We start from the raw sequence: 128,237 nt of genomic DNA on the forward strand, positions 1-128,237 counted from the left end.
CCCTTTGCCCACCTTGGCAGCAAAAAAGTGTGACACATCTGGTATCGCCGTACTCAGGAGAAGTTGGGAAATGTGTTTTGGGGTGTCATTTTACATATACCCATGCTGGGTGAGAAAAATATCTTGGTCAAATGCCAACTTTGTATAAAAAAAATGGGAAAAGTTGTCTTTTGCCAAGATATTTCTCTCATCCAGCATGGTTATATGTAAAATGACACCCCAAATCACATTCCCCAACTTCTCCTGAGTACGGCAATACCAGATGTGTGACACTTTTTTGCTGCCAAGGTGGGCAAAGGGGCCCATATTCCAAAGTGCACCTTTCGGATTTTGCAGGCCATTTTTTACAGATTTTGATTGCAAAGTACTTCTCACACATTTGGGCCCCTAAATTGCCAGGGCAGTATAACTACCCCACAAGTGACCCCATTTTGGAAAGAAGACACCCCAAGGTATTCGCTGATGGGCATAGTGAGTTCATAGAATTTTTTATTTTTTGTCACAAGTTAGCGGAAAATGATGATTTTTCTTTTTTTTTCTTTTTTCCTTACAAAGTCTCATATTTCCACTAACTTGCGACAAAAAATAAAAAATTCTAGGAACTCGCCATGCTCCTCACGGAATACCTTGGGGTGTCTTCTTTCCAAAATGGGGTCACTTGTGGCGTAGTTATACTGCCCTGGCAATTTAGGGGCCCATATGTGTGAGAAGTACTTTGCAATCAAAATCTGTAAAAAATGACCGGCGAAATCCGAAAGGTGCACTTTGGAATATGTGCCCCTTTGCCCACCTTGGCATCAAAAAAGTGTCACACATCTGGTTTCGCCGTACTCAGGAGAAGTTGGGGAATGTGATTTGGGGTGTCATTTTACATATACCCATGCTGGGTGAGAGAAATATCTTGGCAAAAGACAACTTTTCCCATTTTTTTATACAAAGTTGGCATTTGACCAAGATATTTTTCTCACCCAGCATGGGTATATGTAAAATGACACCCCAAAACACATTGCCCAACTTCTCCTGAGTACGGCGATACCAGATGTGTCACACTTTTTTGCTGCCAAGGTGGGCAAAGGGGCACATATTCCAAAGTGCACCTTTCGGATTTTGCAGGCCATTTTTTACACATTTTGATTGCAAAGTTCTTCTCACACATTTGGGCCCCTAAATTGCCAGGGCAGTATAACTACCCCACAAGTGACCCCATTTTGGAAAGAAGACACCCCAAGGTATTCCGTGAGGGGCATGGCGAGTTCCTAGAATTTTTTATTTTTTGTCGCAAGTTAGTGGAATATGAGACTTTGTAAGGAAAAAAGAAAAAAAAAAAGAAAAATCATCATTTTCCGCTAACTTGTGACAAAAAATAAAAAATTCTAGGAACTCGCCATGCCCCTCACGGAATACCTTGGGGTGTCTTCTTTCCAAAATGGGGTCACTTGTGGCGTAGTTATACTGCCCTGGCAATTTAGGGGCCCAAATGTGTAAGAAGTACCTTGCAATCAAAATGTGTAAAAAATGGCCTGCGAAATCCGAAAGGTGCACTTTGGAAAATGTGCCCCTTTGCCCACCTTGGCTGCAAAAAAGTGTCACACATGTGGTATCGCCGTACTCAGGAGAAGTTGGGCAATGTGTTTTGGGGGGTCATTTAACATATACCCATGCTGGGTGAGAGAAATATCTTGGCAAAAGACAACTTTTCCCATTTTTTTATACAAAGTTGGCATTTGACCAAGATATTTCTCTCACCCAGCATGGGTATATGTAAAATGACACCCCAAAACACATTGCCCAACTTCTCCTGAGTACGGCGATACCAGATGTGTGACACTTTTTTGCAGCCTAGATGCGCAAAGGGGCCCAAATTCCTTTTAGGAGGGCATTTTTAGACATTTGGATCCCAGACTTCTTCTCACACTTTCGGGCCCCTAAAAAGCCAGGGCAGTATAAATACCCCACATGTGACCCCACTTTGGAAAGAAGACCCAAGGTATTCAATGAGGGGCCTGGCGAGTTCCTAGAATTTTTTTTTTTTTGCATAAGTTAGCGGATATTGATTTTTTTTTTTGTTTTTTTCTCACAAAGTCTCACTTTCCGCTAACTTAGGACAAAAATTTCAATCTTTCATGGACTCAATATGCCCCTCACGGAATACCTTGGGGTGTCTTCTTTCCGAAATGGGGTCACATGTGGGGTATTTATACTGCCCTGGCTTTTTAGGGGCCCTAAAGCGTGAGAAGAAGTCTGGAATATAAATGTCTAAAAATGTTTACGCATTTGGATTCCGTGAGGGGTATGGTGAGTTCATGGGAGATTTTATTTTTTGACACAAGTTAGTGGAATATGAGACTTAGTAAGAAAAAACAAAAACAAACAAAAAATTTCCGCTAACTTGTGCCAAAAAAAATGTCTGAATGGAGCCTTACCAGGGGGGGGGGGGTGATCAATGACAGGGGGGGTGATCAATGACAGGGGGGTGATCACCCATATAGACTCCCTGATCACCCCCCTGTCACTGATCACCCCCCCTGTAAGGCTCCATTCAGACATCCGCATGATTTTTTACGGATCCATGGATCGGATCCACAGAACGCATGCGGACGTCTGAATGGAGCCTTACAGGGGGGTTATCAATGACAGGGGGTGATCAGGGTAATCAGGGTGATCACCCCCCTGTCACTGATCACCCCCCCTGTAAGGCTCCATTCAGAAATCCGCATGATTTTTTACGGATCCATGGATACATGGATCGGATCCACAGAACGCATGCGGACGTCTGAATGGAGCCTTACAGGGGGGTTATCAATGACAGGGGGTGATCAGGGTGATCACCCCCCTGTCACTGATCACCCCCCCTGTAAGGCTCCATTCAGAAATCCGCATGATTTTTTACGGATCCATGGATACATGGATTGGATCCACAGAACGCATGCGGACGTCTGAATGGAGCCTTACAGGGGGGTTATCAATGACAGGGGGTGATCAGGGTAATCAGGGTGATCACCCCCCTGTCACTGATCACCCCCCCCCCTGTAAGGCCCCATTCAGACATCCGCATGATTTTTTACGGATCCATGGATACATGGATCGGATCCACAGAACGCATGCGGACGTCTGAATGGAGCCTTACAGGGGGGTTATCAATGACAGGGGGTGATCAGGGTGATCACCCCCCTGTCACTGATCACCCCCCCTGTAAGGCTCCATTCAGACATCCGCATGATTTTTTACGGATCCATGGATACATGGATCGGATCCACAGAACGCATGCGGACGTCTGAATGGAGCCTTACAGGGGGGTTATCAATGACAGGGGGTGATCAGGGTAATCAGGGTGATCACCCCCCTGTCACTGATCACCCCCCCTGTAAGGCTCCATTCAGAAATCCGCATGATTTTTTACGGATCCATGGATACATGGATCGGATCCACAGAACGCATGCGGACGTCTGAATGGAGCCTTACAGGGGGGTTATCAATGACAGGGGGTGATCAGGGTAATCAGGGTGATCACCCCCCTGTCACTGATCACCCCCCCTGTAAGGCTCCATTCAGACATCCGCATGATTTTTTACGGATCCATGGATACATGGATCGGATCCACAGAACGCATGCGGACGTCTGAATGGAGCCTTACAGGGGGGTTATCAATGACAGGGGGTGATCAGGGTAATCAGGGTGATCACCCCCCTGTCACTGATCACCCCCCCTGTAAGGCTCCATTCAGAAATCCGCATGATTTTTTACGGATCCATGGATACATGGATCGGATCCACAGAACGCATGCGGACGTCTGAATGGAGCCTTACAGGGGGGTTATCAATGACAGGGGGTGATCAGGGTAATCAGCGTGATCACCCCCCTGTCACTGATCACCCCCCCTGTAAGGCTCCATTCAGACATCCGCATGATTTTTTACGGATCCATGGATACATGTATCGGATCCACAGAACGCATGCGGACGTCTGAATGGAGCCTTACAGGGGGGTTATCAATGACAGGGGTGATCAGGGTGATCACCCCCCTGTCACTGATCACCCCCCCCCTGTAAGGCTCCATTCAGACGTCCGCATGATTTTTTACGGATCCATGGATACATGGATCGGATCCACAAAACGCATGCGGACGTCTGAATGGAGCCTTACAGGGGGCTTATCAATGACAGGGGATGATCAGGGTGATCACCCCCCTGTCACTGATCACCCCCCCCTGTAAGGCTCCATTCAGACGTCCGCATGATTTTTACGGATCCATGGATACATGGATCGGATCCGTAAAAATCATGCGGACGTCTGAATGGAGCCTTACAGGGGGGTGATCAATGACATGGGGGTGATCAATGACAGGGGGTGATCAGGGAGTGTATATGGGTGATCACCCGCCTGTCATTGATCACCCCCCTGTAAGGCTCCATTCAGACGTCCGTATGCTTTTTGCGAATCCGATCCATGTATCCGTAAAAATCATACGGACGTCTGAACGGAGCCTGACAGGGGGGTGATCAATGACAGGGCGGTGATCAATGACAGGGGGGTGATCAGGGAGTTTATATGGGGTGATCATGGGTGATCAGGGGTTTATAAGGGGTTAATAAGTGACGGGGGGGGGGTGTGGTGTGGTGTGGTGTGGTGTGGTGTGGTGTGGTGTGGTGTGGTGTGGTGTGGTGTGGTGTGGTGTGGTGTGGTGTGGTGTGGTGTGGTGTGGTGTGGTGTGGTGTGGTGTGGTGTGGTGTGGTGTGGTGTGGTGTGGTGTGGTGTGGTGTGGTGTGGTGTGGTGTGGTGTGGTGTGGTGTGGTGTGGTGTGGTGTGGTGTGGTGTGGTGTGGTGTGGTGTGGTGTGGTGTGGTGTGGTGTGGTGTGGTGTGGTGTGGTGTGGTGTGGTGTGGTGTGGTGTGGTGTGGTGTGGTGTGGTGTGGTGTGGTGTGGTGTGGTGTGGTGTGGTGTGGTGTGGTGTGGTGTGGTGTGGTGTGGTGTGGTGTGGTGTGGTGTGGTGTGGTGTGGTGTGGTGTGGTGTGGTGTGGTGCGGTACGGTGTGGTACGGTACGGTACGGTGTGGTACGGTGTGGTACGGTGTGGTACGGTGTGGTACGGTGTGGTACGGTGTGGTACGGTGTGGTACGGTGTGGTGTGGTACTGTACTGACCTACCTGAGTCCTCTGGTGGTCGATCCTAACAAAAGGGACCACCAGGTAGGAGGTATATTAGACGCTGTTATGAAAACAGCGTCTAATATACCTGTTAGGGGTTAAAAAATTCGGATCTCCAGCCTGCCAGCGAACGATCGCCGCTGGCAGGCTGGAGATCCACTCGCTTACCTTCCGTTCCTGTGAGCGCGCGTTCACAGGAAATCTCGCGTCTCGCGAGATGACGCGCCGATGCGTGACTGTGCGCCAGCCTGCCACCTCCGGAACGCACATGTGCGTTAGGCGGTCCGGAGGTGGTTAAAAATGCATTGCAAGAACAGATCCTTCTCTCCGGATGTCATCCGGAGAAACTGATCCGTTATATATTGTTTTCACATTTTTACCGGTATTGCGTTATTTTTAATCCAGCACTAATACATTTCAATATAAATGAATGCAGATTCAGGCCACTGATCCGGAATTTTGGACGGCGATAATACCGCAGCATGCGTTCAGTGACTGAACTGATGCATCCTGAACAGATTGCTCTCCATTCAGAATGCATGGGGATAAAATTAATCAGTTATTTTCCGGTATTGTCCCTCGGACGGAACTCTATGCCGGAAAAGAATAACGCTAGTGTGAAAGTACTCTAAGGTATCGAGATATACTCCTTGGATGTTTCCAGGACTTCAAATTGATGTCCTGACCTTGTGAACTGCAGTATCGCACCCAGCCACACTTAAATGGATGTCGCTGTTCTTGCATAGCCGTACCGTTGCATCTTCATTTTACTCACTGGTAAAAAAAAAACGTCCCCCAAATATGCACTATCTAGGAATTTATTTATTAAATACACTATATATATATATATATATATATATATATATATATATATAACATATAGCACTACTATGTTCCGCAGCGCTTTACAGATATTAGCATCACGCTGTCACCAATGGGGCTCACAATCTAAGTTCCCTATCAGTATGTCTTTGGAGGAAACCCACGGGGAGAACCTACAAACTCCATGCAGATGTCCTTGGTTGGATTCGAACCTAGGACCACAGTGCTGCCCTGTTCTGCAAAGCTTGTATGAACCTACACCTATACGTGCCAGTCCCCTCCCAAACTGGTACTGGTACCACACTCTTCACTAATTTGTAGCCATAACATAAATGTTAATAAATTTGCCGGGGCTAGAGCCCTGGCATGCCCCCCCCTTCCCCCCACACTCCACCTCCGTCCCACCCAACTGGTGGACATGTCGTTAAACCATCTGTGCAGCTCAATATTGTCGCACGGCCGGGTAATAAAGGGGACTTGCGCAATTTTTTTCTGCCTAAAAAAAGTTGCAAGTCCCTTAGTAAATGTTGCTTTAAGGCTAAATGCACACAAACGTTTGTTTCCGCGTCCGTTCCATTTTTTTTGCGGCTATAATGCGTAACCCATTTATTTCCACGGGACCGCAGAAAATGCGGACAGCACACTGTGTACTGTCCGCATCAGTATGTCCGTTCTGTAACCCCCTATTCTTGTCCATTTTAGGCATTGTTACAATGCATCTGCAAAAAAAAAAAAAAGGATGGCATATGTTTGTTTTTTTGCGGACCGCAAAACACATACGGTGGTGTGCATGTAGCCTGAAGGGGGTATTTCACGAAAAGTATCACTATGCATGAATAAGGCATTGTAAATAGAGTATTGTTAGTATATGCATGCAATAAATATTGTCCGTTTTTTATGTACGTTACATTTTCTTCTCTGGTAGCGCCCCCTGCTGTTTATCCTTCTGGTCCACCTTCTGCATTCAGTGGTGGACAGACATGCTCAGTAGCTTCCCTGCTCCAATCCCCATAGTGCATCTCTATCGCTCTATTTAGGAAAGTGTGGGGGCATCACATACCATATGTATCTCTGGGGGCTATATTTTGAGGGACTATGTTCTATGCAGCGAAAGAAGGTATTAACAATAGCTAATTATAATGCATCCTGGGAGATGCAGGCGCTTGATGAGCTGCTGCCCACCCACAGAAAAGGAAGAACATCCTCCAAATGCGTGAGTAAAAAAAAAAAAAAGGTTAAAACTGCGTGATAAAATGAATATTCTGATCCCAAAAAGTGGACCTTTCTAAGACTTCCCGTATTGCACTTGGGAAGACTCATCAAATCAAAAGAATATACCTGCCCCCTTTCATGGTCCACTTGAGTCTGTTGGCAAAAATGTATATATCGACAGGAATGACATGTATGACCGGTTCTTTCAAATGGCAATTTTATTACATCCTCATTAGATTTAACAAAACACATTTCTGTAAAAACAGTAGCTAATATGGAGACAACTCAGACGTCACTTCACTCACAATCACTTCCCGAGTCTGGAGATCATCTGCTTCTTGTCAGGTTTCACCTCCCTCCAGATGGTGTGAGGTTGGTGGTGCCTGGTACCAAACACGTGGAGATGCCTTGGAAGGGTTTCTGATGACTTTTTAACATTCCTGGAAGTTTTTGTCTTCCAGATTTATGGTGTTCTGTTCTTCATGCCTGTCGTGGGCTCTACACACCATGATGAAGGTGGTCTCCACCTCTGTACATTCCAATATGGAACATAGATTACCTGATGTCCTACTCTCTATAGAAGTCCCATTCGCGTGGACCTCACAGATCAGACTAATGGCAAGCACTTAGAACACACTAGAATGCATCGCACAGTAGTCTCCAGCGTCTGGAAAACTACAACCCCCAGCATGTCTTGACTGCAGAATGCTGGCAGTTGTAGTAGAGAACCACAGGTTGTTTTTCTCTTTCCATTATGAATAACTTTCAATCCATTTTCCGTCACCTTACTAGGGAATTCAGAGTTTAAAGGGGTTCTCTGGGATTTTCATATTGGTCATTGGGAGTATGGGAGTTCCCGGGTTCTGGCCACCGCCAAGCATTCTTCCCATACAAGTGAATGGGAGCGCGCTGCGCTTGCGCGGCCACTTCTCCCATTCATTTCTATGGGGCCGACGGAAATATGGGGACACCTTTCCCTGCTCCATTCTCGATGTAGGTGCGGGTCCCACCTATCAGACAATGGAGGCATATCCTAGCGATATGCCCCCATTGTCTGTGATGGGACAACCCCTTTAATTACAGTGGTAACTGTGTAATTCCTCATTTCCCCTGTGGTGGTGCTGCAGAGAACACTGTTGACTAGGATGCCTCCACAGATCACAGCTGATTGCAGGCAAGCGGTTTATTCCGTTCTGGTTAGGTCTGCTCTACCTACCTGTCTAGGATTTCACATTAGATATAGGTAATTACAATAGGGGTAAGTCCTTGTTGTGTAGTGGCCCATAGCACTCACCATTCACGTAGTCCAAACCGACATGCTCGCTGACGGGACCGCTTTCCTTGACTATCCCTCCGTGGGATCTCTCCGATGGGGCTTATTTATCCTTGTATAATAGCATTCGGGGTTGAGCTCCATATTTATGAAGTCCCATGCAATTTTTTATAATAATTTTTTTTTTTTAACTAAAGCTCAATGAAGTGCTGGAAACCGTATTCACAAAATCGGTCATAGCTCACGAGCTGCACCGTTCGCTCTGCATTCAGAATGCACACCGCATGGCGGTACACCGCTGCTAGTAAATATGCCCCAATGTGTCTCATCTGAATACGTTCACTTCTTGCTCTTCTCACTCCATGTTCGGTGTTGATCCCATGACACTAACAGCAGTCTCCCCATTGTCTTTAGTGGTTCACCGATAGCATTATTAGGACTGTCTATTTAAAAGAGTCTTCTTCACATTTACTTCAAGCGTTACTCCAGCACTTTCGGGACTGGCACCTGTATGAAAAAACAGACTAATCAATAATCGGTCCTTACTCTGAGATTAGAAAATAGGGTCTGTATTTTTTTCCCCGAAACAGCGCCACTATTTTCCATTGGTTGTGTCTGGTATTGCAGCTCAGCCCCATTCATCTGAATACTGTAATACCAGACACAACCAATAAACAATGGCGGCACAGTTTCTTTCCTTTCTTTCTTGCACCCCCTTTAAAGCAACATACCGGGGATATACACAGGGCAATAACATTCTCAAACGGAAACCTTCAATGCTGCTACCTAGTGGTCATGTTTAAAATTGCAACTATTCAGCATTTTTGTATTTTTTTTTTTCTTTTTTAATTGCACCTGGCTAACTACTTTCTGCCATCAGAAGCTGCAGCCCAAGAAGCTACACTTATCAAACACTTTAAAACATTCCAATACAATGTGAATTCAGCAGTAACATCTGCAACTTGGGGAAGAGTCAGGAGGTCCCATACATATTAGATCAGGGATCCGTCACCATCGGCACTGAAGCTGCTGTGAAACTACAAATCCCAGCATGCACACTTACTTGGTTGTTCTTGTAACTCCCACAGAAGTGAAAGGAGGATTCTGGGAGTTGTAGTTTCAGAACAGCTGGAGTGCCAGAGGTTGCTGATCCCTGTATTAGATGGTCCACCAGTCCTCCCAAAATGATCAGGTTCAGTCAACATACATCAAATGTGAATGGCCATCTTAACACATGCTAATGGAGAATACACCAGATCAGGCTGTTGTATCTCAGCATGCCCAATCCTTTTGTTGGGGAGATAACAGGTGTCTTGCAATGGCTTACTCTCCTGTCTCTATTAGGAACACATGCATGCTCAGCCGAGTCGTGCATGCATATGTATAGGTTAGTCAGGTGAGACAGCTGCTGGCCAACCATGCATTTGACAGGCAGATATTTAATGCGTTTGGCTCATTCACACGTCCGTGTCAGTGCTCAAATCCGTGAGAAGGTGGTCAGTAATGCGTCCGTGAAGCTGTCCGTGTTGGGTATGTGTGTCTGTTTTTTGTTGTCCGTATGCCATCCGTGTTTCACTGAGGCCTCATGCACACGGACGTTTTTTTTTTGCGGTCTACAAAAACGGTTTCCGTTGTTCCGTGATCTGTGTCCGTTTTCCTTGATTTTTTGAGGATCCACGGACATGAAAAATGAAAAAAAAATCTAAGTCAAGTTTGCCTTTGAAATGATAGGAAAAAACGGACACAGATCACGGACGCGGATGGCAATCTTGTGTGCATCCGTGATTTTTCACGGACCCATTGACTTGAAAAAAATAGGACAGGTCATATTTTTTTCATGGACTGGAAACACGGACGCGGATGCCAAACGGTGCATTTTCTGATTTTTCCACGGACCCATTGAAAGTCAATGGGTTCGCGGAAAAAAACTGAAAACGGAACAACGGCCGCGGATGCACACAACGGTCGTGTGCATGAGGCCTGACACTGAACAGCTGAAAAATAATTTTCAAAGCATCTCTTCCTAATGATCCGTGAAACACGGATGCAACACAGATGGCATCCGTTGGTTTTTACGGACCCATAGACTATAATGGGAGTGATGGATCAGTGAACACGGAAAAAATAGAGCATGCATCCGTGCTAAAAAAACGGACCGTGCTAAAACGCTGATGTGTGAATACACACAATAAAATGAATGGGGACGAGTGCCGTCCGTGGAGAACACTGACGTGTGAATGAGGCTTTACATGACTTTGCTGGAGCAGATGGAGCAATTAAAATATTGGCTACAAAGGTGGACGCTGGAGCTTGGGTTTGTTATGGGATGGATTAGGAGCAGAGCAGTCTTCTCACTGTCCCACAACCCAGTGATCTATATATAGCGTTACCCTCATCTGAGAATAGGTGGCCAAAAATGTATAAAACTTGATGGTTTACAGCTCAGGGCTATACAAGTGAATGGGACAAAGCTGCAATACCAAGCACAAAGACTACTAAACGTAGGGCAGCACTGATACATTTCTCTCAATATACTAAAAGTCTGACCAAGGCCGGTACAAAGAATACATTTCCTTTACTGTTTTATGAACTTCCATTTATCAAAAACACCTACTGTATCTCTATAGTAACCTACCTATCTGTGCAACTATATAATTTATGTCCATATAAATAATTCCTTACCGCTTTTAGATAGGCCACATTACTCTGGCGAATATCTTTTAGAAGCTCATCTCTTGGCGTCAAGTTAACAAGAGGAGGTGGACGATTCCTTGGCACGGGCTTCAGGGTTTTCATTACATCCTTAAGATTGACTTTCTCTGCCAGCTCTGAATTTTGAGAAGAGCTTGACTTGGGTTTTGCCCTTTTGAGCTGTATCATGTCTCGCAAACTAGTCTTATCTGCTTCTTCTCTTAACTTTTGGGCCGTGGATCTTGTTTGAAACTTTTTGAGTTTCACGTCTTTGAAAGGCGGGGGTTCGGATTTGAACTTGTTTTCAGAGTTCAACTCTGGCTTGTTCTGTTTACTTTTTCTGAGTGGTGGCACCGGGATTTTCGGTTCCTCTGCAATAGTTGGCATTCTTGAGTTGGAAGTCGGTGGCGGCATCTTGGAATTTGTTGTTGGTGGAGGTTGGTTCAGCATTGCCCAAAGTTCTGGTGGAATTCCCATGCCTAGACCGTTCTCCAACATATTAATGATCTCTTCTTGTTCTTTCATCTGTTGCTGTTGTTGCTCCTCTTTTCTTTTTTGCCTATGTTTGTCTAGATTCCTACTTAGCAGATTAGTCACGACCATTCTTGGGCCTGGCAGCTCGAAGTGGTAACCCATTTTTAACAACGTGTTATTGGCCTTCAAAAGTCTTGCAATTTCCATCTCTGCGTGGTGACCCAACATATGTCTTTGATTGTGGAACCTCAGCTCGGTCAAGAACTCGTTGAACTGAAGACATCGTATAATGGCCACAATTCCTTTGCCAGTGATGAAGTTGGACTCAATGTTTAAGGTGACAATGCTCCTATTTTCTCTTAACATATTGGCCAATGTGTAGGCCACGTTCTCGTCGGCTCCAACATTTGCCATACTGAAAGTCTTTACGTGTTTGTTTTTCTTCAAAGCATTGACAAAGTCTACCAGCATCTCCTTTGGAATATTCTCAATGTTGTTTAAATTGACTTCTTTCACATCTGGATTGTTCTCCCGGATGCTCTGCAATGTTCTGTCCAAGTTGGTCTGATTGCCAGAAGGCCTCGCGGTCATCTTAATGAAGCTAGAGTCCAGTGCCAATTTCTTTGGTATATTTAATTTTGAAATCTTCTCAGGTGGCTTTTTATCCTCAATTTTTTCAGCAGGTTCTGGAGCTTCATCAGTGGTGGGTCTGGTTTCATCGCTCTTCTCTTCTTCTGGCTCTTCCTCTGTAATCTCTTCATTCGGTGGAGAGGCCGAATGACTTTCCTCAGCAACTTCACCGTTCATTTTGTCTTCTTTTTCTGATTCCGTTTCTGATCCGACACTTTGGTTTGTTTCTGTCTTCTCTTCTTCTTCATCTGTTGTCTCATTGTCTTTTTCGCAAAACTCTTCTACAGTTTCAGCATTACTTTCTTCTTCTGGTTCTTGTGGCTCTTCTTCAGTTTCTTGTTCATCTTCTTCACGAGACTTCTTCATTTCCTCCTGCTCCTCCTCTCTGGCAATTATTCTCTAATATAAAAAAAAAGAGAATATTTATGGTGAATTTTTAAAGAAAATTCGAGACTTTCATATGAAGCTGGGGGCCAGACTATAGCCTGCACTCAACGAAAGACCTCTGTAGATATCAGTCTGCATTAAGGTGTGCACCCACTAACCCCATAGAGACTAATCCCCCCCCCCCTCCCCAATAAACACACAATGGATTTTTTTGGGCAAAACTACTAGTAGCCAGTACCACCATTTATTGTTCACTTAAACATAAGAACATAGCGTTAGAGGAGCCTGACCCCAATCACCACATTCCCTAAGCTGGAGACCCACCTGCCTCCAGCTGACCACCTTGCACTGGGCCAGCTATACCCACCTACCACGACTGTGCCCGCAGGCAGACGGGTTTCCATTACATACTGGTATTTTTTCCAATGCGGTTGCTGGATAAAGTAGAAATGAAATTTTAATTAAGTAAAAAAAAATTATGGAATAAAATAACGTCCTCATTTTCTCTCCGGTGGTGAATGATGGTATTGCAAATAACAGACAGCTGGACGTGTCATGTGACCTGCTGCTATTCTGATAGCTCTGACCATACTCTCTCCTCGCATGCCATCTAACACATGTCATGTGTTCTTATAACGGAGGCATCATGTGACTACAAGTCCCAGCAGGAAGCATTCATTAGCAAATACATAAAATCTGCTGCGGAAGCATTCATTAGCAAATACATAAATACATTGCATAAAATCTGCTGCGGAAGCAGCCATATTGGTTGCCACCTAGGCTTTTCCCAGATGCAGATTTTCAGCAATTTTTGTAAGAGACTTGATTTTTCTCTGCTTCGTGCTATTTTAACCTTTTACATGCCATAGACGTTACGCTACATGTTTACACCGATAACAACATGATCACACTGGTACTGGAGTTAATACCAGTGGATTGTGGGAAAGTCATCACATCCATAAGAACTTGACTATGCGGAGAGGTGACCTATTACATCGGGGCCCCTTGTCTGCTTAAGGGCTCGTTCACATGAACGTATTTTGCGTTCAGTATACGGAACCATTCATTTCAATGGGTCCGCAAAAGATGCGGACAGCACTCTGTGTGCTGTCCACATCCGTTGCTCTGTCCCGTAGGTCCCGCAAAAATTATGAGTCCTGTCCTATTCTTGTCCGTTTTGCGGACAAGAATAGGCATTTCTATAATAGGCCTCCTGTTCCGTTCCGCAAATTGCGGAAGGAACACGGGCGGCATCCGTTTTTTGCAGATCCGCAATTTGCGGACTGTAAAAAAACGTCACGGTCGTGTGAACAAGCCCTAAATGAGAATTTTTTAGAGCATACTTCTGCTAGTTAGCGCCCCCTACTGAAATTGTTTTTTGTTTTTATTTATGTACGGTATTTGGTTTTTAAATCTAGATCAGGCTTTACCCTGTAAGTTAATACTATCGATTATTTTTGAAGCCATTGATTTCCATCCATTAAGGGCTCATGCACACGACCGTATGGCTTTTTCAGTGTTTTACGGTCAGTTTTTTTTATGGATCCGTTGTTCAGTTTTTTTGTTTCCTTTGCGTTTTTCCGTATGCCATATACATTATACAGTAATTACATAGAAAAAATTGGGCTGGGCATAACATTTTCAATAGATGGTTCCGCAAAAACGGAACAGATACGGAAGACATACGGATGCATTTCCGTATGTGTTCTGTTTTTTTTGCGGACCCATTGACTTGAATGGAGCCAAGCACCGTGATTTGCGGAGAAGAATAGGACATGTTCTATCTTTTCACGGTACAGAAATACGGAAATACTGAAACGGAATGCACACGGAGACACTTCATTTTTTTTTTTTTGCTGAACCATTGAAATGAATGGTTCAGTATATGTACCGCATACTGAACTAAAAAAACGGCCGTTATACTGAACACAAAATACTGTCATGTGCATGAGCCCTAAGGCTGCATGCACACGAACGTTGTTTGTTTCCGTGTCCGTTCCTTTTTTTGCGGATAGGATGTGGACCCATTTATTTCAATGGGTCTGCAAAAAACGCGGACAGCACACCGTGTACAGTCCACATCAGTATGTCCGTTCCATAGCCCCGCAAAAAAAAAAATATAGAACATGTCCTATTCTTGTCCGTTTTAGGCATTGTTACAATGGATCCGCAAAAAAAAACGGATGGCATAAAGATGTCATCCTTTTTTTGCAGATCCGCAATTTGCGGACCACAAAACACATACGGTCGTGTGCATGTAGTAGCCTTATGCAAACTTTTTAATCTATTGTGCATACTGAGGAATGGTTTGCCCACCTGATGGCGTCGTTTTTGTTTAAAGGGGTCGTCTCACTCCAGCAAATGGCATTTATCATGCAGAGAAAGTTAATACAAGGCAATTACTAATGTATCGTGATTGTCCATTTTGCCTCCTTTTTCGGACTTGATACATTTTTCCATCACGTTATACACTGCTCCTATCCAGAGAGGACTCCCCTGCATAACGGAAACGAGACGGATCCGTTTTGAAGCCCATAGACTTCTATTATGACGGAATAAATAACGGAATGTCTCTAAAGGCATAGAATTGCGTTATGGTCCGTGGTAACAGAATCCATAACGCAATTCTGCTTTTACCACCAAACGAAGCGTGAACGAATTTCAAAATATGAAATTCGCTCATCTCTAGTGAGTTTATTGCCACCCTCTGAACATTTACCTCTGATGGTAGAAGAGTAACAGGAAGCCTTTCTTCTTCCAGCATCCGATTAGATTCCTTTTCCCAATGCAGATAACCGATGAGCGACCTGTGGTCGAATTGGCCGGTCGGTGCTTTTTCCGTCTGGTCCCTTTGAATCATGCCCACTGGTACTCTCGGATCCGGCGCCAGTACCTCCATCTCGCTCTGGAGCTCTTTTAGCTCTTCAGGAGATAAATTGGCCAAAATCTCATCTTCATCAATATCTCCAAACAGTTCGTCCAAGTCCGAATCTTGGCTGTGCTGAGACATGGTTAACGTACGGTCCACAGATACAGGCGGTTATGGCGCAGCGTGTTGTATCCTCCGAGAAGAAGCCACCATGAGTGACTGAGGCGACAGTGACTTCAGCTGAGGCCGGAGCTATATTAAGCTATGGAAGACTTCATGGAGAATTTATGACCCTGCTGCCATGTTCTGTTTTCAGCAACTGGTGTCAGCTGTGCGAATGCATTTGACATTTGAGTACAGCTGGTCCCCCCTCCTCATTGTGTAATACGCGGTGGTCATTTTCCAGAGGGTTCCAGGGACAAAGCTGTTCACGCAACTATCTGGAGGGTCACTGTATGCAGGAGACGCAGATGTGAGCGCATACACATGCACCCATATCAGTGCCAGTCACATACTACCCAAAACGTCCTCATGACTGCACTACGTGCCCTTAAAACAGTGCCCGAAATCACATGCCACCATAATAATCCAGGTATGCCCCCATTATATTCACCCATGCGTACAAAGTATGTATTTCGCAGTCTGCAAAGTGCGGATCCGCAAAATACGGATACTATCCTTGTTGCATCTGCATTTTTTGCGGATCCATTGACTTTAATGGTCAACGCTTTGTGGACAAATATGGGAAATGTTCTATTGGTACGTGTATTAAAAGGTATTCCTCCAATATGGCTGCCAGTAACGCGAGACTTCTGTAGTCGCACACATGCCCTGTTACTGTGAGTAGCGGCGCATGCATTAATGTATTATATAACGAATCCGAACCCGGATTCGTTAATGTAATACATTAATGAATGTGCCGCTACTCGCAGTTACGACGCATGCGAGCGACGAATAAAGTCTCCTGTTAACAGCGGCCATATTGAAAGAGCCTCATCGCAGGCAATACATTTTAATACACGTACGGCGATATGGATCGCAATGAGAACGAGTTGTGTAGATGAATGAATCGGGTTCATCCAAAGCAAGACGAACCGGTTCGCTCATCACTATGTTCTATTTTTTTGTAGAACGGACATATGGGTGCGGAAAGCTCACAGATCATCCGTGTGTTTTCAGCGTCCGTTCTACAAAAAGAATACCAACATTTAGGTTGGTAAAATCAGAGCATCCAAAACGCCGCTTATGGGCAGGGTTATCATTAGCCCAGCCCATTTTTGGCTCGGGACATGCCGAATTTGCAAACCAGAGACAGTCCCTGCAAATTTGGGACAGTTGGCAACTATGGAATATGTCTGAAAAATGTGGACCACTGACCCATGAAAGTCAATAGGTCTGCAAATAAAATGCAGACGGCACATGGGCTGTATCCACACTTTGCGGATCTGCGGACCTTAAAAAGGATACGGTGGTGTGCATGGGGTCTAACTGCAGTGTCCCACTACGTGGCTGTGGGCACCGCAAACTTGTTTTATTATCATATATTATGCCTGTATGCTGTATTTCATCTCATGTCATATTCTCCCATGTCACAATGTGATGTTTACATGTAAGATCCTTTACACAGGCCTAGTTAGGGTGCAGTACACTAGTTTCTCCACAAGATGGGGCAGCGTCACAGTGTATATAATGCTAAGCTATATATACACTGTGACACTGCCCCATCTTGTGGAGAAACTAGTGAAGTGCACCCTAACTAGGCCTGTGTAAAGGATCTTACATGTAAAAAAACGCAAACTTGTTTTATTATGTTTTATTATCATATATTATGCCTGTATGCTGTATTTTATCTCATGTCATATTCTCCCATGTCACAATGTGATTTTTACACGTAAGATCCTTTACACAGGCCTAGTTAGGGTGCACTACACTAGTTTCTCCACAAGATAGGGCAGTGTCACAGTGTATATATAGCTTAGCTCAGGCCTAGTTTAGGCAGGTTCAGACAAGTTTAGTCAGAGAGCAGCCATGATGTAGCTGCTTGCTGGAGGGAGGCCTCCTGCCTCTCTGCTCGCTCCCTGTTGGCTCCACAGCCCAGGGTTAAAACCACAAGATTCAGCCCAGAGGTGAGACGTCCACTTCTACAGCTCGCTCCTCCGGGGTGACCAGTGTCCAGCTACTAAAGCAAGTATTCAAGGGGACTTATATATTGTCTTAAAGTCAAAGGATAGCACATGGTCATACTTAAAGGCTTCCCAGGCACCTTTGCAAGCAGGTGTAGGACACAGCTTCTGGCATCCATACCTTCCAGTTTAAACCCTGAGGACAGATAGGCCATCTGTCAGAAAACACTGGAAAATAGAAGTTCAAGGATTCAGAAAACCACCTTCAAGTCAGGTTAGGATCAGGTGAGAGTTTTTACCAGCCAAAGACTTTTATTACTTCAAAGCCTAGTCTGAAGCAGTAGCTTTCTTGCATATACAGTTGTAAGAAAAAGTATGTGAACCCTTTGGAATGATATGGATTTCTGCACAAATTGGTCATAAAATGTGATCTGATCTTCATCTAAGTCACAACAATAGACAATCACAGTCTGCTTAAACTAATAACACACAAAGAATTAAATGTTACCATGTTTTTATTGAACACACCATGTAAACATTCACAGTGCAGGTGAAAAAAGTATGTGAACCCCTAGACTAATGACATCTCCAAGAGCTAATTGGAGTGAGGTGTCAGCCAACTGGAGTCCAATCAATGAGATGAGATTGGAGGTGTTGGTTACAGCTGCCCTGCCCTATAAAAAACACACACCAATTCTGGGTTTGCTTTTCACAAGAAGCATTGCCTGATGTGAATGATGCCTCGCACAAAAGAGCTCTCAGAAGACCTACGATTAAGAATTGTTGACTTGCATAAAGCTGGAAAGGGTTATAAAAGTATCTCCAAAAGCCTTGCTGTTCATCAGTCCACTGTAAGACAAATTGTCTATAAATGGAGAAAGTTCAGCACTGCTGCTACTCTCCCTAGGAGTGGCCGTCCTGTAAAGATGACTGCAAGAGCACAGCGCAGACTGCTCAATCAGGTGAAGAAGAATCCTAGAGTGTCAGCTAAAGACTTACAAAAGTCATTGGCATATGCTAACATCCCTGTTAGCGAATCTACAATACGTAAAACACTAAACAAGAATGGATTTCATGGGAGGATACCACAGAGGAAGCCACTGCTGTCCAAAAAAAACATTGCTGCACGTTTACAGTTTGCACAAGAGCCCCTGGATGTTCCACAGCAGTACTGGCAAAATATTCTGTGGACAGATGAAACTAAAGTTGAGTTGTTTGGAAGAAACACACAACACTATGTGTGGAGAAAAAGAGGCACAGCACACCAACATCAAAACCTCATGCCAACTGTGAAGTATGGTGGTGGGGGCATCATGGTTTGGGGCTGCTTTGCTGCGTCGGGGCCTGGACGGATTGCTATCATTGAAGGAAAAATGAATTCCCAAGTTTATCAAGACATTTTGCAGGAGAACTTAAGGCCATCTGTCCACCAGCTGAAGCTCAACAGAAGATGGGTGTTGCAACAGGACAACGACCCAAAGCATAGAAGTAAATCAACAACAGAATGGCTTAAACAGAAGAAAATACACCTTCTGGAGTGGCCCAGTCAGAGTCCTGACCTCAACCCGATTGAGATGCTGTGGCCTGACCTCAGGAAAGCGATTCACACCAGACATCCCAAGAATATTGCTGAACTGAAACAGTTCTGTAAAGAGGAATCGTCAAGAATTACTCCTGACCGTTGTGCACGTCTGATCTGCAACTACAGGAAACGTTTGGTTGAAGTTATTGCTGCCAAAGGAGGTTCAACCAGTTATTAAATCCAAGGGTTCACATACTTTTTCCACCTGCACCGTGAATGTTTACATGGTGTGTTCAATAAAAACATGGTAACATTTAATTATTTTTGTGTTATTAGTTTAACTTCTTCAGGACACAGGGCGTACAGGTACGCCCTGATGTCCTGGTACTTAAGGACGCAGGCGGGCGGTGATCGGAAACCAGTGCCTGCTCAAATCATTAAGCAGACACCTCGGCTAAATGAACACCGTAAAAAACAAAAAATTAAAACTGTGCTAAATAAACCATTTTTTTTCACCTTACATCACAAAAAGTACAACAGCAAGCAATTAAAAAGGCGTACGCTCACCAAAATAGTACCAGTCTAACCGTCACCTCATCCCGCATAAATGAGCCCTGAGCTGAGACAAATGCCCAAAAAAATAAATAAAATATGGCTCAGAATATGGAGACACTAAAACATTGTTTTTGTTTTAAAAAATCTGTTATTGTGTAAAACTTACATGAATAAATACAAAAGTATACATATTAGGTATCGCCGTGTCCGTATCGACTAGCTCAATAAAAATATCACATGACCTAACCCCTCAGATGAACACCGTAAAAAATAAAAAATAAAGACTGTGCTAAATAAACCATTTTTTGTCACCTTATATCACAAAAAGTGTAATAGCAAGCGATCAAAAAGTCATATGCACCCAAAAATAGTGCCAATCAAACCGTCATCTCATCCCGCAAAAATGAGACCCTACTTAAGATAATCGCCCAAAAACTTAAATAACTATGGCTCTCAGACTATGGAGACACTAAAACTAGATTTTTTTTGTTTCAAAAATGAAATCATTGTGTAAAACTTACATAAATAAAAAAATTGTATACATATTAGGTATCGCCGCATCCGTGACAACCTGCTCTATAAAAATACTACATGATCTAACCTGTCAGATGAATGTTGTAAATAACAAAGAAAAAAACTGTGCCAAAACAGCTATTTCTTGTTACATTGCCTCACAAATAGTGTACTATAGAGCAACCAAAAATCATATGTACCCTAAACTAGTACCAACAAAACTTCCACCCTATCCCATAGTTTCTAAAATGGGGTCACTTTTTTGGAGTTTCTACTCTAGGGTTGCATCAGGGGGGCTTCAAATGGGACATGGTGTCAAAAAAACAGTCCAGCAAAATCTGCCTTCCAAAAACCGTATGGCATTCCTTTCCTTCTGCGCCCTGCCGTGTGCCCGTACAGCAGTTTACGACCACATATGGGGTGTTTCTGTAAACTACAGAATCAGGGCCATAAATATTGAGTTTTGTTTGGCTGTTAACCCTTGCTTTGTAACTGGAAAAAAAAAAAAAATGGAAAATCTGCCAAAAAAGTGAAATTTGGAAATTGTATCTCTATTTTCCATTAATTCTTGTGGAACACCTACATGGTTAACAACGTTTGTAAAATCAGTTTTAAATACCTTGAATGGGGTCATTTTTGGGTGGTTTCTATTATGTAAGCCTCACAAATAGAGATGAGCGAACTTCTGTTTTAAGTTCGGCGTCTAAAGTTCGGCTTCCGGTTAGCGGAGAATCCCGATCTGGAACCGGATATGGATTCCGACTTCCGTTGTGGTCCGTGGTAGCGGAATCAATAATGGCCGATTATTGATTCCGCTACCACGGACCACAACGGAAGTCGGAATCCATATCCGGTTCCAGATCGGGATTCTCCGCTAACCGGAAGCCGAACTTTAGACGCCGAACTTAAAACAGAAGTTCGCTCATCTCTACTCACAAAGTGACTTCAGACCTGAACTGGTCCTTAAAAAGTTGGTTTTTGAAAATTTCTGAGAAATTTCAAGATTTACTTCTAAACTTCTAAGCCTTGTAACGTCCCCCAAAAATAAAATGTCATTCCCAAAATGATCCTAACATGAAGTAGACATATGGGGAATGCAAAGTAATAACTATTTTTGTAGGTATTACTATGTATTATAGAAGAAGAAAAATTGAAACTTGAAATTTGCAAATTTTTCAAAATTTTGGGCAAATTTGATATTTTTTTGTCAATAAAAATGTTTTTTTTTTACTCCATTTTACCAGTGTCATGAAGTACAATATGTGACGAAAAAAAACATCTCAGAATGGCCTGGATAAGTCAAATCGTTTTAAATGTATGACCACTTAAAGTGACACTGGTCAGATTTGCAAAAAAAATGGCTTGGTCCTTAAAGAGGACCTTTCATTACAATAAAAAATCGAAACTAAGCATACAGACATGGAGAGCGGCGCCCAGGGTTCTCCCTGAACTTACTGTTATCCCTGGGCGCTGCTCCGTTCTCCCGGTATAGGCTCCGGTATCTTCTGATTTTTGGCTCAACTGGGAGGAGCCTGCCGGCGTCTCCTTCTCCCAGGCTGTAGCGCTGGCCAATCGCAGGGCTCAGCTCATAGCCTGAGAGGCCGACAGGCTCCTCCCAGTTGAGCCGAAAATCTGAAGATACCGGAGCCTATACCGGGAGAACGGAGCGGCGCCCAGGGATAATAGTAAGTGCAGGGAGATCCCTGAGCGCCGCTCTCCATGTCTGTATACTTAGTTTAGATTTTTAATTGTAATGAAAGGTCCTCTTTAAGGTGAAATAAGGCTGTGTCCTTCAGGAGTTAAGCAGACTGTGATTGTCTATTGTTGTGACTTAGATGAAGATAAGATCACATTTTATGACCAATTTGTGCAGAAATCCATATCATTCCAAAGGGTTCACATACTTTTTCCAGTAAATGGTTGTACCACCACAAAAGGTACTGGCGTCACGACTACAAGGGACCTTGCCATGGGCACATTAATACGAACCTTCAAGGGCACCTCGGACCACCATCTGGCCTATGTCCCTTACACCAGAGTGTGCCCCAGAGAATCCTTGTGCCGTTCTCCTCTTTACTTATGCGAGCCTGCCCAGGGACGAGACAACCGTGAGTAACCAGAACTGTATTTACCTCGACCCACCTATTGCTCACATCGTGACCTCACGTGTAATTCCCCTGTCGGTCTGGCATACTGCATAAAATAAATTGGCGTCACCTCGAACGGGATGCGATTCAATTCCTTTGTGCCTAATTGATAACTGGATTTGTGCATCGCTGCATTTGTGTACCGCCATAAGAAATTGGCGCTGTGAACAGGACTTGCAAAACCCTGCATCATTATAGACTGCCTATTGTGAATGAGCCCCAACTGTTTATTGATTTTTGGGCCGAAAAACAGTTTAGGCTGCTTATAGACTGTCTGCATGTACTGCGCTACACATCTTTAAAACTGCAAAATTGTGGACTTTTCTAGAGTCAATACCGCTGCTTGCTTTATTTGAATGGACTGTTTTGCATTTAAAATGGCCACCTAAAGGACTTGTATTTGTTTGCTGCGCCATAACTGAGCAGCTTGGCGGGAAAAACTAAGTCACACCCCCCTCACAGCAGGAAAATATTGGCGCCACTGTGCTGCGAAGCAGGAACAGTATTTCTGCTGCACCATAACCTCATTTGCATGGACAAAATATGCACCGCCTACCCTATACTGGAGTACCCCCTACTGGAGGTTATGCATGTACCCCGGTAGGTAACTCTGCTTGATGGACCTTCGATTAACATATAGGTCCCGGCCTGTAGTGTGGTCTTTGATGAATCCAAAACCCTGGTCCTTGTCAAAGGTGATGACCGTGCCCGACCTCCGTTCCTGGCGGGGCTGACAGTCTTTAGGGTCCTCATGGATGGACTTAGCGATTTCCTCAAAGTAAATTTTTGTTTGGGTTGTCTTGCACACCGCACTCGGCCTGAGAAAACTTTCACATGACTGCCAGTGCCAGCAGGGGTAGGGCGGCGTCTCTGATCCCGGAGAGTAGGCAGGTGGCTCACCCATCTCTGGTCCTGTACCGGGCAGCGGCTTTCAAAGTGCAGGAGTCTCTCTCGTTGCTTGGTAAAGTTGCCCTGGAAAATAACTTAAAAGTGGCACCAATGTTGTAGGTAGGTCCAGGGGCGTAGCTAAAGGCTCATGGGCCCTAGTGTAAGAGTTCAGCTTGGGCCCCCCTTCCCTTGTTGGCAAGGGGCAGGGAAGCACATAGCCTTCCTGCTGCCAGAACCAAACATTGAAAGGGCACCCACTCAATCTAAATTCTTGACATAACCCCCTTCCCTCCAGCCAGAGGTGTAAATTGACCAGAATGCTCTTTCTATAATGCCAGTGTCTTATGTGGCACAAGGGTTTTTGGGCCCCCTCAGGCTCCTGGGCCCGGTAGCGACTGCTACCTCTGCACCCCCTATAGCTACGCCCCTGTCCCTAATGACAGAAGGTGGGGCAACACAAGTAGGCAGAGACAAAAGAAATAGGCAGGGCCTGCAAACCACAGTGCAGTACAAAATATGTAACATCCCAGAGTATGTCACTAAACTCTGTCTCCCTGCTACAACATGTTAGGTGTATATTTATTGTCATCTTGTGTAATATAACATTGCATTTTCCATTATGTGCATTTCCTATACCTGTTTCATAAATTTGCTGTGATTTTTATGTTCACCATGAGGTGGCAGCAATGTGTTTAGCATAGACTTAGACCAGGCATGTCAAACTCGCGGCCCTCCAGCTGTTGCAAAACTACAACTCCCAGCATGCCCGGACAGCCTACAGGTATCAGCCTACAGCAGGGCATTGTGGGAGTTGTAGTTTTACAACAGCTGGAGGGCCGCAGTTTGACATGCCTGACTTAGACAGTTTAGCATATCTGGACTGGAATAGTACATTCCAATCTAGCCCCCCCCCCTCCCCCTCTTTGAGGAGGTGTGGAATGTTCCCACTTCCTGCCTCATGGGAAGGAAAGAAAGTTCTAGTTAGTGTACCATCCCAACCTAGGATCCAGCCTCGGCTGAGGCAAAGATCACCCTTCCCAGCCTGAGCCATTAGCCTCAGCTGGTTGACAAGAAAAGCAGCCATCTCCAGCGTCCAGGAAGAAGCATTCCCTGTGAGCCAAGCTGTGAGTACATATCCAGAGACCAGGAGAAGTCAAATTCCTCCTCAGCTAGTCAGGCCCATTACAAGCAGAAGACAGACAGAGCAGAAGATAAATACCTGCCAGATTCTCCAGGCACATAGTATAGAAGCAGAAGAGATACTGATCCCTGCCATACATTGCCTATACCTGCTGGGACCCAAGACTATTGCTGTAACTTGTATGGATTTAAAGCTGCCATTCAGTAAAGACAAGTTGGATCATATTACCTGTTTGGATCTCATTTACTGCTATCAAAGTTCCTCAATTACTCCTATTAACCACACTCAATTTATTGCAAGTGAGCCAGGATCCAGGAGTCCAGCCGTACCAAGGTAGGAGACACCGTTGACACTACACAGAGACATTATCCCCCTCTGGCATTCCTCACCTGGTACGTGAGCTATAACACCTTAAAGGGCCCTGAGACTATAACCTGCGCACATTGCAATTGGCGTCACAAACTAAAAACTATTAATTTTGCGCCAGTGTGCATTAGTCCCAATCCGGCTTACTACAATACCACTCCAGCAGAACCAATACCGTAGTGCAGCACAAAATACCACTCCAGCAGAACCAATACCGTAGTGCAGCACAAAATACCACTCCAGCAGAACCAAATACCGTAGCGCAGCACAAAATACCGCTCCAGCAGAACCAAATACCATAGTGCAGTACAAAATACAGCCCCAGTAGAACTAAATACCACAGTGCAGCAGAAAATACCGTTCCAGCAGAACCAAATACCGTAGTGTAGCACAAAATACATCCCCAGCAGAAGCAAATACAACAGTGCAGCACAAAATACTGCCCCAGCAGAAGCAAATGCAACAGTGCAGCACAAAATACTGCCCCAGCAGAAGCAAATGCAACAGTGCAGCACAAAATACTGCCACCCTCGCTACAGTATTCAACCGTATCACTATCCTGAGGACGATGATACAGTTGAGTTCAGGAGAGCATCTGCTGCCTCTGGCCAGGTGCATAAGTACCTGATGCTTCTAGCATAAATAAATGCTTAGAGCAGGAGTGCTCAACCTGCGGCCTGCCAGCTGTTGTAAAACTACAACTCCCACCATGCCCTGCTGTAGGCTAATAGCTGTAGTCTGTCCAGACATGCTGGGAGTTGTAGTTTTGCAACAGCTGGTGGGCCGCAGGTTGGGCATCCCTGGCTTAGAGCATCAGATCATTATGTTCCTGGCTGGCGGCCATGAAGAGGGCTCAGGCGGCCCTCTGGGCATATTCCCTGTAGGGTCTATGGCCAGTCCGCCCCTGCTCACAGTCTATGGACAAAAAAGGATGTGTGACTAAGGCCTCTTTCACACGGCCGTCCTGGATTTTCTCCGGATGCGTCCCGGGTGCATTGCGGGAAACCCGCACGAGTAGGCACGCAATTGACTGCGATTGCATTCCGATGTTCAGTTTTTTCTGCGCAAGTGCAATGTGTTTTGCATGTGCGTGAGAAAAAACTGAATGTGGTACCCAGACCCGAACCCGGACTTCTTGACTGAAGTTCGGGTTTGCGTTAGGTGTTCTATTCATTTTATTATTTTCCCTTATAACATGGTTATAAAGGAAAATATTAGCATTCTTAATACAGAATGCTTAATAAAATGTTGCTTGAGGGGTTAAAAATCTAAAATAAATTAACTCTCCTCATCCTCATGTTCGTGCAGCCGGCATCGTCTTCTTTCTTCTTCTTTCAAGACCTGCAAAAGGACCTTTAAGGATCCTTCTATCTTCATTCAGCAGGACCTGCGCTGACGTCACCACGCTCACCACGTGGATTACATCATCAAAGGTCCTTTTGCAGGTCCTAAAAGAAGAAGAAAAAAGACATGCCGGGTGCGCGAACAAGAGGATGGGGTGAGTTAATTTAATTTAATTTTTTTTAACCCCTCAAGCCACATTTTAGTAAGCATTCTGTATAACCATGTTATAAGGGAAAATAATACAGTGATTAGACTTTAATGGGTTCCGGGGTTGCTCATCCCTATCATCTCCTAGCAACCATGCGTGAAAATCACACCACGTCCACGCTTGCGGATGCTTGCGATTTTCACGCAGACCCATTTATCTCTATGGGGCCTGCGTTGCGTGAAAAACGCAGAATATAGAACATGCTGCGATTTTCACGCAACGCACAAGTGACGCGTGAAAATCACCGCTCATCTGAACAGCCCTATTGAAGTGAATGGGTCCGGATTCAGTGCGGGTGCAATGCGTTCACCTCAAGCATTGCACCCACGCGGAAAACTCGCCCGTGTGAAAGGGGCCTAAACATTTAAATCGATGTATGCTTGTGCGTGTTCTCCATGCTGACATGTGAATAAGCCCTTGCAGGTGGCACATGGTGACGTGTACAGATTTTTTTTTAGGCCGCGCTGAATCCACGTTGTGAAACAACACAGGATTAGCAGAGAACAGCTGAGCGGCGGATAATGATGCAGATTTCTAATATAGTCCGGGCGCAGCGTTGAAGTGTTAAATCCAGCAGCATAAAGGCGAGGGGACCCGGGGTCAACACATGTGCTAATGTGGCACATCGGACATCATGAGGCTCTGACACTCGGCCTCTCACCCGGGGTCACTGACAATACACATTTTTTGGGGGTTCAGCTATTCTTTATTAAATCCATAAATTCCAATTAGGGTTTATGCGCACCGCTGTATTTGCGGCACAGGGCCCATTTCCTCTTTGTGCCATGAACAGGGCACCATTCCTGACATTTTTGCATACTTACCAACGTTTATGTTGGTAAAATAGTGGCATCCAAAACCCTGCCCCTGGGAACGCCCAGACTCTGCCTGGAAACGTCCACTTATGGGCGATATTATTGTTAGCCCTGCCCATTTTCAGCCCGTAGTGTTTTGCGGTCCGCAATTGCAATTTGCGATCCGCACACGACTCCCACTATGATAGAAAATGCCTATTCTTGTTCGCAATTCTTTTTTGTGGGGCCGCGGAACGGAGCTCCTGCGGAGCGGAACACCCATTGAAATGAATGGGTCCGCACCATACGGCTGTGTGAATGAGCCCCTTATAGGGACACCAGAGCTGCCATTTGTAATATGTAGACCCATATGTAAGCCCCTCACTCTTCTCCCATCACCCGTCTTGTAGCCCACCGTGTACATTTAATAGGCACATGGAGTAGGAGATTTTAGTCATATGTAGAACCCTATAAAGGGGGACATAAGGGTAATAATAGGATCTTTCTATACAACTGACCATTTTTATCACAACTGTCTAATAGTTGACTCTATTGGCAGCCCATAGCAGCCAAACCAACCAGAGCTCAGCTTTCATTACTTAAAACTGCTCTGGCAAAATGTAAGCTGAGCTCTAATGTTGTTATGGGCAACAAAGGGGTCTTAGGGGCAGATTTATGAAACTGAAAGAGAAACTGTCTGTTTCCCATAGCAACCAATCACAGGGCAGCTTTCATTTTCCAGCAGCATAATATGAATTGAAAGCTGCACTGTGATTGGTTGCTATGGGAAACACAGTTTTATAAATCTGGCTGTCTTTTTGCAACCAATCAGAACTCAGCTTTCATTTTGTCAGAGCAGTCTAAGTAATGAAAGCTGAGCTCTGATTGGTTTTTCTTTTAGACAGTTTCATAATTCTCCCGCTTTGTGTTAGTTTTGATGAACGAGGCCCAATGGGGGAGATTTATCAAAACTGGTGTAAAAAAACTGGCTTAGTTGCGCGTATCAACCAATTAGATACCACCTTTAATTTTCCAAAGGAGCTCTGAGAAATAAAATGTGGAATCTGATTGGTTGCTATGGGCAACTAAGCCATTTCTGCTTTACACCAGTTTTGATAAATCTCCCTCGATTTCTTTCGTGCAGCTGGTGGCAGAATGAAGTAGTTCACTTTTTAAGGCCTCGTGCACACGACCGTTGTTGTGTTCCGTTCCGCAAAATGGGGTTCCGTTGTTCCGTGATCCATTTCCGTTTTTGTTTCCGTGTGACTTCCTTTATTTTTGGAGGACCACCAGACCTAAAGGAATGTAAAAAAAAGTCTAAGACAGGTTTTCCATGCAAATGATAGGAATAGAACGGACGCGGATGAGAATCTTGTGTGCCTCCGCGTTTTTTAGTGGTCCCATTGACTTGAATGGGTCCGCAAACCGTTTTCCGTGGAAATAATAGGACAGGTTATTTTTTTGGACGGACTGGAACCACGGATCACGGACGCGGATGGCAAACGGTGCACTATCCGCATTTTCAATGGCTCCATAGAAATGAATGGGTCCGCACCTGAAACGCTAAAATCGGCGGAATGGACACGGAAGCAAACAACGGTCATGTGCATGAGGCCTGGCAGTACCATCTTTAATGCCCTAATTGCAAAGCTGGGGGGGGCAGCGGATGGCATGTGTGGCTGGTATATAATGGGAACTATACTAGAAAGTTTGCATTTATAGCATTTTTTGGTTTAGCTTTGATTTGTGACTATTCGAGGGTATATCAATAGGTTTACTCACAGTTCCTCCTCATTTTCACCAATTTTTTTTATTATTTCAAATGTTTCCAATGATGCTGGTTGCCATTGGAAACAGTCGACGTAAACTTGTCAGACACACCCCTAACAGCTCATCTGAGCCACTTGATCAATGCTCGCTTAAAGGGCTCTTTACACTGCCCAATGCAAATGACATGGTCTCCATATTGACAGCAGCACATCCCCCGTTTACATGGGTCGATGTACCGCCAACAATCACGATTTTCGGGCCCCTACAAAGATACTATCACCGGATATACAAGCTTTTGCAACTTTTTTTTCTAATCCTAAGCAGCCCCTTTAAATGTTCCTGTCTGATATTGATCATATGTCGAATAGTAAGGTCACTATACACCTTATTATTACAGGCTCCTCAGGCCACTTTTGACAGGGCGCCATGATAAGAAATAGGAGCGGGCACCTGTTATGAAAACACACGATGCCCTCTCCCACGGGATTTACCCTGATATTGGACACTGGCACAGTTAAAGGCACAGACCTTCTGTGGGATTTGAGTAGGATTAGAATTATGATGCAGTGAATGGTAAGATGGGGCCAGGAACTCTAAGACCTTGGCCGACCTAAGGAATCACAGCTTGTCTAGAGTTCTGGGAACTAGATTTGGCTCTGGATCATAAAATATCTTTTGCTGTGAATACTTTGGTTGCTGAAAATTTTTATTAACATTATTAAATATTTATTATTTATCTTTTTAACCCCTTCATGACGCAGCCATTTTTAATTTTAGCGTTTTTGTATTTTTTTTTATTTTTATTTTTATTTTTTTACTCCCAGCCTTCCTGGAGCCATAACTTTTTTTAATTTTTCCATTCACATAGCCATACGAGGGCTTGTTTTTAACGGGACAAGTTGCACTTTTTAAAGGCACCATTCAATATTGCCTACAATGTAGTGCGAAGCTGAAAAAAAAAAATCCAAGTGGGGTGGAATTAGAAAAAAACTTGCAACTCCGCCATAGTTTTATGAGTTTTGTTTTTACTATTAGGGTTCCTGCACACAAACGTATTTTCTTTCCACGTCCGTTCCGTTTTTTTTTTTTGCGGACCATATGCAGAACAATGCATCTCAATGGGTGCGCCAAAAAAAATACGGAAATTACTCTGTGTGCATTCCGTTTCCATAGGTCCGTATTTCCATTCCGCCAAAAAATATAAGAACATGTCCTATTATTGTCCACATTATAGACAAGGATAGTGCTGTCCTATCAGGGGCCAGCTGTTCCATTCCGCAAAATGCGGAATGCGCACGGATGTCATCCGTATTTTTTGCGGGTCCGTTTTTGCGGACCGCCAAATACATACGGTCGTGTGCATGAGCCCTTGCTTTCATTTTCCAGGTTAGTATAATTACAGCAATGACACTTTTGTATATTTTTTTCTTGTGTTTTAAACGCCCCCCCCCCCCCCAAAAAAAAACACTTTAAAAAACATTTACCGGTATTTTAGCTTTTTATCACCATATTCTGACCCCCATAACTCTTTTTTTATTTTTACAATTTCGGGGCTATGTGAGGGCAAATTTTTTGTTGGTGGATCCAATTTTATGAAAATGAAGCATAATCGTTGTAACTTTCTAACATGCCCTGCCTGTTTTCTGGCCAGGACAAGCCAAATTCGGGACTGTTGGCGACTATGCTATGCAACGGTTGTCCACTTTATCTCGTGAGAGGTGTCTCCAATAGCAGACACTTCACCCCCATGACATCCTTATACTCTGAGAAGGCACCTGGCATCTAATGGTATTTTCCATTTTGCAAGGAGCTCAAGATCCAAGGAGTCCACGCTGTATTATCGGAACGAAGTGTGTGAACGTCAGGGATGAGGATCATGTACGGAAATATGTCAGGATTACAAGGTGGCGGACAGCTCTTCTCAGTGACAGTCACGGATCCGGGATATAGTGATACGCTGAGCTTTATAACAACATCTGTGGAGTCATGGAGATGAAGACAGGGAACAACATTTTATGGGGATCTGGAAACAGCTAATTTAGGGAAATATAGGGTTAAAATTAAATATTTTTATGCTTTTTTTCCCTCTCCATACAGGACTCTCATTTATAGTCCAGGGTGAATGGCAGCTACAAACAATTTGGTAGATTTATCAAATCTGCTACGCTAGTTTTGTAGTGTAAAAATGTCTCATGTGATGTCGCGCGCAACATTTTGTGCATTTTTTCCCCCGCAACGTTTGATGAGCATCGACCACTTTCATAGGTGAAGCGAAAATTTGGATCAGGGTTAGGCCCCTTTCACACAGGCGAGTATTCCGCGCGGGTGCAATGCGTGAGGTGAATGCATTGCACCCGCACTGAATCCTGACCTATTCATTTCTATGGGGCTGTGCACACGAGCGGTGATTTTCACGCATCACTTGTGCGTTGCGTGAAAATTGCAGCATGCTCTATATTGTGCGTTTTCCACGCAACACAGGCCCCATAGAAATGAATGGGGCTGCGTGAAAATCGCAAGCATCCGCAAGCAAGTGCGGATGCGGTGCAATTTTCACGCATGGTTGCTAGGAGACGATCGGGATAGAGACCCGATCATTATTATTTTCCCTTATAACATGGTTATAAGGGAAAATAATAGCATTCTTAATACAGAATGCATAGTACAATAGGGCTGGAGGGGTTAAAAAATAAATAATAATAATTTAACTCACCTTAATCCACTTGATCGCGCAGCCGGCATCTCTTCTGTCTTCATCTTTGCTGTGTGCAGGAAAAAGACCTGTGGTGACGTCACTCCAGTCATCACATGATCCATCACCATGGTAAAATATCATGTGACGGACCTTGTGATGGCCGGAGTGACGTCACCACAGGTCCTTTTCCTGCACAAAGATGAAGACAGAAGAGATGCCGGGCTGCGCGATCAAGTGGATTAAGGTGAGTTAAATTATTATTATTTTTTTTATCCCCTCCAGCGCTATTGTACTATGCATTCTGTATTCAGAATGCTATTATTTTCCCCTATAACCATGTTATAAAGGAAAATAATACAATCTACAGAACACCGATCCCAAGCCTGAACTTCTGTGAAGAAGTTCGGGTTTGGGTACCAAACATGCCGATTTTTCTCACGCGCGTGCAAAACGCATTACAATGTTTTGCAATCGCGCTGAAAAATCGTGCATGTTCCCGCAACGCCCCCGCACCTTTTCCCGCAACGCCCGTGTGAAAGAGGCCTTACAGATTAGAACAATTGTATGTCTCATTGATGATGTGTGAGTTTTTAAAAAGTCACAAAAAAGTTTCTCAACACCAGGGAACTCACTCTAACTGGCATCATACTTGCACCAAATTTAATTAAACCGATCGCCATTCCCATCATAAATTTGGCGCAAATGAACAAAGCAACTCCAGTCTAAAAAGTAGCCTCAGACACACCTACAATGATAAATTCCCCTCCAATGTCTCTCCCTCTGGAGGACCCGGGATATCTCTGTATTACACATGCAGTCCATTGATTTCAGTTGGAACTGTGTAATGTTTCATTTCTCCTGCGGAGGCACTACAGGGGAATGGAACACTTGCTGTTCAGATCTTCCGCAGATTATAGCCCATCCTGAGGGGTCGTTCACACGACCGCGGTTTTGCTCCGCATCCGAGGCGCATTTTTTTTGCAGCTCGAGTGCGGACCCATTCACTTAAATGGGTGCCGCAAAAGATGCGGATAGCACTCTGTGTGCTGTCCGCATCCGTTGCTCCGTTTCGTGGCGCCGCAAAAAATGATAGATCATGTCGTATTCTTGTTCGTTTTGTGGACAAGAATAGGCATTTCTATAATGGGCCGTCCATTCTGTTCTGCAAACTGCAGAAGGCACACGGGCAGCATCCGTTTTTTTGCGGATCCGCAATTTACGGACCGCAAAACACGGCATGTTCGTGTGAACGAGCCCTTACCCCTATACCCCTGAGGTCAGCTGGGGACCCTTTAAGGAAATGCAATTGTGTGAAGCAGATGACTCCTCTGCTCATGAGTTATTGTACCTACCTATTAGGTTCTTTTATGGCAAAGCCGGATGAAAACCCACATGATTGCCATTACTGTTCCCACAAAGGTTGTCAGTTGTCACACAGAATTTCCAAACTCCTGGATCCCAACTTATGCAGCTATTAAAGGAGAAGATAAATTATTCCATAACAAAATGTATTAGTATTTGACTATCTGGGGTATATAGGTGGCCCCTTGTGTGAGCTCTCTGCTTAATATATTAGTTACCCCCCAGCTTTCCTAAAAACAGATAAACTAAGAAGCAGCTGAATAAAATTTTCTAACAGGAGCGGCTGACTGTTTTTTTTTTATTTTTTTTATTTGAATACAATTTATTTCCCCACACTGGACGTGCATACAGGATGCCTTGTACATATGTAGTCTAACACTAGGTGGCAGTATAGCCTCGCACACACACACACAATAGCAGGTTTTACAAATTGCGGCCCACAATGCACGGGCCCCGTCCGTGTGGCTGGCGCAGACAGATGCAGACCCATTCAACTTGAATGGGTCCGTGATCCATCTGTACCGCAAAAAAATAGAACAAGTTTGAATTGGTTCACATCCGTGATGCAGTGCACAAACGGCCGCTGCCCGTACATTGCGGACCTGCTGTTTGCGGGCTGCAATATGGGCACTGGCCAACAACGGTTGTGTGCATGAGCTCCTAGGCTCCTTTCGCACGAGCAAGTTTTCCACTTGGGTGCAATTCGTGAAATGAATTTCATTTCTATGGGTCCGTGCACATGAGCGTTATTTTTCACGCATCATTTCTGCATTCATGAAAAATCGCTGCATGTTCTATAGGCTACATTCATACAACCGTATGTATTTTGCGATATGCATAATGCGGATCCGCAAAAAATACGGATGACGTCTGTGTGGCATCCGTTTATTTTGCGGATCCATTGTAACAATGCCTATCCTAGGACATGCTCTATATTTTTTGCGGGGCTACGGAACCGACATACAGATGTGGACAGCACACGGTGTGCTCTCCGCATTTTTTGCCGACCCATTGAAATGAATGTGTCCTCATCCAATCAGCCAAAAAAATATAAAATATAGTATAGACACAGAAACAAAATACTTTTGTGTGAATGTAGCCATATTCTGCGTTTTTCACCCAGCCCATGCCCCATAGAAGTGAATCGGGCTTCATCGAAAAGCGCATTGCATCTGGATACAATCCAGATGTAGTCTGGGTGCGATGCGTTTTTCACTGATGGTTGCAAGGAGATGTTGTTTGTAAACCCACGAGTGAAAAACGCATCAAAACTGATTGCACCCGCTTGGAAAAAAACGGAAACACTGAAATGCGAATTTCACTGAAGGCATCCTGACACAATCCGTATTGTTCGCGTGAATGCCCTGTGGTTTGACTCCTTTTGCTTCTGGTCACAGAACGAATCGGACCTGCTCAGCAGAGTACTAGAGGATCACCCCGTAGACCCAGGCTGTGCTACAATAATTGGGGCCGGTGGCGTAACTACCGGGGAAGCAGGGGAAGCGGCTGCTTCGGGGCCTGGGCTGACAAGGGGCCCGGCGCCCGCGTGTCAGTCAAGTTTAATCTTTTTTATTTATATGCAAATTGCCTTCCTAACAAGCCCAAGAGGTTGTCCCTCCGGCCATTTGTGCCCAGCCACGCCCATTATCGCCAAGCCCACCACCGCCCCGCTGTTAATTATTCACTGCTGTCCTCGTCTTTTTTTTTTTATATCGCTGTAGTCTCGCGCATGCACTGATGTTGCCCATGCGGTGTCCTGGCAACAGCCTCAAGTAGTGTAATCACGCATGCGCCAGCTTTCTCCGCTTTCTGGCGCATGCACGATTACATTACTTGAGGCTGCTGCCAGGACACCGCACGGGCCCGCACGTGAGTAACATCGGCGCATGCGCGAGATTACGGCACACAAAAAAAAAGACGAGGACAGCAGTGAATAATTAATAGCGGGGCGGCGCTGGGCTTGGCGATAATGGACGCAGCTGAGCACAAACGGCCGGAGGGACAGCCCTTTGGGCATGTTAGGTAGGTAATTTGCATATAAATAAAACAATTTTTATCAAAAATAAAAAGAACAGGTGGGGGTAAAAATAGTATATAAAAAATTGGGCGGGGGCTTGGGGGGCCCATACAAAAATTTGCTGTGGGGCCCAGGCACTTCTAGTTACGCCCCTGATTGGGGCAGTTCCTTTACTTTCTACATTTGCAAGTTGTACCCTCCTGGTGTTATCCCTTGGGACAGCCGTGTCTGACTATACATTTCCCCTGCAGTAAAATGAATGGCTGACCATGTAATGCAAAGCTCAGGTGGGAACCCATCTTACCAGACATGCCAATATTTAGTGAGATCCAAGCTTGAAATATTCCGCCACGTCTGACCATACCCTATAAAGAAATAGTAGAAATTGCGGCTAATCAACTGGTATCTGCTGTAGGTTCGGCATTTTAGGCCATCATTACCATTGTGAAGGCTGCCTTTAATGGCTACAGTGGGTCAACGGCTTCTGTATTAAGGAGCCCCAACAGTGGCCAAAGATCACCCATCTTTTCCTCTCTCCTTGGCCTTACAATGCTCTGCATTCTACTTTAGGCCTCATGCACATGACTATGTTTTGCGGTCCAAAAACAGCAGATCCACCAAATATGGATAAAATCTGTATGCCGTCCGAGTTCTTTTTGTGGACCCATTGACTTATTTTTGTGGAATGGACATACGGATGCGGAAAGCACACGGGTGATCTGTGCTTTCCACATCTGTATGTCGTTCCGCAGAAAGATAGAACACGTCCTATACTTGCCTGCAAAATGCGGACCACGAACCCACTGGAGTCAAGGGGTCCTCAAAAAATGTGGATGCAACATGGACGGTATCTGTATTTTTCAGATCCTCAATTTGCGGACTGCAAAAGACATACGGTCGTGTGCATGAGGCCTTATACAGCAACCCCGTTATCCCCTGAACCTCAGCTTTGGGGTTCCTTTAACAATGATGTTAATATTTGCAAGTCACGTAAAGTTTTTAAGGAGTGTATTGTTTATAGACCTTACATCATCACAGATATATGGAATATGTAGCCCACAAAATACCTGCCCGTTGGAGACCTGACTACCAGCCCAGTGCTGTTTCAGTAGCTTCCATTGCCATGCATAGGAGCTGCAGAAACTGCATAGCACAGCAACCCCTTTAATGATCGTCAGGCGCATGCAGTGCTGATGATGGGTCCTTGTAAATTGATTTGCTGTATCATCAATCATAACCCAAATTGGGCAAAAAAATCTACCCCTTTAAAAGGACCACCTATATAGCGACCACTATTATGATGGGGGTTTTCAGGACTCCCAGACATAGTGTCTGCCACCACAGCTACAGTGGCGTAACTAGAGTTGTATGGGCCCCAGGGCAAACTTTGGATCGCCCCCTTCTCACCGTGCCCAGTCGCACCCTCTGTGACCGTGATCATTAAATCCCTGGTCTCTGGTAATAATATCTTACCATTGCCCCCAGTAATGTCCTTCCACTGCCCCCAGTAATGTTTATTCCCCCACTTCCCCCAGTAATGTCCCTATAGTGCCCACGGATGTAACGGGGCCCGGCACTGCCCTACTAGCAGTATTCACGTATGATGTTAGGCTACTTTTACACTAGCGTTAATGTTTTCCGGTATTGAGATCCGTCATAGGGTCTCAATACTGGGGAAAAAAAACGCTTCCGTTTTGTCCCCATTCAGTCAATGGGGACTAAATTCCGTTCCGTTTTCATACCGTGCTGCGGTTTGCTTTCCGTTCTGGGATGAACCACAATGCAAGTCAATGGGGGCTGATCCGTTTTCTCTGACACAATAGAAAACTGATTCTTCCCCTATTGAATTTCAATGGAGTACATGACGGATCCGTCTTGGCTATGTTAAAGATAATACAACCGGATCCGTTCATAACGGAAGCAGACGGTTGTATTATCAGTAACGGAAGCGTTTTTGCTGAACCCTGCCGGATCCAGCAAAAACGCCAGTGTGAAAGTAGCCTTAGTCAGGCTTCGTCCACCCGCTGGTGAATACTACCTGTAGGACAGCGTTGGGGCCTGATAGATGCCGGACCGACCGCATGTGATGCTGCTGTCATGAGTGCTGTGACGGGGCCTGGCACTGTAATTGTACTTCATGCCGTAAGTGCAGCGGGCCCGGTCGCGGTTGCACCCTCTGCGACCCAGATCATTACGCCCCAGCACAGCTATGTCCCTGTGGCCCTTAATCCTCAGTCTTGTATAGATTCTATATTACCTTAGGAAATGCACACAGACAAGCAATCCATCACATTTGTTTTATTATTGGACCCATACAAAAATCGGCTCCAGAAGTTTAAATGCAAAAAAAGGGAACATTTCCAAGGAAGGTGCTGTACAAAACAAATAAATACGGATTTCTCCTTTCATTTCTATACCCAGATATTCCAAATGACTAAGGACCAGCTTGATTCTCAAATCTAAAGACGAACAAACACAACCTTCCTCACACACGTGAGGTCGAGGGAGGGATCTGCAAGCCTGTCTAGCAGAAAACTGGTTAATCCCCTGGAATATGGCCCGAAGGGACGGCGTTGCACGGGGTGAGCGCAGGCACCTGTTTAAGCATGCCTTGCCCTGCGCTTGTGATGACTTTTGCATAGTACTAAAACATTTGTTCTAGACTTAGTAACCTTAAGTTTTTTTTTTAACATTTCTGGAAAAACCTGCAGCCCTTGTACACAAGTGAAGCCCCAGAGACCGCGTTGAAATGTCAGTGTGGCATCCACATAGGCACCATATGGACAGGGGCTCTCCTGGAAATACGCAGCTGCGCTCCTCCTGCGCTTGGTTTACTTGCTGGAATGATAATGAATGGATTTCTATAGAAGAGCTGCCGACTGGAAGTGGACCGAAATGCGTTGGTTTACGGAAAAAGCATCTATTTCAAGTTGCAGGGCTGGTTAAAAAATCCTGCTTTGTGGTTCTGCTACATAACATGAGTCAAGTGATCAAGTGACTAACAAGCCTCAGGTCAGATAGTGTTGATTGTACAGAAAAAAATTCCGGAGACCCGGATCTATGGACCACGGTGGGTGAAGCAGGAACTCCTGTGACATGGGGGCACTCAACACTACGTTAATCCTGTCCCTAGTTATACTTAACAGCGCCAATATAGCCCATGGGTTAGTTCTGGCATTACAGACCAGTTCCAATGAAGTCAATGGGACTGAATTGTAATACCGGACACAACCATGGACAGCGATGGCGCTGTTTCCGAAATATGAGCAGACAATTTTTTTTTAATCCTTGAAACTCCTTCGAGGAGCATTGATGCCGCTGCTATGGGGCTCCTGGGAAGACGGGGTCTGGCTCATCCAACTGTGTCCAGGGATAGAAAAGCAAAAACAGAGCTATTGCAGCTCAGGCCAAATTCACTTCAATGGAGTCGAGCTGCAATACCAGACACAATCTGTGGACATTGCACTATTTCAGGAAAATGGGAAAAAAAAAAAAAGCAGCGACGTTTTAGGCCTCATGCACACGACCGTTGTTTTATTCCGTGTCCGTTGTTCCGTTTTTCATAATTTTCTGCAGACCCATTGACTTTCAATAGGTCCGTTGAAAACTCGGCTAATGCACCGTTTGTCATCCGTGTCCGTGATCCGTGGTTCCAGTCCGTCCAAAAAATATAACCTGTCCTATTATTTTCGTGGAACACGGTTTGCGGCCCCATTCAAGTCAATGGGACCGCAAAAAAACGCGGAGGCACACAAGATTGTCATCCGCGTCCATTTTTTTCCTATCATTTGCATGGCAAACCTGTCTTTGATTTTTTTTTACTTTCCTTTATGTCTGGTGATCCTCCAAAAATAAAGGAAGATACACGGAAACGGATCACGGAACAACGGAACCCCATTTTGCAGAACGGAACACAACAACGGTCGTGTGCATGAGGCCTTAAAGTGTAAAACTCCACGAATGTTGGATTGACCCAAAATTTATCTATTAAAATTATGCCACAAACCACTTAAAAGTTAGGTTTTAGCTTAATCCACGGAAATGTAATAATAATGATTACTATTGTTATTCCTACTCCATTTTGCTCAAGACCCGACAGATTTCTGGCCCCTGACATGCTTGCAGATCTCCACTAGAGATGATCGAATTTCATGTTATCAAATTCGTTTGCACTTTGTCTGGTGTTGAAAGCACAATTGCGTTATGGATTCCTTTACTACGGACCATAACGCAATTCTTTAGAGGCATTCCGTTATTCAATCCGTCATAATAGAAGTCTATGGCCTGCATAACGGATCCGTCCCATTTCCGTTATGCAGGAGAGGACTCCCCTGCATAACGCAAACGGGACGGATCCGTTTTGCAGCTCTAAAGGCATTCCGTTATGCATTCCGTCATAGAATTGCGTTACGGTCCGTGGTAACGGAATCCATAACGCAATTCTGCTTTTACCACCAAACGAAATTGGCTCATCTCTAATCTCCACCCGTACCATCCACGCACACAAAAATCCTCCTCTTCCACAACTGTTCCATTAAAAAAAAATAAAAAGATATAAGTGACACCTGACCAGCAGATTACAACCATTATGCATATATAGATATAAAAAAACAAGATCCAATTGGTGATCATTTCTAAAAACCAAGCTGTACCATAAGAAATTATCATTCATTCATCGAGCTCTGTAAGCAAAGTATTAGGAGAATATATATATAAAAAAACATACAATGCCGATAAAAAGTAGTCAAGAAAACCTATATACACATCTTCATATATACAGATTTTTAGGGTCGGTTTTTAACTTTTTGGAAGCATTGGATTTTATTTGAGACATGGCGTTGCCTTCTTGTTATAATCCTTCATATCAATGGTCCAATACTGACTGTAAAGTGTTATCCGTTCCGTTTTTGAGCTTTTCTCCTGCTGCAGTACACCATTTCAGCCACTAGTTGTCTTCACAGTTATTTAAAAAAAAAAAAGTTTACAAAAAAAAAGTGCTATTGATAAGTTCCTTTATAAAACCAAGTGCCTGTTTTATAAGCCGGTAGACTGTGCCTTGTCAGTCGTAGAAAGTTAACTGGTTTTCCCGGCGGCATCCCAGTGCCGATACTCCAGCCGATCAGGCTATGGCGGATTTTGCAATATCGATGCTCTCACTGCAAGGCACATGAGGTGATAAGTGGAGGGTGGGGTAAAGTATGGTGAGTCAGTCGCTTCATACTAAGGTGCCGGGTTTGGAGTCTTCATGCCATAAGATGTCTTCGGTGTCCGGGAGAGGGCCGTCACTTAGTGGGACGACGTGTGGGTTGTCCATCTGGGGAGTATACGTGTGGAAAGTTCTATGGATAAGAATAAAAATAAATGTTAACAAAACATAGTTATGGATGAGGCGCTATACCATGTACTACAGAAGTACCCAGGGTCAGAGTGGGGTTCCTTTGGCCCACCAGAGGAAATTATTCTTGGGGTCCAACCCCCATATCGTCAATAAAGTCTAACAGGTTTTGATTCAAAGATATGGACTCTAATGGCAAGTTATTGCATCCAAAGGCAGTTCCAAATTTATTTTTTTATTTTGTTTATCCTGGACCGGTGGAGCCCACTACAGTATCAGAGCCTGGGCCCACCAGAGGATCTTCTGAAGCTGGAAGGACCTGTAGCATCTTCAGGCATTGTGAAAATGGGGTCACATCTCTAGTTGGACCCAAAACTCATTAGCATACAAAGAGTGGCAGGAAAAATGGTGGACAGGGTTTGAGTAAAGGGTTAGAAAAAAAAATGTCTGCTATCTTCAAGAAACAGCTCCACAATGGTCCATTGGCTCGGTCTGGCATTGAAGCTCCAATGAAGTGAATGGGGCTGAGCTACAATACAAAAAATAACCTGTGGACATGTGTGGTGCCGTTTTTTTTTTTAGAAAGAAAGCAGCCATGTTTTTCTAATCCTGGTCAACCCCTTTAAGAGCCAGGATGTGGAACCTGCATAACAGTTTAGGTGGAGAGGGGCACATGATGCCCAGATATGCTCCATCTCCTTTTCTGTTGACAGGTGTTAACGTGGGCAGGTCTTCCGAATGCTTAGACAGCTCAACATTTGCACACAAAGGAAGGGGTCCATCTTTCTTACAAGGGATGGGAAGAGGGAGGGGGTGTTAATGGAGCATTAGAGCTTCCTGTGCCTGAATAGGGGGTATGTGTAGAGGGAGGGGGGTCTCCATGCTACGAATTTGTAAGACAGGGTTGAACATAAGTAAACTGGCAGATAGTGGTGGAAGCATTCAACTACGGTATATGTATGTAGACACTGAGAAGATCACCATGACCCCATCCTTCTGGTAGACTTACTGTTTCACCACAGGTTAATAGGGTTAACATCTTGGAATGACAGGCATCCTGCACCTCTAATGGGCTTTCTCCCATGTCTTCTAGACAAATTATTGACCTTACACCCAAAATGCGAAAGAAAAACACAGAACGATTGATGGAGAGAGGACCCTTTCAACACGTTCCGGGTCTGTAGAAGTTGAGAATGTTAAACCGGTCAGCCCGCAATCCAGGACTCACCTGCTAGGCAGAGGCGTGCTGCTATAAGCAGTGGAGTAGCCAGCATATGAGGCGTGAGGTACGGTGTTTGGGTAAACCAGTGTGCTGCTGTGTGCCCACCGACTCCCTGCTGTGCTCGTGGAAGACACTAGAATATGGAGAAAACAAAAACCATGAAAAAAAGTTTTCTTAAAAATTTGTAGTTTTTTTTTTCATCTCTTGAACAGTAGAGGAACCACCCCCCTTTCTTTTTCGAGAGGTGTCTGTCTATGAGATGTCCCAATAAACCAAAGTCCGATGGTGCTCTTGCTTTCAACTTCTGGAAACAATCCCGCTCTGGTACCGCAATACTAATGCTAACAGCTACAGCGCCCCTACAGGAAAACCAAGGTATAACCTCATAGCCTACCAAAACAAGACCAAGCCCTGAAGTCAGGCACCCCATTAGGTCAATCTACTATGTTGTGATAAAAGAAAGGACTCCCTATAGCCAAGCACAGCAAGACTGCCCCAACTTACCGGATGAACAAGATGGAGGCCTGATGCTAGGAGATGAGGGAACTTGCATAGAAGCATAACAGAGGCTCCTCTGTGACCCCCGCTCGGATTCAACCATTCCGTGAGTGCCATCTTTATTGAACGCTGCCCTTTGGTACCATCCCCGTAAATGCTCGGCCACAATGGCCTTGTTAATGTTCTTGGTGATCTGCTGTGTAGTCTTTACAGGTTTCTTTTTCGGAAGCCTTAACGTTGCATATGCACTGAGAGGCACATACTGGTCGGCATCATACCTCATGTACTGGTCGTAGCCATAGTGCATGGACGATCGATATGAGGGGTTAACACTATACTGGCCTTCTGTATCGTTTTCATAAATGTAGCCGCCGTTGTAGTAGGGGTCGCTATCGTGATAGGCTGAATAGCCGGTGATGTAATAGCTGGAGGATGGTTGGTTCTGGGGGGTTTGATAAACGCCGTTTCGTGCGTCTTTGTGTGCCAGGTTTGGCATACTTCCAGAGTTTGCTGCAGAGAAGTTTTGCTTCTTGTGACGCCTTCTATCTCGGGGGCGATTGTCCAGGGTCTGGGTGGTATAAGAGTAGTTCTGTTTTGGCGGCGTGCTATGATACTCTGAGCTAGACTGGCTGGTGTAAGAAGAGCCATCATCCAGAACCTCTGTGCTGTTGCTTCTTTGACTCTTGGAGATGGAGAATGTTGTACTTCCATCTACAGAATCCACAATGAGAGGGGTGTGGGATTCTAAGCTTCCCCGCCGCTGACGGCCGTTATGGCTTACTCCTTCATTCCTGGCAAATCAGAGACAGAACACAATTTAGTTTCAAAAACATTTGACATATATTCAGTAAGGGAAAAATTCACACGTAGAAGAAATGCTAATTTTCTGTGCGGAGGTAAAATCCATGTCATATTACAGTAGCAGGCTAGTGGAGGAAACGCTAACAAATCTCATCCACACAGTCTTCCCTACTGACTGTAATAGAAAAGCCAAAAATACGCAATAAAATTCCCTAGCAACCCCATTGCTGCAGATTTTTACTGCAGATTACCAGGGGATTTGCAGCAAAATCCATAAATGCAAAATTCTGCAAGAAAATCCACAGCCTCAGATCTAGACTCAAATCTCCAAAATCTGGTGCGGATTTGTTTTCAGGATTTCCCTGCAGATGGTTTGTGGATTAGTTGCGGAAATTTCCATGGCAAATCCGACCCTTTTGAACGTATTATATTTTAATTCTTATTCTTTATACGTTTGAACTTATTCTTTTTATTTTAAAAAAATTGGTTTTACAGACTTTTCCATTGAAGGCCTAGGCTTAGGATAAGCTATGAAGTTAAGGCCACATGTCCGCAGCAAAATCCACCAGGCGTGAACTCAGCCTCAACCTCCCATGATGGGAAGTGGCATTCCCTGGTCTGGTGATCAGTGGTGGTTTTGGAGGTGAGACACCCCCCCCCACTGTATAGACATTGGTGGCCTACGTTAAATACCCCAAAAGAAAAAAACAATGCACGGTTTCACATGGATAGGTAATTTAGGTTGGGTTGCTTAGAAAGTTCTAGATAAGACATTCTATATTCCCACCAATATACGGATGCGAACACGTGCGCAAAATGGGTTCGCATCCGTTCCGCAATTTTGCAAAACGGGTGCGGACCCAAGAATTTTCAATAGGGCTGCAAAATATGCGGATAGCACACAGTGTGCTGTCCGCATCTGCACTTCTGTTCTGCAGCCCCGCAAAAGGAAGGACAAGGAAAGGCATTAGTGCCGGCCATGTGCGGTCCGCAAAATGCGGAACGCACATGACCGGTGTGACCGCAAAACCGTTGCGGACGTGTGGATGGACCCTCAACCCTCTGATCGCTCACGCCCCATGTTCCTGATCCATCGTTATGCTGCTCTAAGTTATTTCCTACTTACTGGAGATGGCTGCTGCTGTAGGCGTTTCGTGTTAGCACAGGAGTGGAAGGCATGCTCCTGCCCCCGTGAGGCTTCCGCTCGGCAGTCTTGTACGGGCTGCTGTGTGTTGAAGTAGGTTCTCTGTGACTATACATGGGAAGAAGAAGAAAAAAAACCCATAAAACTCATTGCTCGAAGTTGTACAAAATGATAGAATGCACAAAAAGGATGCATATGTGTAAACCAAATCACCAACAATCATAGAAAAAAGCTAATTCAATAAACACAGATGTACTAAAAAGTAGCCTTTTCATTAAAAACTGATTTTTTTTTTGTCCACTAGGTGGCGCTGTCTTATGGCTTATTGCACTGATTTAATATTCTCAAGGTAAATTGTGAATTCTCAGTTCCATTACATGCAAACATTTCCATGTATTAGGTTTCCATATGTTTAGGGGTTTCAATATTTTGGGATATTATTTTAATTCTGGCTTTCATAGATTGTCCGGATCTGGATTACAAGCAAATCCTGTAACCCCAGGGATCATGTATTTGCTTGTAATTAGGACTATACTGTGAAATCTCATTGTCTGGCTCGCACTACACCTAAAACAAAGGCTGAATTATACAGCATACCTCCTTCCAGCAAACACAGCTGGGCGCATAACCACAAATACCAAGCGGTTACAGATGACTGCAGCGGATGGCGCTGTACACACTGCACCTGCATGGTTCCTGACTTCTGACTCACCCTCGGCTCTGAGTCCCTATGTATCCAATAGTAAGAGGGTAATAAACTGATGGCAGATACTGTATCTCTGCAGGCGGCTTATCACCCCTGAGAACAAAAGGATCGGGCATGTTGAAATCCACTGGCTCGGTCCTTATATTCCGCAACATATTTAAAAAGTCGGGACACCGCCCATACACATTGGGTTGGTTCTGCCAAAATTAGTTTAGCCTATATTAGTCTAATGTTTATGGCCTATGGGAAAACCGACATGTACGTTACTAGAAGATCCGCGGGAGAAATCTGAGGTTGACACTTGGACCTCTGCCGGGGAAGGCGTCGTGCACCAGCATGGGGATTGGCTCCTTGTCTTTGGATAGGGGCTAGTCCACAGGTTTTCCACGTGGAATCTGCAAGAATAACAAACTATTCTCGCAGAAGACGGCGTGGATTGGGGAATCCGAGAATTGGGTTGAGCTCAGGGCAGATTCCACGTAAAATCCACGACGTGCGAATTTGGCCTCATCCGATCTATATATGTCATTGGTTGTCATGTGTTACAGCAGATACCGGTGCCCCTGATACCCCCACAAGTGACTGATCTGAAAGATGCTTTACCCTGAGAGGCGCATGTCTGAAAACTGTTCATTGAGGGAGGATTTTCTGTTAAGGCTTCTGTCTTTCGGAAGTCGGGTCTTGGGGGAATTCTGCAAGGAACTGGATCTTTGCCCTTGTAGGTAGAGTGAGTCATCTGAAAAGAAGGAAAATGTTCATTCTGGTAGAGAGACACCAAAGTATATGTTCCAACAAGACCATTTATTCACACAAAACCAGACACTAGGGGGCGCTGTTAACTACTAATTTACTTTCTGTAGATACTTACCATCATCAAATGTGGTTGTATCGGACAAGGAGCTGCTTTCTGATGGGATGATATCATCTATAAAGTATTAAAAAAAAGCATTTAGTGAAGAGAACAGGAAGAGGCGACACTAATGGATGACTAATGCTTTCTTTTAAATAATTAAACCAAAAAAAGCCAATTAGTCCAGATTAAACCCGGCAATATTGTTTAGGAGGATGCCAAAATTTCATTTAATGACTTGGACTAACAATAGTGGCGACGTGAAGGAGCCGGCGTGGTACCATAATGCTATCATCTGTCATTATAAGATGAACTTAGTCACAGCTTCCACCTCGCTGATGCCTCCTAGAGGCAAGAGGGGGGCAAATGTCAGAACAAGAACAAATGCTGTGAATTGTGGTAAAAAGCAGAGGATTCCGTTCATGGGGGAAACGCAGCAGCTAATGATCATTCAATATATGGTAACGTTATGGTGGGGGTCTGGTAATGACTGCATTAAAGGGGTTTTACAACTCAATCCCATTCACTTGAATGGGACTTAAAGGGGTTCTCCTGTATTTACATATTGATGACCTATCCTCAGGATAGGTTATCATTAAGAGACTGGGAGGGGGGTCCCAGGAGTCGGACCCCCACCATTCAGCAATGTCAATATACAATGTACGGCGCTGTGCTTGGTAAGCTGCAAGGAGGTTGTGGCGCTCATGGGAGCTCTGCGGTCTCCTCAAACAGCTCATCAGCGAGGATCCTGAGGATAGGTCAACAATATTTAAATCCAGGAAAACCTCTTTAAGATGCACAAGGGCAATGTTACCGATGGACGTCATGTTACAGGCCAAAGAAGAGGCTGCAGCGCTCAGCCGAGTGCCGCAGCCCTTTTCCGACTGTCAGGGGTGCTGTGAGTGAGACCGCCACCAATCAGATATTGATGGCCTGAGGACAGGTCAACAATTTGTAAGTCTCAGAATACCCCTTTAACCCTGAGGTCTTTTGAGGTTTGATGGAATTACATAAGGAGAGAATTGGACACCCTGGGGTTGCTCCTTCTTTAATGCCCATAAGTATTACAAATTTCAGATGGGGTCGGTTGCTCTTACCTTGTAGGAGAAGAGAGGCCCTCTTGGTTGGGTCTTTCCCTCTCTTGATCCTGTATTCATTGATCGCACTCTCTATGTCCTGTAGTCTCTTTATGGCATCACTATAATCCTGCTTCCTCTTCCTCTTAACATTCTTCGCGAGGTCAGGCTCCAACAAAAGTTTTTTTGTTGCTTCAACCATTTGTTGTTGTATGAGGAACTTGTGCTCCAAATTCTGTAAGTCGGATTCCTGGGTGCAAAAAACCCCCCATAAAAACAGAAAAACACATTACAAAAAATCCTAAGTATTCATCTCCTATACCATCAGGACACACAGGAAGTGATCGGACCACTTCCTGTATGCAGATAACATGTCACATCATTAGCTGCCTCAAACTATTTTTTTTACCTCTTCACAATGGAGAATATTATTATCCAGTTTAAAGGTGGTGCCCATTCGTCTTCGGACATTAGGGGGCTTCTCACCGGGGTTCAGCGGGTACTCAGTTGGCAGCTTCCCAGTTAGTTCCTAGAAAAACAATTTTTTGAATGAAGATATTGTATGTTTATAGGCAAAAACTTACAAGACCATCTCCTCATTAAAGGGGTTGTTCAGTTAAAAAAAAACAAAAAAAAACCCCTACTAGGACATTTTTATTCACAATCTCTTGACCACAGAGAAAATAGGATAGAAAGAGCGTCTCTCGGTCTGGAGGACCTGTCCTGTCCTGCATTACAAGCCATCGATGTGAATGGGCACTGTGTAATGCTCAATTTCCGCTGTGTTGGCACTAAAAGAAAATTGAACACTTACTGCCAGGTTTCCCCACAGATTAGACTTGAGCCATGGGGGTTTCATCAGGGGAAGACTTTGTGATCAGTTTATAATAAAGGGTCAAGGAATTGTCCCAAAAAAAATCAAAAAATCTGACTCCTTGGTCCCACCATCTCTTTAAAAAGGAAGAGATCCAATGGTGCCCCCATCTGTCAGGACCTATCATGGTGTCCTTGACCATTCAGCCCTCTCATGGTCACTTACCGCCTCTCTCATACATATCTTCTTAAGTTCTTCGATCTTTTTCAGGAGAACGTCTTGTAAATCCTTTTCCTTTTTCTTCAGTTCTTGAATTTTCTCCGTTTTCTGCTCTTCGCTGACTTCAGAGTCTATGGAACCTGTCACCAGATACATGTTGGTCATTTCTCTAACTTTTTTGGTTTTCACTAAATATTTTTGAATTACATAAATGCGATAGGGAAAAAAAAAATGCATACCTGAAGAGATTAGGCTGCCGCTGCTGGCCATGATCACTGGATTTTTTCCGTCTATCATTTTGGAAATTCTGCTAGTGCTGCTGTCCGTCAGATCCATAGCAATTTCGTCCAGGCTACGGGCGGTCGCAATTTTGGCCTGTGGAAGATCAGTAGGTCAGTTGAAACTAGATGTCCATGACAAACATATGGCCATTTTTTTTCAGACATTTACAATTTGTCTATAAGGTCCAGACCCCAAGCTATAACCCTGTTGTCAGCCACTTCAGGCTTCATAGGGACTGACTGTAGTGTTCCTCATCTGGATAAATGGCAAAAAATCCAGACCCTTCCCCTCCATGATAATTAGTTTATCACACGGGTCATCCAGAAACCTTTACCTAATTATAAGGTGTCAAAACTAGGTCTTGAAGTGACAAAATAAGGGGCAGGTCAAGATATAAAGAGGTGCTAATATAATTTTAAAGACAGCCAGCCTGTCTCCAGCGGTGTCGGTGGGAGTCCTTTGATTTCATCATTGTCCTAGACAAGCCCAGAGGCCTTTAAAATGTAAAAGACCCCCATTAAGCACATTTTCCGCCTGATATCGGAGGGACAGACCTCTCACCGCTACAGTAATCACTCTTTTTGCACACAGCTGATATTCTCGACCTTCACGCTGGGTTCACACCTGAGCGTTTTACAGCGCGTTCCTACGCGCTGTAAAACGCACAACAGGCAAGAACCAATGATTCCCTATGGGAATGGTTCTCACCTGGGCGTTTTACAGCGCGTACGATCGCGCTGTAAAACGCCCGACGCTCAAACAAGTGCTTGAGCTTTTTTTTGGGCGTTTGTCGCGCGTTCCCGCACATAGATATTCGGGAACGCGCGACAATGTGTGCACCCCTATCTCTGTATGCGCGATTGTAAACGCCCGTACAATCGCGCATACAGAGCGCTCGTTTCAGAACGCTCAGGTCTGAACCCAGCGTCAGTGGTTGTAGGCTGCGTTAAGGCCCCATTAACATGCAAAATGCGGATCTGCCAAAAATACAGATGGTGTCCATGTTGCATTTGTTTTTGTTTTTTTTGAGGATTCATTGTAACAATGCCTATTCTTTTCCGCAAAACGGACAGGAATAGGACATGTTCTATCTTTTTTTGCGGGGCTACGGAATGGACATGTGCTGTCTACACTTTTTGCGTACCCATTGAAATGAATGGGTCCGCATTCCTACCTGTAAAAAATGCGAATCGGATGCGGACCCAAAAATGCGGTGGTGTGAATGGGGCCTAAAGGAGGATATGAATTGGAATACAGGGGAATAGTGAATGATTTTGTGGACGTGGGACCCGCACCTATCTAACATTGATGGCATACCCTAGCAATAAACCATGAATGTCCAATGTCCCTTTAAGCTAGGTGTTGACTATTTTAGTGACATATATCTTCAGTAGTTTATTTATTTATTTAGTATCTTCTTTCATTATTGTTTGTATATGCAGCATTATGTACATTTTAGGATTTGCTTTGCTGCTGTCACAACCCTGCATTCCTTAATTAATAAAGTTATATCTTCGCTTATATATAGTGGGCTGGGTCATTTAACACTTAATTGCCTGTATCCATTTAAGAAAAAAAAAAAAAACAGGCAGATATTTACAGAGGATATCTACACAGTGATAGCGCGACTCAGGACTGATTACGTTAACTTACTTTGCTTTGTTTTCTGTCCAAGTAGAATTGATGTTGGCTAATTGCCATCACCCATATGGACTTGATCAGGAAATTGTTTGCATACCAGGTCTGAACCACAAAACCGCTCTGTCCAAAGGTTCTTTTTGATGCAGATATTCTGAAAATTCAAGAGAAAGAGAAAAAAAATATTAACTTGCTATGATGAACAGCACAGATAACAGTAAACGGTTAATGTATGACCAGCTAGAAAATGTGTGTGAAATATCTGTGACCTACCGTCAAAAGAGAAATCTTCTATGTGTCAATTATCTATCCATCTAATATCTATCTCATATCTATCTATCTATCTATCTATCTATCTCATATCTATCTATCTTTCAATTATCTATCCATCTATCCTTTTAATATCTAGCTATTATCTATCTATCTCATATCTATCTCATATCTATCTATCTCATATCTATCTATCTATCTATCTATCTTTCAATTATCTATCCATCTATCCTTTTAATATCTATCTAATATCTATCTCATATCTATCTATCTCATATCTATCTATCTCATATCTATCTATCTATCTATTAATCTATGTTTCAATTATCTATCTATGTATCTATCTATGTATCTTATAGGAGAAATAGGTGTCTCCCATTCACATAAGATTCTAGTCCCATTCCACCAAAATCAGTTGGTTTGGATGATATTTATCCAACGTGTTTGACCAATTTAAGACAATTTGACCAAACCTGGAAATAAATTCCAGAACCTGAATTATTTAAATTTTCTATTAAATTTTTCAGTTTCAATCTCTGTGCAGATAATAGGCGCTTGCATTCTTTTATGGTGGCCATCATAGACCTCACGTATGCAAAGAGGTATCTCCCAAGAAAAAGAACCATCTCGCCACCTATATATACCATGAAGTACTTCCAGTAAGTTTCCATACAGGAGATTCAGCATCCTGCCTAAGTCATAGGTATTGCAATAGACTCAACACCCCCTCCCCCATCCCATGCCTCCTCTGTGCCATTGCTCTGCCTGTGTAAGTGTGAGTCATTTTGGCACTCCATTCATGAAGCAAGATGTTCGGTAGAAACAGATTTGTACATCCCTCCCAGATAAGAGAGTGCTCCTCGTATTTTGGGAGAATGAATTTGTATCAGCAGTAATATAGCAGTATTCTAGGAGGCATTGTACGAGGCGCTCCTACTGGCCACTGTATAAACCCCCCAGAAGCCATATCATAAGCCCGTGTCTGTCTTACCTGCGGGGATCATGAACTTCCACTGCAAATTTCTTTTCTCGAAAGTACAAATTCTCAAGCTGCTTCCACTGAAATAGCTACGAGAGAAGAAGAAAATTTCAATGTTTTATACATGACCCGATTATTATCCATTTAATGTGTGACACGCTCCAAAATCGAACATATTACAAGCTCAGAGAGTCGCAGCAAAGGCAATGGGATGCTAAATCATACTGGAGAGTATGTGGCGGCATTATCTATAGCAAAAATTAAAGATCTGAATATTCAGACAGTGGAATTTGGAAGCAGAGATGAATCTGCACTGAAACCGCCTCCCACTGTTTTCAATGGGAAGCTGCGCCGCAGTTCAGGAGGTTGAGGGTTTTTGCCACCCAGTTTTACCGCGCAGGGCGCCGCATGAGCATGCTAGCAGTTTAGGTCCACAGCAGAACCCGCAGCTCAGTCTCCACATACTGCACCCTCAGAAGGCTGCGTGTTAAAATTAGACTAAAATAACACAGACATTGCCCTGGGTGACATCGCCTGATGATACTTTGGTGAATACATTCTAAAAATATTTAATTGGATTTCAATATAGAGGAAAAAAACAGTTTTATTATGTGCTGCGTATCATGTATCACACTGTGATAGCTCCTCAATCAGCGGAGGATTCATATGGGGATTTACTGTACGACGAATGACATTATGGGTCATACAGACCAGACACTGTAGATATATCTATACATCTATATATCTGACTATCCACCAGCAAACAACTCCTGCAGGTGGCCATAGATTCATGTGGTCAAAGCTGCCAATATTGGCCAACCATGTAATGTGTTTCATGGCCTCCCAGATTTCAGAAGGAAGGATCGAGCAGCTGATCCTTCTGTTCTTGGGGAGATAGGCTCATGCCAGAAAATACATGCATGCTCGGCTGAAGGTCCAGTGTATGGCCAGTTAAAGGCACGGAGATTATCTATCTAATCTTATCTACTATCTGTCCATCTATCTCATATCTATCTATCTATCTGTCTATCTATCTATTGATTATCTATCTATCTACTATCTGTCCCTCTATCTCATATCTATCTATCTATCGATTATCTATCTATCTATCTATCTAATACAGGTAGAAAGATGTGGGCAGCACAGCTGTCTGGACGGTACGGTCGGAGTGCCAGCGGCTGAGGAGGCGATCCACCTCCAGCGATATCTATCTATCTATCTATCGATTATCTATATCGATTATCTATCTACTATCTGTCCATCTATCTCATATCTATCTATTGATTATCTATCTATCTACTATCTGTCCCTCTATCTCATATCTATCTATCTATCTATCTATCTATCGATTATCTATCTATCTATCGATTATCTATCTACTATCTGTCCATCTATCTCCTATCTATCTATTGATTATCTATCTACTATCTGTCCATCTATCTCATATCTATCTATTGATTATCTATCTATCTCAGGCACAGGCTTATCATATGTAACATGTGGATAAGAGGGCTGACTGCACCCTTAATGAGCAGTCTATTAGATTACATTCAAGGGGCTGAAGTAATGACTTTCAAAGCTCATAATTACTGGTGGATTGCTATAGGGGTTGTCACAGAATGACAACTTACATATAACCTGATGTGATAAGTATTTGATTGGTGGGGGACGCCCATCAATCATGAGAATGGTGGTCCTGTGTCCTCTGTTTGAATGGTGTGGCGGTCAGGCATGCTCGCTGCTTCTCCAATGAAAGTCTATGGGACTGCCAAAGATAGCTAAGTACAGTGTTCAGTCCCCACGGATCAGGCACTTATTTATTCCTGTGGATAGTTAACATTCTGGGGCTACCCCTTTAAACAAACTTAATGGGGGCCTGATCTGTGATGAAATAATAGAGAACAAGGGGGGCCCCCTGCTTTATGTGTCTGCCCCAATCTACTTATCTATCTGCACACTATACAATATACATAACACCCTTGACCATACGATACAAAGAAACACATCAAACGCGCTGCTCCTCTGTTATATAATACCCATTAAATACACTTTGGCCAAAAGCAAAATCCTCTCCAAACACTCGGCTTTGCATGGCCTTGAAATGGGAGCCCAGAATGAAGTGTTCACTGCAGGGTGGCTCTAGATCAATACAAGCGTCCTACACTGGAGTCGTGTTGGCAGCCCATGATTAGGGTTGTAGTTCTTTAACAGAGGGTTTATTAGTCTATCCTAGACAGTAGAAGAATTTGGCTAAAGAGCTGATACTCTAATGACTGCGTTCTTAAATTAGTAGTTGTATATTTACAGTCAACAGGAGTCAAAACGGACTTGACAAACATAAATGGTAGTGACTGCTATAATATCATATACAATTTGTAATACTAATGAAGCACTAATACCTGCGACGCAGACTATAAAATCCACGGAAAAATGAAAAATAAATAAATACAACATAAAAGAAAAATAGAATATAGCAATCAATACCTCTACAAAAAAAAAAGATCAGGAACTTAGAATAATGTTCAAAAAAATCCACTATATTTCAAAAATTCCACAAAATCTGTAGCAATATAGTAAAAAAAAAAAAATCCACAAGAAAATGAACAGTTTAATGACGAGAATCCACAAAAATGAAAAATTCAAAAAGTCCACCAACTCAGATCAATACAATAAAATGAAAACGTCAACACGCCATATTTCGCATTTCCGCAAAAGAACGTATAACAGAAGATTCACCATCCTTTAGGAAGACTTGACAGACCGGGTTCATTCTTGTAAGTAAAAAAAGAAAAAAGTTGCAGTCCCAGCACCTCTCCGCCAACAGCTGCATCTGAGCAGATGTCTAGGTCAGCCCTGTGGTTGCCCCAGCAGATCATCCATGACTTACCTACTGTACTTTCTCCCCCTGTGCTAGGTTCCCCATGATGAGTGGTGATCCGCAGCTGTTCAGAGGGGCTGCGGCGCTCGCCCTGTAACTCTTGACTCTCCCTCTGTGATACTGAAAAGGTGAAACTCCAGTTTCCCAGCCCTGACCATCCCACTAGTGACACAACACAGCAACGTCACGGCTTGTATCAGGAACAACCACTCCTGTCTGACACATTTACATACACATGTCAGTGTCTCAGGAAGCACTGGGAGAGCCTCTTCTCTTCTACTCCTAATCAGGCAGCCTGCAGCTTCTGCCTGGGTTTTTTAACCAAAAAATATAATTGTTATAACATTATTAGAATTTTTTAAAATAATTTTATCCCCTACTAGATTCATATGGCGCTGGAGAGAATAAAAATGTTCTCTGCATGTCATATTATTGAAGTCATTTTCCTTTTGGACACTATACGGAAACCGCCAAATATCTATGCATGTCGCCATATAGGTGCTGTAATGTGGGACATTACTGTAGCCAGATCTTCAATGACGTACAGGGCCATGCTGAGTTGTTTTGTGACAGATTCGTGTTTGCTCCTAATGCCGCCTTCACCTGGACATTACATTATTATAAGATCCTACGGTAATCGAACCCCCCCACCCTCCAACTTCTGCTTTTGGGGGAGAGTGAAAAGGCCCATTAGAACAGGTCAGCGATCCTGCTGTAATTGGGTTTGGCTGCATTAGTGTTCTTGACCAGCATGAGGCCTCTTGCAAACGAACGTTGTGTATCCGTTCCGTGCATTGGGGACCGCAATTTGCGGTCCCCAATGCACGGGCAATGTCCGTTCAGCTGCCGGGACGGATCGAGACCCATTCTGCTTGAATGGGTCCGTGATACGTCCCTTTTTTTGCGGTGCGGAGGCACGGACAGATACACCACGGAAGCACTCTGTAGGGCTTCCGTGGGGTTCTAATCCGTGCTATCGTTCCGCATCTCCGTGACTGCGGACCCATTCAAGTGAATGAGTCCGCATCCATTAAACAGAGTGCACACGGGCCGGTGCCCGTGTATTGCGGATCCGCCGTGTGCAAGAGGCCTCAGGGAGAGTTCACATCACCGTTATTTTTCTGAAGAATAACAATCTACATCTCCTATCAATCATCAGTAAAAACTAAAAAAAAACTAAAAACTTACTGCATCTGGATTAAAAAAACATCAGGGAATACATGAAAAGATTATTATACAGAGCAATGTGGCTCAGACCCTAACGCACGTTTCGCAAGTCGCTTCCTCTGTATATACAGAATGACTAATCGCACACACATTCCAGACGCAGAGAATCTTCCCAGGCTATAAAGTGTTATACAGGAGTCATGACTACACGATTGTCACTGCATGATATTCCCTGGTAATGATTAATAAAAAATTAAAAAAAGCCGGGAACCCTGCGGAATGGATACGACAAACGCGTCAGGACAGTTCAGATCCCTCAAAATAAGAACATATGATTCAATTTCCCTTTGACATCGACTATGAGGTCATTCCCTAACGCTCCGTGACCACCAGAGAGGCTCGCCGGGTCACGTGACTCATAGCGAAACCGAGAGTCACAGGACTTGGTAAGGAAGGGGTTAAAATAATAATAATAATAATAATAATACAAATTTAAAAAGGAAGGGGTTAATGGAACAGCCTTATATCGTTTGTCGCTGCTTATGAGCACTGACCCCCAGATAAAACCATCACAGATCATTATAAGGGCTCATGCACGCGATACGGATGACCTCCGTGTGCATTCCGTATTTTGCGGAACGGAACAGCCTAATAGAACAGTATTATCCTTGTCCGTAATTCGGATAATAATAGGACAGGTTCTATTTTTTTTTGCTGAATGAAAATACGGACACACGGAAACAGACTGCAGGTGGAGTAACTTTCTTTTTTTTTTTTGCGGACCCATTGAAATGAATGGTGCCGCATACGGTCCACAAAAAATACCGGAACTGACACGGAAAGAAAATACGTTCGTGTGCATGAGCCCCAAGTCAATGAATTGCTTTCAGTATTAAAACTCAAATTCTATTCAGCTGTATATCTGTTCCTGGGAAAGCTGGGTGACAAGGCTGCAATTACAGATCCAGCCAGTCACCCAGCTTTGAAGCAGCAGCGGAGAAGTAATTTGTCATTCAGGGGTCTGGGTAAACTGGGCGACAAGCCCCTGCAGAAGCCGATCCAGTCCTAAAGGACCACAGGGGATGACGCCATTAGATGCCACGGATACCCATTAAATTGAATAGGTGCCCTTTGCCTCATACACAGATTACAAGTCTCAGGGGTGCTCACAGTACATTTATATATATTATATAGAATCCATATTTACACCCGGGAGGGGCCAATATATAGAATAGATACAATACCAGTGCACCCGAGCGCTTCACCACATGTACCAGCTAAGTGCACTACAGATACCATGCCTGTCTAATTCGGGTCCCAGGGCTTACATCAGCACTGGGCGTATTCCCAGATGGGCACCATCATTACTTCTCCCATTAAACAATACACTGACACATGATTCCCTCATCTGCATTTGTAACTGGATCCCAGTGGACAAACGTTTCACATTCCCAGTATGTCCAAGACTAGCAAACCCAGATGTGCGCAGGGACCAAAAGGTTTGCACAACTGTTGTATCCCTTAGGTCAGGGAGGTTTGTCCTCCAATACGACCGATGTTTTATGTGTTAGATCCTCCTTTCCCTGGCTTTTCCTCCACTCGTAGGGTTAACCATGTTCACCTTCACCAACAGGTGCATGTGTACTGCGATGTCCCAGCTCTCCCCTTATCGTAGATGCTGGGGCAATAAGGATCGGGCATGCTGGATTTCATCATGCCCAATCCCCTGTTCCCATGTGAGATAAACTCTTGATGGACAGGGCCAGGTTCCTGCATAGTCATCTCCTGACCCTGTCAATCAAGAAGGAGAAGGAGGAACTGGCAGAGGAAGCAGGAGAAGCAAAAGGTGCACAGAGTGGCTTGGGCCCGCCCTAGGTGCACTTAACTGCTCATTTGCATATGGATTAAAAGTACATTTTCTCCAGATTGAAGCAACAGATCATTACATTCAGCTGAGCTAACCCTACAAGACATTGTGCTTGGTTTACCCGAGAATTTCCTGGTTACAAATTGGCCCGCAAATAGCCAGTCCGCAATATGCGGGCACCGGCTGTGTGCTCACCTCATCATGGATGCTGAGCCATTCACTTAAATGGGTCCGCATTCCGAAGGTGCGGTGCGGTGCGGAACGGAGGCACGGAACCCTCTTTGCCTCCGCACCACAAAAAAATAGATCTTGTTCTATATTTTTGTGGTGCAGACGGATCACGGACCCATTCAAGTTGAATGGGTCTGGATCCATTGCGGCAGCTGCATGGATAGTGCACGTGCATTGGGGACCGCAAACTGCGGTCCCCAATGCACAGAACGGCTGAGAAACGTCCATGTGCATGAGGTCTTAAAGGATGGGTTTACATAATTCAGCCTTCATCTCCCATATGTAAAAAAGGCCTCATGCACACAACAGTATTTTTTCACAGTCCGCAAAACGGGGTTCCGTTGTTCCGTGATCCGTGTCCGCTTTTTCTTCCTTGATTTTTGGAGGATCACCAGACCAGAAAAATCAAGTCAAGTTTGCCTTGAAAATGATAGTAAAAAAATGGACACGGATCACAGACGCGGATGACAATCTTGTGTGCCTCCGTGTTTTTTCACGGACCCATTGACTTGAATGGGTCCGCGAACCGTTGTCCATAAAAAGAATAGGACCGGTCATATTTTTTTGACGGACAGGAAACACGGATCACGGACGCGGATAATAAACGGTGCATTTTCCGAGTTTTCAACGGACCCATTGAAAGTCAATGGGACCGCAGAAAATCACGGAAAACGGAACAACGGACACGGATGCACACAACGGTCGTGTGCATGAGGCCAAAGGGGAAAAGCTTCGATTAGGGAGCAGGTTTTCATCAATGGTAAGTTAAAGGGGTCAGAAATCAATGGCATTTCTTAGCAATGTGCCATCAATGTCAGATAGGTGTGCGAGTGGGACCCTCACCTATCTCCAGAATAGGCCCCCAGAGTGCAAGCTCAGCCACCCTCAATTCACCCCTATGGGACTTCAGAGAATAAGTGATCCCCTTCACTTCAGGGGTCCCCGTTCTGGAGATAGGAGTGGGTCCCAGAAGTAAAATCCACACCTATCCTAGCGATATGCCATCAAAGTCTGAGATGAGCCAACCCCTTTAAGCCCAATGTCTCCCTACAGGACCTGATGCGTTCGTCTATTGGATTTACCATTTGGCCATGTATGGCCAGCCATAGAAGTCAGGGGAGGGGTTGAGGCTTTATGTCAATAGCGGCACTAACGTTGACCAGCACATGACTTCTGCACAGTCATTTTTCCCCTTTTAGTGTGGCCTTTAGAACGCAGGAAGGTTCACGTGGATCACGCCTGGTCCACGCAATCATGACAAAAATAGCAAAGAAGTTACGGCAGCAAGAAAGAAAAGAAGAAATCCCCACACTTCCCCTATTTCGTCTGCAGTTTTCTTTTTGACAGGAGAAGAAACATTTTGCTTTTCTTGCAGCTACCATGCTAATCCTCGCACTGCTATAGTGTGTGTATTTTAGAGTTTTTTTTGCAAAATATATCTGCACAAAACCTCAATATCTGATGGAGAACTCAGATGTCAATCAAGACTAACAGAAAATGTGTTCAGAGACCGATATCTCACTGCCCGCTCCTCCGATGTCCAGCACCACCGAACCTCACCCCGTCAGAACCAGCTAGATGGCACCTTGTCACTAGTGTCTACTTAGTGTGCCCAAAGCTTCATGGCTCCCAAGGTGCCAGAGGGTCAAAAGAAGTAAACCCCACCTCCTTAACTCCTTAGAACATCTGTCTGAGGCCTCTTGCACACGACCGTATGGCTTTCTCTGTATTTTGCGGTCCGCAAAAAAACGGATCCGCAAAAAAATACGGATGACGTCCGTGTGAATTCAGTTTTCTGCGGAACGGAACAGCTGGCCCCTGATAGAACAGTACTATCCTTGTCTGTTATGCGGACAATAATAGGACATGTTCTATCTTTCAATGGAACAGAAAAACGGAAATACGGAAACGGAAGGCATACGGAGTACCTTCCGTTTTTTTTTGCGGATCCATTGAAATGAATGGTTCTGTATACAGTCCGTATACGGAACGCAAAAAACGGAACATAAACGGAAAAAAAAACCATTCGTGTGCAAGAGACCTAAGGTTCCATTCACACGTCCGCAAATGGGTCCGCATTTGTTCTGCAATATCGGGAACGGGTGCGGACCCATTCATTCTCAATGGGGCCGGAAGAGATGCAGAGAGCAGACTATGTGCTCTCTGCATTTCCGGAGCGCGGCCCCGAACTTCTGGGTCGCGGCTCCGCAAAGAAATAGAACATGTCCTATTCTTGTCCGCAATTGCGGACAAGAATAGGCAGTTCTATGGGGGGTGCTGGCCGGGTGTATTGCGGATCTGCAATACACTGTGGACGTGTGAATGGACCCATAAAGGGGGTTATCCCATTATTAAAGTAAAAACATGAAAATCAGACACCACAAATTGTAGATGACAATCTCTGACAATGCTAGAACCAGCCCTGTACCTCATAGCTGGCAGCTGGCCTTTCTGCTGCAGCTCTCTTCCTATAACAGTTCAGGTGGCGTGTCCTTTCTGCTACAGCTCTCTCTCTATTACAGCTCAGGGATGTGTGTCCTTTCTTTCCCTGTAACTTTCACAACTTTTAACAGTAGATATGGCTGGTGGCAGCTGAAGGATGGAACTGAGCATGTGTGACCACCTCACCATTTAACCAAGGTGGACAGATAAATAAGGAAAAACAATAGATGGCGCACCGCATACAGATTTTATTGAATAACAGTGCCTATACCAAATTTGAATTATGTGCAATTATAAAATTATTCCGATCCAGGTGCTGGTTTCAAAAGTGTAGAATATTATCTATGAGACGACCCATTTAAAAGGGTTGTCCACGATAAGACAAGCGTGGCTGCTTTATTCCAAAAACAGAGCCCCCTAAAGGGGATCTGCAGGATTAGAGAACCATTTACCCAAAACAGCACCACATCTACCCACAGGTTGTATGTGGTATTGCAGTTCAGCCCCATTTACTTCAATAGGGTTGAGCTGCAATACCAAAAATGACCCATGGACAGATGTGGCGCTGTTTTGGGGTGACTTATTCTCTATTCCGTAGAACTCTTTTAGGAGGGTGGACAGAAAGTTGGAACTAATGTGAAAACGGGGCAACAGAAAGATATTTTCCTGCTCTTATGATGCGCACTTTAGCTTAGTTAAAGGGGTTAGGGTGACAGGGGCGCAGTGGTAAACGTAAGAAAATCTCACATCATTTCTTATTCAATAAGATGTCAGAACAGAAAAACGGGTCACTGGTTACCAATCCTGAGGATATGATGCAGCGACATAGACCGCTACACATACGATTCTGGGCACGTTGCTGCAATTAGTCACCCGCTCCCCAGGACTGATAATCTGGAGTGTGCGTACAATGTGGATATGGTTACATATCACACCACAGCAGATCACTCGCTCCAGGACGACAAGTGCACTATGGCAAAATACAGCTGTTATCTGTCCGGAAAGCCAAGCTGTGTGTGTCTGAATGTGAAGGGGGACAGACAATGTGGTCAGTGTGCTCACTGTGTGCCGGCCTGATATGAGAAAACCCGGTATGAATCCCCCCCCCCCCCCCACCAGATGCTATTATTGGAAATGAGGTTTAAAGGGATATTACACAGTAACACTGTTTTCACACACATTGAGTCCCTAGTGAATATCATTTGGCAAATGCACATAAAAAGTTAGTGAGTAAAAAGAGCTAAAAGTGAGATTAGGACTGGATTATAGCTCAAAAAAAGTTGCAACCTACGCCATGCAACCCCCTGGTATAATTTTACAAATAAGGGTCCATTCACACGTCCGCAAATGGGTCCGCATCCGTTCCGCAATATCGGGAACGGGTGTGGACCAATTCATTCTCAATGGGGCAGGAATCGATGCGGTTAGCACACTATGTGCTCTCCGCATCCGCATTTCCAGAGCGCGGCCCCGAACTTCCGAGACGCGGCTCCGCTAAAAAATAGAACATGTCCTATTCTTGTCCGCAATTGCAGACAAGAATAGGAAGGTTCTATGGGGGGTGCCGGCCGGGTGTATTGCGGATCCGCAATACACTCGGACGTGTGAATGGACCCTAAAGGTGTAAACTACATTACACTCGCGCCACATTTATTATTAAGGTGCACAACTCATAAATTTGGTGCCAGCACAAACACCTTGCAGGCGGGGACAGGGACGAGTCTCCCTAGCATCGCGGGTGATGCTAGTGAGGCTCGTCCCCGTCCCAGCCTGCCGTTGGCTTTGTTTTCTTCCGGGCATGGGGAGAAGCAGTAGCGGCGGTGCGGGGACCAGGAGCGGCGCAGGGGGCGGAGACCCAGGTCAGTATATTCAGAGTTGGGGGGCTTTATATAGGATTAGATAACCCCTTTAAATGATAAATGACTCCCACCCCACTCCGTGCGTGAATTGCATAGAAGAGGTCCATAAAGGGTTATTCTAGTGAGTGAGTCCACTACAGCAGGGATGCTCAACCTGCGGCCCTCCAACTGCTGTAAAACTACAACTCCCACCATGCCCTGCTGTAGGCTGATAGCTGTAGACTGGTCAGGCATGCTGGGAGTTGTAGTTTTGCAACAGCTGGAGGGCCGCAGGTTGAGCATGCCTGCCCTACAGCAATCTGAACTATGAAAGTGAGTGGCGGGTTACGTAGGGATTCCACCTACTCGCTGTGTCAGTCACGTAGGTGTAGCGGTGTAAAGGTATTGCTGCCTATCTCAATGACCTTGGCAGATCGGTGTCAGCCGTAGCTCAGCTTTCCTTCAGTCGGAGCAAAGGTTCAGTTTGCTGCCCTAGCCCTGAATCTAAATACACTGCCCAATGCAAATCAACTTGTTGCTGCCCTCCTGGCGCTCAGCTCCTGGAGCATATGCCTTGGTTGTCCACCCCCCGTCCCCCCACTTATTCCCCCTAATCACAGCCCTAACTGGTCAGCAGCAGGACGACAGGCAGTAATGCCCTCACACAGTGCCATCTACTGGACCGAAGCAGCGTGCAGCATGTCCACTCTCTACTTGCCCCTGTTGGTTTTTGAGGGGTGGTAAAATCCACGCACTTTAAGGGGCATTCTGGTCATATCAGGTTATCCATAGGATAGGGCATAATCTATGGGACCCTCTGTGACCCCCACCGATCAGGGGAACAGGAGTCCCAGGATAAAGTGATTTCTTCCACATAAGAAGAAATCGAATTATCAATTGCACATGGTGGGTGGGAGAGGGTCGCTGTCCCAGATTTTGCATTGTAGCCAAGGAGCTTACACCTCTATAGGCAGAAATTCCATAAAACATTCTCATTATCGGACTGCTCCTTCAGCTCGTGGAGGATTCCTTATAAAATGGTTCTCATTATGGAATTGCTGTTCATGCAGTTGTCTATACAAGTCTATAGTCACCAAAGATCTGGGACTGGCCATAGAAGACTATGGTGACGATGCACAGACAACTGGGACGAAATGTCCGATAGTGAGCTGTGCTCGTAGCAGCCACCACATCAGGTCACCTGTTCTCTACAGACCCCAGCACAGAAGTGGCTGGGGATCATAAATCTGTCAGTTGCTCTACAGCACAAGTGTGATTCCCACATTCAGGAGAACTGGCTGACGAATCAAGCACAGCTTAATAACCATGTACATAAATAATATTTCCCACCAGTGCAATATACTGACATAGTGTGGCCGAGAGACCCACGCTACTGGAAGACCGCCAAACCTACAAAACACAAGGGCCTCATCTGTTAAAGCTGTCTGTGTTGCCCATAGCAACCAATCACAGCACAGCTTTTATTTCCTAAACTACGCTGGAAAAATGAAAGCTGATCTCTGATTGGTTGTTATGGGCAACAATGGCAGTTTTGAGGCCTAAGAAATAAAAAAGCCTTTGTTGCCTATAGCAACCATTCACAGCACAACTTTCATTTCTGATAGAGCTCTTGACACATGAAAGCTGCGCTGTGATTGGTTGGTATGGGCAATCACCGTTTTCTTAAATCTCTCCCACATTCTTACCACCAGATTTTAATAAGAGGATATCTTTGCGATTTAATGATAGTGTCTTCTCACAAAATACCTATGACAACAATGTCTACCTTGTACTCTGGTGGCTCGGTGTTATCGTAGGGATTTTATGCAAATGATATCAACCCACATCAACGCCAACATAACTGGATGGGCAAAGAAAATAAATGAAAATCAGACATCATATAGTACAGGATGATCTCTTTCTAACAAAGGAGCAACCAACCCTGTACCTCACATGCATCGCTCCAATTGCTCTGCTAGATTTACTTCAAGCTGGCAGCTCAAGGGGAGTGTCCTTTCTGCTTCAGCTAAGGGGACATGTCCATTCTACTGCACCTTTCTCCCTATCACAGCTCAGAAGGCAGCTGAAAGATGAAACTGAGCGTGTGCGGCCATCTCAGCAAGCCAGACAAAGAAATAAGAAAAGAAAAAAAAAACAGCAGGTTGGCGCTATGCAGATTTTATAGATTAGAATATAGATATTATTGAATAACTTCGTGGCTATGCTAAATTTTTAATTACATGCAATTACAAAAGTATTCAGATCCAGGTGCTGGTTTGAAAACTGTAGAATATTTTTTGTGGGACAACCCCTTTAACATAGGCCATCAATATCAGATCGGCAGGGGTTGGACAATCTGTGCCCCTTTAACAGGGGCACCGCTCCTTCCACTACAGAGTGCGGATATGTCATCTATATAAAAATACTGGGAAACCTCTTTTTATTCATTTGCCAAATCTCCTGGGACATTTGGTAGAGTCCTGGAAAAAGAGGCGACCTCCTGGAGTCGTTGCAAATCTCCTGGAAACCCCAAAAGCAGCCGTATAATCTTTTTTGTAGGGTTGGGTTGCTGCCCTATCAGACTCAAATGCCTTATTTGCCAACAGTCCCAAATCCCTGTCCCTGATTTTTATAGACCAATATAATTTTTATAATTCAGGTCGAAAGTCCAGGCCGTGCCACGTTTATTTGTCACTAGGACCATTCAGGGTTGCGGAGCCCTAATGGGCTAGCCCCTAAGTTCTGGGGTGGCCATCTGTCTGCAAACCCCCTGTTTTCTCCCTTTGTGGAGAAGCCAGACCTCGATTTTGGCTCTTGGCCAACACCTGGGGTGGCAGCCAGAGCAAGATGGACCTTCCTTGCCCTCGGCTGAGCATGGCCACTAGTCCCTGGCCCTTTGCAGGAGCCTTCTGGCCTGGAGGGTTGGGAATAGTTTTATGGGAGGGCCCTTCTCTAAGGCCTCATGCACACGGACGTTTTTTTTCACGGTCCGCAAAACGGGGTTCCGTTGGTCCGTGATCCGTGACCGTTTTTCCGTCCGTGGGTCTTCCTTGATTTTTGGAGGATCCACGGACATGAAAAAAAAGTCATTTTGGTGTCCGCCTGGCCGTGCGGAGCCAAACGGATCCGTCCTGAATTACAATGCAAGTCAATGGGGACGGATCCGTTTGATGTTGACACAATATGGTGCCATTTCAAACGGATCCGTCCCCATTGACTTTCAATGTAAAGTCTGGAGTTCTGTTATACCATCGGATTGGAGTTTTCTCCAATCCGATGGTATATTTTAACTTGTAGCGTCCCCATCACCATGGGAACGCTTCTGTGTTAGAATATACTGTCGGAAATGAGTTTTCACGAAGTGAAAACTTAGATCAGAAAAAGCTTATGCAGACGGATCTTCGGATCCGTCTGTATGAAACTAAAACCTACGGCCACGGATCACGGACACGGATGCCAATCTTGTGTGCATCCGTGTTCTTTCACGGACCCATTGACTTGAATGGGCCCGTGAACCGTTGGCCGTGAAAAAAATAGGACAGGTCATATTTTTTTCACGGCCAGGAAACACGGCTCACGGATGCGGCTGCCAAACGGTGCATTTTCCGATTTTTCCACGGACCCATTGAAAGTCAATGGGTCCGTGAAAAAAAACGGAAAACGGCACAACGGCCACGGATGCACACAACGGTCGTGTGCATGAGGCCTTATGGAGAGAGCCTGCAATAGACCACATCCTTGTGCACTTTTTTTTCTGTGGCACGCTGCACTTTTTTAGTTGCATGGGGTGAAGCAAGTCACGTTCTCTGCCTTTAAACAAAAATAAATAGAAGCAGTCTATAAATGTTGGCCGGTATGTTTTTACACAACATTTATGGGAGTTCTGCTTTAAGTGAAAACACCTGTAACTACAGCCTATGGGGGGGGGGGGTGGCGTGCCATGATAGCTTTTTCAGTTATTTTAATTGCAAAGCCTAGGCGCTGCATATATTGCACAGAGCCGGACATGGTGATTGACATCCAAGGCTGCAGGCCCACAGACACACATACCTGGCATAGCAGAAATAACTTTACCTATAGGAGTATTATTGACTTTCCATCTTGACAATTTGCAATATCATGCGCTTGAACATATATGCTGAATAGAATAACTTGCGGGATATAAAAAGTTGGGGGGGGGGGACACAACCATAAAGTACCCCCCTGAATGGCAATTCTTCTGAGGTCTGCAGCCATACCCCTCCTGCTCCAGTATAACTGCATAAAATTGGATAATTTACCTTTCAGGACTTTGGGAAATCTGGGATCTCTTAGGCTGGGTTCACACCTGAGCGTTTTACAGCGCGTTCCTACGCGCTGTAAAACGCACAACAGGCAAGAACCATTGATTCCCTATGGGAATGGTTCTCACCTGGGCGTTTTACAGCGCGTACGATCGCGCTGTAAAACGCCCGACGCTCAAACAAGTGCTTGAGCTTTTTTTTGGGCGTTTGTCGCGCGTTCCCGCACATAGATATTCGGGAACGCGCGACAATGTGTGCACGCCTGTCTCTGTATGCGCGATTGTAAACGCCCGTACAATCGCGCATACAGAGCGCTCGTTTCAGAACGCTCAGGTCTGAACCCAGCCTTAGGGTGGCCATATTGGCGGTCACACAGCTTTCTCAGCTAAAGTTAAATTTTTTTAATCATTCATTTAATTTAAAGGGGTTGTATCATGAAGAAAACTCCCGTTCGTATGTTCTATTAGGACACTGGACATCAGACATAGAAGATGACACAGTACAATTGCCTCCCATTCTGACCAACTCCAACCATGAACATTTATCTGGAGGACCCCATGCCACACTATATTCCCCCTGCAGTGGGAAATGTGGTTGGCCACAGATTCTCCTGGCAAAATCAGCTGTTTGTCTGGGGTTCTAGGATCAAGATCTGGGACTGATTGCTTGGGGGCTACGTTCAGAAAAAGTTTTTTAAGGAATTTGGGGTCTACAATAAATATCCAGAGTGTGTCACCACCATAGCTGGATTTGGAACCCTTCCCCCAGTCATGTGCTCTTTACCGAGGGCCCATAGCCATGACTTGGGGATCCGGCACCATCTACTGATTGGCCATGGTGGTGATGTGTTCTGGACCGGAAGGCAGAAGAGAAGACAGGGGGCGTAACGTCGGCAGAATGACCATCTTGTTTGGAACGTGATCGGCTTTCTGATCTCAAAATACAGACCACACCGGTACGTAAAGTCTACTACAAAATTACAGTTCATTTTTTGCATTAAAGTGAATTACCTATAGTATATATATTCCACCCCTTTAAGGTGAAAATGCTTTCTAATGTAAGCAAGATCAGATCTAACGTCGTTGCAAGTAAAAAACAACATTCATCTCTCCTAGATTTGCATCTGACAGCCCGCGTATCTCGTTTCCCTGCCTATCTGGGTTCTGACCATTTGCTGAGTGTTGTGGCACAGACCTGATCAATGCCGCACTATCTGTGAGAAAAGCACACAGGAAATGAAGAAGCCTATTTATCATCAGGTCACCCTGCTGGGAAGGACAAATCGTCCTCTGGGAACAGGCCTGAACTTATAGGTCTCCACAGTAGGCCTCACCCTGTTATTCTTGTGACCCGAGGTAGAAGAATTGGGTGTCCTTTGTTTCAGATCCATAATCATAAAGCCATTCAATTCCTATTCAATAATAATAATAATAATTAAACAATTCAATTATTGTATAACATTATTATTATAATTCATAAATCTGTTCCCATTGTACTAAATCCTCCTCCTTCCCCCTCCAATGTAATGTCCTATAATTTCGGTCACCTACACAGATAACAGAAGCGGGAGAAAGCTACAAATCACAGCTATAACATTGCCCATAAAGATCACATTGTTATATAGAGTTAAATTTCCCCGCTCCCTTAGCTAGTCAGTCTTTACTGTAGCTCTGGGTATTTTATTCCTAAACCAGGATGAACAGTTCTTCCTAGATACGCGTGTTGCCTTGTGGGTGCACAAAAAAAGGTCTGGCTATGGGAATCAGAGAGGGGCCTCCGCTGTGCATGCAGGTGGAAATGGGATTGAGCCACTGCCAGACTCCATTGGTAGCGGCTTATTAAAATGGTTTTCTTACTGTTTAATACTGATGACCTATCCTCAGGATAGATCATCAGTATCTGATCGGTGGGGGTCCGACACCCGGAACAGCCACCAATCAGCTGTTTGACGAGGCGGCAGAGCTTACTGACTTTCTTGCAGCTTACAAAGCACAGCGCAGTCCATTGGATAGCCACTGTACTTGGTATTGAGCTGAATGGGACTGAGCTGCGTCTAGGCCACGTGATCAATGAATGTGACGTCACTGGCCTAGGAGGTGGCTGTGGTGTTTACTGGAGAGCCACAGTTTTTCAAACAGTTGACTACGTGGATACGGGGAAGCCTACCCCCACCGATCAGATACTGATAACCTATCCTGAGAATAAGTCATCAGTGGTAAACACTTGGGCATCCCCTTTAACAACAGTGATAGGACATGTTGAAATCCAATGTGTTCAATATTTCACTCCCCTAACGTCTGCTCGTGGGGTCAGGGTGCCCCCCAAATCTTGACAGGTTCAGACGATTTACATCTAATGTGAATAGGCACCTTTAGATGAGTTCAGTGACCTCTCTCCCCCTAAGCCTTTGGCTGTTTAGTATATACACAGTATAAGGATATATATTTAGATTATATACTATATATATATAACAGTTCAGTGTTTATTCACACATTAAGGCCTAGTTCACACGATCGTTTTTTTTGCGAATGTACGGGCCGTATATTTTGTGTTCCATATACGGAACCATTCATTTCAATGGTCCCGCATTAAAAACGGAATGTGTTCCGTAAGCATTCCGTTTCCGTATTTCCGTTCTGTTGAAAGATAGAACATGTCCTATATTTGGCCGCAAATCACGTTCCGTGGCTCCATTCAAGTCAATGGGTCCGCAACAATAACTGAACACATACGGAAATGCATCCATATGTCTTCCGTATCCGTTCCGTTTTTGCTGAACCATCTATTATAAATGTTATGCCCAGCCCAATTTTTTCTATGTAATTACTGTATACTGTACATGGCATACGGAAAAACGGACCGCAAAAAACTATAAAAGCCATACGTTCATGTGAACTAGGCCTAAGTAAGTGACATAGAAAATCAGTTTCCAGAAAAACAATTACGCAGAAGTCCTTTTATAAAGCAGAGTCCACGTGTTTTCACACAAACATGGTAGCAGGCCTTAATCCCGGCCCAAACTCCCAGGCCCCAACACAGAGACCGGCAGCACGTCACTGTCAGAGAGGAGTCATCCATACCACCTGACAGTGCTGCCTGTGTTTTATATCCAAAAACAAGACCCGTCCTGGCACATGGGGAGTAGCCACCCACCCATCACTTTGACTACTCCCAGTATGAGCCGTCCCGGGTTAGCTTTGCAGCCAACACTAAAACAGCTGAAGTGTCAGACTGCAATCTGCAAAACTGATACTTTGAGAAAAACCGTCTCTTACCTCACCGAGGCCAGGAACCTCGGTGACACGTACCGACCATCAATCACGACCCCTTGTTCCTTCCCACAATATATACATATATATTGGCTGCTTCCTTTCAGGTTTTCAGCTTTAGTTTGCACAGTAAACAATGTCCTCACTTTTTATTGTTTTGTTCATTGGAAATAAACCTGACCTGTAAATAGATGATTTTGTGCCTTTACGTGTTTGCACCTATAAAGGGCATGACATGTCACATTTATGGTGTTTTGTCTCATACCTTCTATATTTCAGCAGATAGAGTCAGTACATATAACAGAAACTAGGAATGACAAGTTGTTAGTGAGTGACTCGTAGGGGGTCAATCTGTCTGAAAAGGGGGGATCACGGCCGCTTGAGCTGAAATAAGTTTTACTCCCTGCTTAGTCATAAGCTGGGTGACAACCAACATGGCCACCATTGCAGTTCAGTCCTACCTTTCTCTGACTCCTGAAAGACAATGGCCATTGAGCGCAGTGAAAACCTGTCCTGAGATGACTCTGTTGGCCGTTCAGGTTATAAGACCATGCAGTCCAGCTCATTTCATGACTATTCAACTCTAAAGGACTTTACATTTTCTTTGCTGTCACCCAACAGGGCGTCAAGACGAGACATTTCCTTCCTGGCTCGGTCTCACCTACAACCTGTTCTCACTTCAAGCCGCCCACACGACACGGTGTGTGAGGAGTGTCACACACAGCTGACTAAAGACGGCATTGAAGTGTGGGGAGGACACAGGTATTGCTCATACGTCTAGGTGCAAAGAGCATGAAGATCATCTTGCAAATCTGTTAGGGCAGTGATTTGAAGCTCAAGCCTTCCTCACCACCAAGTTTTAGTAAGGGTCCACCTAAAGGCTGTATTACACAGCCCGATTCTGCAGGCGATTGTCACGAAGGAAGCGTTCCCTGCCGGCAATCACCTGCTGGCTACCGGAGAAGACCACTGCTATTACATGCAGCGATCCCCTCCACAGCCTACGGAGGAGCAATCATTAAGGCATCGCTCGTCCCAATACTGTCTAGTTATTTGCCGGCAGCAGATCGTAATTACACAGCATGATCTGCCGCTGGAAATTTCAGCATGCTCGTTCACATGATCCGGCGCAAATACTGGCCGAAACCTGGCATTTATGCCAGAAATCGGCAAGATCACCGCTGGACCTCATTGGAGTCAATGGGGATCCGGTAGTAACATAGAGGATCTGGCAACGCTGGATCCTGTGAAATCAAGCAGGCTGCTCTGTGCCGGGACAGCCTGCCGGATCTCCTAACAGAGATGTGAACTAAGCCTAAGGCTCTGTTCACTCTTCCACTAGAAGCTTGGTCATATATGATGAGAAAAACTCCAGAGCATGCAGCACTATTCTTCCAGTCAAAATGACCGCCACCATGGAGAAACTTGGGGGAACCCATCGTCGGTTAGTAGGATCTGTTGGGCGTCGTTGGTGTCTGTCATATTACTCATCCTGCACTCCGTTACTTTGTTTTTCAACTTCTATGATGGAAGAGCATAATAAAAACTTGGTGTGAACAGATCTTAACAACATCAATTTAGAAATTAAAATTACACTGTGGTGTATGTTCTCTACATTGCTGTGCAGCTGAATACAGTGTATTGTTTCCCACTATCACACAAATAAAGCCTGTATTACACCTGCCAACTTTTCGGCATATGATCGCTAACTAGTGTTCGTATGAATGCTTGTTAGCGATCATCTTGCATTGTAATGCTGCTGCCGATTGCCCAATGAAAGAGCAAATGCTCGATCATCGGACAATCCATATCTTTTGACATGTTAAAAAATAATTGTTTGCAGGCAAACCGCCAGCAAACCACTATACAGCATGGGGACGAGCGATGGCATAGCGATCACTCCTCCCCATGCTGCGGAGGAGATCGATGCATGTAATAGCAGCGGTCTCCTCCGCTAGAGAGCAGGCGATTGCTGGGATGGAACACTTCCCTCCCGACAATCGTCTGCCACATCGGGCTGTATGATAAGCAGAAACGCTCTTCTATGGGATCCAGAACAATGGCTGATCGTTACTTTATCTGTAGTTCTGAGAACCACCAGATACATCTATGGATCCGCAGCCTCATGTACTACTCCCTGCATTATAAACTGCTGACTTTAGGTTTGGTGCATCTTGAAGAACCTCCATCTGAAAAATATTTATTTAGTCTTCCCACTGTATGCCAATGAGTCACGCCGTGTGGTCTCGTTAATAGAATTGTGCAGGTCTCTGAAGCCTTGAAGATACAGATAATTCTCTCAAGGTCCTGTCATCTAGCGCACAGCACATAGGCCATGACTTCCAGCAGAGAAGATTGGTGGCCTCTCCAAATAGCCTCTGGGCGCATGGGGTGATGGGGATGATTATGCAAAATCTATTTACACATTAAAGAGATTTTTCATCAGAAAGAAACAGGATTTGCTTAAAGTGGCATCTAATGAGTGATTGAGTTTCTACAAGAAGTAACTTCTCCCAGATTTGGTTTATTATGTTGACTGCAGTCTCACCTTGAGAGGTTGGTCATTCCTAAGTCAATCAAACAGGTTGTGAAAATATGAAAAGTAGAGGATGGGTAGGACCTTTGCAATACCTCAGAAGTGCCCCAAATGCCCTGCCCAGAGAGTTGGTCCCACTTCCTTAGCCACTTTCTATAGCATTGAATGGGAGTGTTGGGCACAGCAGAACTTTCACTTCCTGTTTCCGACAACCCAATTCATCTCTATGGGGAGTGGTGTGGCCAACTCTCCAATCATGAATGATGACTTTTGGCCCTTCGTTATGATGGTCTCACGGGACCCCTAGTTATACTTTTATGATTAGGGTCAGTTGCCAGCAATTGCTTTGGCAAACACCATGCAGCAATGGGTGCTATATGGGGTTAGAATTAAAGCGGTATTCCTAGATGGGACATTGATGGCATATCTCTAGGACAGGGATCAGCAACCTCCAGCTGTTCTGAAACTACAACTCCCAAAATGCTCCATTCATTTCTATGCGAGTTAGAAGAACAGCCAAGTTTGTTTGCATGCTGGGAGTTGTAGTTTCATAGCAGCTGGAGTGCCGAAAGTTGCTGATCCCTGCTATAAGATATGCCATCAATGCCAGAACGGTTTGGGTCCCACTTCTGGGACCTGTTACAATCTCCAGAACAGGTCCCCAAAGAGTAGGTAGAGCAGTCGCACATGTGCAACTACCTTACCTTCCGTTCTGTAATATGGGGGTTCTGAAAATAGCAGATCGCTGACTTGGCTATTTCTGGCAGTTACATAGCGGTGAATGGAGAGGTGGCGGTGCATGCTCGGTGTGCTTTCCATTTACGGCTATAGAACTTTCGAAAATAGCCGATCATTAACCCTTTTATTAATATAGGGTTAATGAAAGGGTAAAAATCGAGATTTTCTGAGAGTTTGCTGTACTACAACAAAAGTGTATATTTTGTATTTTATACTTTTCTATTGTCAAAAAAAACTATAAAAACTATTGAATCAGAAAATAGCCGAGCATGCTTGCTATTTCCGGCAGTCCCATAGCAGAATGAAAAGAAACTCCATTTTTGGAATTCCCATAGCAATGAATTCAGAGCATGCTGCTTCGTTTCAGGGGCCCTGTTCTAAAGACGGTGGGACCTGCACCTATCTGACATTTACTAGCAATATGGCATTGATGTCCCAAATGGGAATACCCCTTTAATAGGGTGACATGTAAAAATGCAGCATGTCACTGCTCCCTGGATGTTACCTGGCTTGACAAGCCGCCCATGCTCAGTTGCTTGCTACTGGATAGAGCTGACAGCTATAGGGACCCTTTATCACAGACTATTCCAGGATCGTGGTCATGAGTTGTCTCCCCCATAGACTCTAATGTTTCAGTAATATCTTTTCATCCAGTTCACAGATTTTAGGATTTAAATACAGTAATAAGTACGAGATAGGAACCTTTACAGCCCAATGAAAACCCGAACTGCATCATTCCATAAAACTATTAAACGGTAATTAGGAACCTAGTCGTTTAAGGACTGGACGGGACCGTGAGAAAGTCATGGATTAAATTAGGTGTCCGCTTTCCCCATTGAGATTTTTTTTGTCTCTCCTGTTACCTCCGCCCAAGTAAATCCAGCAGAAGAGCCGGGGAGTGGAGCAGAGAAATATTTATAGAAGAGGTGGAGGAAATCAGAAGCAACGAGTTTCAGGGCTGAATGGAGGATCTGCCGCACCGCCCCACATTCTTCACTCATCACCTATAGAAACTCCCTTTAAAAGGTGCAAGTTACAGTATATACAATGGAGATGACGGCCACAAGTCAGGCACCCCATCTCACCACCATTAATGGTTATGGCTTGACCCATGGGCAAGTTATTGCTTATCTTGTGGGAAGCAAAGAAAAAAATTCCAAAAATTTTTTTTCTTTCCCCAAACAATAAATGGGCAATGAGTTTGCTGATACCCACACAAGTTAAAGTTTTTTTGGGGAAATGTGATATTGATGGCCTATCCTTAGGATAGGCTACTAATGGGATTGTCTGGGCTAAAGATCTTGATGTACTATCCTCAGGATAGGTCATCAATATTGGATCAGAGAGGGTCCTACACTTGGCACCCCAAACTGATCAGCTGTTTTGGGAATATATACCGTGTATGGAACTGGAAGCAGAAGGCTCCATGCCGGGGTACCGCAGCTTACCTCCCATTTAGGCCTCATGCACACGACAGTTTTTTTACACGGTCCGCAAAAACGGGGTCCGTAGATCCGTGACCGTTTTTTCATCCGTGGGTCTTCCTTGATTTTTGGAGGATCCACGGACATGAAAAAAAAGTCGTTTTGGTGTCCGCCTGGCCGTGCGGAGCCAAACGGATCCGTCCTGAATTACAATGCAAGTCAATGAGGACGTATCCGTTTGACGTTGACACAATATGGTGCCATTTCAAACGGATCCGTCACTGGTAAGTGAAAGGTCTGTGCGGCGCATTGCCTATAGCACAGACCTGTCACTTACCAGTAGGAGGAGCTCCCGGCCGGTCACAGACATCGCTGCTCGCAGGTAAGTATGAAGCTTCTACAAATTGCTAAGTAACCATGGCAACCGGGACTGCAGTAGCGTCCCGGTTGCCATGGTTACCGATCGGAGCCCCAGCGATTACACTGGGACTCCGATCGGTACTCTCCACTGCCACCAATGATAGGGGGGGGCGATTTTAATTAGGAGGGGGAGGGAGGGGAGAGGGCCCACTGGCCACCAACGAGTTATCTACAGCGGAGGGAGGGGGGGCCCACTGGACACCAATGAGTTAACTACAGGGGAGGGGGAGGGGGCCCACTGGACACCAATGAGTTAACTACAGGGGAGGGAGGGGGGGCCCACTGGACACCAATGAGTTAACTACAGGGGAGGGAGGGGGGGGGGCGGCCGCACTGGCCACCAATGAGTTAAAAACAGGGGGGGTCTGCCCCCTGCTGCCTGGCAGCACCTGCCAGGCAGCAGGGGGCAGTCATGTACACAGTTTTTCAGTATATTCTAACCTGAAGCGTCCCCATCACCATGGGAACGCCTCTGTGTTAGAATATACTGTCGGATCTGAGTTTTCACGAAGTGAAAACTCACCTCTGAAAAAGCTTTTATGCAGACGGATCTTCGGATCCGTCTGTATGAAAGTAACCTACGGCCACGGATCACGGACACGGATGCCAATCTTGTGTGCATCCGTGTTCTTTCACGGACCCATTGACTTGAATGGGTCCGTGAACCGTTGTCCGTCAAAAAAATAGGACAGGTCATATTTTTTTGACGGACAGGAAACACGGATCACGGTCTCGGCTGCAAAACGGTGCATTTTCCGATTTTTCCACGGACCCATTGAAAGTCAATGGGTCCGCGAAAAAAAACGGAAAACGGCACAACGGCCACGGATGCACACAACGGTCGTGTGCATGAGGCCTTACTTTAATGTATGCCGGCGCTGGAAACTGCACAATCTAAGGAGCCTTCTGCTTCCGGTCTGTAGACTCTATAGTTTCCCGTGCCAAAAAAACAACTGGTTGGTGAGGGTGCCAGATGTCAGACCCCCACCGTTCTGATATTGATGACCTAGCCTGGACAAAGGCTTTAATAACAGATCAATAGGGGTCCTCTTGATCAGCTGACTGGAAAGACTGGCAAACATTACACCCCCTTCATTATATACTAAGAACAGCGCCATGCATTTGGTAGTGGCTGTGGCTGGTATTGCAGCTGTTTAAGCACAGCCCCATTTACCTGGAGCCCATGAGCAGGAGTTCCGCTGGTTCCCCTAAACATACAAGTCCTGACAAGTCATGTTTGATCAGATTACTGTAATATATACATTTATGCACCTCCATCCCATACCTGTTTTTCCTGCAAATAGCATTGCCCAACATTTAAATATTACCCTTCCTAAAATCCCAGCCTGCGCAAAAATGTCATAAATACTAGAGAAGTGACTCATTTCAGGTAATTGCATGTGCGCTGTGAGTCAATCCACCATAACCTTTAATAAGTGATGCCATTTTATTCTACAATGTGCGCAATTTAATGACTACGGACGGCTTGGACTAAATTTACTGCAGTGAACGTGAGTACGGTGTACAGACAGGCGATGCCAATATATAAAAAACAAACGAGTTAAGCGAGCGCCCAAGACAATTGTGTGAGTGCAATGAAAATGCATAGTGAATGTCTAATCGAATACAGCAGGGATGGCCAACCTGTGGCTCTCCAGCTGTTGAAAAACTACAACTCCCAGCATGCCCAGACTGCCTACAGCTATCAGCCTACAGCAGGGCATGGCGGGAATTGTAGTTTTACAACAGCTGGAGAGCCGCAGGTTGGCCGTCCCTGGAATACAACATTGGAAAAAAGGGATAGCGCGGGAAAAACATGGCTGCATTCTCCCAGAAACAGTGCCACACCTGTCCATAGGTTGTGTCTGGTATTGCAGTTCTACTCCATTGAAATGACCGTGGCTTAGCTGCGATACCAAACACTACCTGTGGACAAGATGTGGCACTGTTTTGGGAATAAGGCAGCCATGTTTTTCTAATCCTGGACTACCCCTTTAAATGGTTTTTGGCAAGAAAAACCCTTAGGGCTGTTTCACACGACCGGATCCCGCGCGTGTCATCCGCAGCGTGAAAGACAGCCAAGCCACACTATGGACAGCAGAGACGCGGAGCAGTAACATGATTGATAATGCTCTGTACCTCTCTGTGATCTTTTAACTACAAAATCACAGTGAGATAAAGTTGTCACCGTGATTTTGTAGTAAAAAGATCACAGAGAGGCAAAGAGCTTTATCAATCATGTTACTGCTTCGTGTCTCTGCTGTCCATAGCGCGGCTTAGCTGTCTTTCACGCTGCGGATGACACGCGCAGGATCCGCTCGTGAGAAACAGCCCTTATTGTAAAGGATAAGTGACTGATTAAAAGGGGGCCCCAGCCATTCACAAGAACAGGGGGTTCAGTGTTCCCCCGTTTGAATGTAGTGGCAGGTTGAGCATGCCCACTCCCGCTCCATTCAGGTTTATGGGACTGTGGTTTCCTCTCTCTGGAATTCCCATAGGGCTGAATGGAGCAGCAGCAGACATGCTCTAAGGGAACATGGGACCCTATTCACGTGAACGGCAGAGGCCCCAGTGGTCAGGCCATCACCGATCAGACACTTACTTCCCATCCTGTAGATGGGGGATAAGTGTTTCTCTTGGGGAAAACCCCTTAAAATGCACAAGTGGCTACATGCGGTGACATACACAGAGAATGGTGGGTCCCATAGCAGAATCATTATAGGGCCAATATGTATTGTCCATGGACGCACTGGATGTAAACAACCCTACTTTCAATAAAGTTTATTTGTAAAAAAAAAAAAGTATAAAATTATGTTTTTTCAGACCATTGGTTCCCAACCTGTAGCTCTCAAGCTATTGCACAACAAGAGGACATGCTGAGAGTTGTAGTATTTAAATCAGGCTATTTACCAGAAGTAGTAAGAGAACATACCTTCCTGGGCTTTATCTTGTCTTGAATATCGTACTGTCCAATTCCTTTGTAGCTAATTCCCAGCCACCAGGGGATTCCTTGCTTGTCCTGGAAAGAATGGAAAAAAATTGGCGAATATAAAAACTCTAAATCGTTTTTAGAAATAAATCAAATCCTATCGTCATCTGTCCCTTTTGTCAATTGAAATGGATTTTTTTTCAGGCTCTCTATATTCACATCTGGCAGTTCTAGGAGGCTGCAAAAGATTTAAGGGTGTCGCTTGGCCTGCCGGAGGATATGACAAATTCGTGAGAGGCCTGCGCCTCACCATAAATTTGTCCCATCCTCCAGCAGTACAGAGGGAATCAACACCAGCGCATAAAACGCTGGTCTTGATAAATGTCCCCCAAAATATATGAAATATACAGTATATATATTAATATTATAGTGAATATTTGTGTATAATATAGAACAAAATAAAATTAAAAACAAGATTCAAAAATGTACTAAACAGGCAGAAGAGTAGTCTAAATTCAAATATAGGTCAGGACTGGCAGCAAACAAGCAAAGTCAGTAAACAAGCCGAGGTCATGGCAGGTAGCAAACAAGCATCATGAAATAAACAGGCCGGGGTCAGGGCAGGTGGCAGTCGAAAAGCCTAATCCATTAACAAGCCAATGTCAATACCGGAAACTTAGTAAGTCAAAATAGCAGCTGTGCAATATGATTGTACTTCCGTGTTACAGCTGACTCCACCATTACATTTTTCTGCTGCAAAACATTATCCCAAGATTCTCGTTCTCTATGATATGAAGGGCAAAGTGTAATTGTCCCTCATCCCTCACAATGGACTTCTGCTAATCTACCACGGCTTTCATGTTCCTCTTAGGGGGCCATACAGCTGTCTCGTAATCACTTTGATGGCCGTTGGTAGAACATAAGGCACACTGCAGACCTATGATATTACTGCTGGCCCTCTGTGAGAGTTGGCATCTTGATGGTCTCCTGGGCAATGTGTCAGTGGTCTGCACCTCATCTGCTGTTCTTTTCACTAGTTTCGCAAATGTTAGCTCTAGGCGGTGGAAGTTGTTTCAATCTAAGGTATCGGCTGCAGCAGACGGTTGTGAGCGGTGACCGCAAAGCATCAATGGCAGCGGGGGACCAAAGGAGCCAGTGGGGAGCAGCAGGTGAATATACTTCATTCCGCGGGTTCAGAAGGGTGAGGGGATCTGACAGAAAGGCCCCTAAAGCTGGACAACCTGTGGAGCTTCTGACGCAAGTATGAAGACAGCCTAAGCCTACAACATGTTCCCTGGATTAGGTAAAAAAAATTAAAATAGGTCTACTAGAATCTCAAATAGCCCTGGGGATGCAGCTCAATGCCAAGATGCAGCACACAAAGGAAATGAAAGCAATATAAAAACTTTCAGCATCTCATACAGCAGCCGAAATAACTTAATAAAAGATCAAAACATTGGAACAGCATGGCCTACACCATCATGGCCTACTAATAAAGCCTGTGAACAAGAAAATAACGTTTTTATGGATGTGTTTATAGAGGAACGGTCACTGACCTTTACTTTGTAGTAATGAACACCATATGTAGGCAGCGCTTCCACTATTTTCATGTACCTGCAGGTGGGGGGAACAGAGAAAGAAGAAAAAATGTCACAAAGGGATGAACATAGTTAAATATCATACCACGCTGGTCATCATGACAGGCGTTCGGTGCATCTACCGGCCAACGCACCGCAGGCTTCTATATTGCAGAACTAAAACCGATTTATTACTGTATGAAGATAAGTTAGGCTGTTGCCAATTGTAGTGAACAGGTGACCAGAAGAGCTGGTGGGGCATATTGATGATGACCCCAGACTTTCCCCGGGTAGGATGCCCACTGGTGCCCAGAAGAAGAAGGAATGAATTTAAGGGGTTGTACCAGGTTTGAAAGTCATCCTCCATCCACAGGATACCTAACTGGTTGGTGGGGATCTGACCCATGTGCCCCCAACTGAGGTACTCAGCCATCTCCTGCAGACCCATGGGGAATGAATGGAGCGAAAGCTTATCCTCCATCCATGTGATAGGAGGGTGTCATTTTTGGGGTCTCGTACAAATGGTGGTTCTTGAGCCCTTCCGTCTAAAATGAACCTGGCAACAGAGGATGTGCACTGCTGCTTCATTCAAAGTCTATGGGACTGTCATAGCCTGAGAACTCGGCTATCTCCAGCAGTCCCAAAGCGTTTGACTAGAGTGGCAGCGCCATGCTCCTTCCAAACAGAAGACGATACACTTGGCCACAGCTCCATTGAAGAAAAGGAATCGGGACCCCCGATGATCAGACACTTATGTCCTATGCTGTCAGTAGACAGAGCATCTTCACACATTACCCCATGTATGGATACCATACTCTTATCTGTGAACACGCTTGGTGTACAGAAAAATGGCAGTGCCTGTCACCATAGTTCCAGTGGTTTGCTCCACTACCCAGCCAATGTATAATAACAATGGTAGGGTATATAAAGCAATTATATAGGGGGATCCCTATCCCTCCAGTAGTCAGAGCGGACAGCTACTACGAGGACGACCCAGTGCGTCAAGGCAGTACTCGCATGGGCACAAAGTAATTTGGGTTAGGGCATTCATAGCGGTTCCTCTGGTGACCCGCTGACCATTAGGGGGCCAACAGCGCTACACCTGCAATATTTTATATACACAGTATATATATGTATATGGTAGAGCTGCACATGAACGTCTTACCGCACTATGGCTTGTCCTCTAGTGACACCTTTTAACTTCTTGCAATGTTCGATTACTCGATCCTCACTAGAGACGAAAAGCAATTTCCGGTTATAATAAAGGTGAAGAATATAATAAAGATCACATGTTGAAATCACAGCTTTTTTAGCACATTGCGGCACACAGCAATAATGCCTCAACTGTCACATTTTTTCACCTCATGTGAATCAGACCATAAATCCTGCTTTGAGCAATGACGTTTAAAGGGGTTACCGACGAAGTTAATACTCCTTTTTACTCTCTTATTGGCAGAACTTCCCTTTCTGTGGGAGGTCAGCGGCTCCTAGGAGACAATCAAGCACCAGCATCTCTCAAGGTTGCTCTTGTTAACTCTTTCCTCCTCTGTATATAAAATAATCCCTCATACGTAGCCCCAGAGATACATATGGTATGTAAGGCCCCTTACAATTTCCTTCTCTTTCTAGAGAGAGATAGAGCTCTATATTTCTATGAATTTACAAGTAGGGATGAATGAATGAAAGACGTCTGGGCCACTTTACTATAAGATCACTACGCCTGCACTGAAAGCAGTGAAGCTACTGAGCATGTCCGTCCACCTCTGAATGCAGGAGAAGGTGGACCAGAAGGATAAACAGCAGGGGGCGCTACCAGAGAGGAAAATGTAATGTACATTAAGAGCAAACAATATTTTTATTACGTGCATATGGCGATCATGCTTCATTTGCAATGCCCTCTTCATTGTGCAGTTTTCCGTGGGATAACCCTTTCATCTAAGAAACTGTATGTAAAATATTGAAGATAGTTTTTTTCCCCCCAGACACAACATCTCCCTTGTCCTTGAGCTGTATTCGGTATTGCAGTGCAGTCCCATCGTGAGCGAGTGGGAGGAAAAAAAGGATCTCATAATTGGATTTGAATTTTTTTTTTTTTTTCCTGGGATAATTGCTTAGACAGGATCCAATTGTAAGAAACTTTCAGGCCCTGGAGGTTAACAAGAATGCTTCCATTCACTGACAGCAAGCAAAGGTTATAAAATTAAAACATATTAGGCAGTTTATTAGAAAGAAGATTTTTATATATATTTTTTTACAACATATTGATTAAAGGGAAGGTCTCACTATTCAAATGACCAATTAGGGCTTATAGAGGTCATTGAGGGGGGCCAGGGGGGTAGCAGGAGAAGTGACTGATTTGGGGCCCGAACTCAGAAGGGGCCCACCCAGGAGGAGGACTAAAAGATTTTATTGTCAGGGCCCCCTCAACAGTATTCTACAATGACTATATACAGTGACACTGTAGGACAGGGATGGCCAACCTGAGGCTCTCCAGCTGTTGCAAAACTACAACTCCCATCATGCCCGGACAGTCTACAGCTATCAGCCTACAGCAGGGCATGGTGGGAGTTGTAGTTTTACAACAGCTAGAGAGCCGCAGGTTGGCCATGCCTGCTGTAGGAAATGGACGGAACGGCCGCCTTGTGCGATCTTGACTAGCCACAGGAGTGGGGGTTGCACGGGAAAAGGGTGTTGCAAAGAAGTTGCTGTGGAGGACCCCATTCAAAAATTTGCCCAGTACTTTCTGGTTACACCCCTGAGGGGGGCTACTATGGAAGAGCGGCTACTGATCTGGCTGGTCCAGCCTGTCCGTGCACTGCCTGATCAGCCAATCAGTTGAACGGCCAGCACGTAATATTCTATACATTACAAATGTAGCACACAGAGGACTGACCTGAAGCTCCTAGACCCAATACAAAATTCATAACATGACCCCGACCTACAAAGTGGCGTCTTCATAAGTGGCGGTGGGGCCTTTGGACCTCCTTTGGCAGCACGGGCCCTGGTGCATCTGCTATGTCTGCACCCAACATAACTAAGCCCATGGTAATATAAGACTGAATGATTATCTATGAAGGTAACACTCAATGATACACATCTACTCCAGTAATCTGATCCGCTACGATAGTAAACGGCTCCATATGACGGAGTAGTATCCAGGCACAGTATGGGATGAGTAGCATCGTGTGTACCTACCAGTAGGTAAGTGACGGGTGTTCCTGTAGCGTCCTGGTGGGCAGAGCTGGCAGAATCTTCAGATCTTTTCTTGCATTTTCATCACTATAGCAAAACAAAGACAAGTTGAAAAACTACAGTTTGTTTTTCCTGGCAGGAGATGAATAACTAATGACCGAGGGCATCTTTCATTCACACCACAGACTCGGATTTCAAGGTTCAGGTGACAAAGATACAATAAAATGAGGTTACGTGCACCTCTGACTGCTAAGACGGACTGCAAACTAACACAGCAGCAGACAGCGAAAGAGTACAAAGCAAAAAGTTGAAAATAAAAAATCCTCCAACCACAAAAATAATCCAATTTTTTTTTTTTAAATCATCAAGTCATGTTCAGATGTTCTCTACAAACTGGGAAATCAATAATATTAAAGTTGTCACCCAGCTTTCCTAGCATCCTGAATGACAAATCTGACTACTTACGTCCTCACCTCATACAGTATTGGGGGTGCATTACTACATAATTAGGGCTCCTGCATACGACCGTAGCCATAATTGCGGATCCACAAAACATGGATGCCGGCCATGTGCGTTTCACAAGTATAGGACATGTTCTATTGTTTTGCGGGGCCGCTGAACAGACATACATTAAAGTGAATGGGTCCCCATCTGACCTGTAAAAAAATGCGGATCGGACGCGGACAAAAAGCACAGTTGTGTGTATGAGCCCTTAGGCAGCTTTTGTCATTCTGGAATCTGGGAAAGCTGGGTGTTAACCCCACTAGTTATTAACCAGCTTTGCCAAACAATTTCATTATCATCTGATTTGCCGCAACTGAAGTTGCCTTGATTATTCATGACTGAATAATACTGCCATACAGTGGCTGAATAATACTGCCATACAGTGGCTGAATAATACCACAATGTAATGACTGAATAATACTGCCATACAGTGGCTGAATAATACCACAATGTAATGACTGAATAATACTGCCATACAGTGGCTGAATAATACCACAATGTAATGACTGAATAATACTGCCATACAGTGGCTGAATAATACCACAATGTAATGACTGAATAATACTGCCATACAGTGGCTGAATAATACCACAATGTAATGACTGAATAATGCTGCCATACAGTGGCTGAATAATACCACAATGTAATGACTGAATAATACTGCCATACAGTGGCTGAATAATACCCCAATGTAATGACTGAATATTACTGCCATACAGTGCCTAAATACCACGAAACAGTGATTAAATAATACCACAACTAAAAATACTGCCATACAGTGACTGAATAATACTGCCAGACAGCGGCTAAATAATACCACCATATAATGACTGAATAATACTGCTATGCAGTGACTAAATAATACTACACTATAATGACTGAATAACACTGTCATACAGTGGCTAAATAATATAATGACTGAATAATACTGCCATACAGTGGCTAAAAAATTACCACAATATAATGACTGAATAATACTGCCATACAGTGGCTAAAAAATACCACAATATAATGACTGAATAATACTGCCATACAGTGGTTGAATAATACTGTCATACAGTGGCTGAATAATACCACAATGTAATGACTGAATAATACTGCCATACAGTGGCTGAATAATACTGCTATACAGTGCCTAAATACCACGAAACAGTGATTAAATAATACTGCATATAATAGCTAAATAATACCACAACTAAAAATACTGCCATACAGTGACTGAATAATACTGCCAGACAGCGGCTAAATAATACCACCATATAATGACTGAATAATACTGCTATGCAGTGACTAAATAATACTACACTATAATGACTGAATAACACTGTCATACAGTGGCTAAATAATATAATGACTGAATAATACTGCCATACAGTGGCTAAAAATTACCACAATATAATGACTGAATAATACTGTCATACAGTAGCTAAAAAAACCCCACAATATAATGGCTGAATAATACTGCCATACCGTAGATAAATAATACTACTATACAGTGCCTATATAATACCACCATACAGTAATTACATCATACCCCATATAATAACTAAACTTAACACCACTAAAAATACTGCCATACAGTAACTGAATAATAATGACATACAGTGACTTAATACTACCACCTCCATGATAAAATCATGATAGTCAAGCTGAATAATACCTGATGACTACAAGAACAGTAATATTACATATCACAAGGACGGGGCACTGGTGAAGTCGGTGACCACCAAGGCTGGATTATAGGGAGGGCACATTGGGATGTGGGGGCCACCATTGATTTCCAGAAATTAAGACCCCTATAAAGCTCTTAAGCCTCCTTTGGCTCTGCTCGGTGATACTGAATGGAAATCTCTGGGCTGTACCCAAGGGGGTCAGAGCGTTCTTAAGAGCCCTTACATTCTGGAAATCGGTTTCGGATCAAAACCACAAACTTCACCAATGTGATCTATGAGACGATAATTCCGGCCTTCCTCTATTATAGTTATTTATTCACAGACCAGGTTCCTTTTGACCAAAAGAGGCAAAAATATGTTTTTTTAGTGAAGATTATCTGTAAATCCGTCCTTACAATGGAAATATTTAGAGCTGGAGTAGACACGTCGGCCGTCCTTCTAGACGCAGCCCATCAGAGGGGATGAAGTGGTTTATTTGGGTAAAGCACAATTTGATAGATCCTTTACAATAGTTTTTGTAATCAGTCCCCCCATTCTGGAATTTTAAAAATGTTACAGATCCCGCTCCTGCAGCGGTATCGACTCTAATAAATCTCCGACTAGCACTAAACACAGTCTGACCCCAAGGTAAAACAAGTCAGAGAGAAATCCCAAACAGAGGGCGGGGAAAACGACCAGAAACAAAAAATGTAGCTCAGAAATTTTAGATATTTAAAAAATATATATTTATAGAAAATGTGGGCTTTGGCTTGTAATAAATTTGTCAAGCATCACATTTAACATTTGCATTACCCACTTATCAATAGCTTAAATTAAGGAAATTAAATTTTCACAAAAATACTAAAGATTTTTTATTAAATATGATTCCCATACATACTAATATTTCAATCCCAAGTCACAGATTATGTTATGTCACAGCCATTCTGTATAATAACGCCCCCAAAAAATGCTCACTCTAATGTCCCCGTAAGCCAAATTAATGCAAATGCCACCCTTTTTGGGGTTCAATTTGAAGGACGGTCCCTTAAAAATTGGAACTACTGCCGGTATGTGTCCTTTGTGACCTTGGCAGACACTTACCAGCAACCGTGGTGACATTTGGACCTCACTGTGACATCACTGATAGGGCCATTGATTGGCTGACATGGTCGAAACAACGCGTCATAACTAGAATTGCGTAACCAAAGGTCAAGGAACTGAGGGTGGCTGACTACAACTTTTATTGACCTATATTTACCGTAGTTCTCCAGGCTACAGATATCCTCAGGATAGGTCATCAATATCGGATCGGTGGGGGTCCGACAACCAGCACCCCCACTGATCAGCTGTTTTGTCGGAAAGTAACAGAGCGGAAGCAAAAGGCACCGCTGTAGTGAAGCTCAGCTCCCATCCACTTGAATAGGAGCTTAGCTGCAATACCCCGGCACGGCCACTGCACAGTGTATGGAGCTGTTTGCCTCCAGCTCAGAATACCGTATCGTATCCGGCTCTGCGGCTGCCCCAAACAGCGGATGGCCACCGATCTGATATTGATGACCTATCCTAAACACAGGTCATCAATATCTGTAGCCCGGAGAAGCTCTTTAAAAATAGATGATGGGCCTGGAAAATACAATTCAGGGCACAATGTAGTCAGGCAGGATGAAAATTCTCTTATATACGTAATAAATAGAATTTTTCTCAATTGGGAAATTGAAAAACTGCATCAAAATCCTCACAGAAGATGTAATAGTGGCCATATGGGTTGTCACCCAGCCTCAGAAAGGGATATCAGATATTAATAACTTGACAGAAGAACACGAATTTCTGATTTTTGAGCGGTTTGCGTTACAATTTTTTTTTAAGTTCTCTGGCTGACGTATGGGATTTTATAGCTGCCATATGACTCTATATAAGATCAGGAAGTCTCCAGAACCTGATTTACAGGGCTGCCAATGATGAAGGAGACTTATGAGGAGGCTGAGACCCATCCTATACTGTAACAACACTGATTCCTCCAGGAGACAGGGGCCTGTGTTTATTCTGCTCTGGAAGTGACACATGTTCCAAGGGGGAGACAAGGATGCCCATTGTAAAGCTGCCATCCCGTGCTATTTCTGACTCCAAACTTGTGTTTATTATGTTTGTCTTGTCCATACAGGAGCCTGGTAGTCACCAGAACAACAGTTCCCTGCTGGGAAGGCATGTGCTGACACCACAGAACGCCTCTAATGAAGAAGCATTTGTCACTTGGGCCACCATACTGGTTTTTGCCCTTGATATCAGGTTAATCAATCACAGGATGCTACATAATAGACAAACTCACATTTTAACACAACAGACACTAAAAGTCTTGGATGCAATTTTCATTGACCTCTTGGGGAATAAATAGAGTGGCAAGGTTTATTAGAGACCTTAAAAGGGTTCTCCAGTATTTTGATATTGATGATGCCTTATATGTAGCAGCGGGTGATAGTTATTGCAACATTTGGTAGCACCCATGGGTTGTTACTTTTCTTCCTCCACACAAGAGTAGATGTGGGTGGAAGGTTTCCTGGCCTGGGGTGCAGGATGTTGGTAAGTTTTGCACTTCTCATAGTATCATTGTGGTTTTAGATCAGGACTTATGACTAAAAAAACAGCAATTGATCATTGCTTCTTTGGACATGGTCAATGAAGCTTCTTGCTTGGGCCAAGATGGTGTACACATGACAAAGGCTGGCGTAATTTGGCCGATAGCTTTTGCGACTGACCCAATATATAAATTGTGAGGGTGAAGTAAGCTGGTGCCAGGCTCCTCTAGTGGTGGCCCATCTAGCGAGAACAAAAGGATTAGGCGTGTTGAAATCCAAGAGCCATATCCTTCTTTCCCTTGACATACGTCATGGTGGAAGAGTCGGCTAGACCATCTATTATTAGATGGTTGGCTGGTCTAGCCAAAATCAGCAGATTTGACCTACATACATCTAATGTGTATCGCTAGCTAGAGAAGGTAGTAAAAAGTATTCTAGACTCTTTTCTAAGCATTCTCGTAGACCACTTGTTATCTTGGAGGACTCTTCCCACTTTGACATACGGTTCAGATATTCAAGAAGATGTATGATGGAAGCTCAAGTAGAACTAGAACAACACAAAGGTCTCTGTAAAAAGTAGAGGATAACCAAAAGAAAAATCAAAATGCAACCTTCCTCATGGCACTGGGTCATACTACTACACCTCCATTCTTCCCAGTAGGATCAAGATACGATGAGAGTTGTTGTATTGCAAAAAATGGAAAGCTCCAGGTTGGTGACCACTTGTATAATACATAAAACTTGGTCTTGTATTACTCTGCATAGCCTGACAGACACATCTGTACTTGTCTCACTCCTAAATATATACATATGAAGCCTTGTCTTAAAACAAAATATGTTCTCCAAGGCACTACTACTCTGTACACTGAAGCCATGTGGCAAAAATGGGACACGCTCAAACCTGAGGGTATGTAAATATTAGTACAGCACACAGAGACTACACCTCTCAAACAAACCCAAGGCTTATTCTAGTCCAGGCGATGCAGGAATAGGAAAACCTTCCAAGCACTTTCGTAATATGATGCGTGGTGTATTGGATCGAGTAAAGACTTTTGCTTATGAGCTTGTAATAAAATAATATAAACAGAAAATGAATAATGCACAAGGTAGGTGCCACCTATTATATTCTCATTGCAGAATATCCAACTTTCAATAGCTGCATAATCTATGCTGGATATCAAGTTTGGCCTCTTCTATATGCATCGGTCAGCTCAACATCAAAACCAATGATAGATCAAGTGAATAATACGAACTATCTCATGACAATGGCACCTGTCAAGGCAAATGGATATCTTAGGCAGCAGTTGGTTCTTGAATTTGATGTGTTGTAAGTAGGAAATAAAGGCAAGTGGAAGAATCTGAGTGACTTTGACAAGGACCAAGTTGTCAGTTGGTTCAGAACATATCCAAAATTGCAGGTTTTGTGGTGTGTTCCTGGTACCCACCAAAGAACCTACAACAAGGTAATGGGCACCCAAGACTTACTGATGCATGTGGGAAGTGAAGTCTAGCCTGTATGGTGCAATTCCACAGAAGACACCTTTAGAGATCTTGTGGAGTCCATACCTTGACAGGTTAGAGTTGTTTTGGTGGCAATAGGAGGGTCTTCACAATATCAGGCAGGTAGTTTTAGTGTTAAGACAGATTGGTGTATGTGAACCCAGCCTAAAACTTGACCTTTCTTGGTGGGACCTACTAATATCATTAGGATCTGCCAACAATCCAATACCTATAGACAGTGCCCCAATGTCTGCCATGGGGGAAAATAAGATGAAGATCCTAATCTTTACTTTGGATATAATAAGCTGTGCAGATATCTAATGTTTACGGAGTGTTTTGGCCTCAATTTCCAGACCGGAAATTTCGGCTGAGATACGTATGCCAAAATGCGTCCAGCCCCAAATTACATCTATCTGAATGGGGCCTTAAACTAGATTCAACTTCCAGTAGAAGGCACCTGTTCCTCTGTTACTCATTATCATTTATACACTTGGAGATCACCGGGCCATTTATCTGGAATTATTGTTCGTACGAACACTCGTTTCCGACTATTGGCCCATGTAAATGAGGCACCCAATGAACTAACGAGCTTGTTTGTCAGTTGAACACCTCTTGGATTCGGCACCAAAAATTGTTTTGTCGGCAGCTCATCGTCCTGTGTAATTGGGGATCTACTGCCAACAATACGTAAACTAAATGGTGGACAAATAATCGTAATAACGATCATTCATCCCCTCATTGACTTAGCATCGGTCTGTGTGAATAGGCCATTTAAACGAGCAAGCCGTTTCACGTGTATATCATCAATCTGTGCTCATTTGGGACCGTGATTGCCCCTTGTAAAAGGACCCTTGGTCTGAAACAGAATGAGGATGGGGCGATAGCGGTCTTGAAATGACAAGGTCTACTTCTCTGATACCATTCATTTGGGCTTGACTGCATCTTCTCTATGTTTGATGACTGGCCAGAAATAATGTCCGGTCCCATTCTTGTCCTGGGATTTACCACTATCCAAGCCAACATTATTTATGGTCAGCTTGATATCTAATGGAAACCATCACTACAGACTGTTATTGCTACGCTCCCATATTCTTCCTGTTCACACAATGGGTGGCTTAGTTACCTTAGACCAGCTCCTTTTTGTTGCTCCCGGCACTGTAGACATGGCCTGGCCTGTTATTACAGTAGCTCTTTTGATGGAGCTTTCATAACTGATAATGTCTGAACCTCCCTTGAGCTTCGCACAGAGCCATAATGTGGCGTCACAGCCTCCAATTTTATACGGATGCATATGGAGGCTCTGGAATAAAAATTGTGGTGGGCTTCATTAGATGCCATATGATAGAGGTATTCTTCTCTGGTAGTACCGTGTGCAGGGGTGCACCACCAATGAGGCGAGGTGAGGCGATTTCCTCAGGCAGCACCAGGTAGGGGCAAGGAGGGGAGGGGCAGAGGAAGGAGGATTATGTTTCGGCAGTATAGTATTGGGAAGCACAATGGGCACAGTATGTGGCGCTGCATTACTCTGTATGTTTTATATCGCTGTATGCAATGTTTTCCCAGTATGTCTTTAAAGGGGTTCTCCAGGAATAAAAAAATAATAAAAAAATACTTAAATATTATTTTATAATAAATATATTCACAAATGCCTTTCATTACTTAGAATGGCTTGTTTTGTCTAGGGAGCAATCATTAGGAGAAATAAAATGGCCGCCGTCCTATCAGTACACACAAAACCCGTCCTAATCACACAGACGGACAAGTTACTTCACCACAATGAGCCATAGTGCTGCCTCATCCTCCTCTCTGCTCTACTTGTCAGGAATCATGATCCTGAATACAGGTGAATCTCTGGGGAAATGGAGATGATGAGGAGACATGAGAGGATTGTGGGGTGTAGCTATGAGCAGCATCATTTGTATGCAGTCTCCATTACCATTACTGTACTTCATGTCTCCTCATGAACTAAATTCCCCAGAGATTCAGCTAAAGTTCTTATCATCTGTATTCAGGATCATAACCCCTGACAAGCAGAGCACAGAGGAGGATGAGGCAGCTCATTACCTCGGTGTTGTAAAGTAACGTGTCCTCATGTGTGATCAGGACAGGTTTTGTGTGAACTAATGGGACAGCTGCCATTTTGTTTCCCCTGATGATTGCTCCCCAGACAAAACGAGCCATTATAACTAATGAAAGGTATTTAAGAATATATTTATAATAAAGTAATATTTAAATATTTTCATTTTCTTAATTCCCTGAGAACCCCTTTAACAGTATGGCAGGAGGGAAGCGGTTAGGTAAAGAAATTGTCATTGGGGGGTTTGAGCACCGTTTTAGTTTTTGCCTCAGGCAGCGCAAAGGCTAGGTGCACCCCTGGGCATATGGCAGCACATGCCTACGGGTCTCTGTATGGACCTGCAGGGCTCTGTATTGTACCACAGCGGATCCGATTGAATATGGAGCAACACAGGGCATTACAATGCCATATTTTTTTAATTATTATTATTTTATTAAAATGTATTTAATTTCAATCTAAACATTCTAGGAATAAAAACTAAAAAACGCCATTAACGCAGGACACAGCCGGAGTCAAACCATCTAATGCTTCCTGCTCAGACTACAAGGCGCTAATAAATATGAACCATCCTAGGGCCATTCAGAGAGGATTACTGACTACAATGGGCCAAATGTTCCAATATTTTCAGTTTCTTCTAATTTGGAATTAATCTTACATCAAAGACTTGAAGACCGGCAGCCCGGCGACCCCTGCAATTAGCCGACTCACAAAACAAATGAAATGCTTAAAATTCCTCATTGACTTTAACGTACGGCTGATTTTTATTGTTAGACTTTACAGTTTCAATAGAAAATAAAGCTTTATCGCTGTATAATGAGAATTTCAGCAATGCTCTAATAGTCCATATTTCAAGATCTCTGCTTGTTGTGAGTGAATGTAAACATTTTTTTTTATTTTTTTAAATGAGATGCAAACAAATCTCTGTCCTGTCTCTCTCTTGCTCTATATTCTTATCTAGTAGCGATGCCTCCTCCATACTACAGCATGAGATGAAATTCACACGGTAGATTGGTTGCGGAAATTTCTCTGCCAATGTTCCGTTCATCTAGATGGAGTTTGCAGAAATCCATGTGTTTGCCGCAGAAGCCGCCTCAGTCAGATATATGGAGCTGATATTTAGTCGCAGAAATGTCTGCCATGTGTGAATATAACCTAAGGGTCCATTCACACGTCCGCAAAATGGATCCGCATCTGTTCCGCAATTTTTCGGAACGGGTGCAGACCCATTCATTTTCAATGGGGCCGGAATGTGCTGTCCGCATCCACATTTGCGGATCCGCACTTCCGCATCCGTGCTTCTGTTTCCGCAAAAAAATAGAACATGTCCTATTCTTGTCCGCAATTGTGGACAAGAACAGGCATATTCTTTCCGTGTTTTGCGGATCCGTGTATCCGCAAAACACATTGCGGACGTGTGAATGGAGCCTTAGGCCTCTTTCACACGACCGTTTTTTTTTTCCATTTTGCGGACCGTTTTTTGCGTTCCGTATATGGTCCGTATACGGAACCATTCATTTCAATGGTTCCGCAAAAAAAACGGAATGTACTCCTTATGCATTCCGTTTCCGTATTTCCGTTCCGTTAAAAGATAGAACATGTCCTATTATTGCCCGCAAATCACGTTCCGTGGCTCCATTCAAGTCAATGGGTCTGCAAAAAAAAATGGAACACATACGGAGATGCATCCGTATGTCTTCCGTATCCGTTCCGTTTTTTGCGGAGCCATCTATTGAAAATGTTATGCCCAGCCCAATTTTTTCTTTGAAATTACTGTATACTGTATATGCCATAAGGAAAAACAGAATGGAAAAACGGAACGGAAACGTAAACACAACGGAAACAAAAAACGGAACAACGGATCCGTTTAAATGGACCGCAAAACACTGAAAAACCCATACGGTTGTGTGAAAGAGGCCTTACTGTGAGGAACATTTTCATAGGAAAACATTATGGACCCATAGATTTCTATGGGTTGCTGTGTTGCTGCGGATTAGTATCATCCATATCTGACCTGTATTGTGTGCATGAGATCTAAGTAAGCCAATGTTCCCCAACCGGTGGCTCTCCAGCTGTTGCAGAACTACAATGCCCATCATGCCCTGATGCATGCTCGGCCTATGTTTAGCTTAAATAAGAATCTGAAGATGGCTTTACTTCATTTATTGGGGCTCTCTAGCTGTTGCAAAACTATAACTCTCATCAGCAGACTAGCCAGGAATGATGGGAATTGTGGTTTTGCAAAAGCTGGAGAGACACCAGTTATTATTATTATTATCTCCAGCTGTTGCAAAACTACAATTCCTATCGTAGCCTGCTGATGGGAGCTGTAGTTTTGCAACTGCTAGAGAGCCACAGGTTGGAGATCACTGACGTAAGGCTATCTGCAGATTATTTTTTGCTGAACATAGGCCGAGCATGCATGTGTATAGAGAGTCGGAAGACTCTGTCACTGGTCTAACATTTGAAGCCTAAGGCTACTTTCACACTAGCGTTCGGTTGTCCGCTTGAAGGATCCGTTTGAAGGCTCTTCCAAGCGGCCACGAACGGATCCGTACGGCCCCAATGCATTCTGAATGGATGCGGATCCGCTCAGAATGCATCAGTCTGGCAGCGTTCAGCCTCCGCTCCGCTCGCCTCCGCACGGACAGGCGGACAGCTGAACGCTGCTTGCAGCGTTCGGGTGTCCGCCTGGCCGTGCGGAGGCGTGCGGATCCGTCCAGACTTACAATGTAAGTCAATGGGGACGGATCCGTTTGAAGATGCCACAATATGGCTCAATCTTCAAGCGGATCCGTCCCCCATTGACTTTACATTGAAAGTCTGGACGGATCCGTCCGAGGCTATTTTCACACTTAGCTTTTATATGCCAAAATAATGCAGACGGATCCGCTCTGAACGGAGCCTCCGTCTGCATTATTATGATCGGATCCGTTCAGAACGGATCCGATCGAACGCTAGTGTGAAAGTAGCCTAAGAAAGCTGGATACAATAGTATGAACATGACTTAGCTCACGGAAGACTGTCTACGTCGGATAAATCGTAGCCGATACTGGGATCTGTTTGTGATTTCAGCCTCTGGATGTGAACAAGAAGGACCCCTTGCCTAAGGCCTCTTTCGCATATCATTCATACATATCAGACATACCATTCACTGACAGCAAGCAGAGTATGATACATTTATGGAAAGATGCATGACGTTTCTTTGAATAACTCATTTAGGGATAGTCTTGGTAACACAAATCCTTGCATCGAGACTTGACACTTCACCTAGATCAATAGCAGCGTGCGCCCCATACAGACACTTAGAAGCCGCGCAGCAGGGTGTGTAGATTAAGTGGAGACGCACAATTACTAATTCAGGTCGCAGTAGCTTCGGGCAAGACGAACTTTAAAAACAAGCTCCCAACTCCACGTGATTTAACATCTTCTTCCTACATATTTTTGGACAGACAGAAGCTAATGATACAAAAACACAAGTGCGGCGGCAGAAATCCTGCGCAAGCGCATAATCACGGAGTCAAGCTCGGACACCAAATATAAGTGTTGGGAGACAGAGGATGTTTATTGCACTTGTGCAATTCTGGGTCTGCATCTGTCTGTCCTGAAAGGGCGTGCCGCCCTAATGATATTAGAATCTTCCTTCGTTTGGCAGCCTGGATGATTAAGGCTCTGGTGCTATTAGCTGTGAGCTGCGCCATGTTCAGCTATTATAATTATACCTTACCCTTTTACACGGCGTATACTTATATAGTGCTGAAGGCAGAAGGAATGAGTGATTACGCCAACAAAATACTTCAATGTCCACTTTTTAGCCCCACCTCAAAGTCCAAGATCATCTGCTGATATTTTTTTATTTTTTTTATTTTATGCAGTTATATAGCGCTACATTAGCATCACGCTGTCCCCAATGGGGCTCACAATCTAAGTTCCCTATCGGTAGGTCTTTGGAATGCGGCAGCAAACCGGAGAACCCGGAGGAAACCTACGCAAACATACAAACTCCATGCAGATGTTGTACTTGGTCGGATTCGAACTTAGGACCCCAGCGCTACTAGGCACCGTTCAATGAAAGGGTTTGACCCACCTTGGAGATGTAATGTCAGACAGGTGCAGGTCCTACCTCTGGGACCTTCTCTTATCTCTAGAATCAGACCTCACTGCTGTGGGATTTCCAAAGTTAGTCGAGCACACTTTTTGGAAGTCCCACAGCAGTACGCTTTCTGTACTCTTGGGGTCCCGTTCTTGAGATAGGAGTGGGTCCCAGAGGTGGGACCTGCACCAATCTGAAACTGATGGCATATCCTGTCAATACCCCATTAACGTCCCAGATGGGCCAAACCCCTTTAATTGAATCAGCAGATGATTTTGGACGTTGAGGTAGGGGGGTTAAAAGTGGACATTCACACCCCTTTATCACTAAGAAAGGGGCACTAGAGTGATTTAAAACAAATTTATTAAAAAGACGCACACTTCTTAAACTTTTTGCCTTTCGGACCATCCAAAGTCAGAAAATGAACTGGCAGGAGTAGATTGGCGCCTGAAGTGTGGACATTTTTGACTTTAGTGCTAATAAAACTGTCTAAAAGTTATAGGCTATGCCCCTTCTGGTTAACCACAACCACGTTTTCAATACGAGCACGGTCTGTGAAATGATTTTTTTTTTGAATTTGCGACCTTTTAGCTCAATTTGTCACTTTTTAAAGCCAAAAAAAACTAAACTAATTTCCCTGTATATCTTTATAAGGATCCGGAGCTACATTTCTGCTACAGAGCATAAATCCCCTATAGATCCATAGTTAGGGATGAGCGAACCCGTGGAAGTTTGGGTTCGCCGGGTTCGTCCAAACTTCAGGTCAAAGTTCGGGTTCGGGGCCTGAACTTTATCTGAACTTGACCCTGAACCCGAACTCCATTGAACTCAATGGGCCCCGAATTTCACTTTATTATTTTCCGTTATAACATGGTTATATCGGTAAATAACAGCATCCTGATTGCAAAACAATATGGCCATTAAGGAGTTAAAAAAACAACAACTCATAATAAATTAGTATGCAGTGAGCTGCTTAGCTTCCCCTAGTGATAGCAGCAAATTGCACAAATGTTATGATTTTAGCACTATGGATCGGGATGAGCGAACCCGAACTGCAAAGTTCATGTTTGTTCCGAACTTTGTGAGTTCAGGTACCCGGACCCGAACTTTTCCACTGAAGGTTCGGTGTTCGGGTGATTTTATTATTTTCCATTATAACATCCACTCACCTCATCCACTTCTTCTCATGCTTTTTCTATCTCCACTGAAGAGGACCTGCCAAAGGACCTGCGAAAGCGTGATGATGTCACAACGTGGGGGAGCGTGGTGATGTCATCGTGCACATCGCGGGTCCTTTGGCAGGTCCTATTCAGTGAAGATAGACGAAGCTGCTGCAGTGGAGCTGAGTTTTTTTTTTTTATCCCCTAAATGGCCATATTGTTTTGCATTCTGTCTTAAGAATGCTATTACTTTCCGATATAAACATGTTATAACGGAAAATAATAAAATCACCCGAACACCGAACCTTCAGTGGGAAAGTCCGGGTTTGGGTCCAGGTACCCGAACTCGCAAAGTTTGCAGTTTGGGTTCGCTCATCCGTATCCATAGTTTTAAAATCATAAAATTTGTGCTAGGGGGAGCTAAGCAGCTTACTGCGTACCAATTTATTGTGAGGTCCCTCAGCTCCTGCTATTGGCGGCAGCAGGTTTTTTAATATTTAAAGGGTTTGTCTGAGAACAGAAAAAAAAACTGAGCGTCCTCTCTCTGCATTGGTGGTTGGAGTCCTAGGATGATTGGCCACCGCTCTCGCATGACATCACCATAGATGATGTCATGCGATGATGTCACCATCATGACTCTAGTGTTGGTGTGTCCGGAACTGTATGGGGACAACTTGAAATGGATCGGACGCACTGATTTATGTGGCTCCTCTCCTGAAACGCACTGTTTGCTTCCTCCCAGATGACACTAAACCTACTGGATCACATTCAAGTAATCAATTAAGGCAGTTCCTGCCCGGTGCTCACATAGTCAACAATATATTTAAAGAGTTACAGCCTGAGCTGAGAATACACAATGATTCATAAGGCAAACACATCGCTGACAGACATGGAGGGAGCGGAACAGCCCCTGGGACCAGGACGAGCTGGACATCGGGACCTGTGGTGACTACTGCCCTGTGGGTGACCGATCTCAAGGAGCTTATCCAGAGGTTTTGAAGTATAAACACTATCATACACATTAAGGATATGTTCACATGTGGCGAACATGCTGTGGATTTTACGCCATGGAATTCCAGACAGAAAAATCCATTATGCATTGCAGTACCACACACAGCGGCAAAAAATGCGGAATGGAAATCTGCAATATACGGCGCTGATTTCCACCATAGATTTGTAACAGAGAGGGTAAAGTCCGCTGCAAAATGCACAAGTAACATGCGGATTTGTTTCGGAAATTCCACTGTGGAAAATCCTCCTTTATGTGGCCGTACCCATATACTGCAATTATGGGGGTTGTAGTACTTCTGACCTGCTTAGAAAATATCCAGGAGATGTCAGAATAAAATATTTGCTGCACAGGACCACTTACAAGCGACAGTCCAGTTTTTCATGGGACTGTCCTGCAAAAAGAGTCACTCACCCTTTGGAAATCCCACCATTCCAGCCCTGCAGCTCTCATCATCACTAACCAGAAGTGATGACGTGCCGTTCCCATTAGTGTTAAGGGCGAATATTCGAATAGCGAATATTAATCGCAAATATCGTAACTTCACAAATTTTTTGAATATAGTGCCATATATTCGCTATATCGAATATTCGTCATTTTTTAACATCTGAAAACAAGATTCCTCCCTGCTTCTTTCTTGCGGGTCAATGAGTCATTGGCCCACAAGCAACTTAAGCAGGAAGAAATCATGTTTTCATATGGAAAAATAATGACAAATATTCTAAAAAATGAATATATAGCAATATAGGGAATATTTTTGTTATTTAGAATATTCGCCTTTTTTTCCCCCCAATCTGTACAGTTGTTCGCATACTCCTCCCTGACAAGTGTCCCCGTCACCATGGGAACGCCTGTGGGTTAGAAAATACCATCGGATCTGAGTTTTCCCTGAGATCGTGAAAACTCAGATCCGATGGTATATTCTAACCCACAGGCGTTCCCATAGTGACGGGGATGCTTGTCGGGGAGGAGTATGCCAAAGTGGAATAACAGTACACATTGAAAAAAAAAAAGACGAATATTCTAAATAACAAATATATTCGCTATATTGCTATAACTTCGTTTTTTAGAATATTCGTCATATTCTAATACAAGAATATATAGCAATATAGCGAATATTCGTAAAATGCACATATAGACTGCAATTTAGCTAATATAGTGCTATAGTGTTTTTTTTTACTAGTGTACATTTTTTCTAAACCTGAAGTACAGAAGATTAAAAAAAATTTGACTATAAAAAAAAAGATTATAGCACTATATTAGCTAAATTGCAGTCTATATGTGTATTTTATGAATATTCGCTATATTGCTATAAGTTAGTTTTTTTGAATATTCGTCATATTCTAAAACAAGAATATATAGCAGGCATGGCCAACCTGAGGCTCTCCAGCTGTTGTAAAACTACAACTCCCACCATTCCCTGCTGTAGGCTGATAGCTGTAGGTAGCCTGGGCATGCTGGGAGTTGTAGTTTTGCAACAGCTGGAGAGCCTCAGGTTGGCCATCCCTGATATATAGCAATATAGCGAATATTTGTAAAATATACGTTAGCCATAGCCAACCAATAGGAAAGTTGCCATATACATTTAAAATCGCAATACGTGAATAATTAAATCGCATATTATTCGCGATAAATAGAATAATGACGAATATTCGATTTCGACTAATATAAGACGAATATTTAATCGAATATTCGCAAAATATAGCAAAATCAAATATGGCACCTCCCGCTCATCACTAGTTCCTATTCACGTGACCACTGCAGGTACTTAAAGGGGTTGTCCACCTTGGGGGCCTTTTAACCTGATGGCCCAAGGCACCGGACCTGCGAAGCGAAGTATACTTATCAGCTTCCTGCCCTGGTTTCTGGCTCCTGCAGTCTCCTGCATACGGAATGACGGAGGTCATGCGTGCCGCTGCAAACAATGACTGGCCTCGGCGGTGATGTATCTCCCATGAGTCACATCAATGGGTCACGTAGCCAGAACCCAGAAGCGGGGAGCAGGTAAGTATCCTTTCCTTCCCAGGTCTGGCGACATAGGGGGGTTAGGCCAAAAGGTCCTCAAAACTGGACAACCCCTTTAATGGCTTCATGTGCAAGAATAGCAGATCAATGCAGAGGGTCAGCGGTCACGTGCCGTCCCTGCTGAGGCTAACGATCAGTTGCAGCGATCATGCTTTCCGGACCAGTGGAAACAGCTGGAATGGCAGCACTCTGGGGGGTCAAGAGGAAAGGAATATGACTGCAAGACCAGAGTATACTGTACAGGTTTCGTTGCAGCCTGTAACATATAGGTCTGCATAAGAGCTGTATACACAAAACGGTAGCATATTTTTAAATCAAGACTATTTGCAAAGTCACTATATTTTTCATTTTATGCGCACTTCAGTAATAATCTTAGAAAATGGTTGCCGAAATAAAAGAAGAGCATAGACTCTAGATCAGAGCAGCAGTCCCCGGTCTGCAGCTGTTGTGAGCAAGACGAGGCCTCCCTTTGTATTAAAGGGGTTATCCAATGAATAATGTAAAAAAAAAAAAAATCAGACATCATAGAGGACATGACAATCTCTTTCTAACAAAGCTAGAACCAGCCCGGTACCTCACATGGATCCAGAGATCTCCCCATTCATTGCTCTGCTAGATTTATATCAAGCTGGCAGCTCAAGGGGAGTGTCTTCTCTGCTGCAGCTCAGGAGGCGTGTCCATGATCTTCCTATCACAGCTCAGGGGGCGTTTCCATGCTCTGTCTATCATAGCTCAGGAGGTGTGTCCATGATCTCCCTATCATAGCTCAGGAGGCAGTTGAAGGATGAAACTGAGCATGTGCGGCCATCTCAGTGAGCAGGTCAAAGAAATAAGAAAAAGAACAAACAGTAGGTGGCGCTATACAGATACATTTTATTAAACAGCTCAGCGACTATACAAAATTTTTGATTATGTGCAATTACAAAAAGAATAACGATCCAGGTGCTGGTTTGAAAACTGTAGAATATTTTTTGTGGGACAATCCCATTAACCAGGGTTTTTCTCGCCAGCACAAGCCTGGATTGGAAATGTCAGCTCTTTAAAGAAAACAAGCCGCACCGCCTGCCCGCCTGGAACGCCCGTCCAGTTTCCATCGTTGTGGGATGTTTTCTTTTTCATGTTCTCCAAAATTAAACCAAGTTATTTCTGTCTTGATAACTGACTTCCTGCAGAATCAGAAATAGCTTGATGGAAACGTATCTCGTCTCTCACCCGCCCCCAGTGCCGCTATCTCTGCCTAATCCTAAAGCAGCAGCGCTTTGCAAGAGTGCGGGCTCATTCACACGAAGGTTTTTTGCGTTCGGTATACGGGCCTTTTTTGAGTTCTGTATACGGTCCGTATACGGAACCATGCATTTCAATGGTTCCGCAAAAAAAAAAACTGAATGTACTCTATGCATTCCGTTTCCGTATTTCCGTTCAAAGATAGAACATGTCCTATTATTGCCCGCAAATCATGTTCCGTGGCTCCATTCAAGTCAATGTGTCCGCAAAAAAAAAAACACATACGGAATGTACTCTGTATGTCTTCCGTATCCGTTCTGTTTTTGCGGAACCATCTATTGGAAATTTTATGCCCAGCCCAATTTTCTAGGGCTGGGTCCGACTACAACCTCTATATAAGGCCTATCTGGCGTACTGCGGCCTGCAAATTTTGGGCCACAATGCACGAATACCAACCGCGGGGCAGCCGCAGCAGATCGCGAACCCATTCTCTTTAATGGGTCCGCGATCTGCCTGTCCTGTAAAAAGATAGGACATGTTCTATCTTTTTGCGGATCGGAAGTACGGGACGAAACCCCACAGAAGCACTCCGTAGTGCTTCCGTAAGGGTTCTGTTCTGTCCTTCCGTTCCGCACCATTCCGCATCTCCGGATTTCCGGACCCATTCAAGTGAATGGGTCCGCATCTGTGATGTGGAATGCCCACGGAACAGCTCCCGTGTATTGCGGATCCGCAAATGCAGTCCGCAATACGGCCATGGAGTGCACACGTTCGTGTGAAAGAGGCCTAAGGTGCAGACTGAGCAGTCTCAACCTGGCTCTGGGGCCGCCATACTTACCAACACTGGAGTTGGTAAATTTTTGCCAAAAAAACCCACACTGGAAAAGCCCCAAAACCGGAAAGGCCAGGAAGGTTCCTGCAAATTTAGGACTTTTGGCAACCAAGAGGCCCCCTCTGCCACATGGAATAACACCAGGGCACATGGGAGGTGGTACCCTGTTGCACATTTCACATTGGGGCCCACGCTACTGCTGTAACCCTCGGCCCAGACCCCCCATAATTGTTCTGAACTAAGCTTAGGTGACTATAGGACCCTATGGTAATTTCACTTCAGAAGAACCAGAGAGAGGGCCATTAAAAAGCTCTACTATTACAAATTACCACTCATGTCTCAAGGCTTAGTTAAAGAGCTGAACATTGACTTCTAGGATAGCTGCCTTACATCTGGTGGCATTAGAGGCGGAGCTTGTTAAGAGCTCATTTGCATCCCTTCCCTCCCAGAATTCCAGAGGAGCCTGTATGGCCTATAAGTCTCCTCACGCTGATTAAGCCTAAGGAGAGTTAGTTCCCCCCTGACCCGGACACAGGCCTCTCATCCAGTCAAGCCAGTACTCTCTGTTCTGCACTGATGAGGGGCAATCACCCCGAAACAGCTGTCTGCAGATGAGGTGCTGGCTTATTTAATATCTAAGTCATGTCTCAAGGCTTAGTTAAAGAGCTGAACATTGACTTACAGGATAGCTGCCTTCCATCTGGTGGCATTAGAGGCAGAGCTTGTTAAGAGCTAATTTGCATCGCTTTCCTCCCAAGTTACCACCTAAAACTATGTCCCCCTGGGCCGATGGTGTAAGCTGCAGGTGACAGATGAGTCTTTAGTCATACCGTCTAGTTTTTGTGTAGATAGTGAATGAATGGAACAGGAATTCCCTCTGTCTGGGAAGGAATAATTGGACTCGTTTCAGTTTTCCTGGGTTTGGGTCATTAGGTTAATCCCCTTTTACCCTCAGTATCTGTTAGTTAGTAATGCATCACTGTCCGGCAATGAGTCATGGGCTGGACGAGGGGCAATGAGTAAGTGGACAGACAGATTATTAAATTAGTATTGGGCCTTGTGTAAAACATGGGACTGTGGCACTTGGGTAGTTAATTACTAGATAATGGGTAATTAATAACCAGATTATGAGGTAATTAATGACCAGATAATGTTTTTTCACAATAAGAATGGCATCTATCAAGCCCGGAGGTCAGGTGGTATCTGCGCCGCCACCAATTCATCCCAGTAAAAAGTTTCGATAGTCTCAACCCTGACAGCGAAACTTACATTCCAGACTAATTGTTCTCACTATCTCCAAGGACTTATTACTTGGAGAAGACATTATCTATGTACTGAGTGTTCTGCATTATCAGGGGGTTCTGCTCAGTATAGTGTTTTCTTAGGCCACTTTCAAACTTGGCACCCTTTTTTCACGCGTTTTCCGTGTGGAATCCGCACCTCCAAAACTGTTTTTTGTTTTTTTTAGCGTGGAAAACAGAAACAGCATACTCCATCTCGGAGCGGAATCCGCGCTGATTCTCCCATTGAAATGAAGGTGAAGCTAGAAAAATGCACCAAAAACTGCACCAAAGCTGTGCAGAAAATCAGTGCGTTTTCAAAATTCATCATGTGAACATACCTTAATACTCTATTAAAAAGTTAAAATCAGTCTTCGGCTACATGGGGCCGTCTCCCTGACTCTCAACAACCCAATAGGTGGGTGCAGGAACACATTGGCCATAGACCCTACAGGGAAATTTCCCAGTTGGCAGATGCCACTGACCGGGTACATATTGAGCTCTCAGAGGTAATTAACTCTGTGAGAATCAGGTACGCATGTACCCAGCCAGCGACCGCACATGCCCTCCAGAATCCAAATACTGTAGCCCGATCCTCATGTCCTAAGCCCCCTGCTCCATAGACAACTGGAAGAGGAGGACAGAAGATGGCCGCTATTGAGGGCCACCACAGAGGGACAGCTTTTGGGATTATATATAGTGCTGCACTGCGGTATATTATTCTGATGGGATAGTATTTGCGCTATGGTATTGTTGACCCCGCCTACTTGTGTTGCCCCACCTTCTGTTAATTTGGACCTGCCTACAAAATGGGGCCACTTTTATTTTTTTTTCCAGGGCCACTTTAAGTTCTCACTTTAACCCTTACCCTAACCCTAACCCTATCCCTATCCCTAACCCTAACCCTAGGGTGTCCTATGGGTGTCCTAAAAGTGAGACCCTTGCCAACCAGCCATTAACCCCTTTAAGGCCTTTTGCAGACGACCGTATGGTTTTGCGGTTCGCTTTAAACGGATCTGTTTTTCCATTTTTTTGTTTCAGTACCGTTTCTGTTTGGTTTCCGTTTGTGATCCGTTTTTTGCGGATCGGAAACGGAAGCATACAATAATGTTTAAACAGTAAGTACATAAAAAAAATTGGGCTGGGCATAACATTTTGATTAGATGGTTCCGCAAAAACAGAACGGATCCGGAAGACATACGGATGCATTCCGTAGGCATTCAGTTTTTTTTTTTTGAGGAACCGTTGACTTGAAGCGAGCCACGGAACGTGATTTGCGGGCAATAGTAGGACATGTTCTATCTTTGAACAGAAATATGGAAACGGAATGCATACGGAGTACCTTCCGTTGTTTTTGCAGACCCATTGAAGTGAATGGTTCCGCATACGGACCGCAAACTGAACGCAAAAATAACGCAAAAATAACGGAAAAAAATAAATAAATATGTTTGTGTGCAAGAGGCCTAAGGCCCCTTGCAGACGAGCGTGTCCGGGTTAGGTCCGGATGTGTTCAGTGAAAACTGCACGATTTTGCAGGCAAAGTCATTCAGTTTTGCCTGCAATCGCGTTCAGTTGTTCAGTTTTTATTGCGCGGGTGCAATGCGTTTTGCACGTGCGTGATAAAAAACTGAATGTTTACAAAGCAACCATCCGTGAAAAACGCATTGCATCCGCACTTGCTTGCGGATGCGATGCGATTTTCACGCAGCTCCATTCACTTCTTTGGGGCCAGGGCTGCGTGGAAATCTCAGAATATAGAACACACTGCGATTTTCACGCAACGCCCAAGTGATGCGTGAAAACCAACGCACATGTACACAGCCCCATTGAAATGAATGGGTCCGGATTCCGTGCGGGCGTAATGCGTTCGCAATCATGCATTGCACCTGCGCGGAATACTCGCTCGTGTGAAAGGGGCCCGGGTAAGCTTTCGTTTCTGAATTCAGGGAAGGTTCTAGCGTCCTGTCTCACCTTCTTTATTGCGTCTCTGATCCAGGTGACATGCTGACTTGGCGTTTATAGCACGTAATATAAAATCTAATCGTCGGTCCATTTTGTCCACTTTTAATTTTCTCAAAGCATAACTCCCGTATGAGAAATTGCCTATTATAAGCTTAGTGCTGATGTAAAGTGAGTGCCAAGTATCATCGCGACTGCCCCTCCTGCTGACACCACAGTTTTATGAGCTCAGCGCCTCCCAATAAGGCATTCATGTGGTTTACTAATGTTGAGTTGTGGCCTGAGTCAGTGCCAGTATTTTAGGTATAAATGTCTAGGATGTAGACCCCGGTAGAAATAGTTCTGCTATCTATAAGACTTGGCTGGTGTCCAGGTGATACCAAAGCCATGTATCTGTGTATGAGATACAGTCACTCCCCGAAATGCGTCTAGGATCAAAAACAAGGAAAACAATGGCGAGGTTACATCATATGTTTTGGTATCTATAGGATATCTACTGACGTCACGTTTTTAACTTGACGTTACCCTGAGTAAAAAATATAGGGTCTCACAGTTGTGTGATGGATTAGGTCTTAAGTCTTCAGATATATAAATATATGAATGTTCTGATTCACCAACAGCAAGCAGAGATCTTGAAGTTTATTCTATTAACCATAACTTTTCATTATACCATGGTCAGCTGTAATGCTGGTCACACACACACGAGATACCTGTCCGAAGAACATGTATTTGGCCGATAGCCATTCCCCAATAAACATGTGTAACACCCCAGAGTGCTGTTACCACTTCTGCACCTTGCTACTGTCTTTAATGGTCTAACAAAATGTCATCTTATGTATTTATTCCATGTAATGTGCCTGGTTCACCAGCAGGTGGCAGCGAATATGGCAGAGCTACAGTTAGAATGGAACCTTCCATTCCATTCTAACCCCCCTCTGGAGAGAAGTGGGCGAGTCCTACTTCCTGCAGGAAGGGTGGGGACCAATTCTAGTTAGTCTAGCTTACCCCCTTCTAGGGGAAGGTGTGTAGGGCATGTCTTTGCTGGATGTGCCCAAGCCAGCCAGAGCACCCTCAGCTCTGCCATGGAGGCCAAAGCTTAGAGCCTCAGGAGCCAGGAGGAAAGTTTCCTGGCCTAATCTAGAGACAGACCATAAAAAGATAAGTGCAGCACACAAGAAGAAGCAAAGTTATACAACCAGCCTGTTAGTACAGCAGAGCCAGAGAAAAACAGATGTAGAAAAGTCGAGTTTGCCTGCTAGTTTTAATGCTAGAGCCTGCTGGGACCAAGACAAAGTCTGTAAACCGTTTTGGAGAACGTTTATGCAAAGTAAAGCTGCTGTTCAACTACATACAAGGCCTGGACTGGAGGACTGCAGGTTGAGCATCCCTGTTATAGACTATGGATGGTAAGGCCATCTAACATGTATGATGAGCTCCTGACTTCTCTCCAAAATTGGATGTCCTGTTCTTCTCCCGCAACATAAGTCGTCATCAGGGGTGTCTGCTAGCTGCTTTCTCATCTCTCCACATTCAAACCACATACTCGGCCCGGGCTTATATGAGAATCAGGACAGGTAGCTACTGACCAAATGAACGTTTGACCATCAGTTATTGAAGGTTTATGGACAACTTTAGGGAGTGCATCCCTAGGAACCAGGCAGCTCTCCACCTGCAAACTGGATCCATGCTGTGCTGACAGCAGAGAGGGCGGAAAGCAGCTTGGCAGAAGCCATACCATGGTGTAAAGTTGTAAACCATCACAGCATACACTAGTAATAACATTTTTCTAAACAAGAAATACATTTGTGTCTTCTGTGTTAGGGCTCATGCACACGGCCATTGCCTGGCCGTGGCTGTATTGCGGCCAGCATACAGCGGGTCTGCAATACACGGGCACCAGCTGTGTGCACCCCATATCACGGATGCGGAACCCATTCACTTGAATGGGTCCGCAATCCGGGAAATGCGGTGCAGAACGGAGACACGGATCGGAAGCCCAAGGAAGCACTACGGAGTGCTTCCGTGGGTTTTCAGTCCATGCCTCCGCACCGCAAAAAAGTAGTGCATGCACTACTTTTTTGCTGTACGGACCGTCGGATGCGGATCGTGGACCTGCAATTTGTGGTCTGCAGCGCGGGCCCGGCCAGCATGAGTGCATGAGCCCTTAGTCAGGGAAATAAAATACTTAAGTTTCAAAATATTTCCTCCATGTGGCAAAGTATTCCTTCACACTGACAGCTAAAGAAGCTCTACAGATGAGGACCACACCAAACAGCTCCTCATATCTCAGCTTCCTGGACCATGTGATTGTGGTGTAGGGGTTGTAGGTTAGTGCAGTGTTGAGGCTAACTGCAATCTCACCACTGTTTCATTACAGATCAGGTGTGCTGGCGTCAAGAAGAAAAAGGCCACTTACAAGCCTGACCTTATTAAATCCTTGAAATCTTCAAGAGACATCACCGCTAATATCTGACCTGTCAGTCTAACCAATAGGAAGTATGCGAAGTCTATAGAATTATCCACGTATTGTATCCACTTAAAATAGAAGATACAACCATATCGTACCTTTCCCAAGGGAGAGAAGAAAAGACTTTGCTGCCTGCACATTCTCACACCTCGCACTGGTGACTGCTGACCTTGACTGTCACTCAGGTTTGAAATGTTTTGTACGACCAGGTTATTACATGTACAAAGCACAGAGCACACACCTTGGAGCGGTTTTGATGTGCCCTTCTGACTGATCTATCTTAGACTTTGAAAGAATCTTTTGTTAAGCTATGGCTCTATCCAGCTATATGGGCTCACTTGTGTTATAGGTACAGGAGCTGTTGCCATCTGAGCTCTGCTTAAGGCCATGGACACCAAGGACATTTTTTTTTACATATATTAGTTGTTACCTTGTTGCACTTTATTTCAGGCTGCAATTTTCATTCCTTAGGCTACTTTCACACTAGCGTTCGTCGGTCCGCTCGTGAGTTCCGTTTGAAGGGGCTCACGAGCGGACCCGAACGCAGCCGTCCAGCCCTGATGCAGTCTGAATGGAGCGGATCCGCTCAGACTGCATCAGTCTGGCGGCGTTCAGCCTCCGATCCGCTCGCCTCCGCACGGACAGGCGGACAGCTGAACGCTGCTTGCAGCATTCGGGTGTCCGCCTGGCCGTGCGGAGGCGTGCGGATCCGTCCAGACTTACAATGTAAGTCAATGGGGACGGATCCGTTTGAAGATGCCACAATATGGCTCAATCTTCAGGCGGATCCGTCCCCCATTGACTTTACATTGAAAGTCTGGACGGATCCGTACGAGGCTATTTTCACACTTAGGCTGTTATATGCTAAAATAATGCAGACGGATCCGTACTGAACGGAGCCTCCGTCTGCATTATTATGATCGGATCCGTTCAGAACGGATCCGATCGAACGCTAGTGTGAAAGTAGCCTTATCCATATCCCCAGATATTCAGTTTATAACCTGTGCCTAGTTTCATCTTGTGTTAGCTGCCCATCTTGGACGCTTTCCTCCCCTCTGCACTCTGATCTGCTGTGTACAACTTCCTCCCCCTCCCTGCTGCTATCTCCATCAACGAGAGAAGAGAGGGGGAGAGCATAGACAGCTGTCAGAAGCTGAAACAATGCTCTGATGGATTTATGTCATATTTAGCAGCACCACCAGCTAGGTGAAGGACTTAAGGTACTTTCACATTAGCGTTATTCTTTTCCAGCATAGAGTTCCGTCCTAGGGGCTCAATACCGGAAAAGAACTGATCAGTTTTATCCCCATGCATTCTGAAAGGAGAGCAATCCGTTCAGGATGCATCAGGATGACTTCAGTTTAGTCTTTTTGACTTTTCAGGACGGAGATAATATCGGTTTTATCTCCGTCCAAAATTTCAGAACACTTGGCATTTTTTCCCATTGACATGCATTAATGCCGGATACGGGCGCCCGAGTGTTCTGGAAAAAACGGATCCGGCATTGCGGTCTGCGCATGCTCAGACCGCAAGAAATGTGAAAAAAAATAAATGCCGGATCTGTTTTTCCAGATGACACCGGAGAGACGGATCCGGCATTTCAATGCATTTGTCAGGATCCTGATCTGTATGACAAATGCCATCAGTTTGCAAGCGTTTTGATGGATCCGGCAGGAAGTTTCGGCGACGGAACTGCCTGCCGGAATCCTCTGCCGCAGGTGTGAAAGTAGCCTTAAACACGCGCTGCAGAAGCAAATCAGTATTTTTACTGAAGATTATTTAGAAAGTTGTTTAATTTAGCATTTAGGAAACATTTAGGAAGCAAATAACAAACAAAAAAAATCACAGCAAAGGGGACAGAGGTCAACAAAATGTGGCTTCCTTCGGAGCAGCATCCACGCCTCAGGTTGCAACACTATTTTGGTTGGGGCTTCATTGCATATTTTGCTTCAGTCAGCTAACGGTTTATATAAGCTTTATAAGCCTCGGTCTATGGGGGGGGGGGGGGGGGGGGTCACTGTCTGTATTATGACCATACGCTGGAGGAAATCTACAGTGTCTCGCCTCAAACAACTGTACCCACACAAGCATCTCTTCATAACTGCCCTAGATTTTGCAGCAGTCACCCAACCCTATATAATCAGGCTGGCACATCAGAACAATTGAGAAAAAGGCTGTAACTGTAATTATTTTTAGTGATTAGGAGGTGCCTGGGAACCAGCAGAACGATGACAACAAAATTTATGCTATAGGTCAGTCGTCTGCAGCCTGCAGCTCAGGTGTGCAACTAAAAAAAGGCCCATGTAATATATGACCCCTGACCAGGGCATTCAAGTTGAAAATATCTGAACACTTGGCCATACTGAGTGCAAATTTTCCTGTCTATGGTCATGTTCGATATTATCATGACTTGAAGGCCTCGTCGCTGCTGAGGCCCATCAATGGCTGCAGCAGCCAATATGACCATAGATGGTAATGCCATCACTTCTGGTCCACCAGCAACTAGAAGCAGTGGCAACGGGAGCCTCAATACTGAAATACGGGTTGAGGTGAGATTACTGGAGGTGAGTAATTTTTAGTTTGGGGGAATCGGACATCCCATTGAAGGCAACCATTGATTTATATTTCAAATGGAGCCAAAATAAATAAAAAATAAAGCAGCTTTGCATACACTCTTGATCACAAAAAACACGGTGTAGACATATGTGTCTCCATGGTTACAGACTACAAATAAACCCAGTTTGCAGTCAGATCTGCAGCTATGTTGCTGCCTTCCATCTGTCCCCTCTTCTCTTGTCTGTAAATTAGGAAAAACGGTCAGAGGGAATGAGGTAAAGCTAATCCTACACAATAGGCTCCATTCATACAACCATATTTTTGGTCCGCATTTTTTGCGGCTTGGATAGGACCCATTCATTTCAAAGGAGCTGCCAAAAATGCGGATTATGTCCATTCTGCAGGCTCGGAAAAAAGATAGAACATGTCCTATTCTTGTCCGTTTTGCGGACAAGAATAGGCATTGTTACAATGGAACTGCAAAAAGATAAAAAACTGATGCAACACGGACATTATCCATATTTTTTGTGGATCCACGTTTTGCAGACTGTAAAATATAGTTCTGTGAAAGAACCTTAGATAAACGTCAGCCGACCTCAATGACCATCTAATCTCCACCCTGACTCTCACCTAACAGCAGATGTGGACAGCATCGGACTTAATGTCTTGGGGCCCACTAAGTTATTCTGAGCGCCGACCCTCTGAGGACCAATCCGACGCTGGATGTTGAAATCCAACTTCCCGATTCTTGGTTCTCGGTGAAGATCAGCTGCTGTCAGTGGGGTCTGGCAGCGGATTTTTCACCCTCTCTGTGTTTAGCAGACATGCACACTTGGCTGAGCTTAGTGATTGGGAGTGACAGTGTTCAGTTGACAGCTACCATTCCTAAACCCTGCTACTGTCTCTAATGGCTAACAAATAATGTCATCTGCGTATTTGATTCCAGGTCCTTTGATATTGTGCCTTTATAACATTGCTGCCTTTATTACATGTAATGTGCCTGGTTATCTAGCAGGTGGCAGTGTATCTGGCTGAGAGAGATCTTTAGTTAGAATGGAACTTAACATTCCATTATCCCCCTTTTGGGCAGAATTGGCCTAGTCCTGCTTCCTACCAAGAGAGAGGTTGTATGAAGCGATAGTAGTCTAGTGTGGATAGTGGAGCTGGACAGACACAAGACATGGTGCAGTGAGGGGAAAGGCTTCCCTCTTGCAGCAAGAGTTTCCCAAGGGAAGCAGCTCATAGAGCACCATGACTCCTCACAGTGTATTACGAGGGGGTCAACAGCCAAAGGCACCCCACTCAAAGGTACCAGAACTTTCATAAAGTCCAGCTACCAGACCAAAGCCAGAGTCTAGCACAGCAGAGAAACATAGAGCAAGGTATCCAAGTTTGCCTGACAGTTTACCTCAAAACCTGTTGAAGCCAAGAGAAAGACCACTTATTGTCTGGATGCAAGTTTATTCAAGTTGAACTTTATAACGTTTGGACTCGGCTTATTCTCCTCCTCCACCATAACTCTTCCCTTTATTGATACGGAGTCTAACCCTGGGGAGCAATGGTATACAGGTAGGAGCACCGTGACACACACAAAACTAATAAGGCCGCACAACCACTCGACATTCCTAAAAACCTGGGACACAATCGGCCCTGGGGGGCAGCACGTTGCATATGACCAGCATGAAGGTACCCACGCACCTCCAATAGCATTCATTCAACCAAAATATATCTCTCCCGGCTCCCCCATACACATACATACATGCTCAGCGCCAGGAGCTGCAGATTCGGTTGACAATAATCTGATGTCTCCTGATGTGTGGCCTTAGCCCATGAATGCAGGATCATACTACATATGAGACAAACAGATCTGCATGGGAGCTGTATAGATTTAATTTTAGATGCAAATAAATAACTTAAAAGTGGTTGCAAAAGTATGCACGCCCTTCAAAAACATTGTATTGTATGAGATTCAATTCATATGGGACGTTACCAAATACACTCGCGTGCAAACCCAGCCTTATTCACCACATTCACCTATAGACACAATGGAAAAGCCGTGAACACACAAGTAATGGATCAGGTGGGGCAGTCTCAAGTTCAAATGGTCACTGGTTATTATTAAACCGGCCGGGGACATCGTGTGGGAAGGCCTTCACATTTTATCAGCTCGCACTTTGGCAATAAAAAAAAAAGGGAAAGAGGGATGAATCATTAACAGGCCCATGTGTGACCTTTCTGCTCCGTATTTGCTCAGTGAGTTGTTACTAATAGCTCCATGCACTTAGAGAATGGAAGATTTCTCCAAGGCTGTAAGGCTCCCTGTATGTTTGGCAGCTAGAAAGTAAATTAAAGGGTAAACAGAGCTAAAAAAAAAAAAAAAATGTAATGTGAACCTGTAATTCCTGTGCCTCGTGCCAGCCATTATGTAGCCGGCAGGGCCAACGCATAGGGAAGTCAATAAAAAATAAAATAAATACCGTAAGTGAAAGGACGGCTTTACATGATGTGTATAGGCAAAAAAATCTGGACATTTAATCACATACTTAGGCCTCCTGCACACGACCGTTGTGTGTTTTGCGGTCCTCAAACCACGGAATTGCAAGACACGGATTTGCGTCCGTGTGCATTCCGCAATTTGCGGAACGGCACGGACAGCATTTAATATAACTGCCTATTCTTGTCCGCAAAACGCGGACAAGAATAGTACAGGTTATATTTTTTTGCGGACAACGGAACGGAGCAACGGATGCGGACAGCACATGGAGTTGGAATTGCCCAAACTGCGGCGCGGACCAAAACAACGGCCGTTTGCATGAGGCCTAAGGCTACATGCACACGACCGTTGTGTGTTTTGCGGTCCGCAAATTCCGGATTCGCAAAACACGGATGGCGTCCGTTCCTATTCTTGTCTGCGAAGAGCGGACAAGAATAGGACAGGTTATATTTTTTCTGCGGACCACGGAACGGAGCAACGGATGCGGACAGAACACGGAGTGCTGTCCATATCTTTTGCGGCCCCATTGAAGTGAATGGGTCCGCATCCAAGCCGCAAAAACTGTGGCTCGGGTGCGGACCAAAACAACAGCCGTGTGCATGAGGCCTTAGGCCTCGTTCACACGAACGTGTGCTGCCCATTGCCGTATTGCTCTATCTTTTTGCGGAACGGTGGGATCGTGGACCCATTCAAGTGAATGGGTCCACGATCCTCATGCGGCTGCCCCACGGACGGTGCCCGTGCATTGCGGACCGCAATTTGCAGTCCACAGCATGGGCACGGACTTCACACGTTCGTGTGAACGAGCCTTTAGATAAATGTCAGCCAAACCTTTAGATTTCAGCAGGTCCGGTCAACCACCTAATATTTTGGAGTTGTCCCAACTTCTCCCAGACAGTAGATTTTGGGGGAAATAAGGATCGGCCTGTTGGATTTCAACTGCTCGATACTTTCATTCTCGGGGAGATAAGGCTCCTTTCACATCACCGTTTCTCCTTTCCGTTCTCCGGCTCCGTTGAGGAGCAGGAGAACGGAAAGGACGGATTCTGCAGATAACTGAGACCTAACTGAGCGTAACAGACTTTCGTCTCTGCTCAAAAATCATATTCTGAGCGGACACCGACCGGACCCCGTTATAGTCTATGGGATCTTTACGCTCTGTTACGCTCAGTTAGGTCTCAGTTATCTGCAGAATCCGTCCTTTCCGTTCTCCTGCTCCTCAACGGAGCCGGAGAACGGAAAGGAGAAACGGTGATGTGAAAGGAGCCTAAGTCACTGACAGAGGTCTCTGGCAGCAGCTTTCTCCTTGTTCAGGACACATGCAAGCTTGGCCCGAGCTGAGTGTGCATGTGTAAGGAGGAGTTGGGGAGATAATGATGGGCCAACAGCTATCTAATGTATATGGCCATGAGCCAATGCCAGGCCAGTGATGATCGGTGATATACAAGAACTTATCATGAGGCTGATGCAAAATGAAAGGGGGTTGAATGATCATTATTACGATCATTCATCCTCCCTTACTATGCACGCTCCCCGTTTACATAGAACGATGTGCTGCAGACAAATAATGAATGGGCTAATTAACTGATAAGCGAAATTCATACAAACTTTTGTTCCAACAATTGGCCTTAAGATAGTTTAGTTTTAGCCCAAGATGAATAGGGTGGGGTTGGTGCTTCTTTTTAGGTAGACATGCATAATTGGCTACACAGATGAGGATGACCAACTTGATAAGTTAGGCTATTGGGAACCCCTTCTACCCAACACAGAAGATTACTCTGACACGAAATTGTCCTCAGTGAAAGGATGTTCATAGACCACCCTTCAACTCAACAGGGACCTCATAAGCAGGCCATCACATGAAACTCTCCTTGACTAGAGGATACTCAAAGACCGTCCTCATACCCAACAAGATGATAGGTGCCCACCAGTGGACCATGTAACTGTCTCTGACCAGGGTGTAACAAACACCCTTCCACCCAAAATCGATCACAAGACCATCCGTAGACCCTCACACAGAGCAAATTATTTAGCTTTGACAGTAAATGGGTAAATACATTTCAGGACTTTTGACCCACTCAGCAGGTCAAGGAAGGTGTTTTCTGGCTTTTGACTCACCCCATACTTATACATAAATGTGTACATTTAACAAAATCATTTTAGGATAAACCGACTACTCACTTCCATTTGACATCACTGTGCTAAAAAAAAAAGTCTACGAAAATGTCCGCAAATGATCATCCAGCAGTAAAACGAGGGCCCCTCATAACCACAAGGCCTAAGTAAAGACTATAATGAAAAGGGAGGGAATTAATTAAACCCTGGGATGACAGACAGCTCTAATGCCCTCGCTGTCTGAGCGAGCTGGCGTATTTTGGGCTGAAACCTAGGAGATGTTATCCAAACCTCTATTTTTGGATTGTCAGCACACTTTCCCTACAAAGCCCCCCTCCCTGTCTGCAGACTATGCACTGCAGACATAACTTCAAGTGGCCTGGGGGGGAGTTGTAGACTTTGGCATGGCTGCCTACCATTCAGAAACCAACACTCAACATGAACGTACAAGAGACAAAAGACGGTGATTAATTACCTACTGTAGTCTCCCCGAGCCTCCTACAAATGGAAAGAAAAAAAGAAGTTAGGATTGTCTCAGCTGAAAAACACCGCCCGGCATGCATTTACAACCTGTGACTCTTCAATGACCAGAGAATTACAACTCCCAGCCGGCAAGACGCGCCGACCACTTACAGTTCCAAGACAAGTGAGAATTATTACTATAGTTAGCAGTATACTATAGTTCACGCCTGCATTTTAGGCTACTTTCACATCTGCAGTAGGGTGATCTGGACACCGGCTTTGGCAGAGAATGCTGGGAATTGGCCAGAAAAAAAAAAACGCGGTTTCTGTCCAGCCAATTCTCTGCATTTTTTGCCAAATTGCAGCTGGATCTCCGCCAGACCCCATTATGGTTAATAGGGCCGGAGGGCATTGCCGAATCCGGAGAACTCTGGCAGGCTGTTCTCTGCTGGGACTGGTGTCGCACATGAAAGTAGCCTTAGGCTCCTTTAGGAACTGGCCGTGCACAAAGAGAAAAGCCGTCGGCTATTTGGGCTTCACATCTTTTGCTGCCTGGATTCTCAGACGGTTCATTTTATATTAGGACTATCTGTACAATTGAATGAGGCAGTTGCCTCCTCTGAATGGTCATCAAAAACCGCTAATCAAGACAACCAGGCCAGAGATAGCCATCTGTAGACAAGCCTGTTTCTGGCTTATTGCCCCTCATGGGTACTGGTTGGCCGAAGGGGGTACTGGTTCCTATTGAGAAGACATAGCAGTATATGGAGACTTATTTTTTTATGTTCCATGGGAGAAAGTATGCTAATTAGCTCATACCAGCCAAACCAGAGACCTTCATCTGTAGACAGCACTGTTTCAGAGTTTTGGCCCCTCATCAGCACAGAGCAGGAGAATGGTTGGTTCGATGGGATGGCTCTGCACTGATGAGCGGTAAGAATCCAGAAACAGTGCTGTCTACAGACGAATGTCTCTGGTTTGACTTGTGTGATTTAATTTGCATACATTTTCCAATGGGTATTGCCTGAAAAATAAGTCTCCATATACCGCTATGCTCCTCAATAGGAACCAGTACCCCCTCTGGCCAACCAGTACCCTGTTCTGTCTAAATGAGGGGCACTAACCCAGAAACAGGCTTGTCTACAGATGGGTATCTCTGGTCTTGATTAGCATTTTTGGATGACCATTCAGAGAAGGCAACTACCCCGAATTCTTTTTTTATAAAAAATTGTACAGATGGCCTAATATAAAACGAACTAAAAAAAATAAAAAAATAACACGAACCTGTGCGCCCCGGGGCCGTGCTGCGGGCCGCAATGCACGAACACCAACCGTGGGGCAGCCACAGTGGATTGCGGACCCATTAACTTTAATGGGTCCGCGATCTGGCCGTTCCGCAACAGAAGTACGGGACGAAACCCCACGGAAGCAATCTGAAGTGCTTCCGTAGGGTTCCGTACCATTCCGCATCTCCAAATTTGGGTGAGCAGAATGCACACGGAACGGTGCCAGTGTATTGCGGATCCGCAATATGGCCACGGAGCGCACATGTTCGTGTGAAAGAGGTCCACGCTGGCACAGTTGCGTGTGACCTGCAACCTGGTTTGAATTTATTGTGATTGCTGTGTCTCAGCCGCATTACGCTGCGTATCGACAATCACTAGATGCGGCGTTGCAAAGCGTTTTATCCCAAAGCTGCCAATAAGCCCTAAGGTTGTTCAGCTGATTGAAATGGCTCCAACCCTTCAGACCCCAGCAAAATTTTCTTGGGGTTCATGAGACCAGCTGCTTAGGCTAGGTTCACATCTCCGTTCGGCCCTCTCTGCCGGAACAGACTACCGGAATTACCGTATCTAGCATAGCCGATTACCACAAAGCACTGCCGGACCCCTATTCACTATAATGGTTTCTTCTGGCAGGTTTCTTATGGCTTGCTGCCGGGATAATACCACTGCATGTCTTGAAGGCCGGCATTTATGCCGTTAACCCGTGCTTGGTGGTAATCGGCTATGCTGGATACGGTTATTCCGGTAGTCTGCTCCTCTGCCGGAACACACTACAGGAATGCCGAATAGAGGTGTAAACCTTCTCTTATTTCTCTTGCAATGGAACTGTATTACATGAGGGGCTTTTAGAAGGATAGCCGTCCATCTAATAGCTGGACAGCTCGAGTAAACCAGAGCTAGACCTAGCTGGGGGTCTGAAGACGGGGACTCCTCTCCATGGTGTCAATATCTTCCCAAATTGGAACAGTTATAAGATCCACAGGTGCCCAACGTGTAATTAATATCCATGGATATGCACCACTATTTTGTCCGGGGCAAGGTCATGTTTTACTGACAAGTTAAGACATCTCAGGAAATTTACTGACGGTCACCAAACCCAGTCACCAGCCGGCAGCCACAGTGACCATGACATCAGGTCATACAATATTAATATGGACCATGAATGTTTCATCAGCTCCATGTATCGTAGGACGAGCGCCGGCCAAGGACGGACATTTGAGAAGAAAACTTGTGTCAACGTCATGTACACTTCAAAAAGTCAGGACTGGAAAATATGTCTGGGCAGGAAGAGGATCTTATCTTGGACCCGTTGCATCTCTCAAACACCCAGTGGGACATGAAATTAATGGGACCTTATCTCAAAGTAAGGTGGAATACCATAGTTATGTCTGAACACGCAGATAACGAGAAATGGATCTTTATCTTCTTTCTGAACTTAGATTTGGCCGGAAAAATGTAGCCAAAGGTGGAACGTACCACGGACGGAGTGTTCTCCTTTAAATAAAAAAAACTGCCTATATAAAATTTTGATTCATCCATTTCTATATCGCCTTTCTATCTGTGCTACTGTGAAACCAACAAGCTTGTGCGATGCCGGGGTTACTGGGTGACAACCTCTGTAAGGGCAGCCAAAAATAAACAGCAAGAGAATAGTGGACCTTTTAGGCCTCTTTCACACGTACCAGATTTGCTCCAGATGCGTCCCGGGTGCATTGCGGGAAACCCGCGCGAGTGCGAATGCAGTTTTAGTTAGTTTTGACTGCGATTGTGTTGTTCAGTTTTTTTCCATGCGAGTGCAATGCGTTCGATTTGCACACGCGTGATAAAAAACTGAATGTGGTACCCAGACCCGAACCCGGACTTCTTCACTGAAGTTCAGGTTTGGGTTCGGTGTTGTGCAGATGTTATTATTTTCCCTTATAACGGAAAATAAATAGCATTCTTAATACAGAATGCTAACTAAAATGTGGCTTTAGGGGTTCAAAAAAATAATATTAACTCACCTCATCCTCTTGTTTGCGAAGCCGGCATCGTCTTCTTTCTTCTTCTTTCAGGACCTGCAAAAGGACCTTTGATGACGTAATTGCGCTCACCACGTGGTGAGCGTGGTGACGTGAGCGCAGGTCCTGCTGAATGAATACAGAAAGATTCTATCTTCATTTAGCAGGACCTGCACTCACGTCACCACGCTCACCACGCGGTGAGCCCGATTACGTCATCAAAGGTCCTTTTGCAGGTCCTGAAAGAAGAAGAAAGAAGACGATGCCGGCTGCGCGAACAAGAGGATGGGGTTAATTTTTATTTATTTTTTTAACCCCTCAAGCAACATTTTAGTTAGCATTCTGTATTAAGAATGAATGCTATTATTTTCCCTTAGAACCATGTTATAAGGGAAAATAATAATGATCGGGTCTCCATCCCGATCGTCTCCTAGCAACCGTGCGTGAAAATCGCACCGCATCCGCACTTGCTTGCGGATGCTTGCGATTTTCACGCAACCCCATTCATTTCTATGGGGCCTGCGTTACGTGAAAAACGCACAAAATAGAGCATGCTGCGATTTTCACGCAACGCATAAGTGATGCGTGAAAATCACCGCTCATGTGAACAGCCCCATAGAAATGAATGGGTCCGGATTCAGTGCGGTTGCAATGTGTTCAACTCACGCATCGCATCCGCGCGGAATACTCGCCTGTGTGAAAGGGGCCTTAGGGATTACATGAAATTAGCAAAAAAAGACAAAAAATAAGAAAAATCTTCTATCTCCCCTAAACAGCGCCACTCTTGTCCAAAGGCTGTGTATAGTACTGCAGATCAAACACACTGAAGTGAATGGGGAGCTGAGGCTCGATCAGTAGTTGGGAAAGGGAAGAATAGCGCAGCATGTGGTGCTGTCAGATTCCGTTAGAAGGTAGTGTGAACACAGCTCAGTACTTTTGAACATGTCAGCAGATTTGTCCCTATGACACTGGCTGACCTGTTACATGTGCACTTGGCAGCTGAAGACATCTGTGTTGGTCCCATGTTCATATGTGCCCGCATTGCTGAGAAAAATGATGTTTTGATATATGCAAATGAGCCTCTAGGAGCAACGGGGGCGTTGCCATTACACCTAGAGGCTCTGCTCTCTCTGCTCTTTCTGCAACTGCCACGCCCTCTCCTCTTTGATTGACAGGACTAGGTGTGATGACATTTCTACTATCTGGTCCTGTCAATCAAAGTGCAGAGCGTCCTTCAGTTGCAGAGAGAGCTGAGCCTCGAGGAGTAATGGCAACGCCCCCGTTGCTCCTAGAGGCTCATTTGCATATATTAAAACATCATTTTTCTCAGCAATGTGGGCACATATCAATATTGGTCCAACACAGATGCCTTCAGCTGCCAAGTGCACATGTAACAGGTCAGACAGTGTCACTGGTGCAAATCTGCCCTTTAAAAAATAGGCGCCTGTCGGGTGAAATAGCTGTGATTAGAGCTGTAACGTGACACCCATAGAAGCCTACCGGACCCTATGCCCCCCCTTCCCCCGTGTCATAAGGATTCTATAATACAAAGGTAATCCCTCCTATAAGCATTTCTATCTCCATATTATGGCACCATGCAGCAGCGCGCAGTGCACAGCCACAGGGACTCTATGTACATCAGTGCCCATGACTATGCAGAAGACCTTGGACTTTCCAATGACACCAGACCACCGCTATACAACATGAATGCACCATGTCCTGAAGGCTAAAAGTTGCTGGGACTTGCAGTTCCACGGCAGGTAGATGCTGCAAGCATAACAAGTCACCTCAGCGTATACGGGATATTGGCAGAGGAAGACAGACATCTTTAAAATACCCCCAATTCTATGCCTTTTTGGGGCACATCAATGTGGTATCCGGCAGCAATCTAAATATGAAACAGCGCGGCCAACCGGTGCCCCCCCCCCCCCGTGCACAATGCCACGGTCATTCCACCTAAGTGAACCGCGTGCGTCCATTGCTTCACCCCAACGACCTTGTTCTGCCGCACCTGTAGAACCTGAAACAGCGCGGCAAGCCAAGCAAAGTGCACAGGTTGGCACAACGAAATTCTTCAAATGCCAGCTGCAGCCAACTTTTTGAGTGCATGCATCGCTTACCTGCAGAATGAGCGCAGCCAACTTAAAGACGGTTTCGCTGTCCACCTCGATCTGCCCCTGTTAAGACAAGAACAGAGTCAGCACTGCGGGCGGTGGGTGATCACCATAGCGTTCATGCCTGTCACTGCCTTCGGGCTCTGCTACAACAACAGACTGTACCATTCCACAGCGCGGGGGAGGCCAGCCCGCAGAGGATTACACACAAAGGTGTCAGCAAGTTTGCATTCAAAGTTTGCAAACACTGTAAAGTGCAAAGTTTGGGTAGGGGCGCAGCGTGCTACGGCACCTGCAGCGAATATTTTTTAAGGGTGCGTTTAAAGGGTCCTACAAGGGCTGTGTATAATTTTAAGCGTTTGAGGTGCCCAGTTTTACCCGCTGCAGGGGAATGGTCTTGCCTGATGCCCAGAGATAAGGTTCCACTTCAAGGTTTAATATTATGCACACAGACAAGTGCAGGGAGACACAAAGCCGGCTCTTGTGATTCCACCTCTCGTACAGAAAATGCCCGTACCCACCGGCGGACGGGCCGATCGCGGATTTTATTTCATTGCTGCGTCGAAAGTTTGGCAAAGAGTAGAAGAGTGGTGTAAACCACCAAGTGCATGCAGCATGTAGAGATCATAATCAGCCCTGCCAATAGGGGGCAGTCTGGAGACATTTTTTATTAGAGAAGCCTGTCTGCAGCAGTCTGTTTCCACCCAGCTTTCCCAGACTCCAAATCTGCCTAGTGATTTACCCCTCGACCCTGATCCTGTATTGCAACATGCCCAGGTATTCTGCCCAGAAGTTTTACAGCACCAGTCAGCAGGATCAACCCGAATTAAAGCAGGCATCCTGCATGGCAGGGTTGATCCTGCTGATTAAAATGATACATGTCCCGTGAAAATTGGCTGCAGAGTATCCAAGAAAGAAAGACTTTTGCAAACGAGGGCTTTAGCGCACCGAGGGGCGTAGAAAGCTGAGTAGCTCGGGTGCACAAAGGGGATAGGCCTTGCCCCAGTGCACTGAAGCCCTCATTTGCAAAAATAAATAAATAAAAAATACTTCCTGGAGAACCCCTTTCAAACCTGTTGCACGCGACCGTATTTTGTTTCCGTGTCCGTTCCGTTTTTTTTTGCGGATAGGATGCGGACCCATTAATTTCAATGGGTCCTCAAAAAACGCGGACAGCACACCGTGTGCTGTCCGCATCAGTATGTCCGTTCCGTTGCTCCGCAAATAAATAGTGCATGTCCTATTTTTTTCTAGTTTGCGGACAAGGATAGGTATTATTACAATGGATCCTCAAAAAAAAAAAAACGGATCCGCAAAAAATGACTTTTCCATACGGAAAGTCATCCGTTTTCTTTGCGGATCCGCAATTTGCGGACCGCAAAACACATACGGTCGTGTGCATGTAGCCTAAGGCTGGACTAGCCCTTTAAGGATATGACCAGATGTCACTTTAGAATGCATGGCCAAGGTATTTAAAGGCAAAAGGACCGATGTGCCACGCACACCCTCGAACCCCTATTGCTGCGAACTGACCGCAGTCTGACATATGTGAGATGAGTAATCTATACCTGCATATCTTATAACATCATATCAACTCCCCCTAGGGCACAGACACAGGTGACATCACTTCCACTTGTAGCATGCTGTCACGCGGGGTTAATGAGATATCTACAACTATTAGCCTAAATGCCAACCGAGCGATGAACAGAACTTTATTTATTGCCTTGATATGATTGGAATTGCATCTATAATGTTGAATCATCGATCCTTGTGCTGAAAAACTGTTTCGCAATATTAACCCTCGGGTGAAAGGAACAGAGGGCAATGCTCCGATAGACACCCCTGCCTGTGTGCAAGCGTCATGGTAAGCAGAAGACACTAAGAACAATGACCAAAATCACCCATAAATATCAGCCCTTGAGTATTTAGTGCTTATATCTTCTGTGGTACAGTCAACATGGCCTCCATAAGGGCTGTCATTCAGATTTGTCAGAATTTACCTGCTCTGCCCCGCCAGGAATAATACCAACATCACAGATATTACCATTACCCCCTTACTACTCTAGAACATAAGTGATATTACCAGCCTCCCCTCACTACCCTAGAATACCCTGGATATTACCATGACCCCCTTACTACTCTAGAACGCCAGGAAAATCCCCATTACCAACTGACTAGCCTAGAAGTCCATGGAAATCACGATTACCCCATTACTACCCTAGAACATCAGGAATATTACCATTACCCCCTTACTACCCTAGAACATAAGTGATATTACCAGTCTCCCCTCACTACCATAGAACACCAGGAATATCACCATTACCCTCTTACTACCCTAGAACACCATGGATATTACCATTACCCCCTTATTACCATAGAACATCAGGGATATTACCATTACCCCCTTATTACCATAGAACATCAGGGATATTACCATTACCCCCTTATTACCATAGAACATCAGGGATATTACCATTACCCTCTTACTACCCTAGAACACTATGGATATTACCATTACCCCCTTACTACCCTAGAACATCAGGGATATTACCATTACCCTCTTACTACCCCAGAACACTATGGATATCACCATTACCCCCTTACTACCCTAGAACACCATGGATATTACCATTACCCCCTTACTACCATAGAACATCAGGGATATCACCATTACCCTCTTACTACCCTAGAACACTATGGATATTACCATTACCCCCTTACTACCCTAGAACACTATGGATATCACCATTACCCCCTTACTACCCTAGAACACCATGGATATTACCATTACCCCCTTACTACCATAGAACATCAGGGATATCACCATTACCCTCTTACTACCCTAGAACACTATGGATATTACCATTTCCCCCTTACTACCCTAGAACACTATGGATATTACCATTACCCCCTTATTACCATAGAACATCAGGGATATTACCATTACCCTCTTACTACCCTAGAACACTATGGATATTACCATTACCCCCTTACTACCCTAGAACATCATGGATATTACCATTACCCTCTTACTACCCCAGAACACTATGGATATCACCATTACCCCCTTACTACCCTAGAACACCATGGATATTACCATTACCCCCTTACTACCATAGAACATCAGGGATATCACCATTACCCTCTTACTACCCTAGAACACTATGGATATTACCATTACCCCCCTTACTACCCTAGAACACTATGGATATCACCATTACCCCCTTACTACCCTAGAACACCATGGATATTACCATTACCCCCTTACTACCATAGAACATCAGGGATATCACCATTACCCTCTTACTACCCTAGAACACTATGGATATTACCATTACCCTCTTACTACCCTAGAACACTATGGATATTACCATTACCCCCTTACTACCCTAGAACATCAGTGATATTACCATTACCCTCTTACTACCCTAGAACACCAGGAAAATCACCTTTACCAACTGACTACCCTAGAAGTCCATGGAAATTACGATTACCCCCTTACTACTCTAGAACACCAGGGATATTACAATTACCCCTAGTTACTTTAGACCACCATTGGTACTACCATCAAAATCCTAACCTACAACACTGATATTAACCCATCCATCACCCTAGACGACCAGTGTTTTAAGCACTGTACTATAAAAAAGCGCACTCATTTTTTACCACTACTCGCTATGGTGTTTTGCAATGCGAAAAGTGCCCACCCCCCCCCCCCAATTTTGCCCTATAGTTTGTGACCATGCAACAAGCGCCATGTACATAAACCCAAAAAGTGCTAGAAATGATGTGTAATTGGCTTCCTCTTGCAGACGAAGCCTCTTGCGCACGACCGTATGCCCATATGACATATGTCCCAGAGCGGCATTGATCGTGTGCACGGGAGCGCGCAGCATCATAGATTACAATGATGCTGATGCTGTGTGCTCCCGATCAATGCCGCTCTGGGACCGTATATCTCGGAGGGCATATGGTCGTGTGCAAGAGGCCTTAGGGCTCATGCACACGATCATTGTTGTTTTGCGGTCCGTTTTTCACTGATCCGTTGTTCCGTATCTGAATTTTTTTTTCTCTGATTTAAGTCCTCTTCCGTTCCGTTATTCCACAAAACATATCCGTATATGGTTTCAATATGCGATCCGTTTTTTTGCGGATCGGAAACAGTAACTTATTAATCACCAAACACATGAGCAATATAGTCTGGGCATAGCATTTCTACAGTATGGATCCGCAAAATACGGATGACATACGGATGTGTTCCGTGTGCGTTCCTTATTTTTTGCGGACCCATTGACTTGAATGGGACCTCAGACTGTGATTTGCGGTCAATAATAGGACATGCACTACTTTTTTGCGGAACAGAAATACAGAAACGGAATGCACACCTTCCGTTGTTTTTGCAGACCCATTAAAGTGAATGGTTCCGCATACGGTCTGCAAAAAAAACGGAACGGAAGCAGAAAGAATATACGCTTGTGTGCATGAGCCCTTAATCTAATTTTTCTGTACTTTCTTCCAAACTTTGCCTTCATCATTTACCCCTATGTGTCCCCTATGATCACGACCATCCCAACGCCCAGCCTCCTGAATGGAGTAATTCCCAGCCATTCACATAGATACAGCTATTATGGTCATTATCCTTCCCATTCATTTTCACTGAAGACAATTGAAGACCCATAAAGGGTTAAGAGGATATTACAGTCTGGTGTCAGCCTCTATTCTTCCTAACAACAGGAGTTCATGAGAAGTTTACCACACCCAGGGAACAATAGGGAATTATTACAGGGCGTGTTAATAAGGCTTTATGACCTAGAAGAAGAAGGAGAGGTGTGCGCTCGGGTGTGCGCTCGGCCTGTCTGTCCACATCGGACAAAGGATAAATCTACACAGTCGGTGTGACTGCAGCTTCACAGCCTGGAGATTATACAGTTAATTGAATATAATAAAAAAGTTGTCCCACAAAAATATTCTACATTTTTCAATCCAGCACCTGGATCTGAATACTTTTGTAATTGCATGTAATTAAAAATTTAGTATAGCCGGTGAGCTATTCAGTAAAATGTATCTGTTTAGCGCCACCTGCTGTTTGCTCTTTTCTTTATTTCTCCATCTACCGCTGTGGTCGCACATGCTCAGTGTCATTCTTTAACTTTCACAAGCTGTATTTACCGTTAGAAGCTTTGACAGTTAGGACTCTTTCACACGAACGATACGAATTAGGACTCTTTCACACGACCGTTTTTTTTTTCGTTTATGGGCCGTTTTTTGCGCTCAGTATACGGTACCATTCATTTCAATGGTTCCGCAAAAAAAACGGAATGTACTCCGTATGCATTCAGTTTCCGTATTTCCGTTCCGTTGAAAGATAGAACATCTCCTATTATTGCCCGCAAATCACGTTCCGTGGCTCCTTTTGAGTCAATGGGTCCGCAAAAAAAAACTGAACACATACGGAAATGCATCCGTATTTCTTCCGTATCCATTCAGTTTTTTGCGGAATTATCTATTTAAAATGTTATGTATACTGTATATGCCATACAGAAAAACGGAACAGAAACGGAAACACAACGGAAACAAAAAAACGGAACAACGGATCTGTGAAAAACGGACCGCAAAACACTGAAAAAGCCATACGGTTGTGTGACAGAGGTCTTAGGTCCGGATGCGTTCAGGGTGCGTTCAGTCAAACTCGCACTATTTTGCAAGCAAGTTCAGTCAGTTTTGTCTGCGATTGGGTTCAGTGGTTCAGTTTTTTCCTCGCGGGTGCAATACATTTTGATGCGTTTTTCACGCGCGTGATAAAAAACTGAAGGTTTATAAACAACATCTCTTAGCAACCATCAGTGAAAAACGCTTCGCACCCGCACTTGCTTGCGGATGCAATGCGTTTTTTACTGAAGCCCCATTCACTTCTATGGGGCCAGGGCTGCGTGAAAAAAGCTGAATATAGAACATGCTGCTTTTTTCGTGCAACGCAGAACTGATGCGTGAAAAAAAAAACGCTCATGTACACGCCTTACACCCGCACAGAAAACTCACTCGTGTGAAAGGGGCCTTACAGGGAAAGAGCTGCTGCAGAAAGGACACACCCCCTGAGAAAGGATATGCCTCCATGAGCTGTGATAAGGAAAGAGCTGCTGCAGAAAAGATACGAAACGCGCTTATTGCGTTACCGCTTCCCATTTGAAGATGTATTTTTACATGAAGCTAAATAAAGACTGAAGATTTTATTTTCATCTCAGTGCTGGACATCTTTTTCATTTTTTTTTTTCGGGATTGTTTACGGACTGGACCGGGTCCTTGCACGAGAGGCTACACGGGTAGTGGTGGCTTGATTCCTGATTTACACGGAAAGGATATGCCCCCTGAGCTGTGATAAGGAAAGAGCTGCAGCAGAAAGGACACACCTCCACTGAGAAAGGACACCCCTACCCTCGGAGCAGTGTTAAGGAAAGATGAAGCTGAAAGGACACACTCCCTTGAGCTGCTAGGTTGACGATAATCTAGCAGAGCAATGGGAGCATTCAATGTGGAGATCTCTGGATCCATGTGAGGTCCAGGGCTAGTTCTAGCGGTGTTAGGAAGAACTTGTCATGCACTATACGATGTCTGATTCTAATTTTTACATTAATCATGAATAACCCCTTTAATAATCCGGACCCCTCGGTAAGGGGGCCTGTACAAGCTGAGGCCATGCCGCAGTGACCCGTGTGCATTGCCGCTAATTGCTGTGCTTCACCTTTGAATTGGTGGTAATGGTGGTACATGCGGTCACCGCGGCTCAGCCACAGTATGTACAGGTACCCTTACAATGGCTAGGAATGTCCCCATAATGGTATCAGAATACTTAAAGGGCAAGTCCAAGACCATTTTCTTAGCTGTACTGCTCAAATGCATATAACATAAACAGCGAGAGAACTTTGAAAATAGTTATCGTAAAATAAAAAATAGAATAACTTACCGTTTTGTGTATACAGCTTCCCTGCAGACTTATGTGTCTCTATGGTTTGTGACACAGTGAGGGGTTGTGTCTGGCAAGGCAGGTATTTTCCTCCCAGCATGTGCGGCTGGGCTGGTTTCCAGCCAGGTGAGGTCAAATACCGGACCGGAGTTTAAGTGCCGGTCCGGGTTTTGGCAGCACCTGGCTGTCCTTAAATAGGCAGCTGGGCTCAGCAGAGAGGTCTCTGTTTTTGGGATCTGAGGCTTTGTGCCGCGCTGGAGGGCTGAGAGCCGCACGCTGGGGAAACAGGCCCCCTAAAGCCTGCTGTGGACTACTGGAGGCAGAACTGCCAGCAAGGTGACTTGTGTTATATGAACTTTCCATTGTGTATGAATTAACACCAAGACTGCAAAGTTACTGTACGTGCTGTTTTCTGCAATTGCCTCAAGTGTGAATAAACACTGACGTTTTGAGTTAAGAACTTGTATTTTCCCTCGTTACTGCGCCCGCTCACCCTATCTACCAGAGCGAAACCCCACAGGTTATATACAATCCCTTGATTCCGCGCTCTTTTCCTCTACTCTCCCCCCCCCCCCCCCACTTCATTTAGAAGTAGTGGCGTGAACAGGAAATAGAGGGCCCTACTAAAGTTCTGCACAGCAGCAAAAGAGAGGCGACCAGCTCAGGCTGGGCCCTCACCTCCAAGGGCCCCTAGCCACTGCATGGTCAGGTATATATGCCACTGCTCTGTAGGTAGGCAAGAAGTACCGAACAGATGGTAGATAGTATGACCGCACGATCAGTTTGTAGTCTGTAACCACGGAGACACATTGGGCTGGATGGGAGCTGCAGACCGAAAACGGTGGAAGATTTCTCATGAAGGTTATTCACGAATCTCCTTCATTTATCATTTTCGTTGCATTTGAGCAACAGAAATAAATTGTGGTGAGCCCTGGCCTGGCCTGTAGTGCTGTTAGGAAGCGTTCTTCCTAAGTCAATTATAATTCGGATGTCGTGCCGGAGATAATCATTAGGACGACGCAATATCGATATTTTCATTACTTTCCCTTTAAGGATATTGAAGAATTCAAACAAACAAGTTTTATGGCTTGTTAAAGTCACTAGGAGAGATCTGTATCAGCTAAATGGGAAAGTGCGCAATACTGAGCGTAATAAAAGCTGGGTGGTACGAGTGCTGCGCCCCGGCCTCTATCAGCAATCACCGGGTCAATATATCTGCCCTGACAGGCTGGGTGATAAAGACGGGGCACAGCAGTTAGCACTTTATGATGTCCTCACTCCGCTTCTGTTCTTCCATGTATTTGCTTTTATATACCAGCGATGCTCAACCTGCGGCCCTCCAGCTGTTGTAAAACTACAACTCCCACCATGCCCTCCTGTAGGCTATCTGGCCATGCTGGGAGGTGTAGTTTTGCAACAGCTGGAGGGCTGCATGATGGGCATCTCTGGTATATACCATTAATTTCAATGGGAGCAGGGCGGCAGTTACCAGATCTGTCCACTACACCATGGATGGCGCTGCGTGGTTCTGGTGCTGGGAGCTACAAGGTGACAGCTGATCGTTGGGGGTGCAGCATGTCGGACCACCACAGATCAGATATGGATGGTCTGTCCTGAGGATAGGCCATCGAAACCCTGGGCAGCCTCTGAAGTAGTGTAGTAGCTCTCTTTCTATAGCAACTTAGAGGGCGTGTCCTTTCCTGCAGCCTGAAACTGTCTCAGCTTATAACAGTAGCTACGGCTGGTGGTTGTTACAAGATGGAACTAAGCACCGTCGTCCCTCGCTGCCTCTGTTTGCTCTCCTGGCGTCATGACTGTCATCACGGGACGCTGTAGTCAGGTGTCAAACGATAACATCATGACAGGGGGCCGTGTCTGGCTTCCTCACATGACGTGTCATCCCTGCGGACAACGCGTCATCACCCTTGAGCGTGAATAGAGAAGCGGCACCAATCTGAACAGCGCCAGCGGGGGAATCGGTGAGAACCCCAAAGAACACTCCAAAGGGTGGCCATTCACATTAGATGGACGTTAGCTGAACCTGCAGATTTTGGCAGAAGTGATGACCATCTAATGCAGGCATGCTCAACCGGCGGCCCTCCAGCTGTTGCAAAACTACAACTCCCACAACGCCCTGCTGTAGGCTGATACCTGTAGGCCAGGCATCCTCAACCTGCGGCCCTCCAGCTGTTGCAATACTACAACTCCCAGCATGCCTGAACAGCCTACAGCTATCAGCCTACACAAGGGCATAGTGGGAGTTGTAGTTTTGCAACAGCTGGAGGGCCGCAGTTTGAGGATGCCTGATCTAATGTGTATGGGGGGTG

At 44.7% G+C, this 128,237-nt stretch overlaps 2 protein-coding genes across 4 annotated transcripts; both read right to left on the reverse strand.

Moving 5' to 3' along the window:
* Positions 1–7,376: 7,376 nt before the first annotated feature.
* LOC122943566 (leiomodin-3-like) lies at positions 7,377–15,802 on the reverse strand. The gene is made up of 3 exons (XM_044301408.1): positions 15,351–15,802; positions 11,132–12,643; positions 7,377–8,956 (listed from the first exon to the last, which is right to left on the reverse strand). Exons 1-3 carry the CDS (start codon positions 15,639–15,641, stop codon positions 8,930–8,932), a joined length of 1,830 nt encoding a protein of 609 aa, XP_044157343.1. The 5' UTR covers positions 15,642–15,802; the 3' UTR covers positions 7,377–8,929.
* A 23,504-nt stretch (positions 15,803–39,306) lies between these two features.
* Positions 39,307–119,089, reverse strand: LOC122943308 (FERM domain-containing protein 4B-like). 3 transcript variants are annotated; one of them, XM_044300942.1, is made up of 18 exons: positions 118,956–119,089; positions 113,567–113,585; positions 81,574–81,657; positions 79,544–79,609; positions 78,358–78,415; positions 76,805–76,891; positions 50,792–50,868; positions 49,546–49,684; positions 47,850–47,985; positions 47,617–47,750; positions 46,987–47,106; positions 46,599–46,827; positions 45,520–45,576; positions 45,255–45,387; positions 43,928–44,053; positions 42,007–42,791; positions 41,509–41,635; positions 39,307–40,284 (listed from the first exon to the last, which is right to left on the reverse strand). In XM_044300942.1, exons 5-18 carry the CDS (start codon positions 78,409–78,411, stop codon positions 40,161–40,163), a joined length of 2,328 nt encoding a protein of 775 aa, XP_044156877.1. In that variant the 5' UTR covers positions 78,412–78,415; positions 79,544–79,609; positions 81,574–81,657; positions 113,567–113,585; positions 118,956–119,089; the 3' UTR covers positions 39,307–40,160. The 3 variants fall into 3 exon arrangements, with proteins under 3 accessions (XP_044156877.1, XP_044156876.1, XP_044156879.1); XM_044300941.1 differs by having other exon boundaries at positions 113,563–113,585; XM_044300944.1 differs by lacking the exons at positions 76,805–76,891; positions 78,358–78,415; positions 79,544–79,609; ... (1 more) ...; positions 113,567–113,585; positions 118,956–119,089 and adding an exon at positions 53,667–53,797.
* Positions 119,090–128,237: the final 9,148 nt, after the last annotated feature.

This window comes from Bufo gargarizans, chromosome 7, assembly GCF_014858855.1.
Source record: "Bufo gargarizans isolate SCDJY-AF-19 chromosome 7, ASM1485885v1, whole genome shotgun sequence".
NCBI lineage: Eukaryota > Metazoa > Chordata > Amphibia > Anura > Bufonidae > Bufo > Bufo gargarizans.

What these genes read in the sequence shown, in the direction of transcription:
- LOC122943566 (XM_044301408.1), bottom strand. Translation starts at nt 15,641, where the DNA reads ATGTCTCAGCACAGCCAAGATTCGGACTTGGACGAACTGTTTGGAGAT. An exon ending in TTACTCTTCTACCATCAGAG is followed by an intron (nt 12,644 to 15,350) that starts GTAAATGTTCAG and finishes TTTTTATATTAG; the next exon opens with AGAATAATTGCCAGAGAGGA. An exon ending in ATGTGGCCTATCTAAAAGCG is followed by an intron (nt 8,957 to 11,131) that starts GTAAGGAATTAT and finishes TTTTTCATACAG; the next exon opens with GTGCCAGTCCCGAAAGTGCT.
- LOC122943308 (XM_044300942.1), bottom strand. Translation starts at nt 78,411, where the DNA reads ATGAAAATAGTGGAAGCGCTGCCTACATATGGTGTTCATTACTACAAA. An exon ending in GGCCTCTCTTCTCCTACAAG is followed by an intron (nt 45,577 to 46,598) that starts GTAAGAGCAACC and finishes AATACTTTATAG; the next exon opens with ATGATATCATCCCATCAGAA. An exon ending in TACAACCACATTTGATGATG is followed by an intron (nt 45,388 to 45,519) that starts GTAAGTATCTAC and finishes CCTTCTTTTCAG; the next exon opens with ATGACTCACTCTACCTACAA.